This window comes from Eublepharis macularius, chromosome 3 (assembly GCF_028583425.1).
Source record: "Eublepharis macularius isolate TG4126 chromosome 3, MPM_Emac_v1.0, whole genome shotgun sequence".
In the NCBI taxonomy this organism is placed as follows: domain Eukaryota; kingdom Metazoa; phylum Chordata; class Lepidosauria; order Squamata; family Eublepharidae; genus Eublepharis; species Eublepharis macularius.
Genome location: NC_072792.1, coordinates 28,697,663 through 28,841,841, shown reverse-complemented (window position 1 = coordinate 28,841,841; position 144,179 = coordinate 28,697,663). Strand labels below are relative to the sequence as shown.

Genomic DNA, 144,179 nt, shown 5'->3' with positions numbered 1-144,179 from the left:
ATGCAAATCAGGTTCTCTATCACTGACCCACAGCCTGTTCATCAAATTATTATAGCAGACATGTATCATGATGACTCAATATATACCTCACCATTCTTGCATTAGTTTAGATATGCTTTTTACGTGCGCTGTTTTTTTTTTCATTATCCCATCTTTAAAAAAGGGAATGAATCATCCCATATTTTGAGAGGGTGTATATAAATACAGAGGTTGAGTTTAATTATTATCAGTCCCAATTTGTATGCACAAAGATCGAGCTTACAGACATTGTTTCCCATGAAACGCTAATCGGAATTATTACAGTGTGCTATAGTGCCATTGCTTAGCTGTTCAACAGATTTTTGAAATAACTGTTTCTTCTAACCCCTCACACAAAATCCAACCTTTCTGTTTGTGTGTTCCATGTGTTGCATTCAGAAGTGTGTGTGTGTGTTGGAAATAGAATATCATGAATGGTTCCAGCACGCCTGACCATGGCAATATAATCACAGTAATCTGAGGTAGTTGTGTACTTGGATATTTTTACATCTGTTGGGAGGATTTTGTTTTTATGCTCTCTGAAAAACCTGTAGATATTAATAAGACTGGTCTTTCCTTTTAAAGCTTTTTTTTGAAGAAGAAGAAGCCAAGGCAAAAAATGTTTGCCAGAGAAAATCATATATAGATAGTGAGTACAAGTTCAATCATGCCCTAAAGATAGGAAAGTTGTTTTCTCAGGCCCTTTGAATTAGGCAGGAGGCATGATTGGCAGGGCTGGTATCCAACATATGGGAATGGTCCAGAGGATGACATAGGAAGGTGGTCCACCTTCTTCATGCAGACATTCATCGCATGATGCTTGCCCACCCACCTTCACATGAGGCAGTTTGGGACTATCTGCTGACTTCACAGCGAAACAATTTTTTTTGAGTCCTCTGCAATTTGCGTATAAGAGGATTATTTTTTTTTTTTTTGCTTGCATCATTTTGCTCCGAGGAGGTGGTATGTACAAGTCTGGACTTGAACCGATTAGGCAATAACTGTGACATGGTGCCCACCAAGAACTTTTAGAAAGTGGGTAGGGCAGGTGAGGTTTTGGCCTAGCTTGGCTTCTGAGCACCCATTGAGTGTCTGATTAGCTGTTGCAGATACACAAAAAATTGCTTAAGTAGCAGCTGCCGCCACAGGACAAAGATCATTACTGGGTGTACATGCAAGAAAATACTTCTAAACAATATGTTCACTTACAAAGGCATCCAGTTAAGCACAGCTTATGCCTGAAATGTTGAAAAGTTACTATTAGAATAAAGCATAGCCTCGCACCTTGACATTTTGTGGTTGGCTCCACCTCCCACGGCAGCCATTTTGTAGAAGTGTCCACCACCCCATGCCAGAATTCCAAAGTTGCCCACAGGCTCAGAAAAGTTGAGAACCCCTGAACTAAGAAAAGCTATAAATGGTTCTGGCCTTCAGACTGGTCAGGCGATAAGACAGGTTGCGGGATAGCAGAGCACCCAGGGACATCACAGAATGAAGGCCGTTCCTGAAACAGCTCATCATTCAATGTACAGCAAGTTAGTTGGGGAGGGAATGGCTTTGGCACAAAGCAATATCAAACAACCTTTAGATCTCTGTGGCACATTATGTGTCTTGACACCTCCTGGCACCATTCATTCATAGATGAATGTAAACAGAGTCATAAAAATTGCTGGCCAATTCTGGAACCAGGGTGGAGTTGCCCAAAAGATGGTAGCTAGCAGGCTGTTTAGCTGCATCCCGGTCTATAGCTTGGTGATGTAGGTCTGCCTTTTACATAATCCAGTTAAACCTACATTTGATTGCTCACAAAGTTGTTGTGGGGATAAAATGGAGGAAAAAAGATTGATAAAAGCTGCTGGGGGTGGGGAGGGAAGCAGTGAGAAAGAGAGTGGAAAATATTCCACCCTTTATATAACCATGAGGGAATGATCAGAGACAATGTTGTGAAGAGGTTAGAGAATACATGACTTCTTTGAGATCTAATTGAATCTTCCAGTTTATAAAAAAAAGAATTGGTTTGAAACTGATTCAAATTCCTAAAAGGAGGAATATAAATGGATTACTGGATTTCAAGGGAAAAATTGACAAAGAGGAATTAAGAAAGTTTCACTTAACAGCCCTAGTTGAGAGAGAAGCTGAAAACATATGTCATCATCATCATAGCTAGCAGATTAACAGTACCAGCTCATGTCATAGATATAACAAAAATAAATAGGTCTCTTGTAGCCCAAAGGCATAACAAAATGTAATCATTTGTTTATTTACCTCTTGGCCTATATTTGCTTCATTTCGTGGCCCCTTTGACCTTGCTGTTAATATTTTTTTTCTCTTCACAGTCTCGCATAGTATACCTAGTGAGGAACCATTACATGCATCTAGTGATTTCCAGTCCATGAAAATTTACGCTACAATAAAAAATCTTGTCAGTCTTTAAGGTGCCACAAGATTTCTTCAGCTACAACAGCTCCTGCTGTCAACTTATATTTAGAGAGTCGCTGAATCATCTGAACCTCACTTTCCACACAAGATGGAAAGGGCTGCATTTTCAACATATGGTTATTTCTAGTGCAATACAAGCTCTTGGTAATAAATTTTTGCAAACCTTCCATTGATTTTAATGGAACTTGGATGTGATCTTTAATTGGCATTGTGAGAAAGAAGGATGGTTCCTTAACTGGGACACTTGCAAAGAAGGGAGTCAGGGCAATGCATTCAATTACATTTAACAAGGGCTAAATGGCTCACCTAGGCTGCTTAAATGCTAAACTAGCATTGTCCTATTTACGGTAATTAATTGGAAAGCATTCAAGTTTGGTTGGATAAATTTCCTGGTTTCCTGGTTTACTTTGCATTTCCTTGTTCTCAAAGTGAAAGGGGCTGTCAGTCCACAAGACAAATAGAATGGCTTCTTTATAACCGTAAAATAAAACACCAAATGGCAACAGAGCTTTTCATCATATACTTCCCTGCCATCCAATCATAGTATTCTTTAAAAGAACCAGAGCACAAACTGAATTTAAGCAATGACCAGAGCATAGAGACATCAGTACAAAAGGCCTCCCATTGATGCGGGATCTCTGGGCTACTCATATTATTTGAAAATACATGACTAATCGCAATCATGTTGTGAGGCTCTATGCTCTTACCTCATACTTCTAGAGCCCTATTCACATATTACACAGAACACATATACAATCTGCATGTACCTGCATACCATGCCCTTTTTTTTGCAAGAAAATTTCAGTTTGTGTTCACTTTACAAATGAAACTGGGTACCAGTACATGGATACATGTGGGTTTTAAATCACATGTTCAGCTATACATGTACTGAATGTAACATGAGAATTACTCAATGCACATATAAAAAAAATCAAGCATATATTGTTGTGATGAAATGCAATTTAAAGAGAGGTTTCCTAGGTGCTGTTGCCAAGTAGGCCCCCTCTCCTGCTTTAAGGCCTGCCATGGACTGTGTTAAAGTTTCCTGCATTGCTGTTTCACTGCTGCTACACGAAGACTGCTTTGCACGTGTGTACTCTAATACACGTGTCAGTTTCCTGCCTGCTTGTTAATTACCTTGCTGCTGCAATAGACTGTGTAGTTTACTGACTCCATGTTTGGTTAACTGCACAAAGGACTCTCTTCCTGGGCAGCCCTGCCCTGACCTGTATCTGGACTTCCCAGTGTGTGTGTGTGTTTGGACTTTATTACAAGTGTGCCCCGTGCCTGCATTGCCATCTACCACGGACCGTGCCTGTTCCCTGCTTTGGACTGTGTTTTGTGTGCTGTTTCCCTTGCCTCCATGGAAGCCTGCCTCATATGGGCCCAAGCCGCTGCTAGCAGCCGGGCGCCTGCCGGGGAAACCTCCAGCGAGCCTGGCTAGGCGCTCCCTGGTCAGTTCCCGCCTGGAGCCTCCCGCGAGCCAGTCCCCGAGCTTGCCCTCGCTACCGGGCAGCCTGCTATCCAGCCCCAGCCATGCCCAGCCGGCATCCATGTTCTTAGGCAGCCAGAAGACCCAGAGAAGAAGACTGCTTTGGGAAGCCATTTCGGCGAAGTGGGCACACCACGTCCGCAGCGAGAGTACCTCGCCCCGCTCTGCATATCTTAGGAGCCGCCCCGGAGAAGGAACTAAGTGCCGACCATCCCAAGCACTTAGAGAATGCATCTCAAAGAAACCTCCGCATTCCAGAGCTGATGACATCAGGACAAGCCCTGTCCGCTGGAACATCCATTCAGCCCACTCGGATTTCCCCCTCCCTCTTTTGTCCCCTTTTCCTGAGGTGTCACTTATCACAATCAGATTACCAAAGTGGCCCATCCAAGCCATTCAGTAACCCATTAGAACCTTTGTTTTAATCTGTGAGAACCACCAAGTACAGCACCAGCCCCAGGGTACGTTTTGGGGTATTTAAGCCGGCCTCTCAGACCGCATGGTGCTCGTGCCATTCCCGTCCTGTCCCAGCCAGGCGCGTGCCATCCTATCCAGAATCCCTTGCTGTCCGTCTGTGGTCCCAGTGCTGGCATTGGGCCACCTCGCTGCTGTATCTCTGCTTCGCTACAGGATTGTGAGTATTCCCCATCATCATTGGGAACCAGCTAATGCAAAAGTCTCTGTATTTCCTACTCTGTATTTCTTAGATCTTGTATGTTCTCTTGTATGCTTGTGCAAGTTTAGGCTTACGCCACATTGTTAGCAAATACACGTGTTTGGAACCTATTTGTAGTCTGCCTCTTTTTCACTAGAGTGTCTGGAATCGGGACCTCCATAGACATAGGTTAAGATCCGCGCTAATTTTAAGTTACAGACTGCTAAAGCTAATTTCCCCTTATAATAAAAGAGCAGTTCTGGTAACAGTGCAGCACTTGGAGGGTTGGTGGAGGAGGAGTTGCCAGTGGTCTGGAAGAAGAGCTTGATTGGCAGGCTTCTCCGTTCCCTCTGATTGGCCAGTCAGAACCCACCTTCAGGATGAGAGGGTTTCTGACAGGATTTTGGGGTGTGTTTAAGTGTCTGTCAAGGAAGGTCAGACAGGTTCCCCTCTGGAAGGAGGGAAAAGAGATCTCTTGCCCTAACTGTAACACTAGTGCTTTGAAGGAGTATTCTTGATAAGAACTCTAAATATTAAAGCCAGCACAAGCTGAAATCTGTTCACACAGCCACAATAGAAATGGTGGTGGGGGGGAGGTTTACTGGTGAAGAGGGTTTGAGTAGTAAGTGGAAACTCTCATTTCAGCCAAGTGAAGAATTAATTCTTCTTAGGAAAAGAAGATTAATTCCTACCTAGTGTCTATAGGAGGGTTGGCTCTGAGGAGGACTCTGGGTCTGTTATAAAAGGAAAACGGTGGTGAACTAATATCTGGAAACTTAAGTTGAAAAATGGAACACTGTAAAGAAACATTGTTATGGAAATCAAAGTATTAAACCAACCATCTCTCACTGTTAAGAACTATGAACATAAAAACTAAGGTTAAAGGAAACTTTTGCCTCAAACATAAAAAAGTATTCTGTTCTACCAACAAAATTTACCTCAGTAATTTCATTCCCTGATTGTCTTTATTTATCCCTGCCTGTTCAATAAAGTTGTTGCTTATTTTGGAAATTTACACCATTTCCAGAACCATTTTCTACACAGAAGACAAGAACTCCTGCTCCCCCCACTCCTTTCATCAAGTTCCTGAACTGGGATTAAAAAGCTACTTATCAGGGTAGGACAAAAGGAATTTTACAACTTTAAATCACTAATATACTACTACGGACTGCTCAGTCAAAGCAGGCAACTTTAGATTGTGGCAGGAAAAACTGCCTCAGAGTTCATCATAACTAGAGATGGGCACGATCGGCATTACGATAGAAAAATACCCATGATAATGGTGTTTGCGTGATCAGGACCCGGCGGATCAGTGCCATCCATGGTGCCCGATCCAGTGTTCGGGAGGGGGCTTCATCAGGGCTTGATTCGGGCCATCAGGATCTGATTGGGGATGCAGACAATCAGGCGCCAGTAATCTATTCCTGGGGCAATGGAGCCAAGGGAATGCCTGAGCTGTGTTTGCCCTCTTTCTGTCGCCCTGGAAACCCGAATGGAAGCCCAGCTTTCCTTGATTAACAGGGCTTCCTTCCAACCATGGAGCAGCAACTCACCAGCTGGGAGAAGAGACCCAGGGGAGGGAGGGGGAAGGGGGTGTTCTGTAGCCATGGGCACTCCAAACGTTTTTTGCTTTTTTTAAAAAAAACGGGGCTTTGTAGGAGGAATGGCTGTTTTTCTGTCTGTCACTCTCTGTTTTTAACCTGCTTTTAAAACACTGTATTTTGTGGGAAAACCTCATTCACAGCTCTGTGTGTGTGTTTAAAATATGCTTTTGGAAGACTGGCTGCTTGCTTTTAAAATCAGGTGGGGAGGAATGGAGGATTCTGTCCCTGCTTTTTTAAAAAAGCTGGTTGAAACATGTTGACGGGGTGTTCTCTCTGTCTATTGGGAGAGGCAGGGACAAGTTAAAAACTTTCCCCCTCCTCTGCTCTAAGTGTGTGTGTGTGTGAGAACGTCCTCTCCCTGAGGGGAGGCGGCTCATCGCTGGGTTAAACCCCCCCCCTCTGCTCTAAGTGTGTCTGTGTGTGTGAATGTCCCTCCCTGAGGGGAGGCAGCTCGTCGCTGCCTCCGCATGCCCGCTGGGCCCGGCGGTCGCTGCCACCACCCACTTTCCCACATAGCTGGGAACAGCAGGGCACCCCTGATCCAATCCATGGATCAGAAACGGGAGATGATCGGTGTGGATCGGTGATTTGGGGTCGTTGCCAGTGCCTAGCCCCAATCAGCTTGATTTGTAATTTTTTTTGGATCGTGCCCACCTCTAATCTTAACTGCACACAGATTATACATGTGTTTACTGTAAATTGTTAACAGGGCCTAAGAGATGTTGGGAATAAGTTGTGTTGATACTAGTAGCATAATTTTAAAGGTGAGACCTGGCAAGTACTTGCACCAATGTGGTATTAAATGAGATTAGAAAGAATAACAGTGCAATCCTATGCAGAATTACTCCAATCTAAGCCGATTGAGTTTAACTCTGCATAGAATTGTACTGTGTTTATGCTGTTAAAACTTGTAATTTTTTTTGTTATATAAAATTGAGTTGTAACCTTACTGGTTGTATTTTGTGGGTCCCTGTGATATTTTTGAACCTAGCTCACCGTGAGAAGGCTATAGAATGTAAATGTAGTAGTAGTATCATGATACTACATGATACATGTAGTATCATGTGTTAACATCAAGTTTGCATTGGCAATAGATGTTCTACCTTGCTTTGTGTCACAAACATACCCAAGTCATGATGAAACTGGCTTTAGGTTATCCTTGCCAGTAACCTAAACTCAGTTTAGCAGATGCAAATATATGCTGTGAAATTAAATTGAGACTGTGCGAAAAGAAATGCAGTGAAAGGTATTGAAATGGTGATAGTATGGTGTTAAGAAATAATTTTCATTGGTTCCTTTAGAGCTGATGTGCTAGGAATTATTCAGGAGTGCAGAAGCCCATATAGTCAATTTCCGTAACAATTTCTTCCCTTTACTACTTCTATTTCATAATGTTCTTATTCCCTTTCTTAAATAAAGGCAAGAGAAAGTATCATACATTCCCCAGCCAAGTACACAGAACATTGGCAAATCTAATTTTCACCAGTGTGTTATTACAAGCACTTTAAATATCCCAAAGATAATGTTAATACACATTCTGTTCCTGAGACATAAATGTAATCTAATTTTTTCTTAATTTTTTTTAATGTTTCAAAATGTAGCTATAGAAATGTGATATTTTATTTAAATAACCTGGTCGGGTCTAATGATTTATCAGCCAATGGTGCTGTGTTTCTCTCCTCCTAAAAGTCCCTTCCAGTCTTGGAAAAGTTGATTCCATGGGTTGTAGGTCATGTCAACAAGGGGAGGCTGCATTGAGATGTATGCTTGCAGAAGAGAGAATGAGGGGCAATTTTGTTCTCTTCCTCCTCCTCAGCACAGCCCCAAAAACCTATGTGAATGTTGGTCCACAAAGGTCTCTCCAGGGGTCATCTTTCTAGGGGACAAATGGTGGGAGTAGATGTGCCATTTGTCCATGCATCGTGGGTAAACACCTGCCCTCAGTCCCTATCACCCACTCTTGAGAAATACAGGAGAAAAAAAATGCCATATTTTCTCCATCTAGGAATTTCCTCACATCTCTATGTTTTTTTCCGCCCTGTCCTGGGTAGTCCAGGCAAGACTGATCTTGTCAGATCTCGGAAGCTAAGCACAGTTAGCCTCGGTTAGTAAATGGATGGGAGACCTCCAAAGGAGACCAGGGTCACTATGCAGAGCAGGCAATGGCAAACCACTTCTGTTAGTCTCTTACCTTGAAAACTCCAACAGGGATCACTATAAATAAGCTAGAACTTGACAGCAGTTTTCACTACTACCACTATAGTTTTCAGCACAGAGATGAGGTAAAATTCCTAGAGCGCCACTCAGGAGTAATGTCACCTTCTCTCCACTTTCTCCCCTCTCCAGGCAACTCCCTCAAAATCTCTCAATATCCGCCATGCTGGCAACCTTAGAAGGAAGGACAACATAGTAAAATTCCATGTCCCTATGCCAAAGGATTGCTGAATCCAGCCCATTGGATTGAATCCACATAAGTGAGAGTGGAAAGAAAATATCTTCTAGCGCTGTTCCGTTAAGTCTTTACTCTGAGTTAAATCAGGGCTATAACAGGTAGGTTGTATAGCAATTCTCTTGATTTCCATTCTCCAAGAGATTATGAAAGTATTTTTTGCAACTTTGTTTCTCATGCAAATTTTTATTATCAGTTATAAGACCCCTCCTTCTCCACCAGGTAATCAAACACTTCAAAACCACATAAAATGCCCTACTAAAAAACAAAACAAAACATTTAATATTAATAAAACCTTCTAAAAGCAATCACAGCAAATCAATGGCTGATTCCTTTGCTCTGATCTTCCTAGCAGCTAAAGCAAAAAGCACCAGTCTTAGGGAAATAAAAGAATCCTTGTCAGAGAGCATCGTAACAATCTTATCAGATGTATTGTCGAAGGCTTTCACGGCTGGAGAACGATGGTTGTTGTAGGTTTTCTGGGCTGTATTGCCGTGGGAATACAGCTCGGCAATACCACGGCAATACAGCCCGGAAAACCCACAACAACAATCTTATCAGAGACAGACAAGGGATGTAGATCAAGCAAGATCTTAGCCAGGAATTTATTCCTAGGTTCTGTGTATAAAGGGCAAGCCAGGATATAATGAGGGAGGTCCTCCACTGAATGACCACATATACAGATGCGTTGGTCAACTGGCATCTTTTTATATCAACCCACTAGCATCTCTGTAGGCATTGTTTGAAAGCACAATGAAGTAAAGGTCCTCCTAAGACCCCTCCTTCTCAGATAACCTTCTACTGTGGGGGGAACCTTTCCAGCCAACCAATTGTCCCTAGAATTGTCTGTATAACATTTTTAAGGTAGCAGTTCTTAATCTGATTAATGGGTTGGATCCACCCAGCTTTTCCCATCGGGGGAGGGGGGAGGAATAAGGGTCCCCTTTGATCTCCCAGAAAAGGAGATGCAGATAATGGAACCTGCATGGATAAAAGCCAGGTGGGATGGGAGCTGTAGTAAGTAGGAGAATTGGATAAGATTGAGTGAAAAGGCTGGCTGGATACAACCCTCTTTTATCATAGTTCCAATGGAGTCAGTTGAAAAGTTTGAAGTGCGCTGATTGAGTAATTGAGGAATTTAAGAACAAACATATATGCAGATAGCCTGTCCCAGTAATTTTGAATAATGAAGATAGTTGTGTACATGAAAAAAGAGACAGAAAAATGGAGAGATGGCAAAAATGAATTTGTTGTCTACCTGATATAGGTTTTGTATTAAAAAATATTTACAGAATTTGGTGGGCCTCTTCATCGGTGATTGGCTATATTGGAGGACCTGTCAGAAAAATGACAAAATATTTGATTAATTAGCCTCTTATTCAAGTAATTTATACAAACCATAAAGTAGAATGTTCTTAGACAACACATCACAAAAAAAAATGAAAACATTTTTCTTTAGAATCAATGTGTTTATTTAGATAACATGAGATGGTTGTCAGCCTGTCACATGGAAAAGTTCTCATGATGGGAAAGATGCATTTTAAAATCCAGGGGTTTCTTAAATTACTTTGTATCAGTTTCATTTTCACAAAGATCATTAATTCAATTAAACAGAGTAAATGAAGAAGAAATTAATTAGGCTGAATTGAATAAAGAAAAAGTACCAAATAAAGGCAAGCCATATTGTCTAATTAAACAACTCTGAATCAAAGACAACATTTCAAGGGAATACAAATTTTGATGCACATATTGTTGAAAGCAAAATGAACATTCCTCTTTAATTTTTCAATAGACTCCAAGAATGTTGTACATAAATTTGCAAACATTTAGTGACTGTGATGTTAATTTGACAATTGAGTGATAATCCCTTGTGTTTTTTTGTGGGGTGGGATACAGACATAATGAAGGGGAATTGATCACTGGCTAGTCAGGGCCTCAGGATGGGAGTATTATGCACAGATTGAGGACTCCTAGTTTATCAAGGACCCTGAGAATGTGGAATACCTCCTCTTGTGATCATCTAAAGAAAAAAGATTTCCAGGGAAGAAGAACCTCATCGAGACTGTGCTTCCCCTGTTGCTTGAGAAGGTTTCGTTGTCAACTTTCTCAGATATTGGGGGAAAAAATTCTTCCCATAAACTCCCTCAAGTTTGATGGCCTCTCTTTGTTGCCCCAGTATCAACACAGAAGCAGCAGAATTAAAAAACCTTGTCAGGGTACCACAAATGAGAAAGAGGACTGTCCTTCAATTCAAAACTAATCTTCTCTAAGGCAGTGAGTCTTGGAACATACACTAGAAATGTTGGAAGGAGCACTTCAGCCTTTAGTAGGGTTCAAACTAGTACTAAGAGCCAGTTTGGTGTAGTGGTTAAGAGCGTGGGACCACTAATCTAGAGAGCCGGGTTTGATTCCCCACTCCTCCACTTGAAGCCAGCTGGGGGACCTTGGGCTAGTCACAGCTCTCTGGAGCTCTCTCAGCCCCACCCTCTTCACAGGATGTTTGTTGTGGGGATAATAATGACATACTTTGTAAACCACTCTGAGTGGGCATTAAGTTGTCCTGAAGGGCAGTATATAAATCGAATGTTGTTGTTGTTGTTATACTTGAACAATAACCAGGGTTGCCTAGTCCCTGGTTTGCCCTGATCTGTATAGCCCAGGAAAGCCAAGTCTCATCAGATCTTGGAAGCTAAGGAGGATTGGCCTTGGTTATTGATTGTATGAGAGATCTCCAAAAAAAGCTATGCAGAGGCAGGCAATGGCAAACCACTTCTGTTAGTCTCTTGTGCTGAAAACCCCAGCAGAGGTCGCCATAAGTCAGCTATGACATGATGGCACTCTCCATAATCACTAGTGCCTTGTTTAAGCCCTGAGAGCAACCCTTGGCCTTGCCTCAGCATGAGCTATCCTAGGTCCTGACAGGTAACACTGGATGCTCCTACTGGTTTGCCACAACTCATCTTGGCTGCATGTACTCCACAACCTTATGCTTTACCGATGGATGGGGCTCCTCTTCAAGCTTCAGGGACAAATAGCAAAGTTACAAGATTAAAGCAGGGCATGATATTGCATGTGTCGTCTTGCTTTCTCTACTCTGGAATGAACCAACCATAACATGCATACCCCTAAAACGTGGTAAGTGTTATCTTGGTTGTGATATGAACTATAGTTCTAACTGTGGCTTCTAATTAAAGCACAACCACGAATAGCTTTAAAAGATATTAACTTTACTGCCTCTATAACATTTAACCACTGTTAAAGTAGGTATAGGTCTGGGAAAGGTTTATGCAAGCTCATGGTTTATTATTTCAAGTCACTTAAGTGTAGTTAAAAGTGGCATCTCTGTTACAGTTGTATTGAGTTAGGGTTTGAAAAAAAACTGTTAAGTCAATACAGTATTCTGTCTTCCTTGCTGTTCCATTAAAATGTGTTTTACAAGCCTTCCATTTATATGACATTATTAAAAGCATTTGTGTCGGCAACTAACACTTTCCTCTTCCCCACAGCTGGTAAAAGTATTTTCCTTTGTACCTGGTCATCTAAAAGGCAGCAGGGTAGGCCCAAAGCAAGCCTTAGGAGTGATGGCATTGCAGAGAGGTGGTACCACCACAGAGAAAGCACTGTTGCTATCTGACAGTTGCCTCACCTCTGGTGGGAGGAGTAAAGAGAGCAGAGCTTGACATGAGACTCTTAACTGGTGATCAGGACAGTATAGGAGGAGGAACTCCTTCAAGTATCCCCATTCCAACTCATTGAGGGCCTTCAAGCCCATAGCACTTTTAAATTGTGCCTGGAAACAATTCAAAGTGAAAATATTCAGCAAGTTCTTTGTTGGGTTTTGGGCGCTATATCATTCTAAGGTATCAGAGCTCACACATGGTGAAAATTTGAGCCAGTATGAATCAGCTTGGAAACAGAATGCCCACTAAGGATGGTGGGCTCTTTGGGTGTACATTGATACTTGAAGGTGCCCAGCAAAATAAAATCTAATGCAACCCCTAATCCAACAGCGGGCGAGAAAGAGTGACATGTATATAATCCTTGGTTTATCTCTTTGGTTGGTCTCTCTCAGGAACCAGCCATTCTGTAGATGAACAAGGAAAGAGAACAAGATCCCCATTCATTGAGCAGCAGCTGGAACATTTTATGCTGCTGCTGCTACCTTAGATCATAACACTGTGGTTCTATTAATTTATTGTTAAAAACCACCTTGGAGTGAGAATGCAGGATACAAAGTCCTTGATGCTGGATATAAAGCCTCCTTTGTCCCTCTGCCCCCCCCCCCCCCGGCCTGGGTTAAAATAGCAACTGTGCACGCTTCTCAATAGATAAACTTGGGGAAAATATTTCTAGAGGAGTGCTACTTGCCTGACAGAAGGCCAACCAGATGGCCTATGCAGCATTATAATTCCAGAAAGAAAGAAAAAAGAGGTTCTCATTGTTGATGACATTTAAGTTGATGTGAGGAGATGCACAGCCTGACAGATGAAGAACATAACAGCGAGTCAACTCCATGATCAAGCAACTTGGAACTGGCTGACAGAACTGTCTGTGTGTTGAAATCAGAAGGAAAATTAAACTGAACCCATCTGATGGCTGAGAAACCTTCCTTGCTCCTCTGGGTGTGTATTAATATTGTTGCTGCCATCCGCTCTAAAAGAGCACAGTATGCATGAAGAAGGGACATGGCTGCCCGAAGGGAATCTTGAAAGAAAAATCCAACCTGTTGACATCGCTCAGAGGACACTTGCACTTTTCAGGAAATCCCAAATAAATAAACAGGTGGCTTTTACTGAACCAATTTATTTTAGTGTGAGAATGTATCCAGATTTCAAGGTACAGAAGGGAAATAAGTTGTGGAAACTGCCTATCTAATCAATTAATGGTGCCATGGAATTAAGCTGAGCCACGGGTGTTTCAAAGCAAGAAAGGATTTTGGGCAACAGCAGCCCTTTCTTTCTCTGCCCATTATCATCGGATCTGTAAGAACAGATCTATTTTGATGGCAGTAGGCTTGGACATGTCCAACAGGATTTGGATACTGACTGAGGACCCTCGCAGTCATAGGATTTGGGAAAAAAACAGATTTACTGATTGGTTCCACTGGTTAAAAGTGATGCTAGTATATTTTAAGCTGTACATAAATGAAACATACAGAGATGGGGAGAATTTGGACTTGTAACTTGTGGGCCACCACTGCCAAGGAGATAGCAGAGTGCAAAACAACATGCATAAAAGAGATGTCCTGGGGACACGAGGCGCTGATTCGTATGACCCAGCGAAACATTCCAAAACTGCTGATGGGGATGTTGACAATCTGGGCTTGTACCAGATGGGTAATTTGATGCTATGTTAAAGTAGATTGGCAAAAAAATGTCAACACAGTTTAAAATAAAAAGCCCAAAGGGCACTGTCAACAGTATCTCAGTAGTTGTGATTTGTTTCTTCTTGAAGTGAAGAGGATATTTTGGTGCAGGAAAAGAAATGTTTCCCTTGGTTTTAATTTGCTGCTTGCCCACATAGGCTGCATCCTCACATACAGTTGCATGTTGTGTGACTGTTACCGTATAGCAATAATTTGCAACTGTATTTTCCTGCCTAAAGCCAAACCAGTTGCAAAAGGCTGCTGGGGCGGGGGGGAGAGAATGCAATTTTAGAGTGAGGATGAAGAATATCTCTTTTGTTAGAGATAAAGAGATATATACTTTGTTTCATCCGGTATCCCTGTTTATATACTGTAATGATTGTGCAAAATAGTTACAAATTAAGAAAGTACACTTCCTCCATTTTGTTTTATCTAAAATATAAATTTGTCTTTCTCCCAACAGATGTGGGGCCAACTCAAAATGATCACAAACCAGCTTAAAAACAACAAAAGAAACAATATCCAACCATAAAAACAGAGATACGGTACCAGATTAAATGTGACCATGATGACGCCATTGTCATTTCAAAGTAATTTGAAAATGCTGTGAGGGCATTTCCTCTTCACTCCATGCCAGTTCAAGTGCTGTGGGGGATGGGCGCACACAAACGCCAAAACTGTTTTGGCACTTGTAAAGGTACCGGTTATGTAGGGGCTGGGGGAGCTCTACACTATGGGCTGATCAGGATTGATCTGGCCTGGCCCTCAGGCAGCACAGTAAATGATTGATAAACAATGTTCCCATAATTAGTTGTTAATAAACAACGTCCTCACCCTCAGTTCATGTGTTCCTTTTAGGAGGCCTCCACACATCCAGGAACAATTTAGTTTGTAGCCCCTCAAGAATAGCAAAAAGCAGGGCTTTTTTTCTGGGAAAAGAGGTGGTGGAACTCAGTGGGTTGCCCTTGGAGAAAATGGTCATGTGGCTGGTGTCCCCGCCCCCTGATCTCCAGACAGAGGGGACTTTAGATCGCCCTCTGTGCTGCATGGCGTGGAGGGCAATCTAAACTCCCTTCTGTCTGGAGATCAGGGGGCGGGGCCACCAGCCATGTGGCCATTTTCAAGAGGTTTCGGAAATCCATTCCACCATGTTCCTGCTGAAAAAAAGCCCTGGCAAAAAGCGAGAAGAGACTGTTCTACAATATGAGAGTGACTACAGAAAAGCCCCCAATACAGGCAGTGGCTGTCTGTATCCTAGGACAGGCGGGATTAGAAAGAAGGGCATGCTGTGCAGAATAGAGGGTCATACAGTGAAAAATGTCTTTGAAGAATGTGGGTCCAAGACCATGAAAGACTTTAAAACCAAGCATCAGTGCCTTGAATTAAAGCTGGAAACAAGCGGGCACCCAATGAACAAATCTTAAAATTAAATTATTTATAGTGTTATCCTGTTCCTCAGACATGCCAAGTAGAAGAGGTCAAGATCAAAATAAAATCTCATTACACCAGCAGAACACAAAGTTATGTCAGAATAGTACATCTCCGCAGCCAATAGTGAGCCCGTTGAACCAGAATGAGCCTGGATTAAGGGAGGTCTTGTGTTAGAGGCGTAAGGGCAGTGCATGGGATGGGTGGGGATGGGTGGTATAATTGTGGGCTTTCCGTATTATCTCACATATATATTTTGAGGAAGGGTCAGCTAAGGGAAGGTGACAGGACCAGAGTTACGATTGATGGCTAGCAGATACTTTGGTCTCTAGTCTCTACACGTCTAAGCCTATCTAAACGAGGGTTGCCAACCTGCAGATGGGCCTGATGTTCTCCTGGAATTATAATTCATCTACAGAGATCAACTCAGATGGGTGACTTTATGGTCTCACATTTATGACAAGCTTCCTTCCCAGATTTTGCTCCCAAATTTCGAGGAATTTTCCAAGCCAGAGTGAGCAACCCTTGTCTAAACCCCATGCCAGCTCTCTGCTTGTGCCACACAAATGAGATGGTTGGAACGTCTCAGCCTTGATGGATCTAGTTCTAACCCAGGTCAGATTTATTTGGACTGTGTCTGATCTCTGCTTTTAATCTTGCTTTTAGCCTCCGGTCAGCACAAGCTCACAACCCGGGGCTCAAGCCACAGCCTATTTTTGACATTAACAGAACAACACACGAGTAACATTACTATGCACACAAGATTCTGTTGCCTTGCTCTGAATCTGACCTTCTGGATAAAGTGTCTTCCCCTAATTAATTAAAACTCATAAATTGTGGAAAGCAGGAAGCCATCTTGATCTTTAATTGCAGAAATTTGCCGATTTCATTGGAGCACATGAAAGAATAATTGCTAATTATAAGCACTTTCACATCTACAAACAATAATTAATTAAACTCTGCTTCTCGTCTGTGAAGTATTACTATGATTATTTAACTTGTGCATATAGAAAAGCAAGCTGCCTTCCCGAGGAAATCAAATACCTGCTCCCTGCTTATAGGAATTTATAAATAGTTTTGCATAACAGCAAATGTATGCTGAAGCAAAAGGGGAAAGAGAAAAAAAATCCTATCACTTATGCTTCAAGTGAGGCTTCAAACTCATTTTAATAATAAGGTGGAGAGCATCAACCATGTCAGTGACAGCATAGGCACAAGCCAATGTACAGATTCCTTGGGCTTTTCTACACCAAGTTGCAATTTAGCTTCTTAACTGCATCGGTCCCCCATACCCTTACTCGCAATAGTTGCTCTCCTGGTTTTTGCTTGGAGTTTTCTCCATGAATTTCAGACAATAGGAGGGCCTGAAAAAACATGGGGAAAACTCTAGGAAAAGAGGAATAGTGTAATTTTTTTAAAAAAAAAACCCTAACAGTGTGCTTATATATCATTCTTCTAGACAGATTAGTGCCCAACAAAGAGTGGTGAATAAAATTAGTGTTATCCCCACAACACAGCTGGGGGGGCCAGGGCTGAGAGAAGCGGCTTACCCAAGGCCACTTGCTGACCTCATGGCAGTAGTGGGATTTGAACCAGCATAGTACTAATTCCCAGCCCACTAACCACTAAACTACAGCAGTTTTCTGACCAGATTTGAATGTGAGGAAGGGGGAAATAATTATGCAGTTAAGAGGCTGAGATGCAGCAAAAACATGGTGTGGAAAAACCCCATGGCCAACGTTTCCTTTGCTCAACTCGATCTGTGATGAAAACATGCAGAACTGATTTTTTTTTCAGAGCTCATCATGTGAAAAATAATCTAGAGAGTGCACTTTCAAACCCCTCCACAAATAATTTATCTAGTTATGTTTAATTATATGAAACCAGAATGATTACAGACAGGAAGAGAAGGAAACTGATCACTAAGGATCAAAATATTGCTACATTGCAAGTTTGCCAGGATATAAAGAAAAACTCTAGCTCATTTAGATTGTAAAGAAGCAATCTTGTTACAGTGATTCATTTTCACTCTTTAATAAGGCAGCTGGCTTTGTAGATGGGTGGAAGTTGACAGTCACAGTTACTAAGTTTAATAAGGTTTCTGGACTACTTGTACCTCACATCCAAAGACAGAAGCACTCCACCTGAATTTTACCTCAAATAAATTTTGGAAGGAAATTTGGAGGGCAAAAATAATCCTAAGAGCTGCGGCTAAAGCTTTTTAAAACCTAACACATCTCAAACAATGCTGAGAAAGCAAGCACTAGGATAAAAAAAAGTTATAGAAAAAGGATGGATTATTGTGTTAGCGTTAGCTTGGAAAAGAAACATACAGCAGAATATGAAGAGTTCAATCTAGAATCCCATTCAGGGGTTGAGGGTGTGGCTCAGTGGTACAGCATTGTGACAGACAGGTACAGTTCTGTTTCTCTCAAAGAACAGCCAATGGGAACTTGTTGGAAAGGTGCATGCTCTGACAGTTGGAAAAAGCTGTGAAGTGACAGTTTGGAGAGTTGAGGAAAAGCTGTGTAGAGCAAAGGAAGGGTTTTTTAAAAAAGTGAATGAGAGACACAGCAGCATAGACTGTCCCCAGCTGAGAAAGTAACTTCTGCTTAGTAACAAAAAGACCTGAAAGTGTGAATAAACTCTAAGGTCAAACGTTCAAATGTGAAAAACTCTGTATATATCTTTATGGACTGCTTGTATGTTGTTAAACCTTTAAAAGAAGTTTACTTCTTGTTTATAGTCAGTATCTTCTGTCTAAAGTTGGTCTGAGTTAGGGAAAAGAAATGGATGCAGGCACACTAACCTATAGAGCCTCAGTTCCTCTACAAATATAGATTGGTAGAAACTGGTGGCAGTGAAAAAAAAGCATCACGGAGTTGTATGACCCCAACAGCCCTGGGTACTAGCTGGGAAAGGGTGATTAATAAAGGAAACTGGCTGCCCCATTTGGTGACATCTCTGAGAGAAGGAGAGAGGGGACCGTGGGTGCTTAAAGGGGTCAGTGCTCTCAACCTGGTAAACAGAGACTAGACTGGGGCCCATAGGGCCTGAACTTAAGGAAGAGAGAATTTTGTTTCGGAGGCAGTGGGAAGGGGTTACAACAAGCATCTACTTGGCATGTAGAAGGTCCAGGTTCAATCCCCAGGCTCCGGTTAAAAGGACCAGCAGTAAGTGAGGCAAAAGACCTCTGATTGTGACTAGAGATGGGCACGAACAGCAATACAAACAAAAAAAGCCACAAACAGCCCAATCTGCTGTTTGCGAACAAGCTGTTTGTGAGGCCCCATTTTAAATGAACAGGTGGTCATTGCAAGCCTCGTTCATGGCTGTTCATCAAGCCAGACAGTCTGGCACCTGCAATCAATTCCCATGGCGACTTAGGCAGGGATTGTCTGAACTCTGTCTGAACTCCAGTTGTTGCCCTGGAAACCCCAATCTAAGCTGAATTTAGCTTGATAGGCAGGCCTTCCTTTCAAGTGTGGAGCTCCAAATTTGTTACAAAGGAGCAAAGAGCAGGGGGGAGGGGGGCTCCCAGCTCTGGCTTAGGTTGCAGACAGGGAGAGGAAGAGACAGCTGCTGTTGGCATTTTGATAGAGTGCATTGGAGCTTGAATTTTCTTTGTGTGTGGTGGGATAGGGATCTACCCCTTCAAGTTCCAGGGCTGCTGCCAGGCTCTGGGGCCAAGCTATTATTTATTACTGGTACCTTTCCTGATGCCTACTCAGGTAAGGTTTCTGGGAGTGGTGCGGTAGGGATCTACCCCTTTAAGTTCCAGGGCTGCTGCCAAGCTCTGGGGCCAAGCTATTATTTATTATTGGTACCTTTCCTGGTGCCTGCTCAGGTCAGGTTTCTGGGAGTGGTGCAGTAGGGATCTTGACTTGGATGATGGCTGGAGGAGAGCCTGCTGACCCCCATGAACAGCCAACCTCGAACATGTTTGTGAACAGGGCCATGTTCGTGGTTGTTCATGAGTCCCTGTTTGTGGATGACAATGAACAATGAACATCACATTCATTTTTTCCCTCTTCGTGCCCATCTCTAATTGTGACCCTGGAGACCCGTCGCCAGTCTGATTAGACAATACTGATTTTGATGGACCAATGGTCTGATTCAGTATAAAATCGCTTCATGTGAATTCATCCCATAATCTCTTCTTCTTTATTGATCAACAGGTTTTTATCCCTGCATACTCAAGCAACAATGAGTGGGATTTCTGCTCCTCCCCCATGACTCCCACAAAAGAAGCCTTGTTCCATTGAAGGAAGGCTTCCTTCATTGGAAGAAGACCTTTTACTTAGCAGAAGGAAGTAATTGGATCCAACCCTATGGCTTTGGTATTAATCCCATATATTTCCTTTGTATGCCCTGAGACATGCGTGCACAAGTGGGGATAACCATGTGGCACCACTGAAGGAATGTTTCATTGATGAGGACAAATGTACTGTATGTAAGGGCCTTTTGGGCTCTTTCTGCACTTCAGAATTGCCTGTTTCTATTATCCCCTTTGCTGGCTTCATTCACTCTGGTTACAGCAAAACTGCCTGCCACTATTCCTTCCTATGCTTCGTATTCTGCATGTGATTTCTTTCTACCAAAGAATTTATTGGATTATGGCAGGTAACCAGTGTGGTTCATCTTCTCTGATGCCACAGAAAGAATCTGTAGTCACTAAATATTGAGGTTAGATTTTTTTTCACTTACATTTTATCTCTATTGAAAATGTGACAGTAAAATCTAATCTGCCCAAGATGAACTCTGTCACCTAAGTTTTACCATTTTTTAGGAATGTTGTTGGCTGTTAACCTCTTGCCACCTCTTCTGGATGACTTTTCACAGCTACGTCATGGCATCATGATGATGTCAGCATGCTTATTATGTGGTGTTTCATCTGCTGAGTTTACCAACACTTAATTTAAATAGAGGGAGAGGCAATACTCAGAGTCAAAATTACCACAGATATTTAGAAAAGATCAACACCAATCAAGATTGAAGACAAAAGCTTCTGTTTCCTACAAGGCTGATATTTGGCATTCCTGGAAGTCTTTTCAAGCCTGAAATGCTTTTCAACCCGTGAAATATTAATGAAAAGGTCAAGAATAAAATGTCAGGGTCATGGGGCTTGGAAACCGATGAACATTTCTGCTGGTGGAAGTACTTCAGTGCGTGATTTTCTGCTTCCCATGCCCCCTCCCCAATCCTATTCTGTGGGGGTGGGGTTGTCCATGAGAGGATCAATAAAGGCATGTTGGTTGGTGGAAGGAAGAGAACTGGGCCATCAAAGGAGAAGAAGAGGAAATAGCATGGGGGGGGTGTATATGGCGGAAATGAGGTGCCCTCTGTGAGGCACTTCAGTCTTCCATATACCAATTTTTAATTTCCACTGTCTTCTCTACTTTTTTATTAAGAAGTATGTTTTTTTTAATTCTCTTATCAACTCTTTTTGAGCCAGGAACATAGCTTAATGTTATCAATTCTTCAGGTTTTGTTTTTGTTTCTTAATTCCCAACTCAAGTATATCCCAGGCTTGCAATTGTAAAAAATCAGGGGTCGTATGGAAACTAAACCACGGCAGCAGGATGTGTGAATCTGATGAAATATCTAGTTCTTAAAGACTGTAAAGAATTAAACAGTAAATTAGTCTCATATGATGTCCTAAATAAAATCTGTTTTTGTTAAGGAAAGTCTTTATAACTTCACCAGTGGAATAATCAAGGATATTACAATGCCACTCTAAACAGAGTTTGACGCATTGACTTCAATTGACATAGAAGGGTGGAATTATGCTAAGAATGGCACTGTTAGCCCAAGCTTTCTTTTGTGGACAACTTTTTTTTTCTGAAGAAAACACACTCCCTGGGGATTGTCTGGCTTTTAGAATATCACACATACATACAATTGATGAAAATAGGGTTCTAACCAAGAAACACATTGTCCCATCTTAGGTCCTTTTCACACTGGGATTTTAAAGTGTTTCAGCACCTTTTCTGCTTCCCATGTTTGTGGGACTTTCACACTTGCAAGGTAGTCATGGGATGCGGAACCGATGTTAGTCTGTGGCATCCCCGATTTCCCCCCCTGTGGACATACAGCAAATTTATTTTGAAGCTGATGCCGAGTCGCATCTGGCCCAATTAATGTCAGTGTGAACTCTATACTCCCCCTTCTGCTTCTCTTCTCCCCCCTCTCCTTTTCCTCGGGAGCTGATTGGTTTGTGCATAATTAACCACTCCCCCCCTCCTCAGCTCTCTGAACTACTTGTCTGCCATTTTTTTTTTTTTAGTAAAGTGAGATAAGGGTCATAAGGCTGCTTCTCCGTTGGTTTCCTTCCTCCCGGGTATGCACACACTCTCTTATTTTTTTCCCAAAGCCAAGAACAATTCCTAAGCTTGCTGCTAATTCCCTTATGGATTTAAAAGCCAGGAAAGGGTTAAATGGCTGCTTTCCCCTTCCTCCCTTGGGATACGCACATACACTTTTTTTTTCAAAGGCAAGAATGGGCTGTAATGTTGTAACATAACACTGTAATGTTACTGCACTTTTCTCCTGTCTTTAAAAACCAGAAAAGGATTAAATGGATGCTTTCCCCTCCCTCCCCGGCATGTTTCTGGCTTTGACAAAGAGAAAAAAAAACAAGCATTTTGCACAGCTCTTTGGAAACAGCTTCTTGGGAGGGGATGAAGCATTTTCACCCTTTCTTGGGCTCAGCTTTAAAAAAATGAGAGTGGTACATGTTCCCCCCAACACCAATTGCCTCTCCAGTGGGCAGAGGAGAGCCCAATAAGCAAAAGGGGGAATTGAGTTCCAACATTGCAACGTTACTACACATGCTCAAAGTTAAAAAAAAAGAAGTATGACATGAATTGCAAAGCCTCGAAAGCCCAAAGCTGCACCAAGGCTTTAAATCTGGTCTGAAATGAAGCACAGATGCCAAATCGAAACTGCAGTGGACAGTATGAAATGAATAGGTGCAATGCCGAAGACACTGTGATTGGTGCAAATGCTCATAAATGGTAGTTTAAACCATAAGTGCGAAGGGGCCTTGGATAATCCTAAACATGAAGCACTGGAGTAAAAAAAAAAAAATCAAAAGTTTTTGAAATGTTTCTGGAATTTTGTTTCCGAGCAAGAAAGGTTTATACTGGATAAAAATTAAACAAGAATTGATTTGGAGCCTCCAAGGCATGCAATCCAGCAGCTTTGCTGAAGTTAAGCAGGTTTTAGTTTGCCCAATGTTTGGATGAGAGCCTTCTGCGACTCTTACATGGGCTGCTCTGAATTCTGTGACAAAGGAATGGTGGAAATCAATGTGATGCAATAAGCATGCTTGTAGGCAAAGCAGTCTATTATCAAAGAGGCATTGCCGAGTGTGACTGGAGCCCTGGGTTTTAACAGAGAATCTAGAAGATGCTGCTGGCAACCCATTGTGTTCCAGTGTTTTCCCTGATATATTCCCATCTTTTTTCATACCGGATCTGTGCCATTAATTAAAAAAAAAAAAAGAATCCTCAGCTTGCAATTATATCATCAAGCTGTCTCATGTGGACAGCCAATTCACTATTGAAGTTTCTCAGGGCTACTATTCCTTTATTTATTCATCCTTTCCTTCTGCTTCCAGCCCAAATCATTACTTCCCTTTCTGTCAGGCCAGTTGATAATGAAAATTGTTAATGATCAATTCTTGGTTTGTTTGGGAAGGGGTTTTAATCTACTGTTTCCTTTGCATCCAAAGCCACATTCTTTTTTTTTTATTTTGATGATAATTATAGCACTAATATAAAATCATAACAATTAAAAAAAATGATAATGAGCAATTGATTTGACTGCAAAGCGAAAAGCAATACTTAAGTGATTCCCCTTCTGGAACAAGAATTAACCAGTTATTTTAAATTGCAGTGACCACCTAATTAATTGGGCTATAAACATATGTGGAAAGGAAAATAGTAGGGAGAAGTGGAACATATCTCATGTTGGGTACCAGAATGGGAGGAGCTTGCATTTTGTGCTGTGGCTGATTGTTTTTGTGATACATCACAATGGGAAGAGCTGGCTGGGAATGCTATGTGGTAATGCGTAGCCAGGATAGCCTATCATAGCCATTTTGTAGATCTGCCCAGACTGTACTTCATGTCACGATGTTCCTACATGGGCTACCAGCAGCAAATTCCTCAATATGTGTGAGACCAACTTGACTACAAGCTTTTAAGGGCTTCTGCAGCAGCTGCTATTTTCAAAATCCTGAAAATCAATGCAGAGATTCTTCCTAGAAATGTTGAACTCTGTGCAGAACAAGGAATGTTTAGTATGCCATAGGATCGACTCTGAATAGGCACTGGGATTTGAAGAAAGATAGCAGCATTTTAAAGCGGCAATTTATATGAAAAACAAGGATGTCGTGCTGCCGACAGCTTGAATGTAAAGCATTTTAGGAATGTTTTATTCCCTCAAATTTCAATAGATGAGGCAAAGCATCTTTGGGCTAAGAATATGGGAGTGCTCATTCTTTCACCCTCTTTAAAGGAACTTCCAATCATTGTGTTAAGTGCTTGGTCAGGCAAGGGGAAGCAAGTGGTATGGAACAGTAGGTACTGCATTAACCAGACATTTTTAAATAAGATATCAAAAACGACTGGCTACAGCACAGTTCAAGAGTCATTTTAAGAGGACGTGAACAATCTCTTAACAGAAGTGCTGGAGCTCGTTGAGCAATTAATACATCAGGCTTCTCCTGATGTCCCAATGGAATTACAGAATATCTTAGAGAGAGAGAAAGATCAGTTAATAGATGCCTCACTTACATTAGTTTAGACAGGGAAGTGAAAAGAAATATATTGGAAACTACAACAAAAAAGCCAATTTTCTAATAGACATTCCCAGATGCTACTGGGAATCCCACCAACAGGGAATAAAGGAAACAGCTACACCACACAGCAGCCCCCCACCCCCATCCCAAACAGGCATTCAGGAATATACTACCTCTGAACCTGGAAGTTTTATTTGGCCATCATAGCTAATGACCTCTCTTGGACCTGATAAATCCCCATGACTCTGTCTAATGCCCTTTTAAAGTCTTCTAAACCAGTGGTTGTCCATCTCTATAGTAGTTTATTCAAAAATGAATGATGGAGCATGTGATGTAGTACTTTTAACTTCCCTGAAATTACCTCCAATCAAGTTCACTATGAGTGGACTCTGCAGTGAGGCAGGAAAAAAATTTTTATTCTTCATTTTCTTTGGATCATTAGTTAGTTTATAAGCCTCAGTATTTACATAGCTATATAAGCCTTCATAATTGTGTAAAAGGTGCAGCTCACCTCTTTCCAGCCAATTTGTTCCTGCCAAAAAAATCCCTTCTCTTCAATCTATGAAAGATTCTAGAAATTCTTCCGTTTTCTTTGTATGAGCCCTTAAGGATTCCCTATATCTTGCAAAGCTTGTGCTTCTCAACATTTCTTTCTATAGCCATGTGTCTGATTTTTTAATTTTATATTTACACCCACACATATACGGCTACCAATAGAGGTGTGCACCAAGGACCTTTCCATTTCTGTTTTAGTTCCAAGAGGGTTCTGGAATAGTTCTATTCCATTACTGGTTTGTTCTGGGTTAGCTGTTGCCAGCTCAGAACTGATCTGTTTGGAGCTTCCGGTTTGGGATCCATGGAGGTCTAACGCAGCTCTAAGTGCTGAGCTGTCCATGCCACTGTTTGGAAGGCTGGAGGGGCGCAAGCTGCCCGCAGCCACCTGTTCTCAGGCGGAGAACAGGCAAGAACGCTCGAGGACCTGAGGGCGCGTTGATCTCGGGTGAGGGGGGGTTCTACACAACAAACTCCCACCCACCCTTGAGGTCCCACCCGAAGAAAGGTTGCTAAGATCTCTGCAGTGGCTCTGGAGTCAAATTCTGGCATAAGACCTACATGCCCAAGCCTCAGTAAAACAGCAAAGGGATTGGATTTGATCGGATTATAGAAGCAGCGATTACAACCCAAGAAAAATGTTTAAGAAGGTAAAGATCGCTATCTCTCAGTACGGGACAGATTACAAAAAGAAATAAGTGGCTAAAGTGGATTTAAGAACTGCAATAGACTAGTTACATAAGGGGGAAGATTCCGGCAAGAAAAAATTTGAAAAAGTAACTTTGTAAAGAGAAGCTAGTGGGGAAATTGGATTATTGTTTACATACCTGTGGCGGAGACGAGATAATGGACTGTGAGAAAGTTTAAAAATCGCGAGAACTGCTGTGCAACGTAGGGGAACAGGAAGTACGTCAGAACTACAAAGAGAGTGGAGAGAAGGGCCCTTTCCTCAAACGCCGGAAGTAGGGCGATGCCATTTTGGAACAGGGCAAGCAGTGACTTCAATGAAAAAGGAAGTAGGCCATCTTTGAAGAAGGTAAGGGCGAGTGCTTCAGTATAAAACCATAGAGGATTCGGTTTCGTTTTCGCAGCCATGTCGGACGCTCCTCTCGGCAGGTCCGAGAAGAAGCGGGCGAGCCGCCTGGCCGGGCGGCTGATCTGTAAAGGTTAGCCCCCAGACTCTCAGGCAGGGAGTCTGAGTCCGGGGCGCGGCAGGAAGAGCCCTCTGACAGATCGAGGCAGGGGGTAAATTGCCCGTTTGTCCCTATGGAGGCCGGCAGACAAGCGCGGCACCTAGTGTGCTGCCGGGCTATGGAAAACGGCAAGGAACAGGATTAGGCGAAAGCCTGCAAGTAAGCGAAACCCTTCTGTTACTACAAGCGTATGTGAGGAGTGGGGGGGTCTGAAGGTTAGAAGACTCGGATTTCTCCCCCTTCATAGAGTCTCGGAAGATTGGCGGTTCCCCCCCCCCTAAAATGGCAGCGAAAAAGCAGAGTCCTGCTCTTGGCAAGTCAGTTACGGCTGCCTTGCAGAGGGGCGAGACGCTTGAGGAACTGGTTAAAAGAGCGGTTATGGAAGCCATAAAACCCTTTGTTGACAAGCTGAATGAAACAGATCAAAGGGTGGGCTTAATTGAAAGCGATGTGAAAGCCATTAAAGAAGCAGCGGGGGGGGGCAGAGAAGTCTGCCCGGAAAAGTGCGTCACTTACGAGAGCAACGAACAGGGAATTAAAGTTGGTGGAAAACCAGCTGATCGGACTGCAAGTGGAGCGAACACAAACCATTTTGCGTCTCCAGAATGTTAAAGAGGAGGAAAACGAGGATTTGTGGGATCTCGCCTCGGAACTCTTAGCGACACCCGCGAGGGCAACTAAAGAAGAAGTGAAAAGCGCCATTTTGGGAGTCCGTCGGGCATCTTCAAAATATGCAATGAAGCGGCAGCTGCCTCGCGAGATTGTTATCGAGTTTTCATCTAAGAGGGTCCAGGACAGTATCCTATATAATTCATACAATGCGGAATTGGACTTTCTTGGAAATAAAGTCAAGATATTGAAGGACGTTCCATTTTTAGTCCGGAAGAGAAGATTTAAGTACAAGAAGTTGGCAGCTCTTTTGAGGGAATGTGACATAAAGTACAAATGGCTACTCCCGGAAGGAATCGGGTTTAGTTATAAAGATCAAGCTCACAAGATTAATTCAGAAGATCAGCTAAGGGATTTTGTGGATAAAAATCCAGAATTTGGACCAGACACCAAGCAAAAAGAAGAGGATCTGAAGCCTGAAGGGAGGGGGGAGGCAATGAGCGCTCTGGCGGTAGCTGCGCAGAGGGAATTGCGTCCGAGGCCCAGGGGAGGGAAAAAGATTTAATTTGAACTGTAATTTGTAATTTGTATGATCAACCACTCCGTCACTACTTTATTAAGCTATTTTTTTTACTATGGCAGTATGAAGGGAAAGCATTGAAATGTAGCGTTTAGTGTTTGTAGGTTACCTTCCCCTTTTTTTCCACCCCCCCTTCCCTTTCTCTTTTTTCTCCCTTCTTTCCCTTTCCTTGTGCTATTGTAGTCTTTTGTAGTTACTGTCATTGTAGTTTTGTATGTTAGATATTGAAAAATAAAAAATTATTAAAAAAAAAAACCATAGAGAAAAAACGCCCAACATTTTGGACACTTTAAAATAGTATTTGACAAAAACAAACTGGAATTGGACTTTTAAAAATAATAGAGAGCATTAAAAAAGTGCCACGGATCTAAGGAAAAGGGCAGACTCGTGGGAGCGAAGCAGAGCCAGCCCCACGATGTCGAAGAAAGAGTGGCAAACTACGATGGAGAATCTGGACAAAAAAGTTTCAGAGGGGAATAAAGAGCTTAAGGACATGATGCAAGAGATGGCGAAAGAACTAAAAGATTTTAAAGAGACACTCAAATCGGAAATGGCAGAACTGACAAAAGGTATGGATAAAATACAAAATGACCTACAAGTTGCACAGCAGAGAGTTAACGTAGTAGAGGAAACGGTAGAAACTTTAGCAGATGCGCAAAAGACTGAAATGAGAGGAATGAGACACAGAATGGCCGTTGCAGAATGTAAACAGATGGAAAAGCAACTAAGATTTCGCGCGATCCCGGAAGTAGAGGGGAAATCAGCCCAAGACCAGATTACAGAAATCTTGGCAGACTACCTGGGGAAAGAAGAGGAAGAAATTGCAGCTTTTTTGGACGTGGCGTACAGAATCAATTCCAGATTTTCAGCCCAGAGGAAACTCCCAAGGGACATGATTGTGCAATTTACGACTAGAAACACAAGAGAATTAATTGTGAGCAAACAGTTTCAGGATCCATTAGAAGTCGATGGAAAAGTGGTGAGAATTATGAAAGAGCTGCCCAGATCGGTGATATTCGAGCGGAGGAAATACAGAGAACTGGTACAGATGTTAAAGGAACTGAAAATTAGATATAGATGGGAAATACCAGAAGGACTGGCATTTGAGTTTGGTGGAATAAGAAAGAGCATCAGATCCGGTCACAAGATGGAGACTTTTATTAGGGAAAATGAAAAGGACTTACCAAAAAGTATAAGAAAGTGATCATGGAGTGTAAAGTTATATCGTGGAATGTTAATGGACTAAATTCACCCTGTAAACGCAAGGCTACTTTCCACTGGCTATCAAAACAAAAATGCAATATAGTCTGTCTGCAAGAGACACATATTAGAAAGCAAGATGAAAAATATTTGAAATTTGTTAAATTGGGGAAAGAATTTGTTGCTGCCTCTAAAAAGAAAAAGAGGGGAGTTATACTGTATATAAAAGATGAATTGCAGCCCAGATTAGTTTTAAAAGATGCAGAAGCCAGATATTTGCCCCCCTAGTCGGAATGAGAGACAGACACAAGTGTTTGGAGAAACGGGCCGCTTTATTAAACTGAACAGCAAATCAGAAATACGGCAAGGGGCCTAACTAGCGGTACAGGTCAGGCCCTGGGGTCATTCACTGGGACCCCGCCCTGACCTGTCTGGGCGAGCACCCGCTGCCACCGGGTGCGATCCATCCCTTGAATGGCTGCAACCCGTCCTAGCCAGGCGGAGTGTATCGCCCCTGGAGAGCTCCCCCGCCCGGCCGTACGGCAGCGGGGGGAGACCGGCTTGTCCAGGGGTTCCCCACCCAAGGGCGTCTGACCTCGCAGCAGGGCCGAACGGCAGCCTGCCGCTCCTGAAAGACCCCTGTTCCCCACCAATGGGGAGGTGCCAAGGGTGCTCACCGGCCCGCAACCAATATAACCCTAACTAAATCCTGCACCCATGGCAGCTAATAATGTCGACCCCCAAACCTCTAACCATCACCTCTAACCCAGTACGAGGTAGGCGAAAAAACTTACCACCCAAAGCCAATCAGGGCAGCCAGCAAAAAATTCCTACCTGGCCCCAAGAACGGCGACCGGCTAATCCCGCACTGAATTAGGGAGTGGAGGGTGGGCCGAGCACGAGGCGAGACTGAGCCTCCGAGGGCGGAGCGGCTGGGAAACAGTCCTCTAGCTCCGCCCTCGCAGAAGCTATGCCCGGAGCAGGGCAAGCTCGTCTGTCTCCCTCCAGCCAGGAAGGCAAACGGCTGCCACCACCCCAAGGGGCTTAAGCCCCAGGGCTGGGATGGCAGCATTGCCCCCCTAGTCGGAATGAGAGACAGACACAAGTGTTTGGAGAAACGGGCCGCTTTATTAAACTGAACAGCAAATCAGAAATACGGCAAGGGGCCTAACTAGCGGTACAGGTCAGGCCCTGGGGTCATTCACTGGGACCCCGCCCTGACCTGTCTGGGCGAGCACCCGCTGCCACCGGGTGCGATCCATCCCTTGAATGGCTGCAACCCGTCCTAGCCAGGCGGAGTGTATCGCCCCTGGAGAGCTCCCCCGCCCGGCCGTACGGCAGCGGGGGGAGACCGGCTTGTCCAGGGGTTCCCCACCCAAGGGCGTCTGACCTCGCAGCAGGGCCGAACGGCAGCCTGCCGCTCCTGAAAGACCCCTGTTCCCCACCAATGGGGAGGTGCCAAGGGTGCTCACCGGCCCGCAACCAATATAACCCTAACTAAATCCTGCCACCGCAGAGGCCAAGCCTCTGCTTAGGCCTCGGCGCCCCACAAATGGCATAAAGCCAACCTCAGCCCCTGCCGCAAATCATCCAAGAAAATGCTGTTGCCTCTATAAGAGAGGTGCACCCCATCCCCTCTGTAGAGGGCAACAGACTCGGCCCGAATCTGTGGATGGGGCAAATAAATCCCCAATCCTCCTGTCATCATTTTAAAAAGGGCTCTATTGGCCATCCGCCTTGCCCTCTCAATTGCTTTATGGTCCAATGCTTCGCGCCACGCGCGACGCGGAAGCATTGCTGACCAGAAAATCAGAACACCGGGCCATCTCTTCCTGATCTCTAGGAAGTCATCCCGCGCCTGCCAAGAAAGGGCTACCCCTTTCATCAATCCCAGGTCATTCCCACCTAGGTGTACCACCAAGATATGCGGGGGAAGCGTCGTCCTCCCTTCAAATAAAAGTGGCAGCAGCCCAGACCAACGAAGGCCTCTTCTGCCCTGCCACTCGACGGTAGACCACCGGCTGAGCCCCAACTGGGACCCGATCCAGGACCTTCGGGCTTGGTGCGCCGCCCAGAAGACCATACTGTGGCCGCAGATGAGGATCCGGACCCTCTCCTGACGAACCACAGCGCCTGCAAAACAAATCAGCATGAATGAACGTTCCCCAGCGGCCTAACGTATGACGCATAAGCCCTGGAACGCCAGCGACCTACCCTCTGGATCTCCCTGCCCGAGTATCCCATGGCAGCGGCGGTAGACGCCGCCCCAATACGGAATGAGTGGGTGCCAAATTTTACCCCTTTCAAGCCCAACTTGATCAGAGCCTTGCCTGTGACTGCCCAAAATTGAAATTTGGTCAATGGTGACCCGTCCCTGTGACAAAAGAGGACACCCGTTTGCTCCCCTCGCGCCCCCACGTAGCTCCTTAAGGCTGACACTGGGCACAAGTCAGGGATGGAACAGGGGCCGAGGACCAAATCCACCCCTTTCTGCCGCTGGTCCGTCTTGGACCTGCGAATCTTGATGGTCAGCTGCTCACCCACAAACTTTACGTCCCCAGCCATAAGTGCTCGGCCTGAGCAGTCCCTAGCAGACTGCGGCACTAACTCGCTTACCCTAAGCGCCCCAAAGAATGCCAACAAAGATGCGGCATGAAACAACAGCTCCTCAAAACGCGAGCTGCAAACGCCCCCCCATGCCGCTTGCAAGCCCTCTAGGATGGCCGGAGAAATAGGCTGTCTGTCGTCCTTGGGGACGACAGACTCCCGTGACCATCCTTCCAGCATTTTTCTAATGCGGAAATCCCCCGAGGTGTCAGCCAGCCCCCTAACCTTAGCTGCGAAGGCAAGCGCTGCCAACTGGCTGCGGAGATATTTTACCCTAAGCCCTTTATTCCTTTGCACCACGCAAAAGTGTGCCACGTGCTTCACTGGGATGGGCCATAACCGGCGGAGACCTGTCTCTTGCCTAAATGCCTCAAATTGCCTTACCGCCCTGTCGTATGCCCTCCCGGTACTAGGGGCAATGGCTAACTGGATGGCCCTGGCGGCTTCGGTCTCCCAATCTTCCACAGCTCCGGCGGAACCCGGGCTGGCTCCAAATCGGCCTCGGGGGCAAGCTGTCGGAACCTGTCCATCTGCAGACGAGACAAGGCGTCTGCAACTTCATTGTTTACGCCAGGCACATGCCTGGCTGAAAACAAAATGTTAAGGTGCAAGCACCTTAGCGTAAAAGCGCGGACCAGATTCATAACACGGGGCGATTTTGCTGACAGGGAATTCACAACCTGAACCACCGCCATGTTATCGCACCAAAAGTGCACTGAGTGGTTACTAAGCTCATCCCCCCAAAGATAAACCGCAACCAAGATGGGGAAGAACTCTAAGAATGTAAGATCCCTGCGCCAGAAATCACCCTCCCAATCTACAGGCCACGGGGCAGCAGACCAGTGCCCCCTGAAATAAATTCCTAAACCCACGGATCCCGAGGCGTCTGAAGAAACTTGGAGCTCCCCTTCTAGTAAAAGCTCCTGTCTCCAAAAAGACACCCCATTAAATCCTCTCAAGAACTGCAGCCAGATCCCTAGATCCTCCCGCATGTCTTTGGAGAGCCGTATCTTGTGATGGGGCAACCGCAGGGTCCCCATGGCGCCGCAAAGACGCCGCAAGAAGGCCCTGCCTGGGGCCACTGCCTTGCAGGCAAAATTAAGGTGGCCCACCACCTGCTGTAGCTCCAGCAAGGTAACCTTACCCTTCCACAGTAGTGTGCGCAACCGCGCCTCCAAATCTACAAGCTTCTCCAACGGGAGCCTGGAGGTCTGTTGCACCGTGTCCAATTCAATGCCTAGGAAGGTCAGGACAGTTGCTGGGCCCTCGGTTTTTTCATGTGCCAAAGGCACACCCAGCTCCTCCGCCAGGCTGACAAAGCCAGCCAAAAGGCGCGCACATTGCCCTGTTGCCTGTGGCTCAACCAGGATAAAATCATCTAAATAGTGGGCGGAGTCACGGCAGCGCTGCCTGCGACGGAATGCCCACTCCAGAAATGTGCTGAAGCGCTCAAAAACCGCACACGATATTGAGCACCCCATGGGGAGGGCCCTGTCCATATAATATTGACCCTCGAAGGCAAACCCGAGGAGCTCAAAGTCCTCTGGGTGCACCGGAAGAAGACGGAATGCCGACTTAATGTCGCATTTTGCCATCTCCGCTCCCCTGCCACAGCGTCTAACGACTTTAATGGCTTGGTCGAACGATGTATAACGCACAGAGCACAAGTGCTCCGGAATTGCGTCATTGACAGACCCACCCCTTGGATAAGACAGGTGATGAATTAACTGAAATTCACCAGGAGCCTTTTTAGGGACCACCCCCAGGGGGGAAACCCGCAACTTGGGCACAGGAGGGATTGGGAAAGGGCCTAAAACTTGGCCCTCAACGCATTCCTTAGCTATCTTGGACCTAACAATATTTTCCATGCCCTGCACTGAACGCAAGTTACTTGACATGAAGGAAGAACGTGGTCCTTGAAAGGGAATGCGAAAACCTAAGGAAAACCCATCTAACAAAAATTGGGCGTCCGCCCTCCTGGGGTAATCAGCCAACATGGCCCTAAGTACCCTCAGGTTTATTGGGCTGGGGCCCTTTTCCAGTACCGGGCTGCCCCCCGTGGCCACCACCCCTTTTTCCAAAGGGCTTCTGCCTCCTGCATGCCGTAATAGCATGCGGCCCCCGGCAGATAGGGCACTCGTGGCCATAACGGCAAAATTTTCTGCTGCAGGTCCCCCGCGAGGTAAATTCGAAACAAAGCAGCCGGGGCTGAACCGACTGCCCCGCAGGCACGCGGGGACCATAAAAGGCAGCAGGTGAAGCGGCCGCTCCGGCACCCGAACGCTGAACGATGTGGCCACTGTCCGACCTATCTCCTGCCCCAAATTTAGTCGGGGTCATTAGTTGAATCCATAGATGGTGGTGCACCTGGTCCCATGGCAGGGAGGGGTTCAGGGCCGCCCGCATCCTGAACTCCTCGTCATATTGGAGCCAGGCAGCCCCGCCAAAATCAGTATGAGCGCGGTTTATTATGTCTACATACTGGAAGAACGGGGCGGCCCTCCAAGGCTGGACCCTCGCAATCACTCCCGCATAAATTAGGAAACCTGGTAACCAATTGGCCCAGGTCCTATCGATCTTGCGGCGCCTAATGCGCTCCTTGTCCCTATCTTCCAGTTCCTCCCTGTCCTTCTTCTCCAGATCCCTGAAGAGAAGGGTGAAAACATCAACATACTCCCCCCGCAGGATTTTTTCCCGCGTGGCCGGGGTAAGGTGATCTCCCAGGGGCATGGCCGTGTCCCCTACCGGCAAGGCCCTGTAAGGAACCGCCCCATAATTAGCCCAAGGTACGCCCGAATAAGGGCTCCATGTGCTAGTGCTACCCCCGGCCGGGGCAGGGGAGGAAAACCATCCTGGGGCCGCTGGTGTCTGATATGGCCCCATCTAATGTGACCACTGGGCCCAATCTGGAAGCCTCGGCCTTCGGTGGGTGATCCCTGTGCATAGGTGTTATGCGGAAGTGCGTGAGAGTCATAGGCCCAAGGCCAGGTTGTGACCTGTTGCGACCCCGAGCACTTACCCTCTGCCTCAGGCGGCTGCACAACCAGTGCCAACTGGCCCGCCTCTGCCGGCCAGCATTCCTCGACATCCGCTGATGCTGCCTCAACCGCAGGTTCCTCGGCAGCCTGGCCACTCCCAGCAGCCTCCGGAACCCCAGGGCCTCTCGAAGTTCCCTCAAGAGCGGATAAACGAGAAAGAATGTCAGATAAGGCGGCAGGTTTAGCGGCCGCCCGTACGGGCCTCTTCGCCAACTGGCCGGCCGCTAGTGGTGCCCTCAGTTGTTCCAGTGCTGCTATACGAGCTAATACCTCACGCCTAGAGGTGCCCTCATCATCCTCGTCAGAAGACAATGCAACAGCTTGTCGCTTAGGAGGGCGTGGGGCAGGCTGTTTCCCCTTAGAAATGCCTGAACCCTTTTTGGGGCCCATATTTAACAGTGCACTTAATGGACTAGGAGTTCAGAAGCAATGTAATAACCCCGCGCCCAGACACTGACTCAAAATGGCCCCCACTCAACCAGCGTGGATCAAAATGGCCGCCTAGGAACAGGACTGGCCCAAAATGGCTGCTAAGCACAGGAATCCGCACTGGCCACACTGCACCGCATTAATCAAAGGCTAAAATTATGACCACCCCCGCAGCACACCGCAGAATTGACGGGGGAGGTATTTGAAAACCGCCCTCAAAAGCTCGCCAAAAGCGTGGGTGGGGTGGGGTGGGTCGCCCGTGCCGCGCGGCTTTACGCGGCTATACCCCCCTCGCCGCAGCCGCGGCTGCAGTAAACCGCCGCCGCCGGAGGAATGGGCAAACCGCCCTCAAACCGCCCTCAAAAGCCCGCCAAAAGCGCGGGTGGGGTGGGACGCCCGTGCCGCGCGGATGTGCGCGGCTATTTCCCCTCGCCGCAGCCGCGGCTGCAGTAAACCGCCGCCGCCGGAGGAATGGCAAACCGCCCTCAAAAGCCTGCTAAAAGCTTGGGTGGGGTGGGGTGGGGTGGGACGCCCGTGCCGCGCGGCTTTGCGCGGCTGTTCCCCCTCGCCGCAGCCGCGGCTGCAGTAAACCGCCGCCGCCGGAGGAATGGGCAAACCGCCCTCAAACCGCCCTCAAAAGCCCGCCAAAAGCGCGGGTGAGGTGGGACGCCCGTGCCGCGCGGATGTGCGTGGCTATTTCCCCTCGCAGCGGCGGTAAAACCGCCGCAGCCGCGCCTACAACCCCAGCCGGAGAGAAACGGCACAGGAGAATAGGCGCGAATATGCCCCGGATGCCCTGAAGCGCGCCTCCCGGGCCGCGGATCACGGGGAATGCGGGGGCAAGAGTACCCGCCCGCCTCAGTGGGACGCAACCTCCGCGTCCACCGGGGGGGGGAGGAAAACACCCACCCGCCTATGAACACAGGGGCCCAACCGCCCCTTCCCAACCCAGACGGACTTCAGGGGCTATCCCCTACAAACCGCCCCCAGCCGCACAGGCTGGCCGTCCTGAGGCCTCGTGCCGGCGAAGAAAATTAGTCTTCCTTCGGCCGAGCACGAGGCGAGACTGAGCCTCCGAGGGCGGAGCGGCTGGGAAACAGTCCTCTAGCTCCGCCCTCGCAGAAGCTATGCCCGGAGCAGGGCAAGCTCGTCTGTCTCCCTCCAGCCAGGAAGGCAAACGGCTGCCACCACCCCAAGGGGCTTAAGCCCCAGGGCTGGGATGGCAGCACTAGCAGTGGAAATTATTTGGAATTCTAAGAAGATATTGATGATTGGGATTTATGCACCCAATGGTGCAAAAGAAAAAAAATTTAAGGACTTAGAGAAACAATTAGATGAACTGTCCTATGATCACGTAATTTTGGTGGGTGACTTCAATGCAGTTACAAACTGGGAGGAAGACAAGCAGTCTAAAGTTTCTCACAAAAAAAGAGGACTACTGCCAAAGGCGTTTTTTATGCTTAAGGAACAAGAAAGCTTAGAAGACGTGTGGAGGAGACAATACCCTAAAAACAGACAATATACATTTTACTTTGCAAGGCATTTCACACTATCAAGAATAGACATGATCTGGGCCTCTAAAGAACTGGCACTATGGACTAGGGATGTGGAGATAATGCCAAAGGTAGGCTCAGATCACAATCCAATTATGTGGAGGTTTGGGAAAAACAATAAAATAAAAGGATAGAGAATAAATGAGGACTTGTTACAAATAGAAGAAAATATCACGTTGCTGCGAAGGGAGACCAAATTTTTTATACAATACAATTTGAACAAAGAAGTGCCGACTAATAAAGTATGGGATACATATAAGGTGGTCATAAGAGGCATACTAATGGACTTGAATGCAAGAAGTAGGAGGAAAAAGGAGGAAAAGAGATCTGAAATTTTGGATAAAATAAAAGCCAAAGAGGTACATCTTAAGAAAAGACCGGGAAAAAAGAAAATATATCAGGATATTAAAATTCTGCAGGAGCAATTGACGGCAATGGACAATAAAGAACTAGAGTGGAATTTAAAGAGGATGAATCAGAGGTCGTTTGAAGGTGCAAATAAGCCCGGGAAATATTTGGCATGGCAATTAAAAAAAAGGAAGGAGAAAAAAACAATAAGTAAAATTTTAGAAGATGACAAGGTGTTTATGGACCAAGCGGCCATTAGTAGAGCCTTCTTCAAGTTTTATGCAAAATTGTATATAAAAAAAGAAGTGAGTAAAGAGTCAATAGCGGAATATTTAGAGAAGGTGACAATCCCGACAATTTCTGAAAAATGGAAAGAGAAATTAAATAAGGAAGTGACGGAAGAAGAAATAAAGGAAGCTATACAATCAACGAAAATAGGAAAGTTGCCAGGACCAGATGGACTAACGGCAAAGTTTTACAAAGTGGTGGCTATTGAACTGGCGCCCTTCCTGAAAGAAGCAATGAATGGAGCGATGCAAGATCAAAGGATTCCTGATTCATGGAATGAAGCCAACATATCGCTGATTCCGAAGGAAGGTCAAGATTTGACCAATGTTAAAAATTATAGACCAATCTCGCTGTTGAATAATGACTATAAAATATTTGCAAAGGTGTTGGCAGAGAGGTTGAAAGGATGGATGTCGGAATTCATTGCTGAAGAGCAGGCGGGATTCTTACCTAACAGACAAATTAAAGACAATTTGAGGACAGTTATAAACGCTATTGAATATTATGACAAGCACTGTGATAGAGAGGTTGGTCTTTTCTTCGTAGACGCGGAAAAAACATTTGACAATCTGAACTGGGACTTTATGTTTGCTACCATGGAGAAGTTGCAAATGGGAGAAAAGTTCATACAAGCGGTTAAGGAAATTTATAGAGACCAAAGTGCAGCAATTATAGTGAATGAGGACTTGACTAAAAAACTGAAAATCAGCAAAGGAACTAGGCAGGGTTGCCCTTTGTCTCCATTGTTGTTTATTTTGGTTTTGGAAATACTGATGATTCAAATACGTGAGGATGATACAATTCGAGGTATGAAAATAAAAGAGTTTTCCTACAAGGTCAGAGCTTTTGCGGATGATATAATGTTAATAGTAGAGGATCCAATTGAAAATATGCCAAAAGTAATAGAGAAAATAAAACTGTTTGGAGATTTGGCTGGATTTTATGTGAATAAAAAGAAGTCAAAGATTTTATGTAAGAATATGACTAAACAGAAGCAGCAAGAGCTAATGGAGATAACAGATTATGAGGTAACTAATAAAGTAAAATACCTTGGTATTGAACTGACTGCGAAAAATATAGACTTGTTTAAAAATAACTATGAGAAACTGTGGATACAAATAGAGAGAGACTTAATAAAATGGAACAAACTGAATTTATCATGGCTGGGAAGAATAGCAGCAGTAAAAATGAATGTCTTACCACGTGTGATGTTCTTGTTGCAAACTATTCCAATTATCCGTGACCCCAAACAATTTGATAAATGGCAAAGGAAAATCTCAGACTTTGTGTGGGCAGGCAAGAAACCACGAGTGAAAATGAAGGTCTTGCAAGATGCAAAGGAAAGAGGCGGCCTGCAACTGCCCAACATAAGACTGTATCATGAGGCAGTATGTCTTGTATGGCTGAAAGATTGGATAACATTAAAAAACCGCAAGTTGCTGGCCCTGGAGGGACACAAAAAAATATTTGGATGGCATGCATACATGTGGTATGATAAAATAAAAGCGGACTCTATGTTTTTGCATCACTATATTCGGAGAAGCCTCTTCACGGTCTGGAAGAAATACAAGGTGTACATGGAAGATGGAATTCCTTCATGGGTGGTTCCGTACGAAGTAATAGATCCGAGAACTGTGGATAATGAACAGCAATGCTTAACATACAAGGAGATCACACAAATACAATATTCAAAGCTGAGAATAAAGACAGAAGAAGAATTGTCTCCTTGTTATGGATGGTTTCAGTACAGACAGATCAGAGATCTTTATAATGCAGACTGCCTGAGGGGAGGTATAAGACTGGAAAATTCGGAACTAGAGGAAGTGATACTACAAGAAGGCAAGAAGGAAATATCTAAGATCTACAAATTACTTCTAAAATGGTTTACGGCGGATGAAATAGTAAAAATCCAGATGGTGAAGTGGGCAATAAACTTTCATAAAGAAATAACAATGGAGGCATGGGAGTACCTATGGAAAAACACAGTGAAGATTTCAACTTGTACGAACATTAAAGAGAATGTGTACAAAATTATTTACAGATGTTATTTAACACCAAAGAAAATTGCGCTAGGAAATACTAATATGTCAGACAAATGCTGGAAATGCAAAAAAACATGAAGGATCACTATATCATATGTGGTGGACATGTGAAGTAGCTAAGCAGTACTGGGGAGAAATAATCGAAGTAATTAATGAGATCTTACAAATACAAATAAACAAGAACCCAGAATTGTTGCTACTGAACTTGGGAATGGAAACTGTTCCAATGCAGCATAGAACATTGTTATTTTACATGACAGCAGTGGCAAGACTTTTGTATGTGCAGAAATGGAAGACACAAGAAATACCAACTGTAGAAGACTGGATTTATAAATTGCTGTACATGGCGGAAATGGACAAAATGACAAGGAAACTCAAAGATCTTGACCCAGGGCAATATATTGTTGATTGGGGGAAATTGAAACAATTTTTGGAAAAAAATGGGATGTAAAAGGAGAACTGTGGCGGTTTGAGAATTTTTAAAGAATAATGTTGGAAATGGGAGAGAGAAGGGATCTTACCATTTAGGGGGAATGTAATTACAATCTAAGCTAGCATAATATTTAAGGGAACTTTACATAAAATATATGGGATAATGAGAATGGTTAAATAGATACATTATTACTATATATGTATATTATTACTACTATATATCATAGGTATGTCATATACAATATAAAACGATGGGTTAATGGATCAGATTTAATATAATATCAGGCTGTTGTGTTATCCTATGTTGTGTGCTGTGTTACATTGTTTTGTTTTTCCATTTTCATGAGTTTGACCCTGTTGCATGCACATTGGCCACACATGCCAACACATGCTATTTTGGGTGGGTGGGTGGGGAAACTAGGCTTTGGGGCAGTGCTTTTCACATACAACAGCATCAACATTGAACCAAACACAGTCCTCCCTCTAAACCATTGACCCACTGAGCTGAAAGTATGCAAAAATGGGGTTCCATATTTATGGACCCTGAAGAATGCTTGGGGAAGGTGCATTTCAAGGCCAATGTTGGGCAACTGCACTCTGCTAGCTTTTCCTCACACCTCCTGGGAAGAAGGAAAGCCCAAAGGGAGACTGTAACCACACACAGACTAAGGAAAGCCTAGGTGCTTACCAGTTTTCCTGGTATCCCAAGGGAAAACCTTTTCATTAGAATCAGGGGCATCAAAAAGAAGCCCTGCAGTACAATGGCCCAACCCACTTTTTGAAAAGCTCAGCAGGTGCCGAGGGTAGTATTGGAGGATGCCATGGCATCCAAAGGTGCCACATTGGGGACTACTGGTCAAAAGCATACCAGGTGAATCCATGCAAGGCCTCTTCTTTTGGCACTGCCATTTTCTAACCCAATTGCACTATGCATACATCTTTTGAAAAGGAGATGTGTTTAAAGAGCCTCCTAAACTTTAGTCTTAAATTCAATAATAACAACAGCATTCGATTTAATTTTGTATACTGAAACCCCCAATTATAACATTTGTTGTTCTTTCATATGTACTAGAAAGATGCCAAACTGCCTCAAACTTAACAATTTTTTTTCATGAAACCATCATAATTACTGCATGAGCAGTTGTAACTTTATTATATTGTTTTCTCACATTTATTTTAAAATATCACTTGTCTCCAAAGGGGAAGCAAGAAACAAAAGAAGTAGCATATGGGCTCAAGATCTAGCACGCATCTCGGATTCTTTTCAGACACAAATAGCTAAAATATTCTAAATTATTCTAATTCGGTGAGGTTTGGTGCCATATTTTGCTCAGAAATGTACTTTGACATGCTTGCAAAAATTAATTATAGGAACATACTATAATCATGATGCCATCTAATAAGCAATAAGATTTTGTTATGCAAAAATATGTGTTTCTATTAGAGCTGCAAGTGCTAAAAATGTAGTTCCTTCATCACTTGCCTTTTAACTCATCGGTCATTGAATTGAGTATATTAAATAACTGAATATTAGCAAATCCTCAATATAGGTGTTTTTTAAAAAAATACTGAAGACATGGGGAAAACTTAATCAATAAATTACTTCATTTAAAATTATTTAATTACCTGTCACACAGTTACACCTTTCTAAATTCATTGAAGTCAATGGGGCTTTGAAGGGTGCAATTGACAGCAATGGAGGGCACGTCTCTCCAATTAAAATTTCCACCCGATGACCTAAAAGCACTCCTCAGACGAATTTCATGCCAGAAACGTGTCACAGGTGAGAAAGCTAAAGGACCCCTCTTCATGTGTACCACATTCTCAGTTGGGCACCATGCACACAGCAAGCACCCACATACCCCAGACCCAACCTGTGCACTATGCAATGTGTGAAACAGCCCTTAAAAAGGACGCAATCTGAACACCTCTCCCCAAGCAATACATCCCCATTTATAAAATGGAGCTTATTTCTGAGCAACAATGCAGAGGATTGCACTGCAGGTCTCTCAGCCCTGGTGTAGACATTTTATCAAGCCGCAAGGAAGTCCCCCATTCTCTTGAGCAGAAGCCGCTGAAGGCTAGTAGGTTCCGTCAAAATTCATTCAAATGACCAGTGGATATGTGAAGGGGTGTGTGCAGGATCCTGTCTACTGTCCCTTCCTCTCATCTTAGTATGTTGATCTGATCCTCCACACAGAGCCGGTGTCACGATTTGTACCTTTGTATGTACAGTCTCTTTCTGTATGGGTTCTATGGGGCTCATCCAGGAACAGAACTTGCAAGACTAATCGACTTACAATTTAAAACAAAACTTATTTGACTCTGCCTTTCTGCCATATAGAGCAATGCAATAGAATTGATGTAGCTAACACTTAAATATCATGGAATAATAACTAGGACAACAACAACATTTGATTTATATACCACTCTTTGGGATAACTTAATGCCCATTCAGAGTGGTTTACAAAGTGTGTTATTATTATCCTCACAACAATCACCCTGTGAGGTGGGTGGGGCTGAGAGAGCTCTGGAAGAGCTGTGACTGACCCAAGGTCTCCCAGCTGGCTTCAAGTGGAGGAGTGGGGAATCAAACCCAATTTTCCAGATTAGAGTCCTGCCACTCTTAACTACTACACCAATCTGCAACAGATAGTCTCACTTTTAATTAAGCAACTGATTCTTGCTTGCAAAACTTCATGGTGAGTTAAGTTCAACTTCTCAAGTCCGCTAAGGTGCTGGTTCTTCTCATCCACTTCTTGTTCAAATAGATTCAGTTCCAACAAATTGGACAACATTTTAACCAGACTGCGATCTAAAGTTTGGAAGACATTACCCTACAATTATAATATAACTGCAACAATAGTACACTAAATTTAATCCCATTTACTAATTAACTTTTAAATCCAACATTTTCTAAGTACTTTATATAAGTTGATGGGAACCCTGAAAATTGTATCAAGCTGTCCAGCAACAACTGTCTTCCTATACTGCTCTGTACAGAGATTCTGCCTCTATTGAGCTAAACCAACTAGTTTTTGCAGGTTATATATTCTCTTTAGAGAAGCCCTTTCAAGTTGTTACAATGGCATAGACCAGGGGCCTACCAACCATCCATAACAAGAACACTACCCTTGATTATCCCAGTACACAAAGCTACCAATGGAATTTTCGCATTCACATGCAACAAAAATATATATGCATTGAAAATGCACACATTCCCCCTGTTCACACAAATGATGAGCATGTGTTTTGGTAGGCTTGTGAGTAGCATGTACTCTCATTATCTGAGGATGGTAAGCTCCCAATACACACAACTCTAACAATTAAAAAGGACCAGAAAACCAGATGAATGTGTAGAGGTCAGCAGTGGAGACAATGGGAGCAATCCCAGCCCTAGTTCTCCATCCATTCACTGGTTTTAAGTATTTTAGGCTTGTTTTGTATCTCACTCAAGCAGAAAGGAATGCAGGAACAATAAGGGTGATATCCATCTAATTTCAAATATCAGCTAATTGTTGTCTTGAATACTTTAACATTTCTAGGAGCGTGTATCTTATAAACCCTTGCAAGTGACAGTCCAACAAAAGGCAAAATTAGCTTGCACAAGATTACACTTTAAAGCCTCAATCAATCTAATGAAATCCATAGAACAAATGTGAGGAATTGGAAAGACTAAAGGTCTTTTGAAGCTGATTTATTATATCCACTTGACCCAGTGTTTGCATTAATGTAACTTACGTGATTTATAGTGTCTGTCTTGGAACCACAAAAGAAAAAGAAGTGTGATTAACATCTGTGACATTAAGAATATTATCAAAAAGTACAAAGCTGAAGAGGGAAAAAGGAGGGGAGATGTCTTCAGAGGGAAGAAAGCCTTTTTATCTATTTTTAATTTGGCTTTATTTTTAAGATTAACTTCTATCAGCCTCTTAGCTCTGTGGAATGTTATTGTATTCTTGTGCCGCTATGGATAAGCATAGTTTAAAGGAATAACTTTTTAAAGAAAAAGTTTGACATACTGTGATCTCTACTCACTATGTAATCTCCTAACAGATATGTCAGAGTAAGTAATTTCCAGGCTGTGACCTGAAATAGACCATGGTGGTGTGTACAAATGAGTTATCTGTCAGATCTGCAATTGAGACTCTTCTATGGCCTGTATGAGGAAAGGAGAACACTGTGAAAACTCCTTGGACCTTCATTTGCTTCAGTCCCATTTATCTGGCAGTTACTGGGTTTTACAGAACAACCTGATGCTTCAGATTTATTGGCATCTTGGGATAAGCCTCTATATTGCAATGAGTTTCTGGCAGTGAAGCTTTGGACACTGATTGATTGAGCCGGCATGGTGGCACAGAAAATTCAGTGGCTAGGGGGAGCTACAGTTCATAATCCCCCTTTTGTGAAAGAAAGGCAGATGTCAGTTTGTTCAGGATTAAAACCTTACAAAGAGTCTCTCTACAAGAGATGCCTCAGCAAAAAGAGTCAGCGGAGATCGCTTCTCAAAGGGTTTGTTAATTTCATCTTCACCTTCTGAAGGCTCTGTCAGTTTCACATCTCCAGTCTAAAACTGTGTGGGATCGCAACCAGAGGAATGGAAATGGGCTGGAGCTGCCTTCCAGAGCTGGGCTTGGACCTGGAGAGGTTATAATGGACTGAGGTTTTCCTTCTGGAATTTCACAGCCCTGTCAGGCAGCTCCAGTGTATAGCAAAGCCTTCACCATGATGCTGGCTCTGTCTTTTTAAACTAACCTTCCCGGCTAACATTGCATCTCCCAATACATGTTCTTCATATGTCAGATGTCTTGTGTATAGACACTCAAAGAAGCAAGATGAGAACTGGAAAATGTCCCAGGCAATGCTGTGTATGGGTTATAAAAACCATGTGCTATCTACAGGAGATAAGCAATTGGGCAAATCTTGAAGGGTTGTACTGTCCTCATTATCCAGTAAGCAGGAGAACATCAAAGTTTAGTTTTGTTGATATTTAAGATAAATAATTCCCAGAGTTCTGAACAACTATTACTGTCTCCATTTCTGTCACCCCATGTCTTTGGAAGGAATTCATTCACTTATTTCCCAAATGCTGCTGCTGATGGAGAGTTGTTGCAATCTATCCCCAAATTCTCCCTCTGATAATGGCCATCCAGATATCTCTGGAAGCTCAGTTGCAAATCATGAAGCAAATACTATTCCCAGCATCTAGTGGACCTCAGAGGTATACCATCTCTGGGAATGTTACATAATTATGGCCAATAGCTATTGCTAGACATAGCTTCTATGAACATATCTAATCCTTTTTTTTAAAGCAACTTAAGGTAGTGATTAGACATGGGCATGAACCAAAAAAAATTAACGAACCAGCGGTTTGTGGTTCGGTGCTGACGATGATCCCGAAATCGTGAACCGCAATGAACATTTTCTGTTACTGAACGAGTTCGTAGTTCGTGGGGTGCCGAACGGTCCCCATGGCACTTAGAGAGCCCATATTCCCGGGGAGTCTTTTGCAGGCTCTCCTACAGCCATCGCCCAAGTTTGGACAAGATTGCAAAAGGGATCTTGGAGTTATACCCTCTCCAATCCAAGGCCCCCAAAACTCCCACAAAAATCCAAGTTCAATTATTCTCTCAGTCTCTCTCTCCAAAGGCTAGCAAGTGGCAAGCAAGAGCTCTGTCCCACTCCACTGCTCGTTGAAAGTGAAACCCAGCCTAGGAGCCCACGGCTATTTATAAGCACAGATCCCATTGAGCAATGCAGGAGGTCTGTGTTTGGCCATCAGAGCTGCCTATCAGGGTTTGCAGGGATGAGATTGGAGTGCCCATGGCTACAGAACAACCCCTTCCCCCACCCTCCCCTGGGTGTCTTCTCCCAACTTGTAACCACTTTGCAGCTCCATGGTTGGAAGGAAGGTAGATAAAAAGGAAGGTGACTGATGATTTATTTGGGAACACAACTGATCAGGAGTACATTGTGAGAGGGAGAGCCTAATAAAAGTTATAACAACTAGAACAATATTTAAGAGTGAAATGTGCTTTAAATTTTAATCCCGGGGGGGGGGAGCTATTTCCCAGGTATCAAAAGTTTAAGAAACGTTTTAAGGAAAATAATACAATTATTAAAAGGTAAATAACCTTTGTGACACAAACTCCGTTCATTGACTGATATTCACCAGAGACCCAGTGAATCATAAGAGGCAGTATAAAATATATTTTACCAATTATATTTGCTTTTGGCATCCCAATTATATTTGCTTTCAGCATGTGTATAATTAAATTATAATGAGCTACTGAATAGATTTATCAAAAGGAGCCAATAAGGAAGGCTGAGATCTGAGTTCTCCTTCTCCTTCAATTTTCCACGTATTCAGTATCTTTCACCATAAGAGATGCTGGAAGACATCAAGACTTCTTGGGCTACAGAGGTCAATAATTCCCAAGCATTGCATAGACATACAGAACATGAGTACAGTTTCAGCATAACTTTTTCTGTAAACCTCATTTATTTAAGCTGGTACTCACATCTCTACCGCTGAAATGATAAACATCGGGAAAGAACCTGGGCCATCAGGAATTTATTGTCTGCTTATAGTTCTTCCTGTAGAATTCATTTGGATTTTTCGTTCCCATGTGTCATTTTCCCATTCACATCTCTCTCTCTCTCTCTCTCTTCACACACACAACTTGCCATATCCGGATTGGTCCAATGAAAGTCTGTTTTCAAGATGAGAAATACAAAGTCCTGGCAATGAAAGCTTTGGGAAATATTCCCTGTAACTTCCACAAATGTGTCTGCCTTCTCATGTGCTCATTATGGCCAAGGGTCCCACATTTGCAAATGTTTTGCAGGGCTGTGGTGCTGCATGTGGGTCTCACTTTATTCTGTGAATTAGAAAACTCTTCTAAGGAATCAAGTGTTTGAGACACTAATAAATACCATAGTGTCAGCAAAGGCTAATCTCTTTGGGTGTTATCAGAGTGCATTTCTCTTACGGCATGATGCACCTTGTCCACTTGTAGATTCTGTCAGAGATGATCAAGTAGATAAAATGGTGGTTCTGTCCTTTAGAATGGAAACCATTGTTTGTTTGCAGCCTGGTTTGACAAAAATTAAGAGAGAAGCAAGTGGACTACAAAGCCAGTTTGTTGTAGTGGTTAAGAGTGGCAGGACTCTAATCTGGAAAACCGGATTTGATTCCTCACTCCTCCACTTGAAGCCAGCTGAGTGACCTTGAGTCAGTCACAGCTCTTCTAGATCTCTCTCAGCCCCATCCCCCTCACAGGGTGATTGTTGTGGTGATAATAATGTACTTTGTAAACTGCTTTGAGTGGGTGTTAAGTTGTCCTGAAGGGTGGTATATAAATCGAATGTCATTGTTTTTGTTGTTGTTATGATCCCAGGGCAAAGGGAGTGGAGGCAGAAAAGCCAAGCTATTAAAGTCTGTGGATTTTTGGTGCCACAACTAAGATGGCCCTTTCCCAATTTGCCGCCTTAGATGATAGGGGCACTTGAGGTAGGGCCTCCAAAGACGACAGGTAGGTTCATATGAGAGTAGGTGGTCCTTAAGATTTGTAAGCCTGACTCAATTTACAGCTTTAAAGGTCAATATCAGCACCTATTGAACTCAAAGAACTTAGGAAGGGTATAACACCACTTAGGTCATCACTATTAAGAGCCCTTTCTTCACAGTCCATGGTCTTCTTGATCCAGATCCAGCTACCATGTGCTTAATAATGGTTAGAAAATATAGGTAGGATTTGCAGAAACGTAGATGTCTGATTGCATCCAGATCAATCTCCTCAGGTTCAGCTCGGAGCACATTGAGCGACTAGTACATCAACTCGGGCCTACTGGGCTGCTGGCCTGTCTACCTGTTGGGTTCAGGCTGCCAACCCTGACAACCTGCTTGCCAAATAAGAAAAAACACACTGGTATGTGTGATGACTATTTTGAGGAGATTGTAACTTGTAAAATTTAGGACATTCTAACTGATCTAAAAAAACCAGAATTTCTGGCTAGGGCAAATTTTGCTCGCTGATATTCTCAGGCTCTGAAAGACAAAACTTTTATTATGATCTTTAAAGTTTCCTTTCACTTTTGAGAAGAGAAGGTGAAAATTCACGAAGTTGCCTGAGGAGACGGTCATGAATCACATGAAACATCCAGAATAAATAAAGGGCGATTGGTATTTTAAATTAATTGCCAACTGTTTGACAAACAATTCTAAGTACTCAATTCAGTGCTAAATGAATCAGGTAAAACAGCTCCCCTGCCTGCTCCTTCCCTTCTATCCGCTCCATTTTAAGTCAATAAAAGTTTTATGAATTGCTTCATTAAAAATAATAGGTGACTTTTGGTAGGAGCCAAAGTTCATTTTAAGAGCTGGATGTTAGTTTTTGAAATTTATGGCACATTCTCACTCCTACTTTAAGCCATCTGTTTTGCAATCTGCATGGGGAAGACTATAAATGAGAGTGGGAAATCATTCCGAAGTCATTGTCTGCTAGCTGCACAATTTTTGGCAAAATCTGTAAATAATCAATTTTGATTGACAACCTTCATAGCTTCATCTAATGTATTGGGAGTGAAATTATGAAAGCTATTGATACTGGGATGACCAATCATGGCAGGATGAGGGAATCTAAACTGGTCTTTGAGCTGACAAGCAGGACATTTAGAAAGTTTGAATGCACAAAAGTTTGTATTGCCAATTGATCAATCGCACAGCAGTAGACCGCTGCATATACAGATCTTGCCAGTCAGAAGTGCCATCCAAACACCAGGGTTTCCTGCAAACAGCTCCACATTATTAGTGCTGATCACTTATATGGGTGTTCGGAACTGAATTCAACCCCGATTGCCCTTTAACTTCTGGAAGAGATTAGCGGTAGTATTGCTGACAATCTGATAGAAACCAAGAGAGCAAAGCCTTAACTCGACAGAGCTTTTCAGTACTGAGAAACATATGCACAACAGTTGTTTGTGTGAGCGCTGTATCTGGCAATGTGCAGAAGCTTCTTTCCGTGTGCATGTAGCTCAGGATGGATAAGGATTAAAGTGTTTATTGATCCATTTTAAGCAGAGTTGCACCCTTCTATGACTGCTGACTTCAAAGCTGCTTAAGGTTTTGCTATAAAATACGAACTAAACAGTGGGCCTCTGCTTGTGTTGAGCCTGTAGGCACTTTTGGAATTTTGAGAAAGGGAAGTGAGCACCACCACAAAATGCTTCCGGGGGTGGGGGAATGACATTATTTGTGAACTGTGCAAGTATTTCTGTAATTTCACAGGGTTTTCTTATTCGCTACACCTTTTCCTCTTCTATTGAATGGAAAATTCTCACGACAAGCCAGAGACAAGCCACTGTATCATAGAAAGTTGACATACCTGTGATAACACTAGACACTAACCAATTTATTGTACCATGAGTTTTTGACGTGGACCAGAAATAGAGAGGCCAGGCCTCCTGCTTCAGGAGGAGATCTCTTAGCCTCATTGTCCTCATTGTCTGCCACTTCTCTACTGGATGCAGAGAAAAAATGTTGGGGGGAAAAACCTATATTGTACCATTAGAAAAACCAGAGAGTTTTGCTTGAATCCTAGAGTGTCACATCAAAAGCATGGCAGCAATGTAATGATTATTGTTTTATTTATATTTTAAGCCACCTTAAGTTCCTCCAAGGTAAAAGGTGGCTAATAAATATTTTAAATACATAAATAAATGTCACTTCTGGTATTCACCGTTGGCACAATGTCTTCTTCATTCCTGCTCCTTCTTCTCCCACAGGTTGCCTGATGACTGATGACTACAAAAACTAAAGTAAGGGCACACTGGTTAGGGACAAAAAATCCAAACAAGGCAATTACGGGTGTAAACTTTGAGTTCCTTTACACCGGTAATTGCCTTGTTTGGATTTTTTGATGACTGATGACTGGCAACCTTAGCCAGAAACAATCTAATCAGATGTATAAAACAGTCACTTAATAACAGAGAAAATATTATATATATACTTTTCAAAAGGAGCTCAGGAGCAGCATTTCAGACTACCCTACAGGAAGGAGAAGTGTCAAGACTGCCATACTTCACCGATGGAAATCCTTGCACATATGGAAAATCTCCAATCAACCCGTCTTTGCACCCTATATAAACAGTTTTTGATGACAGCTACTATTGCAAAATAAGGAACACTTAAAACATGATGCTACTGAAAAATGCCATTTTCATATGAATTGATTATCCTTCTACTAAGCTCTCCGAATCAGAACCACTCACTGTTGTATGCTAACTCACAAACACTGCAAAATATCTCCACATTCGTTCGCACCAGTGAAAAGGCACAGACATTTCCATTTTGTTTGTTGCAGACAATGTGAATAGAAGCCAGTTTCCCATAATTTCCAGTTTTTGACTCTATTCTCCAGACACGTTGTCATCTTTGAAATTCAGGTTAATTAAGGTTCAGAACTGCAAAGTCCCTTTATCTGTCACATTAAGAACAGCTGGAGAAAGCACCAGGTGCTTCACCGTCCCAGATGGCTTTTGTTTTGTAAAGAACACATTTGATAGGCCTCATTGTTTGAATGAAGGACAGCTATGGGATTGTTTCATGTTCTTTTCTGTTGTCATTTTTTATGATATTAATTTCTTCCCTAAAGTAATTCCTGTCTTTGGGCAAGTATGTTAAAAAAAGCCTGAGATTTTTCTAAAAAGGAAATACACACACTTAGTCTTGATGAGATCTTACAGTTTCTTTCATTGCAACATCTGTTGACACAAATACAGACAAATAAAGTGAACACATTGACTGCATCTACTTGTTGATTTAATTTCCCACCCAACTTTTATTCTTACTTCTGGTGCACTTATTTTCAATTTATCTGTTTTCACAAGAAGGCAAAGGTAGTCCCCCTGTGGGACTACTACTGACCCATGGTGGGACGTCACATCAAGGCGTTTTCTTGGCAGACTTTTTACAGGGTGGCTTGCCATTGCCTTCCCCTGTCATCTACACTTTACTCTGAGGAGTACTCATTTTACTGACCTCGGAAGGATAGAAGGCGGAGTCAACCTTGAGCCAGCTACCTGAACCCAACTTTTTCTTAATATCGTATAAAAATGTTCCTAGAGGATTACAGATAATGGCTTGGTCCAGTGACACATAAGCACAAATATAAAGAGACTAGAACTTTTCTTCTTATATCTTAGAATGCCCAAGAACTGCTTGTACAATGTAAAAAAAGTTTTGAATATTCTGTGTTTAATTTAACATGAGGCTTTTTTCACTCTTATGTTTGTGCAAAAATCCTTGTGCAAGTGGAAAACTTTTGGTGGATCCAAACCAAAGTTTAGGCCAGTAAATTCCACTTCTCACTACTAATCCTCCCCCAGTTACCCAAGTTTGCAGGAGAATCCCTCCAATTCCTTGATGCATGCTCCATCTCAGCATTAGTCTTATCTTTCTCTCACCCAAATTCTGTCTCCTCTGTCTTGCTCTTCTGTCATGCATCCATCCATCCATCCATCCATCCATCCATCCATCCATCCATCCATCCATCCATCCATCCATCCATCCATCTCTCTCTCTCCTTTTTTGGCCATTACATTTTTGGCACTCCTGCCTGATGTACCAGGAGAGCATGCTATGTATGATCCACCTGATATATGTGATTGCCATTTTGTGAACATTATTTTTCCAACTTCATTTTGAGCAGTCAAGTTTGTTGAATATTTGCCTTTGTGTGTACTGGAGATCGAAAATATGTGCTTTTCCCTATTCTCACGAAATGGTCATTTTGTGTCTTCGGAAGTTTGCAAGTAGTACCCAAGGGAGGAGCACCAAAGCTGTAATGCCTGAAAAGAGCTTTTGTCTCATGCTTGTACTACTCACTCTCTCTGGCTTTTTCCTTCCCTTCCTGCTCCCAAGCTGACACAGGCACTCTTTGAGGTGAGGCTTCACTGCACAAGCACAACTCAATATAAGATTTACGCTTAGAAGAGTTGCCAGTGGTATGATTTATATGAAATACAGTTATGTGACTGAATGTTATTTGTGTGACTGATTATTATTATTCACAACATTATGGCAGATATACAAAGCTTCAAGATTTACCCCTGGAGGTTTATGTTGACAGTTTTCTAACTCTTTGCTGAATATTTAGTACAGTAGAACCTTTGACATACTATCATAGCATGTCTTGAATCATAACTGAAAAATTCCTGGTGTTTCAATCATTTTGCCTGAAAGAGTGAACATACAACTCACAGCAAACTTACAGATGTGAGCTCTGTTTCCAGTGACTGCACTTTTGCTTCCAGCACTGCAATGCACCATCCAACAGCTGAGACTATGTGTCTAACCATGGTCAGATAGTCAGTCGGTAATGAGGCCAATAATCTATTCAGAGGGAAGTGAAACAGAGAGGATTGAATTCAAACTTCTTGAGCAGGAGATCAGTGCTACTGTCAATGATCCAAGGCATACATCCCAGTTACCAAACAGTTTCTGGAACAGCTGTCTGCATGCTTGGTTACTCTTCCAGATAAAGATTCATATTCAGAAACTTAGCTAGATGTGCCTGTGTGTGTTTGTAAGCATGCATAAAGTAACCCTTGTCCCTGATATACAGAAGGGGGTGGGGTCAGAAAATGTGGCCTTGATTTTCATGGAGATCAGATATTTTCAGACACAGAATATTCAGAAAATAGCTCAGAAGAAACAGCCATTGGTCCTGAATGAGTTTTGCCAGGTTGTCTGCCACAGCAGTCTACCTCCCACCCTTGGTCTACACAGCAATGGAAGGGGAAAGTGTAATGTCAACAACACTCTGCAGAGCAATAGAAGGAAAAAGTGTAATGTCAACAACACTGTGGTATCACTTCTAGTTGCCAGTGATGTCACAATTTCCATGACACTCTAGGAATTTCCTCAATCTCTATGGTATTTACCACAGAGATTATAGGAATTCCTATAATGTTGTAGTAACAGTAACTTCACCTCTGGCTATTCAACCAGAAGGGACATCATAGTGATTATGGCACTTCCCCTCTCCAGACTCCATCCACAAAAAGTTCCCTGGGATTGCCAGTGGAGGACTGGCAACCCTGTTTTCCACCATTCCACTGTGACAGCTAAACTGGACATATGTATGCTATTGCTTTTTTATGGCTGTCAACTTAGATCATGCCAGGTGTTTCTTCCCTGAACAAGTCACTTTATTCCCATGCTCTGAAAACTGCAAAAAGCTATGCATAAAAAAACCCTTTTGTAAACTTACTTTATTGTGATTTATGATTCTCCAAACCTGTAGCTCCCATTTAATTCCCAGTGACATCTCTTATTGTCACAAACTGTTTTAGAATTGTGAAGAAAGAGGTAAACAAATGATCTCTGCTGTCTTAGAAGAACAGACTAATTTCCCACACTAATTCCATTTCCCACTTGGGAGAGCAAACAGTGATTTCTCATAGAGAAATTTGTATTGTAAGACAGAATATTATAATTACTATTTTCATGCATCCATTTAGGTACTATAAGATGTCAAAAGCAATTCCCTTTTTCTATATTTGCCTGTTTCTTTGAAATTACATACTTATAATTAAATGTGCATGGGGAGGGGGGTGGCAAGTACAGTCATCTTACAGTTTTCATACCAGTATGAGCAACTGTAAAAATAGACATCCCATTTGTTAGTTAGGGTAATGACGAAATGTTTCTCAGTTTATTCAAAAAAATCCTATATATTATATCACTTAATTTTGCAAATGGCATTGAATGGTGGAATATTCCATCAGATAAAAAATCCCTGTACATAGAACTTGAAAGCTAAAATGCTTATTGGTTGTTGTGGGTTTTCCGGGCTGTATTGCCGTGGTCTTGGCATTGTAGTTCCTGACGTTTCGCCAGCAGCTGTGGCTGGCATCTTCAGAGGTGTAGCACCAAAAGACAGAGATCTCTCAGTGTCACAGTGTAGAAAAGATGTTGGCAGGTCATTTATATCTACTCAGGCGGGGGTGGGGTTGAGCTGAGTCATCCTGTAAGAGTTTCCCAGGGTGTGGAATGCTAATGGCGGGAGGCTTCACTGTATCCTGAGGAGCCCTGCAGAGAAGATTAGCACATCAAGCATCAATCCATATGCAAAAGAACCTCCTTATTCCTGATCTGCTAGTTTTCCAAGTGTAGGGTTAGGTACTTTCCTCATTATTCTCAAATTTAGTCTATTTTTATTATTTATTTTAAACATTTTATACCACCTTTCCTTCTAACATTCTTTTTGTAACACGGAAACAATAGCAATAGAAGAAAACAAAGTTTTAAAAAAGCATAAGACTGTTTCCTTTTAATAACACCTGAAGTAAGATAAAGAACAAAGCATGGAAGATATCTCATCCCTGCCACTATAGGAAAAATGAACACATTTTGATTCATGATTCCTCCTCGTCCAAAACTGCCCCGTGTGAAAAATAGGCAGGGGTATTCAGACTCCCATTTATCTTCATTGCAAAGTGATACAGTCTGATAGGGCTGAACTATGTGGGTTTGCAGGCGAGCGCTAAATGGGGGAGGAGAGTGGGGAGGGGGTACGGTGACAAAAACACACGGACACAGTGCTGGAGGTAAAGAGGCCACAACTTTATTGAGATTACAGCTCAGGGAGCAAAGGTGTGCATAGGGCACTGATCCGAGCATTGGCTGACCTGTCTGCCAAGCCGGTGACCCACACACCCCTCGGACCCCTGCTGAGGGAGGGGAACCATGGGATGACAGCCACTGGGATGCCACATGGATATACACCCCTGTGTGAATCATCCCCTGCCACCTGGGAATAAGGTGAACTGACAGCCCCCAACTGGGCATGCACCGACCGTTCCTCACTCCCCAGACCCCTTATGGGGATGCGCCACAAGCCAAGTGCTGAGGGGCGGGGGCCAGCTTCCCAGACCAGGGGCCCGCACCGGATGTGCATGGGTGTGCTCCCCTGGCTCCTGGTCATCCCCCACCCCTCCACATCATGGCAGCCACCATGCCGTCTCCCCTCTCACCTCCCCAGCGTTGCCGCAACCCGAGCTCCCAGTTGAGTCTAGGAGCCGTTGTTTCTTTTCCTTTCTTTTCTTTTCTTTGAATGTGCAAATTGTCTCTATGGCTGCTATTGTCCAATTGCATTATTCAAGTTTAGCTTGTGACCTACCCAGGAAAAAATGTTACCCAGGAAAAAATCCAGCATCCCTAGAGTCCCTGAATTCATCCTGCAGCACTATGGAGTGGGCAGAATTCCCATTGGGACCAATTGTACAAATGCAGAGATGGGCCAAGCATTCCAGGCCAGTAAAGTTTCCCAATCATGGCTTTGGTGTTCTTAATGGACAATCCTGGAATTATTTCATTTAACAGCCATCATGGGAGAGAATCTAATTCTTTTGCCACCATTACCGAGGTGATATCAGATGTGCCACTGGGGCTTCAGGACTTTTAGTGATCGCTCATGCAGAAGCAGCCGAATGAATTACATAATCAATACCGCTCTCAGCTTGCATTCACTTGCAGACAAAAATACTAGGGATTTACTTTGCATGCAGGTTTAGTTTGTGTATCGACTTGTTAGTTTGAAGGCTTAGTCGGAGGTCAGTGGCTGATGGATTAATTCATAACAACTAAAAACGCAGAGAATCCAAGGGCTTTTAAAAGAATAGCTTGTTGGTCGGTAACGCTGATATTTGAATGGCCATATCCCTATTGAGGCTTTGATAGAATTTAGTTATATACCAGCTTCCATTTGCAGCACAAGTTTTTTGAGCACAAAAGCTTGGATGACATTCAAAACACTTCCATGATTACAGAGATTTATACTGATATGAGAGATGCAGAATGTATTATTCAGATAAATAGATGTTTCACATCCCAGGCACTGCTATAACCTATAACATACCCTCCAGCATTTCACAGATGAAAATAGGGCCACTCAGGTGTACTTGTAATGTATCCATTTTCATGGAACACAGCCCGAATTGCTAACCAAGCCCCATTATACATTACCGAAGGTTCTTCTTTTCTTCTGTACTCTGTATTCATTTCCTTCACATAAGACTGCTTTATTATTAGGGGGGGGGGTGTTAGCAAACTGTTCGTAAAAGTTCCTTAAAAAAAAGAAAAGAACAGAACTAACATGGTTAAGCAAATCTTGTCACTGGTGTTTTCTATGCAGCGATAGGTTTGTGTGGTTTCTCCATTGATGCTGCAACTGCTGGCATAGCATAAGGTCAATAGGACTTCTGCACAGCACGTTTCCCTGCCTTTTCCCTGTCCCCTGCAGTGGCTATTTCCCCCCATACCACTAGGGGGAATTTTTAAGGTTCCTTCTTATTGGCAATTGACATATCATTACTCTGGAGTAAGTATTTAGTTATGTAGAATCTTGCTCTTCTCCAGATCAACGTGGCTACCCACCTGCAACTATCATGAAGCAGAAAAAATTTACTGTATGAAGTCAAAGACCACTGCAGGAAGAACATGAACAGAGTGCAACAAACAAAAAAATTACAATGCTAAAGTAAAGGTAAAGGTAGTCCCCTGTGCAAGCACCGAGTCATTACTGACCCATGGGGGACGTCGCATCACAACGTTTTCTTGGCAGACTTTTTTATGGGGTGGTTTGCCATTGCCTTTCCCAGTCATCTACATTTTACCCCCAGGAAAGTAGGTACTCATTTTACCGACCTTGGGAGGATGGAAGGCTGAGTCAACCTTAAGCCGCCTACCTGAACGTGGCTTCCTCCAGGATCAAACTCAGGTCGTGGGCAGAGCTTGGGCTGCAGTACTGCGGCTTACCACTCTGCGCCATGGGGCTCTTCTACTTCAGATCAACGTGGCTACCCACCTGAAACTATCATGAAGCAGAAAACTTTTCTGCTTCCCACCTGAAACTATCATGAAGCAGAAAACATTTACTGTATGAAGTCAAAGACCACTGCAGGAAGAACATGAACAGAGTGCAACAAACAAACAAAATTACAATGCTACAACCTTATAAAAGCACATTAAAACACAGAGCAGCCTCACTATATAAAAATAAAGGAGTCTAAGCCATTAGACACAGCTCTAGCCCCTATTTTCTTAGCTGCCAAGGCAAACTATGTCACTTTATAAGAAACATACTGGTCTAAGGCTGATTCCGCACACATTGGATAATGCACTTTCAATGCACTTTATCAATCGTTTGAGGAGGATTTTTTGTTCCGCACACAAAAAAATCCATTCCAAATGATCTGTAAAGAGGATTGGAAGTGCATTATCCAATGTGTGCAGAATTACTCTTAGTCAGAAGGAAAATTAAAAGGAAGAGAATGTATACCTTGCCCTTTATATACAGAGCCCAGAAATAAATTCCTTATTTCTGGGCTCTGTATATAAAGGGCAGAACAGAATTAGTATGGAAAGTTTTCTGGAACCAAAGCTCCACAAATGCATAGATGTGCAAGTAATTAGTGTTCATGTGCGATGATGGTCTAGAGTGGCATTTGGCATGGTTTGAAACCACACAAATGTTAAATCCATAATAGGAGTATTATAATATTATATTATAACAACCTACCTGTCATATCCTTCGAATTCCAACTTTCATTTTAAAATATCTCTCACCCCTTTCATTGTGGATGTATTAGGGGAAAGGCAAGGCATATCTCCACAACAAAAGGGCTAAAAAGTGAGAAAGCTTGGAATTCAGGGAACATGATAGAGAGATTATGTACGCTATAACAAGATGTCAGTTGTCAATTTGTTTTCATAAGCCCACTCGTGGTAGTGGAAATGGCTAGGGGTCTGGGATAGAGAAAATGATATCCATGTGGGCAGGACCAAGAAGTTTTGGACTTTCCAATACATGTTGATACCTCCTCAGTTTTCTTGCAAACTTTCCCAAAACATCGCAGCAAAGCAGACTTTGGAAAGATGGCAGGAAGGGGATGGAAAACTGGGAGGTGCACAAAAGCACCTTGATGCTGTGGAAAACAACAAAGCAACCTGCCTCCCAATAGCATCTGAGCAGGGCATGCAACCTGGGTGTAAATTATCAGAATCACAAAGGTCTTTCTATCTAGAATATTTTAAGCTCTCCATGTGAAACTGTACTTGAAGTGTTTGAAATGAATGCAAAATGTGGCAGCTACAATGAAGACAGGTATTTCAAACATATGTTTGTCAGCCTTCAGATAGGGACTGAAGTTTTCCCAGAGTTACAATCGATCTCCAGATTACAGAGATCACATCTCCTGGAGGGAATGGCAGCTTTAGAAGGTAAACTCTATTGTATACCATAGACTCTAGGTGAAAGCTCTCCCTCCACAAATGCTGGCTTTCTTGACCACTAAAGCTCTAAACCATTTTGGGACCTATCTATGTTAGGGAACACCTCTCCCCATATGAGAGTACCCTGATGTTTAGTATCATTTTGAAGGCCTTGCTCTGAGCCAAGCTACAAGTGATGCTTTACACAGGTTGGACACTTGTCAGCTTACCTCAAGTTTTAATGGGAAATGTAGGCGTCCTGGTTTTACAGCTTGGCTCTCCATTACAGCTGCAAGACCAGAATGCCTACATTTCCCATCAAAACTTGAGGGAAGCTGACAAGTGTCCAACCTGTGTCAGGCATCACTTGTAGCTTGGCTCTCAGTTTTCCTTCCTTGGCCAAATTACCTGCAGCTAGACATATTATAAGGACTTCCTACTTTCACATCCAGCCCTTAGAGCTCTCTGCTAGCCCCCTCCTGCTCTCTTGGTGGTGGAGAGTGCCCTCAAGTCATAGCTGACTTATTGTGACCCCTGGTGGGGTTTTCATGGCAAGAGACTAACAGAAGTAGTTTGCCATTGCCTGCCTCTGCAACCCTGGTCTTTGTCGGACGTCTCCCATCCAAGTACTAACCAAGGCCAACCCTACTTAGCTTCTGAGATCTGACGAGATCAGGCTCACCTGGACTATCCAGGTCAGGGCCCTGCTTTCTTAAAGGCAAAAAATTAAGACCTTTCACATCGGTGGCAACTGAATTTAGTTTTGCATTTGTTCCCAGTTGCTTTATGGCTGCTTTATAAGTACTGATATGTTATAGTGTTATTTCATTATTCTATTGTTTTGATTGATTATGAAAGAAAGACATTTCACTCACAGCTTGAATTCTGACAAATGTATTATGGTATCTGACAAAATGAGCTTTGACTCATGAAAGCTTATATGATGAAAAAAAAGTTGTTGGTCTTTAAGGTGCTATTGTACTTAAACTTTGTTCAGCTTACGTTCTTGCCCTTATCACTTCAATGAGCAAGGAAACACCTAAGAAAATTTAATATCCTGGGAACTTTATCACAGACTAAAAAGAAAGTATCTGACACATTCAATTATAACATTGTTCCACATTCATTTAAGGTTGAAAAATGTGTGTATGTAACCTCACCAACCCCCTCTGATTTCTTTGCTTTATTTTAAAAGGGTGCTGTGGACCATATGGCTAAGTACAAAGAGAGGTTTTTGCTTTTATATCAAAGTCAGCTTTATAGTGTATATGAAATAGCAAAGAAGCGGACACCACTACACCTGCAATTTAACCTGGCTTCATTTATTTAGGCCACAAAAGAACTAACAATTACAAGGAGTGAAAGGCTATCATAGAAGATTATTCTGTCCCCCTACTAGAACTGTCAGTCTTCAGGTGGGGCTGCCTGGGAGATATCCCGGATTATAGTTCATGTCCAGACTACAGTTCCCTTGGAGAGCGGACTCAGTGCTAACCTCCCTCTCCAAACTCCACTTTCCCAGGCTCTGCTCCCCAAATCTCTAGGAATTTCTCATCCTGGATTTTTTTAACCCCACCCTCTACATATGTGCATCCCAAAATCTTACTGCTTTGGATTGGGAAAACAGTAGAGATGTGCATGAAATGGGGAAAAAATGAAATGGGTATTTCATGTTTCATTGCATTCCACTAATCACGAACTTTCATGAAATTGTCCCATTTTGCAAAACGATTCGTTAGTTTTGTGATTCGTCAGAACCCAGGGCACTTCAACGGCCCCCTTCATACTCAGAGATGCCAAACTCGCAGGGAGACTTCAGCAGGCTCTCCTCCACCCACCCTTGTCCAACAAGCCTCTGAATAAGAATACAAGCAAAGAAAATTAAAAGGAAAAAAGGTGGGCCTCAGTCAAGCTAGGCCCCAGAGCCAGGCAATGCCCTGAGACTGGGGTTGGGTGAGGTGGAGAAAAGAAGGCACTGTCACCCAACGACCTTCTCAGCAAGGCCAAGAGCTGAAAAAAAGAAAGAGGCTTTTCAGTCTCTTTTAAAGCAGCAGCAAATCCAGCCAAAAGCTCCCAAATCCACTCTCTCTCACTCCAAATCCCAACAACACGTCCACTGTGCCTTATATAAGAAATGCTCATATAGAGCAGAACAGGAGGTCTCTGGTTGGCAGACAGACCTGCCTAACAGAATTTGAAGGGATGAGTTTGGTGTTCCCATGGCCATCTCCTCAGTTGTCTAGGGGATTAACCCCCCTGCTCCTTGCTGTATAGGGCAGAATCGAAGCTCTCCAGTTGGCAAGGAGAGCTGCCTATCAAGGTTATGTGGGCTAAGATTGGGGTTTTCAACAGCAACAAAAGGTCTGCAGACATTCTGGGCCATGTTGCCTAGGGAATCAATGGGTCAGCGCCAGCCTGTCTGGCATCATGAGTCATTCACAAATCAAATGAATCGGCCCCAAAAGTCGTGAATTTCGTGAAAACTGTGCTAGGGGAAATTCTATGGAAAGTTACAAGATATTCAAAGTCAAAAGATTATAAGTCAATAGGAGTAGAAAAGAGCAAGTCTAGTAACACCTACAAGACTAACAAAATTTGTGGTAGGGTATGAGCTTTCATGAGCCACAGGTGACTTCTTCAGATAGGAATAGGCATTACACAGGAATAGGAATTACATCACTCACTTCTTCAGATAGCCAATAGGAATTATGTAGCCTCCAACAATTCCTGACATAGAAGCTGGAGACTAAATTCACATAGTCGGATTTTCTGAACAGGCTCATCTGAACAGGGTCTCTTGCAGGTGCCAGCCTATACATGGGTGAAATCAACAGCAGCCCATTCACAGGCTTTCTCTGTAGTGGCCCCTACCCCGTGGAATGGCCTGCCTGAGGAGGTCAGGAGCGCTCCCACTCTCCTGGCTTTCCGCAAACGATGCAAAACTCAATTATTCAAAAAGGCTTTTTACTTAAACAAGAGGGCTGTATTGTAGAGAGGGATCCCAGATGCTTCACTACTGAGTTAGGGACCATAGACTTCACCACTATGTTGCCTTCTGTATTATCTGTTGTTTTTAATATGTACTCCTATATACTACTTGTGCTTCATGTTGTCTAATGTCAGTCCTAGAATTGATTATGTTCTGTTTCAGCATTTCTTCAGCTTTGCATTGGATCCTTGCTAATGCTACATCTTTGTAAACTTGTATTTATTTACTCTATGGCATTGTTTATGGAAATATCCTTGACACTGTATGGACATGTCCTTGATACTGATTGTACTAATATCACACTATGTAATCCATTTTGAGTCTCAGTGAGAAAAGCAGACTATAAATTACATACATACATACATACATACATACATACATACATACATACATACATACATACATACATACATACATACATACATAGGCTGCTCCACACACATTGGATAATGCACTTTCAATGCTCTTTAATGATAATTTGGAACTGGGTTTTCATGTGTGAAACACAAAATCCACTTCTAAAGAATTGCTAAAGTGCATTGAAAGTGCATTATTCAATGTGTTTGGAAATGGCTATACATACATACATTCATACATACATACATACATACATACATACATACATACATACATACATAGTAGCACATTACAGTTTGCCACATGACAGCTACAAAGATCAATTGATTGATAGAATGTTTGAAACCTCTTTTGTGGGGCTGCTTGTTATAGACTGTTTTCTTATCAAGTTTCAACTTGTATTCCCTATACTTGCAAGAGATGGGCACTGTTGGAGAGAGGACAGGCTGGAAGAGAACAATACCACAAATCAAATAACTGGTTGACACATTCAAGCCATCTTTCAAGAGCAGCAATTACCACCTAGAAATCTTTTAATGTTGCTATCGTTTTAACTAGAAGATTTTCAGTGATCTTTGGTGAAGCCAAGGCTTGTATGGTTATTTGAAATCTCCCGGAGTACATTCCAGCTATTTGAGGCCACCTTCCTTTTTCATGTGTTGCTAGTGGCATGTCCACCTAACAATGATCAGGACTATGTATTGAAATATACGCTGGGGTATACAGTTTTTGAATTAGCTCTAGAGGAAGCTCTATGCCTGTTTGGCCCCTCCCTGCAACTGGTTGGCCACTCTGTGAGACAGGATGCTGGAATAGATGAGCCACAGGTCTGATCCAGTAGGCTGCACTTTTACTATGCTGAGGAGTTTATTTACTATGCACAAGCATGCAAGGACATGGCCCTGTTGAGGTAACAGCAACATTTTGTAATCTAACCCGCTTGCCATTAAGCACACATCTGTCGAAGTGTAGTTCTTCTGGGCTCCTTCGATGCCTAAGGAATCAAAATTCTTCACCCTCTTTTAACAATAGTTTCTGCAAAAATCTAAGCTTGCTTGTTCTGCTGATGTTCAATCAACTGTATTATGCTTCTTTTACGCTTGTCTACTTTAGTGTTTAGCACTTTTCCAATTGATTGTAATTCCTCCTGATGTGTCAATTGTGTCAGCTCTTGCATAATTAATGATTAAATTGTTTTTTTTTGGGGGGGGAATGTAAAAATCCCTGGCTGACTGCTGAGGACTTTCCTTTAAATCTAACAAGTGCAAGAAGAAGTGCAAGAAGAAGGGCAGGTTAGGAAAAAAAATTCTATTCCCCCCATTCTACATACTTGCTGTCTTTTCAAAGGATCCAGAGGAGTTAGCTGTGTTAGTCTGTAGTCGCAAAATAGTAGAGTGTCCAGGAGCACCTTTAAGACTAACCAACTTTTTTGTAGCATAAGCTTTCGAGAGCCACAGCTCTCTTTGCTGAGGAGTTAGCCGTGTTAGTCTGTGGTAGCAAAATCAAAAAGAGTCCAGTAGCATCTTTAAGACTAACCAATTTTATTGTAGCATAAGCTTTCGAGAATCACAGTTCTCTTCATCAGATGCATGGTACAGAAATTGATTTTTGATTATGTTACAGCTCTCTTTGTCAGATGCATCTGATGAAGAGAGCTGTGGCTCTCAAAAGTGTATACTACAATAAAGTTGGTTAGTCTTAAAGGTGCTACTGGACTCTCCTATTTTCAAAGGACTGAGCACAGGGAAGCCAAATTAAAAACAAAACTAAGAAAACTCAGCCATTGTGGCTGATTCTGGATTGAGTTGAAAAAAGTTTGCAAATGGCAACCAACGATTTAGGGAAGAGAAAATCCCAAGCTGAATATGAAGTGTTTTCCTTTAAAACCATCATTCCTGAACTGTTGTAGCCTTGATGTGTTATTTTCTCCTTACCTAGGATACACCATCTGATCATTCAAATATCCAATATAACAAAATACTGATTAGTCAACAAGATTCATATTACAATACAAGCTACTTAATCCTCAATAGGCTCCAAAGTCTATTTTGGAGCCCCTTAGACACTCATGCGTATTACTAAACAGGGGTGTGCATCTAGAAAAAATTCATCATGGTTTCAAATCTGGGGCTGTTGAGTGAAATGCTTAATGTGATCGAGTAGTTTTCCGGTGGGATGTTGCCAGGTCAGGGGAGGAGGAAGCAACACAGGGCTCTAGGGCAGCTGCTTTTGCATTCAACAGCACCAAATCCACACACATCACAGTCCTCACTGTAATCTACAGAACCTTTAATTTTCAAGTAGATCGAATGGGGAGGGGATAATTTTAAAAAATCCAAAGTAGGTCCCTCTCTGCACAGCCACACTCAGTTCTCTCTATTAATTCCTAAAATGGCATTCAAACAGCAGCTGGCGGGAGATCTCCAGCACCCTCCAGTATTTTTAAAAATGTCCAGTCTGCATTTATTTCATTTACCCAGTCTTATATTGACTGATATTTTTTTTTACCTTTCTACTGAAAACTCTGCATCCTTCCTTGTTGTGGTTTCTTATTTGCTTCCAGAAAGGGAGGAAGGCATCCATTGCAGACCCTCCTCAGCAATTGTTGCGCTTCCATTATTCCCTGTGGAGGACCTCCACGGGGGCTGGAGTCATTTTTCAACCAAATTTCAAGCAAACGGGGCAAAGCCTTTGAATGATATGGGCTGCTGAATAAGTCAAGGCTTTTCTATTTTCACAAGAAAAAGTCAGTCTCCAACCCACCAGATGGTCTGAAGTGGGAAGGAGGGGGGAAGGAGAATACAGCATTCCCAGCCAGTGGCAACAGCTGCTTTGGCTAGGGGCTGCAATTTACCTCTCTGAAGGAGGAGGAGGAGGCAAAAGCACTTTCTCAGCCTTATGGGAATGTTGGAGAGGGCAGAGCAGGAGGCCTTATAGGGCTGCTCTGCCCCTCAGTGTCTCATTCACACCTCGTGCTTGGCCCACCCACCTCACTCTATTTCAGTGCAGGTTTAGCCAGTCGCTGTTCATCATGGCCAGGTGGGAATGTTTCTCCCTTTCCCACAATTGACAATAGTGTGAGGAGATTTTCACCTACCTTGTTTGTATGGAGAGGTAATTGGCTTAAGGTGGGTTTGTTAGGAGCTGAGCCCCCTTGGCATATCCCCATTGGTGGGGGGGGTCTGTCAGGAGTGGCTGGCTGTTTTTTGGCCCAGTTGCAAGGCCTTAGTGGGAAATCCCTAGACAGGCCAGTCCTTCCCCAGCTTTACAGCCGGGTGGGGGAACCTTAATGGGGGGGACCACTTTGCCAGGCCGGGCTGGGTCCCAGCCATGCTCTTGGATGGCTTGCATCCAGGGCAGTGAGCACTCACCCAGACAGGTCGGGGCAGAGATCCAGGAGTGACCCCCAGGGCCTGACCTGTACCGCTAGTGAGGCCCTTGCCATGTTGACAGTTATGTCGTTGTAATTTAGTAAAGCAGCCCTTTAGTTCCCAACTCTTGTGTCTGCCTCTTCATTCCGAATTGGGGCGGGGGGGGGGGCAATGGCAGTTCTCTGCAGGTTGGGATTGGCTGGAATTGCTCTTCCCTAGCAATGATCTGACTGGAAGGGAAAAATTCTCCAGGAAATCAGTACAGATTTAAAATGAAATGCAAGTTCATGCTGCATTTCTGGTAGATGTCGGAACTCAAAAACACCCACAAATTTCTTTGGGGAGGAGTTTTGTGACTACCAACAGCCAGGACTAGTGTTTTCATTCTACGGAGTCACATCTGGAAACAGTTGTTTTCTACCATCATTTTACTGGTGTTCCATAGAGGTGATCCAGATATTGACAAGACACAAGTGAATGGGATTTCATGACAGCACTCCTCCTCCTGAGTGATTCCTTAAAGTGTAATTGAATTGGGATGCAAGACACAGACATGGTGCTATTCCATTCCTCTCGCCTTAAAAAAATTAGACTGCCACAATAGAGTTTCAATGCTCAGGACGAGAAAGGGGGGATGTGCAGTATTAGCTATGCCACATGTAGATGATAAAACAGTTCTTCATCTTGTAATTGAGATTTATTTTAGTCTGCCTTTGGCATAAAATAATGACACTTCTCTTAATTTCTGCTGTCCTTTCAATGATTGTATGCAGCTGCTTACACCAAGTCAGACCATCTACTTCAGTGTTATCCAGGCTGATACCGGCCATGGTTCTCAATGATCTTACACAAAGAGAGATCTTTCCCCTGAACCAACTACCTGAGACATTGTTGCTGGGAATGCTAGGGGTTGGTTTTAGGACCTTCTTGCATGGAAAGCACATGCAGCACTTAGTCCAGTGGCTAAGGGTAGAACCATTCAGTGGCAGACCCTGGCCTGTGGTCAAATAGATGCAGAGCAGCATAAGGTTGCCAACTCCAGGGTGGGAAATTCCTGGAGATTTGGGGTTGGAACCTGGGTAGGGCAGAGAGTAATGCCATAGAGTCCCAGGGGCAGCACCAGGGTTTCTGGTGCCTGCGACTGCCCCTACATGCATGCGCACATAGTGCCCCCCAGACTGCATGATGACGTCACTGTGTGATGACATCATCACGCAGCAAGCCGGCAGGTGGCTAGGATGGTGCGTGGAGGCTGCCAGAGCTCCCAGTCAGGCATGGCGGGTGGCTGGGGAGGTTCTGCACACCACCCCAGACGCCTGCTGTGCCTGGCCCATGGCTGCTGTGCCTGGCCGTGGGTGTGTGTTGGTGGTGGCGGTGGTGCGGGTCTGGCTTGCTGCAGCAGCTGCGGACCAGGCACACCAGCTCCATGGCATGTGCCTCCACCCCCAGCACCCATTCCGGTGCCCCCTTCGGCACCTCAGCACCCACGGTGCCCGCCTCACTGCCTCAATGGTGATGCCAGCCCTGTAGAGTCCATCTTCAAAAGCAGCTATTTTATCCAAAGGAACTGATCTCTGTCTCCTCATTATCAGTTGTAATTCAGCAAAATCTTCAGGCCCCACCTGGAGATTGGCAACCCTAGAGAAGCAGGATGGACAAGAGAGAAGGTGACAGGCAAGGATGGATGTTTTTTCCCAACCTAATAGCTTCTCCCAAGTAACACTCTTCACAATTGCCTTTCCTGATGTTGTGGCCGAGCCTGGCTGGGAAGAAAGGAATGGGGAGAAAGGAGATGGCAAGGGAAAGCCAGGAGGAGGGGGAAAGTTTGCCTGCACATGCCGCTTCTCTGCTGCCAACTGCTCTCTCATCCTTCTGCTTTGACACCATTTGGCAGATCCCCCGATTCCTAGATCCAGGGCTGCCACCGAAGATGCAGTAAGCATTTGCCAACCTCTGGATGTCAGCTGGAGATCTTCTGGAATTAGAACTGATCTCCAGGCCACAGAGATCAGTTCCCCTGGAGAAAATGTCTCCTTTGGAGGGGGACCTCTATGGCATTATACCCCAAACTCTGCCCTCTTCAGGTTCCACCCCCAAATCTCCAGGAATTTCTCAACCTGAAGCTGGCAGCCCTAGATACAGTTCAGGCCTAAAATTATATAGTTGCATGAAACGTGAAAAGACTTGGGGCATTTTTTCTAAACCTTGAACCCATATTATGTGATCTATTCTTCTCTGGTAATCTAAGAACTCTCCAAGAAAAGAGAAAGAAAAAAGAGGAAAGAACGCCTTGATACCCTTTCAAAATTAAATTCGATTTGCTCCCAAGATCAGCAGGTAAGCCAGCAATGTAATTAACTGATTAATTATTGTTTTCTTTGTAGAAGGAGTCACCTCTGAGGATGGAGTTTAATCAAAAAGGGAAGCCTGTATACTTGACAGTACAACCTTTGTTGTGTACCAGTGGGAGAACCAAGGAACTTGTTTAGTTTTGTATCTCCAACCTACAGTAATTTCATTTTTTTTAATGCACCAGTTGATATAAACTGACCAAGTGCACAGGAACAAAACCAAGACATTGCTCATTAAATCTCCCTTTAAATATACACACACTTACCCCCATCATATGAGTGACAGAACAATGTTTTTGATTATCAGGCTTTTGGAGTAAACCACCACAAATTGTGTACATCTTTTATATTAAACTGATGGAAGTTGCCATGCTCGAGCGCACATACAGAAAAAGTACAATACCTCTTGAAGTACTTATCATAAAGTATTTTCCCCACAGTCGTAGGAGGCAGATTTTAATTAACCTTTACAATAACCTTGCCTTGTAGTTAATTAAAATAGTACAAATCATCCTTGCTTATAATTTTACATTTTAAAATTACAATGATCAAAAAGAGGGAAGATATTTAAGCTGTTTTGGAACTCTGTTTTGCCCTATACCTTGATAACATGCACTGTGCTTTGTTGTGTTTGAGATAGCAGTTGTTTTTTGAGACAGACTGAGCATTTTTGAATAACTTTGGAAGAAACACAATAGCTGTTCTTTAGGCCAAACAAAACAATACTCCCATCGATCTGCAACATTCTCCTCACCCAAAATGACCCTAGGGAAATTATTTATTTTGTTGGGGGATGCACATGCGTACCTTTCCCCAGCCTGAATATGGCAAATGTTGCCCACAGGGGCTGTTTGGTAAGGAAATGGTTGCCAAGTACTGCTTGGGAAATTTCTGAAAATTTGGGGTTTGAGATCTCAGCAGGGTATAATGCCATACAGTCTAACTTTGAAAGCTGCCATTTTCTCCATCAGAACTAACCTCTGTAGCCCAGAGATCAATTGAAATTCTGAGAGTTCTCCAGGCTTCACCTGGATGATGGAAACCTTATTTCTAGGACAGAACAAAACTTGCTGTGGAGAGGGCAGGAGAAAGTAGCTCTGGATATTTTTAATTCCTCAGAACTACAGGCCCAAGTCCCACTCTGCCACTGGAGCTTGCTAGATGTCCTTGGTCCAGTCATACTTAGGCTAAACTACCTCACAGGACATGGGCAAGAATAAAATTGAGGAGGGGAGGAACAGAAACTGTTTTGAATGCCCATTAGGGAGAAAAGGAGGGTAAAAATATCAAAATAAATAAACAAATAGCAAATTAAGGGTACAGTCCTAAAGTCACTTTTGTGGGAGTACAACCGACTGACTCCAATGGGATTTTTTTCTGAGTGGAAGAGAAAAAAACATAAGATTTCCCCTTGTGTTCTTTTCTTCCTGAATTGCCCTTTTACAGTCTAGAAGGTAACACAAGTGTGTGGGTATGTATACACCCACACAGTGGCCATTTCCACGTGTCTTTAAAGGGAAAGCCCACTCACAAAATACTGGTGGCTTTTCCTCTTGACTCCAGATGTCTTCATTTTCAAAACATTTGCTGGCTGTTTGGCTTCCATTTTTCCAGCACCCAGAAAAGGAGCTGAAAAAGCAGAAGCCAAACAGCCTGTGATCGTTTTGAAAACAGAAACATCTGAAGTCAAGAGGAAAAGCAGACCCTTAGAGGATGTGGGGAAATGACCAGTATCTTTGAAAAAAAAATGCATTATATCCATATTATAAGGGTATATTCCATGAAACATAATTTTACCATGAAGACAGGTACTTGAATGCTCACGGTGGTAACTCATCCATATTTCTGCCTCTCACATTTTCTCCGTGCAAGATCCCTGTAACCAGGTGCTAGTCTGTTTCTGATGGAGGAGACTGCTGCTGGAATAATTGCACAGTTGTAATTTTGTACTGCCACACTATCACACTGTCGTTGTTTGGGAGGTCATGAGGTGGCTCCATCAATTTATTGATTGGTTTAGAATTTTTCTATGCTGCCTCTTCAGAGTAAAAAGTAGCCATTAAAAACAAGCCATTAGACATAAACAGCACAAAAACTATCAATAAAACAGCAGGAGACCGTTAAAAAAACTGATAAGATAAAACCCTTAATTAAAGGCCTGAGTAAAAAGATTTATTTTTGCCTGGTGCCTAAAAGCAAGTAAAGTAGGACCTAGGTGAGGCTCAAGGGGAGGGAATTCCAGAGGTGTGGGGTCACCACAGAAAGTGTCCTGTCACTAATTGCCATCACTCTCACCTCTGAAGCCACAGACAGCAGAGCTTGTGAAGCCAATCTTAACTGGCAGGCTGGATACTATGGGAGGAGATGGTCCTTGAGGTACCCTGGCCCCAAGCTATTTAGGGCCTTACAGGTAAGAACCAACACTTCCAACTGTCCTCCTCCTCTTCTTCCAGTAGAAAAGCCACTGAAGTTGGACAAAGGCTTCTTAGAATGGAGAAATGATTCAAAGTATTGTCGAAGGCTTTCACGGCCGGAGAATGATGGTTGTTGTGGGTTTTCCGGGCTGTATTGCCGTGGTCTTGGCATTGTAGTTCCTGACGTTTCGCCAGCAGCTGTGGCTGGCATCTTCAGAGGTGTAGCACCAAAAGACAGAGATCTCTCAGTGTCACAGTGTGGAAAAGATGTTGGCAGGTTATTTTTATCTACTCAGGAGGGGTGGGGTTGAGCTGAGTCATCCTGCAAGAGTTTCGCAGGGTGTGGAATGCTAATGGTGGGAGGCTTCACTGTATCCTGAGGAGGTTCTTTTGCATATGGCTTGGTGCTTGATGTGCTAATCTTCTCTGCAGGGCTATTGTCGGGTATAGCATGTTTTGTTAGCCTGGTGTTTTTCAGAACTGGAAACCATGCTCTGTTCATTCTTAAACTTCAACAGGAAAGAAGAAATCTTAATGAACAGAGCATGGTTTCCAGTTCTGAAAAACACCAGGCTAACAAAACACTCTACACCCGACAATAGCCTTGCGGAGAAGATTAGCACATCAAGCAACAAGCCATATGCAAAAGAACCTCCTCAGGATACAGTGAAGCCTCCCGCCATTAGCATTCCACACCCTGGGAAACTCTTACAGGATGACTCAGCTCAACCCCACCCCTAGGGATGTGCGTTTCGGCATTCAGAATGCCGAAAGAATGCCGAAACAAAAGTGTTTCGGCTTCTTTCGGGGAATGCCGAAACGTTTTGGGGAATGCCGAAACGTTTCGGGTAGCCGAAAGAAAAAAGCCGAAACGTTTCGGGATTCTTTCGGCTTTCTTTCGGCTTTTCAATGGGAAAATGCCTCCGTCATAATGCTTTGCCTACTTGTACTTTGGAAGGGAGAAAATAATTTTTTTAAAACTTTATTTTGTGTTGTTCTTGTTTTATTCTTTGTTGTGCAGTTGGTTCCCATCATAGGGAACAATGGGGCTGGCTGGCCAGCCATCTCTGTAGGTGGTGGGGGAATTTGAGGGAGGGTGTCTGTGGTTCAGGTGCTCTTCCACAGGGACCAGATGGCACTCAGAAGTGTGCCCACCATTGTGGCACCCCTGGGCTGTGCAGAATTGCCCAGGGAAAGAGAGTTTAGAAGTTCCCAGCATAGGGAACAAAGGGAGAGGGCTGGCCTTTGCCAGCCTGTTCCTGGGGTTATGGGTGTGGGGCAGGTGGGGGTGGATTTGGATCTGTGAGGGGCTAATGTGGGGATTTGGGTCTGTGTGTGGCAGCTGGGGGGGAATTGGGTTTGTGTGGGGCTGTAAGGGGTGGACTTTAGGGGCTGAGAGGACCTACTTGGGGAGGCCATGAAATGGCCCCCCCAAGTGGGAGCAGTCTGAGCCTTGGTGGGGGGTGGGAGGAAGGGTGGGAGAAGGGCCCCAGAGGGCTGGGGGGGCATTTTGCATGCAAAATGCCACCCCTGGCAAGACAAGCCTCCCACAGCTGTCAGTGGTAGAGATGAGAGCACAGCACCTACTTGGGGAAGCCATGAAATGCCCCCCCCCAAGTGGGAGCAGGCTGAGCCTTGGTGGGGGGTGGGAGGAGGGGTGGGAGAAGGGCCCCAGAGGGTTGGGGGGCAATTTGCATGCAAAATGCCACCCCTGGCAACACAAGCCTCCCCCAGCTGTCAGTGGTAGAGATTAGAGCATCTACTTGGGGAGGCCATGAAATGGCCCCCCCAAGTGGGAGCAGGCTGAGCCTTGGTGGGGGGTGGGAGGAGGGGTGGGAGAAGGGCCCCTGAGGGTAAGGGGGCATTTTGCATGCAAAATGCCACCCCTGGCAAAGGAAGCCTGCCTCTTCATTTTTTCCCCATAGGAAATAATGAAGAAAGATGAGCAGCAGCATGCTAACAATATGCTGCTCCTTCGCTTTCTTATGGGAGGATGGGGGGACCTGCTTTGGGGGGCCATAACATGGCCCCCCAAAGTTCAATCTGTCTGAAACTTGGGTGGTTGTTAGAGAAGGGTTAGAGGAAGGTCACCACCAATTTTGGGCTTATTCGGTGGGAAAATGCCTCCTCCAGGCATCCTGGAATACGGAGGCATTTTCCCATAGAAAAAAGCCGAAAGAATGCCGAAATAATGCCGAAAGAATCCCGAAAGCCGAAAGCCGAAAGAGATTCTTGTTTTGGCTTTCGGCTTTAACGATAGAGAATCTTCTTTCGGCTTTCTACTTTCGGCTATAGCCGAAAATTTTTGGCTTGCACACCCCTACCCACCCCTCCTGAGTAGATAAAAATGACCTGCCAACATATTTTCCACACTGTGACACTGAGAGATCTCTGTCTTTTTTTTAGAACATTTTTATTGGTGAGTATACTTTTCAAATTCAATACATACATTCCCTTAATATCTAATTAACCCTATCCCCCACCCTTTTCCTCCCCCCTCTCTATCGACTTCCAACAGCTTTCCAACCCTTACCCCCTCTTATTACTTGATAATTCCCTTAGTCTAAGCACATTCTTATTTTTTTAAGGTATTCTATCATGTATATCAAATATCCTATCAATATAGCATGCTTCTATCAATTATACTATCAATATTCTATCAGTATAATATACATCTATCAATTATACTACCAATATAGTATAAATCTTATACCCCTCAATATAGCAGACCAGTATAACATAATATAACATAATATAACATAATATAATATAATATAATATAATATAATATAATATAATATAATATAATATAATATAATATAATATAATATAATATAATATAATATAATATAATATAATATAATATAATATAATATATAACAAAAGTCTTAGTTTAAACATACTCTATTTCTTTTAAACATATATTCTATCAAATATACTATTGTCATTATAATATGTATTAACACCCCTACTGTGCGCCCTGCCACCAATGTGGCACCGCACACAGCAACAATCTGATCTACCAACATAATAGTATATATAGTATTCCCCATCAGTATATTTATTTAACTATTCCCTTATTCATATACTCTGAGAAAGGTATTACTTATCGTAACCTCCCTATCTTATTTTTTAAAAAATCAGTTCTAAATTTCACCCCTCTTCTGCTATGTTATAATCCAAGTTTAGATTAAAATAGATATAAATTCTTAATGGTAAAGTCACTTCTCTCTTCTGTTTAAAATGTCTTATTTCAAAAGTTCTCAAACTGCCACAGTTCTCCTTTCACGTCCCATTTTTTTTCCAAAAATTGTTTCAGTTTCGCCCAGTCTGCCAAATACTGTCCCGGATCCAGGTCTAAGTTTTCTTGTCATTTTATCCATCTCTGCCATGTACAGCAATTTGTAAATCCAGTCCTCTACAGTAGGTACTTCTTGCACTTTCCATTTCTGCGCATACAGTAATCTTGCTGCAGCTGTCATATAAAATAACAATGTTCTATTTTGCACTGGAACATTCTTCATTCCCAAGTTTAGTAGCAGCAGTTCTGGATTCTTATTTATTTGGGTTTGTAACACCTCATTAATTACTTCTATTATATCTCCCCAGTACTGCTTCGCTACTTCACAAGTCCACCACATATGGTATAATGATCCTTCGTGCTTTTTGCATTTCCAGCACTTATCTGACATTTTAGCATTCCCCAGCGCAATTTTCTTCGGTGTCAGGTACCATCTGTATATCATCTTGTATACATTTTCTTTAATATTCGTACACGTTGTAATCTTAATTGTATTCTTCCACAAGTGCTCCCATGCCTCCATTGCTATTTCTTTATGAAAATTTATTGCCCACTTCACCATCTGTACTTTCACTGTTTCATCCTCAGTGTACCATTTTAGAAGTATCTTATAGATCTTTGAGATTTGTTTCTTGTCTTCTTGTAGCATTACTTCTTCCAATTCTGTATTTTCCATTCTTATTCCTCCCCTTGAACAGTCCGATTTGTAAAGATCCCTTATCTGTCTGTATTGAAACCAACTATAGCAAGGAGACAATTCTTCTTGTGACTTTATTCTTAATGTTGAATATTGTATTTGTATTATCTCCTTGTAAGTTAAACATTGCTGTTCGTTCTCGACAGTTCTCGGGTCTATTACTTCATACGGGACCACCCAAGAGGGGATTTGGTCTTCCAGATACATCTTATATTTCTTCCAGATTGTGAAGAGGCTTCTTCTAATATAATGATGCAGAAACAGAGAGTCTGCTTTTATTTTATCGTACCATAGGTATGCATGCCATCCAAATATTTTCTTATAACCTTCCAATGCCAGAAGCTTGCGATTTTTCAACGTTATCCAATCCTTTATCCATGTCAAACAAATTGCTTCATAATACAGTCTTAAGTTGGGCAGTTGCAAACCACCTCTTTCTTTCGCATCCTGTAACACTTTCATTTTAACACGTGGTTTCTTGCCTGCCCACACAAAATTCGAAATTTTTCTTTGCCATTTTTCAAATTGTTTAGAGTCTCGAATAATCGGAATCGTTTGTAACAGAAACATCACACGAGGTAGAACATTCATTTTTATTGTTGCGATTCTGCCCAGCCATGATAAATTCAACTTGTTCCACTTTATCAAATCTCTCTCTATTTGTATCCACAACTTCTCATAGTTGTTCTTGAATAAGTCTATATTTTTTGCAGTTAGTTCAATTCCCAAATATTTTACTTTATTTGTTACCTCGCAGTCTGTTAATTCCATCAGTTCTTGTTGTTTCTGTTTGGTCATATTTTTGCATAGTATCTTCGACTTCTTTTTATTTACAAAAAAGCCAGCCAGATCTCCAAATTCCTTTATCTTCTTTATTACCTTTGGAATATTGTCAATTGGATCCTCTACAATCAACATGTCATCCGCAAATGCTCTGACCTTGTAGGTAAACTCTCTTATCTTTATACCTCGGATTGTGTCATCCTCTCGTATCTGAATCATCAATATCTCCAAAATCAATATGAACAGCAACGGAGACAATGGGCAGCCTTGCCTTGTGCCTTTGCTTATTTTCAGTTTTTTTGTCAAATCATCATTCACTACAATCGCTGCACTTTGGTCTTTATAAATTCCTTTAACTGCTTGTATGAACTTTTCTCCCATTTGCAGCTTTTCCATGGTGGCGAACATAAAGTCCCAGTTCAAATTGTCAAATGCTTTTTCTGCGTCTATGAAAAAGAAACCAACCTCCTTATCACAATGCTTATCATAGTATTCAATAGCATTTATTACTGTTCTCAGATTGTCTTTGATTTGTCTATTAGGTAAAAATCCCGCTTGTTCGTCTGCAATGAATTCCGACATCCATCCTTTAATTCTTTCCGCCAACACCTTTGCAAATATTTTATAATCATTATTCAACAATGAAATTGGTCTATAATTTTTAACATTAGTCAAATCTTGTCCTTCTTTTGGAATCAATGATATGTTAGCCTCCTTCCAAGAATCAGGAACCCCTTGATCCTGCATAGCACCATTCATCACCTCTTTCAGGAGAGGTGCCAATTCTTGGCCCATTATTTTATAAAATTTTGCCGTTAGTCCATCCGGGCCTGGCGCCTTCCCCAATTTCGTTGATTGAATAGCTTCTTTTATTTCTTCTTCTGTCGCTTCCTTATTCAATTTCTCTTTCCATTCTTCAGAGAGTGTCGGAAGTTTCATCTTATCTAAATATTCCGCTATTGAATCTTTGTTCACCTCTTTTTTTTTGGTATAATTTTGCATAAAATTTAAAAAAAGGCTCTACTAATGGCGACTTGATCACTTAATAGCTTATCCTCTTCTCGTATCGTACTGATAATTTTCTTCTCCTTCTTCTTTTTTAGCTGCCATGCCAAATATTTCCCAGGTTTATTTGCACCTTCAAACGACCTCTGATTCATCCTCTTTAAATTCCACTCCATTTCTTTGTTGTTCATTGCCGATAACTGTTCTTGCAATATTTTTATATCCTGATATATTTTCTTTTTGTCTGGTCTCTTTTTGAGCTGAATCTCTTTGGCTTTAATTTTTTCCATAATTTCTTGTCTTTTCTCCTCTTTTTTCCTCCTGTCTCTCGCATTCAAGTCCGTTAGTATCCCTCTGATCATGGCCTTATATGCGTCCCAAACCTTATTTGTCGATACTTCTTTATTCAAATTGTATTGCAAAAAGAACTTGGTCTCTCTTCGCAGCAACGCAATATTCTCTTCCGTTTGTAACAGGTCTTCATTTATTCTCCATCCTCTTCTTTTAGTATTCTTACCAAATTTCCAAACAATTGGATTATGATCTGAGCCTACCTTTGGCATTATTTCCACCTCTTTAGTCCAGAGCGACAGTTCTTTGGAGGCCCAGATCATATAAATTCTTGATAGTGTAGTGTCTTGCAGAGTAATATGTATATTGTCTATTCTTGGGATACTGTCTCCTCCATACATCCTCTAAACTTTCCTGTTTCGTGATTGCAAAAAATGACTTTGGTAATAGTCCTCTTTTTTTTGTGTAGTCTTAGATTTCTTGTCTTCCTCCAAGTTTGTAACTCCATTAAAATCACCTGCCAATATTATTTGGTCATAAGACAGTTCATCTAACTGTTTTTGTAAGTCCGTAAAATTTTTTTCTTTTGCACCATTAGGCACATAAATTCCAATCACCAATGTCTTTTTTGAATTCCAAATTATTTCCACCGCCAAATATTGAGCTTCAACATCACTGAACACCACTTTAGGCTGTAGTTCCTCCTTTATATACAACACAACATCCCTCTTTTTCTGTTTGGAGGCAGCTACAAATTCTTTTCCGAGTTTTGGCATTTTCAAATATTTTACATCTTGCTTTCTAATATGTGTCTCTTGTAGGCATACAATTTTACATTTCTGTTTTACAAGCCAGTGGAAAATAACCTTACATTTACAAGGTGAGTTTAGTCCATTTACATTCCAAGATATAATTTTACACTCCATGATCAAGGTTTTGTGGGTTTTGGTAAGTCCTTTTCATTTTTACTAATACAATCCTCCATTTCCTGGCCAGATCTGATGCTCTTTCTTACTCCACCAAACTCAAATGTCAGTCCCTCTGGTATTTCCCATCGGTATTTTACTTTCATTTCTTTTAACATCTGGACTAGCTCTCTGTATTTCTTTCTTTCCAACAACACCAATCTGGGCAGTTCCTTCATAATTCTTACCGCCTTTCCATCAACTTCTAGTGGATCCTGAAACTGTTTGGTCACAATTAGTTCTATTGTATTTCTTGTCGTAAATTGCACAATCATATCCCTTGGTAACTTCCTCTGAGACGCAAATTTTGAATTAATTCTGTACACCACATCTAGGAGAGCTGCAATTTCCTCTTCCTCCTTCCCCAGGTACTCTGCCAAAATTTCTGTAATCTGCTCTCGGGCGGTCTTTTCCTCTGTTTCCGGGATCGAACGAAATCTTAGCTGTTTTTCCATTTGTTTACTTTCCACGATGGTCACTCTCGCTTTCAGTCCTCTCATCTCTGTCCTCTACAGATCCATCGTGTTTTCTACTACCTTAACTCTCTGCTGCGTGTCTGATACGTCTTTTACCAGTTCTGCCATTTCCGATTTAAGTGTCTCTTTAAAGCCTCTAAAGTCTTTTGCCATCTCCTGTATCATACCTTTGAGCTCTTTATTGCCTTCTGTAACTTCAGAAACTTTTTTATCCAGATTCTCCATCGCAGCTTGCCACTCCTTCTTCGACATCGTGGGCTAGATTTACCACGCTCCCACGAGTCTGCCCTTTTCCTTAAATCTGTGGCGCTGATTTATTACTTCCAATTGCTTTAAAAAGTCCCAATTTACTCAGCTTTTGTTAAAAGTTGTTTTGCTCAGTCCAAAATGTTGGGCGTTTTTTCTCTATGGTTTTAACTTGAAGCAAACGCCCTTACCTTCTTCCAAGATGTCCTACTTCCTGTTTCCTTGAAGCCAAAACTTTGCCCTTCTCCGAAATGGCGAACTTCCACTTCCTGTATTAACACAGAGCGCCTCTTGCCAGTCTCTTTATGGTCCTGATGTACTTCCTGTTTCTTTAATGTTTGCAGCAGTTCTCGCGATATTCAAGCTTTCCCACAGTCCAGTATCTCTTCCCACCTCAGGTATGTAAACAATATCCAATTTTCCGCCTTAACTACTGTTTAAAATGTCACTTTTTAGATTTTCCCTTGCCGGAATCTTCCCCTTCACTTAATCAGTCTGTTGCAGTTTTTAAGTCCAGTTTTAAACTTTATTACTTGCTTAAATCTGTCCCGGTTTGAGAGAGAGCAATCTTTACCTTCTTAAACGTCTTTTCTTGGGTTGTAATCGCTGCTTCTTTTAATCAAACGAATCCGTTTCCCTTGCTGCTTAACGAAGCTTGGGCATGCAGGTCTTATGCCAATACAATTGACTCCTGAGCCGCTGCAGAGATCTTAGCAATCCTGTCTTCGGGTGGGACCTCAAGGGCGGGAGGGAGCTCATTGCTTAGAGCCCCCCACCACCCGAGATCAATGCGCCCTCAGATGCAGTGCGTACTTGCCTGTTCTCTGCCTGAGAACAGGGGGCCGCAGGTAATCTGTGCCCCTCCAGCCTCCACAAACAGTGGCACGGACAGCTCAGCTCTTAGAGCTGCTTTAGACCTCCATGGATCCCGAACCGGAAGAGAGAGATCTCTGTCTTTTGGTGCTACACCTCTGAAGATGCCAGCCACAGCTGCTGGCGAAACGTCAGGAACTACAATGCCAAGACCACGGCAATACAGCCCGGAAAACCCACAACAACCAAATGCTTCAAACTTGAGCCAAAAGGAAAGGTGGGGTATAAATATTTTAATAAATAAATAAACTCTGAATAGTGGGGGCTAGGGGTAAGATTCATCCTTCCCCCATGTCTTGCCTCATTATGCTGTACAGTCTATTATAGTGGTGGAAAGTGCCATTAAGTCATAGATGACTTATGGCAACCTCCTGCTGGGATTTTCAAGGCAAGAGACTGACAGAGGTGTTTTGCCATTGCCTGCCTCTGCATAGCAATCCTGGTCTTCGTTGGAGATCTCCCATCCAATTACTAACCAAGGCTAACCCAGCTTCCAAGATCTGACTTATTGGGCTTGCCTGGAGTATTCAGGTCAGGGTATAATCTCCTATACAACAGAAAAATATAGCTTTCCTCTTTGCAGAGGATCTTTAAAACATACAACCAAAATTTACACATTTTGTGGGCATGATACAAAATTCTTTCTCTTTCTTTTTCTTTCTTTCTTTCTTTCTTTCTTTCTTTCTTTCTTTCTTTCTTTCTTTCTTTCTTTCTTTCTTTCTTTCTTTCTTTCTTTCTTTCTTTCTTTCTTTCACTACTCCTCTGACCTATAGGTCTTAAGTAGTATTTATCAAAAATGACTGGGAATATGAAGAAGAAAGGAAGAATTCAGGCAAGAGAATGTCAGAACACAAGGTACAGAAAAACTGATTTCCTGTGAGTTGCCTGAATTCTCCTGGACTGAACAAAAATTTAACTAAAATAAGTAAGTTTTCTACTCTTGGATCTACTAATAATTTAGGAATGAAAATATCTACTGTAGACTCTGTCCATTGTAATATCAAGGGTTCAATCCATTTCTGCCTCACATTGTTGTACCAAGGACATTCAAATAAAACATGACTTGCAGATTCAACAGCACCCAAGCCACAGCCACAATATCTATCTGGGAAAGGTATGCCCAGTATGTGTCCTTCAAAAACTGCACAGGGTAGTGCATTTAGTCTTGCAAGCATAATTGCTCATCTATACTTTGGAACTGTTAAACTAAAAAAATACACTGAGATTATAAAACTTTGTGGAATCCCCATATAGGGGAAAAAGCAAACCCTCCTAGCTCTGCAAGTAGTACTGTTTGCATCAATCTTCAAAATTAATTTCTTGATGGTTTTATGAGCTGAAGACCATCCTAGGGCAATGATTACATCCTCTGAGCATTGTATGGCATTCAATTTTTCTTCTATTGTTTGGTTTCATGCACTGGAGAAGTTATCGTGGTTCATATAATACAGCAAGTTGTGATTTTCTGAAAATATCGTTTTAAGTTTCATATTCAGAGCCAAAATCCAAGCTCTGGTTTCAATGAAATGTTGGCCCAATTCAAATCTGAGGGTGGTACCTACCCCATTCTTCGGTATGCCACATAAGAACTGTATTAGTTATCGATCTATGGTTTCATCTATTTTATGGATCCAAACTTCTGTTCCATATAATATTTGACGTATTACTTTGGTATTATAAACTGTAATTACAGCTGGGATTTTCTATAGAAGCAACTCTTTATTGCTGCCCTGGAAAAAGCTGCTGATGCCATAACAGCCTTACAACGGTATTTCCAGGACAGGTGATCATCAAAGATTACTATGAGATGCTTGAACGATCAGACCTGTTCCAGTTCGTTGTCATCTAATCTCCATTTATATTTACAGCCTCTTCTCTGTTTTGTAAAAACTAAAATTCAAAATTCCCTACACACAAAATATTTCTGTTTCATGAATATCCAGCTGATCTTTTATTTGCGCACATAGAACATCCACGTCAAAAAGACACAAATGACCCTGTACATGAGGAGCTCCACATGTACTTTGGAGCTTCAGTGTGACAATCTGTCAGCATGTGTGATGTACGTATATTTAAAAAAAATGGATTCTGAAGCTATTTTACTATAGGGCACATAGGGTCAGATCCTGTGAATCTGTTATGCTAATGATGGCACTTCTCTTTTGGACTCCTGCTTTGGAGGAGAGATGGGCCCCTTGTGCCAGAGGAAAGTGCCGTTATTAGCAAAATGGATACATGGGATCCAACTTGTAATCTGACATCAGGGGAAGAAATATCTGCATCTCAAATTGTTATTCTAAATAGATGCAACAATGTAGACAATGTAAATAGATGCAACAATGTAAATAGATGCAGCAATGCCATTAAGGGCATTCTTTGCTCTGTGTTTGAAAAGCTCTTGATTTGACTCCTGTCTGGAAATGATGTTGTTATGAGACGAGAAATTGGGATACATAGCACCCAGGGAATATTTTGGCAGAGATGTGAATTCCATTAAGCAGCATTTCACATGCTCACTAGATGATTGAACCTCTAGGATTTCTCTACAGTTTTCTTCAGTTCCAGTCTAAAAGGGGATTAGAAGCCCTAGCAAGAGTGTAAAAGATTCATCACCAAAACACTCAGCAAATTGAATGAGGAAATAGAATATTTGGGGGAGAAAATGATACCTTTCAAATGCTGATCAACAGCAGCAGTGAAATACTAAAACATCCAACAAATGTCTTGGGAAACCACTTAATATAGGGAGAGTTCAGCACAATCGTTTGGGTTATGGCCAATACTGTGACAAAGTTACCACTGGTAGAAATGAGAGTAGCCACCAAGCAATGGTAATTAAAAATCTTGATGCTTTAACAGTGCGATCCTAAGCAGAGTTACTCCAGTCTAAGTCCACTGATTTCAATGGGCTTAGTCTGGAGTAACTTTCTTGAGAATTTCACTGTTAATATATCCAGAGGAGTTAGCCGTGTTAGTCTGTAGTAGCAAAATCAAAAAGAGTCCAGTAGCACCTTTAAGACTAACCAATTTTATTGTAGCATAAGCTTTCGAGAATCAAGTTCTCTTCGTCAGATGCATGATCCGAACTGGTCAAATACAGTATTTCTTCTGTATTTGACCAGTTCAGATCATGCATCTGACGAAGAGAACTTGATTCTCAAAAGCTTATGCTACAATAAAATTGGTTACTGTTAATATAGAACAGTAGAATGATTTCATTAAAAACACATTGCCACAAGTAACAATTATAATCCTAGCAACCACAAAAACATAAGATTCCCTCCCCATACGCACACACCAAAATCCTAGGCATACTAAACAATTGCCTTCTGCTGACTATACTTAGTGTGTGGAACCTCATTGATCCACATAAGCAGAAATGGGTCCCTTCACTTAAGACTCGGGAAAGATTCATGTATGGAAGAGGAAAAGCAGATCATAGGATCAAGTGATGGGATGTGTTGTGTATGGGTATTTGTTCACAACTCTAGCAGTTGCATGAAATAGTATATTTGGAAATATACTCAGAGAGTACTGTTTTCAGAATACATCCATTCACTATTTCTGTTTTCTACAAAAATCTTCCAAATAGAGAGAGCGTACCCTGGCATGAAAAGTATTTCCCTTTTAATTTCCTTTCAAGACCAGGTGGTATTTCTCTTGCCTTGCCAGATAAAATCTGGGCAATTGGCAATGCTACAGTCAAATGGCATAAGCAATTCTACAAATAACTCAGTGGGGGACAAAAGTAGGACTTTGATGCCATGATCTCCCATCCCAGACATTCAGCATGACAGCTGTTTAATAAGCACTGGTTAATTCACATTCTTGTTAGCCAGCTGGACTTTGGTTGTGTTGCCATTTTCTAGTTCTGCACTTCTCATTTTAGATCTTTGTACCTGAGGTGTAATCTAGTTGATGAATATAGTTCTGGAAAAAAAAGACAAGTTATACTGATATTTGTATCCTGCCTTCCCTGTGTGATTTCTTTGATTTTACTGAAAGAGCATATTACAGCAGAAACTGTTGAGGAACCAGCTGTGACTTAGTTGTGTGGGTATCGACTAGGCAAGTAGCATGCCAGAAAATTGCACAAGTCTCATGTAGTAGGATTTCCACCAAATTACACATGAGCTACAATGTAAAACTGTACAGAATGGATAATGGTAACCTAAATGCAAGTTCAGGCTCTGGGGATCTGGCATATTAAAACATTGCTTGAAGATTAGTTCACAATAAGTAATCACTCATACATCAAAATCTGCATACACTGGAGGCTACCTAAGAGGGCCTTCTTAGACACGGTACTCAAACAATGGAAATTCCCTTCCCATTAGATTTGTCTGTCTGCTTCTGTCACTGTTTTTTGCCAGCAGGTAATGACTTCTGTTTTGTCTGGCACCCTCTCAACATTCCTGCCTAATGTTTTAATTTGCTTTATTTATGTATTTTCAGCTTTTAAAAATTAGTGTTATGATGCATTTTACTGTGTTGTTTTCATTTTAGCCCCTTTGGTAGCCCCAATTGGGCAGAAAGGTGGGATATCACTTTTGTAATTTAAATAAATGAAATTAATACACAAGAGGCTCTTTAGGCTGATTTCTGTCACAACAAGCTAATGGGGGCAGGGTACTTCTCTCTCCATTTTACTGATGTGAAACTCAAGCCAGGAGATGATTGTAACCCGCCCTGAGCCTGCTTGTGAGGAGGGCAGGCTAAAAAACTAATCAATCAATCAATCAATCAACCAACTGAGATAAAGGCTGGGATTTTAAACAATGCAGCAGAGTCATGTGAGAGTCAAGCACAAAAACGCAACAGGAACATGTAAGACAATAAAAATAGTCAACTCTAAAGCAAGGATAAAATCAAATCACAACACAGTTTAAGCCAATCTCTCATAATACCAAGGGGAAAAAAGAGGAACATTTTTTCAGTCTCTTCTAAACTCTCAAATATTTCCTTTCTCTGCACCAAGATGGAACAATAACCATTAGTTTAGATGTTTTAAAAAGGGCTAGGTGAATTCATGGAAGATAGGTCTATCAGTCCTAAGAAAGTCCTAAGAAAGATACCTTTGTTCAAAAGTAATATACTTCAGAAGACTTCAATGGACTTAGACTGAAGTAATTGCTTAGGATTGCACTGTATGTAACCTTGGGCCAGTTACATATTCAGCCTAAACTAAGACACAGGATTGTTTGAAACTAAGTTACAATGGAGGAGAGAGAAGAGATGATGTAAGCCACTTTGGTCCTCATTGGGAAGATAGGTGAAGTATAAATGAATAAATGAATTCAATGAATAAATAAATAAATCAAATAAATTCAGATTACCTGGTGTGGGAGGGTTTCTGACTTTGTTTCCTCTCTCTGGGTGTTTTAGGATGAATCTGGCCACTGTGGAAACAGAATTATGATGGATCTCTGGTTTGATCCAGCAAGACTTTTGTAATAATTGTGCCCTAATTATGTCACCACCACTGAGAAAGCGCTTCCCCTTGTTCTCGCTGCTAGCCAGAATGAAATGTCATCCTATAGCACTTCACATACATTCATCTTTTATGAATGAGCCTCGGAAGGAACAAAAGGAAACCTCTGCACATCTGAATAGCCAAGGAAGCTGATTGCAAGCTGATGTGATTCCCAGTTATTTTTATTCTCTGCTTGTAGTGACAGTATGTAGTATGCAAATACTTGAGTCTTCAAAAAAGCAATTGCCGTTTGACTTAGCTGAAGCGCTTCTCAATAAGCATGAGATAATGTACATTGGAAAGAGCAATTTACACTGCCAGCATTTACTGATGGATTCTGAATTAGGTGTATCTTCTCAAGGGAAAGAACTCGAAGCATTCTGGTCTATGACGGCATTGTAATAAAGTTGTATTCTTGCTAAGCTACAATGACCTGAAGAAGAATTGAAATATCCTTACCGTGTCACAAAAGGTATGAAGAGTAATGCAGAACATATATTTGCATAGCAAGCTACTGTTCTAGTAACAAGGGCTTGCATTTACACTATATTTTGTGGAATTTGCCCTGGGGATAACATATTTGTTTATGCTGTGATATTTGTCAGTAGTGATGTCCTTGAAGTTTTATTTACCTGGCTTAAGAATCTCCACTCAGCTGAATTATAGCCATAAACCCACAAAGAAGTTCTTTTCTCGTTATGGAAGAAATCTGAGGGCCAAGCTACAAGTGATGAATGACACTTGAACGGCAAGTGGATTGAGTGGAGCGCAAGTGAACAGGGAGAAATACACTTGCCGTTCAAGTGTCATTCGTCACTTGTAGCTTCACCCTGAGTTCCTGGGCCAGTTAAACATTAGGAAGAACTTCCTGACAGTTAAAGCGGTCCCTCAGTGGAACAGGCTTCCCCAGGAGGTGGTGGGCTCTCCTTCTTTGGAGGTTTTTAAGCAGAGGCTAAATGGCCATCTGACAGCCATGCTGATTCTGTAAACCTAGGCAGATCATGAGAGGGAGGGTGACATCCAGTACTTAGTTCTCATGGCCCTTTCTTACGTGCCATGGGCAATGCCAATTGCCATTTTGGGGTCAGCAAGCAATTTTTTCTCCAGGCCAGTTTTGGCCATGGATCCTGGAGGTTTTTTGCCATCTGGGCATGAAGCAGGGGTCACTGGGGATGTGGAGGGAAGGTAGTTGTGAATTTCCTGCATTGTGCAGGGGGTTGGACTATATGACCCTGGAGGTCTTTTCCAACCCCATGATTCTATGATTCCAGGTTAGCAGTGATTTCTTGGATTTGTAGTTTTCCAGGACACCTGACTATCTACTAGGGATCTGAGGTGTCCTGGAAAACATGTGAATATGAGTATCCCAAGTGTGAGGCCCCCAAACCATGTAGTTGGCAAGGCACATAACTTCTTTGGAAAATTACACTATAGGATCCCAGTTACCATGGAGACTTTGCAGAGAAGCCACTCGATGACTGCTGACATTGTTGTCTTCACCCTCAGGCAAGATTTGAGAGATTGGCCAGCTTGGCTGGGCAGAGGAGCCTATGAGTGGGATGTTCGGTGTCTCATAAGAGAGAAGGAGGGCTTGCAGGGGCTGGTGGAAGGCATTAGACCTTTATACACAGCTGATGTCATCATTGGGAACTCACAACAGTTTTTAAGTTTCAGAATTGGATTTGGGGTAGAGGGCAAACCATATTCAGATTTTTGAAAAAAACGCATTGGTTTTCCAAGTCCAATTTGGAATAGAGGTGGGGAGACGTCATCCATCATAGGTGTCAATTCTCCATGCTGTGAGGCAAAGAGGTTCACAGTACATGCCATACATCATGCTGCTTTTGATGCCCAAGGAGAACAGAATAAAATGACAAAATGACAGCAGAAGGCTTTCCTAGGAAGGAAGCATGCCTGGACATCAAATTCTCAAGCAGAATGGTATACATACAGTGCTTGAGCCCCATGACAGCAGAAGCAGGGCAGAGATGGGGAAACCTTGTGCTAACCACCACACTCCCCTTTTCCCCCTTCAGTCAGCTAGCTCTCTCTCCTCATCCGCTGAGCAACTGTGAGCAACACTGGGACTGAGAGAAATGACAGCAGAGGAAGAATTGAAGAAATGTGGCATCAATTGACCAATCTGTCCCAGACCTTGCCCATTCCTGAGTATTCAAATCACAGGTGGTTCCACGGTAGGATCCAACCAACTATTCTGCTGTTCAAAAGGGAGGCAGGGTCACTTTTGACCACCTAAAAATTACCTGCATAGATAAAAGCCATGTGGGATGGGGTCTGTAACAGAGGAGAATTTCAAGAGATTGAACAAAAAGGCTGGCAGGATCCAACCAATAGATATTTCCCATGTTATAGAGGAGACCTTTGTTTTCCCCATCACAGTGTAGCTTCTGCTTGGGGAAGGGCGGAGAGGAGAGGCATTGCTCAGTCATACCTTTCTCAGAGCCTACAAGCCATACCTTATTTGAAGAAAAGGTGCTAGGACTTGACTTGGAGAAACAGGCCTTCACCACCTCGAGCTCTGCCTGAGGCAACTGCCTTAACTCTGACTATGAGGTTTCAGGAGTACGGCTTGGAAAAGGACTGAAACTCTCCCCTCCTCCCCTTCCTGTCAAACTTGACATGCCTTCAGCTATTTTTTGAATAATCCTTGGAATTGCACAGGTGTTGGCCACTCCAATCTTAGGTAAAGGAAAAATATTTAGGGTTTACTCCATTAAAAGCTATGGCTTGGATCCTATGAACAAATGCTGTGAGTGCAAGATGGTCCCTGCTGTGGAAAGTGCTTCATCTTCTGTTAAAACTTCCATTTGGCAAGAGCCCATTGAAAGCCACTGTGGAAGTTTAAGTGAAACTGGAAGTGCAGTCCGTACCAGGGCCCTTCTAGCACACAGACATCATTCATAAGATATAAGCCTATATCCATGTGCATGTACATATAACAACAATGTGTAAATGTAAATGTCATTCTAATTGAAGATGAGAGGGTGTTTCATGCAGGCTATTTATTACAAGTGCCTATCCAGATTTGTATAGACATTTCATAATGGTCTGTAAATATTTCCGCCACTGTTTCAGTAATCCATCCATTTTCCTGTGGTTTAGAAGGAATCCCCCCCCCCAGCGTGCATTGTCTCTTCCCTGTGCTCCAGACTCAGAGCCAAGCTACAAGTGATGAATTACACTTGCCTGGCAAGTGAACAGACTCAGGGCCAAGCTACACATGACGAATGACACTTGAATGGCAAGTGTATTTCTCCCTGTTCACTTGCCCTCCACTCAATCCACTTGCCGTTCAAGTGTCATTTGTCATGTGTAGCTTGGCCCTCACATGCATTCCTCCCCATTCACTTGCCAGTCACTTGTGCTCCACTGGAGAGCAAGTGAACGGCAAGTGAACACGGAGGAATACATGTGAGTCTGTTCACTTGCCAGGCAAGTGTAATTCATCACTTGTAGCTTAGCTCTCAGAGAAGGCATGTAGAGGCAGAGGACCACTGTTACCATTCTTTCAACACCAGTCATCCTGCCAAGTTCTCTTCTTAACTGGCTAGCATGACTAGCCTGAAGACACCCCAAAGCTGGCTCTGGCATGAGAGCATTCCGAACCCTCTTGGCCTGGAACTGTCTGGATATCACAGGCCTGGTGCCTGTTCTCTAACATTTCAAAATCTTGCCCTTTTAAAGTCAGAGCACAACCAGATCTAACAGATCGGATAATGGCAGACTTTCTCATGCTAGGCTGGAGGCTGTTGTCAGCTCATAAATATATAAATTAGTCAGATTATACAGCAGTATGCCTCTGACAAGAGCATCTGGCTCCCAGGGCTGGATGGGCCTGAGCTCTTTAGGCGGGTTGTCCGGATAGCAGGTAGCTGTAATTTATTAGCTTTATTGGGCCAAGACTGAAATTACAAAGGAAGAACATTGCATGACCTATAGCCATATTTTGCTTGGGAAATGTTAAGGATTTCTTTACTATTTCCTTTCTTTATATACAGGAGCTCCATTTCAGATTTTACGCTGGAGAAACCCTTCAGTGATAAAGAGGCAGATTTTCAGCAAAGTTTCAAGGTCATTCTTATATTCATTTTTTTTTAAAAAAGATGTAGTACATTTTAAGCCTGCTTGTTCTGATTACTTTTTTATACCTTCATGATAAACGAGGGTTGACCACTCCGACTTTGGAAATCCCTAAAGCACCAGGGATGTTGCCTGGGGAGGGAACGGATCTTAGAGGACATATGATGCCATGGTGACTGCCCTCCAAAGCTGCCAGGGCAGCTGATCTCTGTAGTTTGGAGATCAACTGTAATTCCTAGAGAACTCCAGGCTCCACCTGGAGGTGGGTAACCCTAGCATACATAAGATGGGAGGGGAAGGATATCATTACAACAGTCATCATCTGCTCTCTGTGTACTCAATTGCAAAGGATCAATGAGTATACAACTGCATTTGTGAAGTGCACCCATCTTGCGGTTGAGATCAGTGTTCCTAATCAGGCACAGATTTGGGTGTCCCAGATCCTAGCCGGACACTCTAACCACTACACCATGTGAATGTAATTGTACACAGTCATATCACTGCATACTTCAGGAGGGTATAATTCCACCCTCCAAAGCAGCCATTTACACCAGGGGTTCTCTGCAGTTTGGAGGTCAGCTGTAATTCCAGGATATCTGTAAGCCCCACCTGGAGACTGGCAACCTGGCGAACAAGTAAGGAAAAATAGGTGCACCTAAGTCATAATTCTATCTGGCCTGAGACCTAAGGGATGTCCACTCTACAGTGGATTCAACTTGCTGAGGTCCCTTCCCTCCTCAAACTCCACCCCCAAATACGCAAGAATTCCCCAAGCTGGAGCCAGCAAACCTATCAATCATCTCCAAATAATATTCATGATTTCTTCCTCCGTTCTTTTGATTGAATGTGAATCATACGGCATTTATTGTAATTAACCCACACATATTATTTACATGTTCATAATATTTTCTTGTAAACTCGAGTGAAACTATTCCTGCAATAAGGGGGGGGGGGAAAGTTAATTCATGAAGCATTAATTAAACTTAGAACTAATCAGATGAGACAGTGGCCATTTCCACACACGTTGAATAATGCACTTTCAATGAACTTTAGCAATCCTTTGAAAGTGGATTTTTTGTTCCACACATGGAAAAGCAGTTCCAAATGTTCACTAAAGAGTATTGAAAGTGGATTATCCAACGTGTGTGGAAGCAGCCATTTTCAGCCTGGAGTGGAATGGCAATAGCAAGTTAGAAAAATGTATCTCCATTTGACAAGATTATTACTTCTAATGAGCAGTGCATACACCTGACTTAATATGGCTAAGCTTGAAAAAATGTTCTGTAGATTTGCAGAACCATATGCTCTTAATACTCGTATTTTTGGAGCATGGAGTTATTTGTGTTATGGGGTAAGGATATTCCCCATTAAGAGAAAGACAGATAAAAATGGCACAGATAACATCAGCAGCAGCACTGAGTAAAACAGATACAAATATAAAAGAAATATGTTGTGAACATGTAGGTTTGTGAAAGAAGCACTGCGAGCTTTGATAAAACTAGTAACATTTTTGGGATATGAGAGATTCACACATTTCTAAACAAGATTAGTATAATTTATTTGGGATGTTTCGTGCTTCTTTAATTTACCACCAAAAATGCTACATGAGGTGAATTTCCAGATTCTGCTCAAGTAAACATCTAGAGAAATTTGGAAAGAGGGTAAAAGATCAGCGCTCCATCTTGATAAGTTTTTTTCCCCCTACAGAGGATTTTTGCCTGAAATCTTGAGGAAAAGCAATTTTTAAAGAAGTCAAGTCACAAACTATTCGAATGCTGCCCATTCTTCCCCCAAATGCTGAGAGTTTTTAAAAACATCAACAGTCTTGTAATAAGGCAAAGCAAAAGAAAATACACATTTAGTGCTGCAGGCTGTAGAAGACGGCTTAGATGCCGAGGCAATTAGTAGCATCAAGCAAAACTGCCAGGTAAGGTAAATGTCAAGTTTAAAATGTTACTCTTCCAATTTAATGTCATGAGTTTGCTTCTGTTTTTGAGGAAACTGCTGATACTTTTCTTTTACCTTACCTGGCTCAGTCAGCTTCTCCTTGTGACTTGCTGACATCACGTTACCTTCAGCTGCTATTTTTGGCAATAATGGAATATTTCATCAAAGATTAAAGCCTTATTGATTATTGACTTATGGAGGTGTTCCCTCATGTTCAAAATGAAGTGCAGTCTCTGAACATTGGTGAGGGGGCGTTGTTCTGATAGCATTTTAGCTACATTTATAGATGTATAAATGTATGTATAAATTAATGTATAAATGTATAATGTATAAATGTATAAATGCTCTACACCTGTGAACGTTGGCAGGTTTCGTTTCGAAACTAAGCCTCAGATCACAGTTGGGTACAGAAAACACTTTAGCAACAGAATTTTGTATCACCTTTAGAAGCAAAAACACATCATTGGTTTAATCAAGTGCTTTCTACTGGGAGCCATCTCCCACAATCGGTAGAAATTGCTTTAAGATATCACCTCAGCTGCCCTTAGAGATATTTGGAGACATGCCAAGCAACAAGGGAGCCACTTGACAGAAAATGAAAATAAGGGGGCTGAATATATTCCTGTTCTGGAACTTTAAGCATCCCATACTTTTAAGTAGCACATAAGGATTTTTCCCTCTCCTTTTTCACGGAAATTCATTATTTAGTAGTCAGAAATTATTCTTTTTCATCATTCAATAATATAGGAGAATTTTAAAAAGAGAAAACCAGTATAAAACGGACTGGAGTAGCAAAAAATAGAAATAAAAATGGTCACTGAGGCTGTAATGTTAACTGCACTTTTTTGGGAGTAAATTCTATTTAACACAGTAAGAACACAAAGGGGATTGGCTGTGTATATTGCCCCAGATTTCTGGACACATTTGTACCAGCTCAACTCCTGAACTTGTTCTATCAAATACCAATATTTTGTCTGCTTAGTTGTCACATCACTATCTCAGACTTACAATGAAATCCTACTCCACTTTAAGCTCATTGATTTCACTGATTTCCAGTCTAAGCTCAATGAGCTTAGACTGGAATAACTCTGTTTAGGATTTCACTGTTACTGTGAAATCCTAACAGTTACACCCTGTTAAATCCATTGACATCAATAGGCTTAGAATGGTGTGATTCGGCTTAGGATCACACTGTTAGTATATCCAAGATGTCTCAGCGAACAGCTGAAAAAAGACCGATGCATTTTAAGCTCCATTTATCTTTAACCTGGGCCGTTTCCAGATGGCTTACCTGCCTCCGGAACGTCGCACCATCTTGCAGGGAATACGCGAAGTATCGCGTTTTGTCGTGCGAGTTTTGTGCGACGTTGCGCGACGTTGCGCAAAACAACGCGCTATTTCGCGTTTTCCCTGCAAGATGGCGCAACATTTCGGAGGCAGGTAAGCCGTCTGGAAACGGCCCTGGATTTCATTGATAATGAAGACCTGACAAAATATGACCCGATTGATCTGTAAAGCAAAGTTATGCTGAAGCAGGATTTTGTTGTGAAAAGTCTTGGTGATTATCCGGCACTCCAGGCAGCAGCTTGCTGCGTTCAGCCTGGGGCCATAATTTGCAGACTTGTGGGAGGGAGACAGACCCCCTCCCTTCATCCGGGTGTTCTGGCTGGGGGCGGAGCCACACGCCTTAGCAGGCGGTTCTGCCGTCCCGGCCAGCAGTCGCGTTCTTCGCTCGGCCCACCTGCCTCACCCTGTTGCAGGGCAGGATTAGCCGGCTGCCGTTTCCGGAGCCAGGTAGGAATTTTTTGCCCCCTGCCTGAATTGGCAATTGTGCGGGGGGGGGGGGTTCGCCTACCTTGCTCTGTTGGCAGTGGTCTGAGGCTTTGGCCGGGGTGGGCTGTTTGGGTTGCCCCTGGCAGGAGTTTTGGGTAATAGGGAGCGGGCCGGTGAGCACCCAGAGGCATTTCCCCATAGGGGAAACAGGGTCTGCCAACAGTGCGGTATGCTTGTGACGGCTACCATTGCACAGGCAGACGCCTGCGGGGATCCCCAGGCACAAGTCCTTCCCTCATGCTGTACGGCTGGGGCGTTAGGAGCTTGATGGGGGGATCCAGTAGCCTAGCTGGCCGGGAGGCAGCCATTCCTTGAATGGCCTAATCCCGTGGCTGTGGGGCTCGCCCAGACAGGTCAAGGTGGAGGTCCAGAGTGGACCCCGTGGCTTGACCTGTACCGCTTAGTTTGCCCTTGCCGTTGTTTATGTTATGTTATTCAATAAACGGCCATTTAGTTCCAAGCCTGTGTCTGTCTCTTCATTCCCACTAAGTTTGCAATTTCTGGCGTTCCCAAAGTGTTGCTTACTCTGCTGTCATAAAATGAGCCCTCTCTGATTTGATTCACTTCACAAATACTTATTTGTAAGAATTAGGCTTTCCTGTTTTGGTTGCCATTAAAACCAAGGCTGGGAATCACGTGGATGCAGACCATGATACACCTCTTGCCTTATCAAAAACTGTCCCTGGTTTCCAGATTACATTTTTTTTAAAAAAGCATAGTCTTTTTTTGTCCTTTTATTTTTTTTCTTAACAGCTTGAGTTTTCTTTTTGCTCAGTTTCTGTAGTATTAAATCATATTTTTCTTTATCAACTGGTCTTTTTGCTTTGTACCTACCTAAAGTGTTTTAAAAGGAAAAGCTTGGCTGACCAACCCCAATGTTAGTGTTAAAACAATTGCTAATGATTAATGCCTTTTGAAACCTAATTTTTCTAAAAGGGGGAGTTAGACCTCACTCTTTGATGGGTGGCTCTTGGCCCCTAGACCCCCCCTGCAGCTAGGTATGGGGTAATTGAAGACCTTGTTGGTTCCTTAGGGGTGATTAAGTTATAAAAGATTAAGAACCCCTGGTTTAAATGAAAATAAATCTTTTTATTTCAGGTTTTTATGCTTGCTGTATTTCAATAAAGATCATGAAAAATTATAATTTATTCTTTTTCCTGTGCTATTCCATAAGCATTATAAGGACTGCAAAATAAGCTGTATAGCTATAAATTGACTGAAACATAATTTAATGATACATATTGTGAATGTACCCATCTCTCAAGGGCGTGTTACCTGCTCTGTCTTTTGTGAATGGTTTTGCATGATCTTCATTAGCTAAGACAAAAATAAAAGTTACTTGGCTTGCAGCCCCAATGTCAAAGGATATATTGCTGCATCAGAAGGCAGGTACAAGTTGTTATTTTGGACATCTATGAAAATTTCATACTCTCAGCTTAAAGGCAAACAGCAATGTTATTTCTGTCTAAGCCAATGCGTACATTTTCTTCTATGAATTTTCATAAAGTGTAAAATGTGCCCAAGATAATTTCAACAGATGCTTGCTTCCACTATTCATGCCTCCATGCCTATTCATGCCTCCATGAAATATCATCTCTGTTGACCATAGATCAAATAAACAGAAATGACGCAAAGAAGAAGAAGAAAAGGAAGGAAGGAAGGAAGGAAGGAAGGAAGGAAGGAAGGAAGGAAGGAAGGAAGAAAGAAAGAAAGAAAGAAAGAAAGAAAGAAAGAAAGAAAGAAAGAAAGAAAGAAAGAAAGAAAGAAAGAAAGAAAGAAAGAAAGAAAGAAAGAAAGAAAGAAAGAAAGAAAGGGGAGGTTCAAATAGTGATCCCCAGTTTAAAGCAGCATCCTTTATAATTCAACTGTTTTCTTCATCCATCTTTTTTTGTCTTGTTGATACTTGCTAAATAGAAGAGTCCAGTAGCACCTTTATGACTAACCAACTTTACTGTAGCATAAGCTTTCAAGAATCACAGTTCTCTTTGCATCTGAAGAAGAGAACTGTGATTCTCGAAAGCTTATGCTACAGTAAAGTTGGTTAGTCTTAAAGGTGCAACTGGACTCTTTTCTCTTTTGCTACTACAGACTAATACGGCTAACTCCTCTGGGACTTAATACTTGCTAAGCTTCATGCTGAGTTTTATACATTTAGACTGATTGCCTTGGTTATTTTAATATACCGGATGACCCTTGTGGAATGCTTCAGGTCAATTTATAAACTACCCTGCCTTTTCAATGGATGACTAACATTATCATTATATGCAATATTCAAATCCAGTAACACTTTTAAAGACTAACAAGATTTACAAGGTATTAGCTTTTGAGAGGAAAAGCTCCCTTTTTTGACCCTGCTGAAGATCAACTTGGCTACCCACTTGAAATTGTAATTATATGCAGATATTACAACACAAGAGGAATGACTGGCCATTACAGAAAAATCAAGAGTCATCTTATACATCACACTTTACCAATCCTAAGGTGGGACAGTGGCTGTGGGAAAGTGGAGAATTAAGCAAGACTGAATAGAAAAGGTGGCTGGATCCAATCCTATGTTTACTGCATTATTCTTAAATATTATAAATAAAGCCCCAACAACTTTTGCAGGCTTGTGATTTAAGGAAATGGAACATACACTTATAATTTTTGTATTCTGTTTCACAGAATTTTTATTCTGTTTCATCTAGACATTCAACATGTTCATCAAATAAGTTCTCTACAATAAATAATGTAGGTAAAAAAGATTCATAGCAGAACACTATTTTTAATGTGCAAACTTCACATTCCTTTACGGAACGTATGTTGTATATATAGAACCTAGGGAGCACAACAGAAGAAGCTAGTAGAAGTGAGTGCTTTTCCCCCACTTCCTTCTGTACTATCAGCTTTCTTACATCTAAAAATATTCAAGCAATTGCCACAAGGCAAGAGGTCTCTGTATTGCCCACCAACAGTTTGTTCCACTTATAAAATGCCTTCTCCCTGAAGGCTGCTGAATGGATACCAGAAAGGTAGGCAATTTCTATTTATTTTATTTTATTGTACATAATTTATATCCTGCCTTTCTCGTTAAAGGCAACCCAAAGTGGCTTACATCACTCTCCTCCATTTTTTCCATTTGATCCCCACAACAAACCATGTAAGGTCGATTAGGCTGAGAGTACGTGACTGGCCCAAGATCACCCAGTCAGCTTCTGTGGCATAGCAAGGAATCAAACCTGGGTCACCTAGGTCCTAGTCTGTCACTGTAGCCACTACACCATAATGCCTCTCTTAAACCATGCTGGCTCTTTTCCAAAGCAGACACAGAAACTCCTTAGTAGGTTGGTGGTGGGAGAGGTTCTCACTCATAGAGATCATTTATCATTTCTGTAAGCACATTCTAATAGGAAATCCTGGTTTCCCCTTCAGGTCCCACCCATCACAATGAATTCACTTCTCTCTCTTCAATCTTTCCAATCCACCATAACCAAAATTCAGAGCAAGTGTCAGGTGATCAACAAAGAGCTACTATAAGAAAGCCCATCTGCATAACTGAAAATATACCAGTTAACATTCCTGATAATGGAAGTGCATTTTCCTTTCCAACCCCACCCCCAGTCTGCACCCTCAAATCTCCAGGAATTTTCCAACCCAGAGTTGGCAACTTTAATTACTGGCAAGTGTTCACCCCCATCATTTCCCTTTCGGTCAAGCATCTCTAAGAAGTCTCTTAAGCTCTATTAAGCCACAATTGTCTCTGGAGCCAGAGAGTGCGGAATCCTGTGCTTGCTGCTCCCTTCTCTTGAACTTTCCCCCTTTCTGCTCTAGATCATTAATCACCCATTGTTAGGGTTGCCAGATAGTTTCAACAAAAATATTGGACACATTTGATGAAAAATTGCCAACCAACACCCCCCTCCCACCACCACCACCAAAAAACCCACTCCATGATATGGGGAGTTTACAGATAGCAATGTACATTACATCTGATATTTTATGCTAGGTTGTATGGCTTTTCTCCATTTTGTATTTTTCAAAAAATCATGTTTTGCTTCTAAACAAGTGAAGTGTATATTTTTTTTAAAAAGTTCACTCTTTACTGACTCAGCACTCAATATGTTCTGTTCATCGGTCCATAGATTACCCATGACACTAAAAACTCTTTCCACACTGGCATTTGACCCAGGAATTGAAACAATATTGAATGTTTTAACAAATTTGGAGTAGTTAGGAGCGGAGCAGGTGGTAATGCCCCCCCCTTAACACAGCTGGTATTACTGGCGGAGCAGGTGGCTATGCCCACCCCCCACTATCACCCATTTGGGATCAGGAGTGGAGCAGGTGGAAATTCCCACCTCATGCCTTTACCTGGCTGGGATCAAGTGCAGAGCAAGAGGTAATGCCCTCCTTCCCTTCACCCAGCTGGGATAAGATGCAGAGCAAGTGGCAATGCCTGCCCTCTTCAACCTACTGGATTAAGCTACTGAGCAGGCGGCAATGCCCACTCTGTCTTCACCCTGCTGTAGTCAGGAGCCAAGCATGCAGCAATGCCTGTCCCCTCTCTTCACCCAGCTGGGATCAGGAGCAGAGCAGGTAGTAAAGCCTGCCACCCCCTGCACCTGTCAGGATTAGGTGCGGAGCAGGAGGCAATGACTGTTCCTCCCTTCACCCAGTGGGGAGCAGGTGGCAATGCCCACCCTCCTTCAACCAGCTGGGATCAGGCTCGGAACAGGCAGCAATGCCTGCCCTCCTTCACCCAGCCATGGTCAGGTGCAAAAGAAGAGGCAATGCCCCCCCTTTATCCAGCATGTATCAGGCACGGAGCAGGCAGCAAAGCCCACCACCCCTTCACATGGCTAAGATCAGGCTGATCAGGCATGGAGCAGATGACAATGCCCACCCCCCTCCTTCACCAGCTAGAATCAGTGACGGAGGAAGAGTGAATGCCTGCCGGCCCTCCCTCCGCTTTCCAGAGCCCCTTGTATTTTTCCCACAATGGGCTTTCTTGCTAGTTTTTGTATAATTCATTTGTCACTCAAGGTTGTCAGATATCATGTATTCTAGGAAACACATCATTTTGCGTCATTCTGATAGGGTGTTTGTGTAATTTTGACAGGGTGTTTATACTAACCTTTTGATCTTTTATTCTGTAAACAAATAGCAATTATTCTGTAAACAATGCATGCAGAGAGTCTATAAAGCCCTCCGATATAATTGGTCCTTACACATCTCAGCCTTGAAATGGTGATATGTGTCATGGGCTTATTCTATAAACAATAAACCCATATATCTTTACAGATCACTGCAATGGAAATTTTAATTTCCATACTTTTATATGTGCTTATCGGCTGAAGTAGAGGTTTGGATTAAAATGCAGAGTACTCTGAAATAAATCCCCCTTCATATACATTCTTAGCCTTTCTCTGAGGCTCTGAATGCTTGAATTCCTCTATGTGCGTGCATGTGTGTGTGTGTGTGTGTGTGTGTGTGTGTGGTCTCACTTTTGCCCTATCCAGTGCTATCCTCTATTCAGCACTAGAGATGGGCATGAACAACAATACGAACAAAAAAAAGGCACAAAGAGGCCAATCTGCTGTTCGCGAACAAGCTGTTCGTGAGGCCCCATTCTAAACGAACAGGTGGTCGTTGCAAGCCTCGTTTGTTGCTGTTCGTCAAGCCAGACAGTCTGGCACCTGCAATCAATCCCCTTGGCAATTTAGGCAGGGATTGTCTGAACTCTGTCTGACAGGTGGCATTGCTACCTGCTCCACTCCTAATACCAGCAGGGTTAAGGCAAGTGGTGGCCATTGCCACCTGCTCCATTCCCAATATCAGCTTGGTTAAGACTGGGGGGGGGCATGCGTTGCCATCTGCTCCGCTCCTATTACCAGCTGGGTTAAGATGGGTGGTGGGCATTGCCACTTGCTTCTTTCCTAATACCATCTGGGTTAAGGCAATGGGCAGGCTTTGCTGACTGCTCCACTCCTGATCCCAACTGGTTCAAAGGGTGCTGCTAATACCCACTGGGGTAAGGTGGTGGGTGGGCATTGCCACCTGCTCCACTCTTAATACCAGTTGGACTAAGGTGGGGAGAGGGCATTGCCACCTGCTCCACTCTTAATACCAGTTGTGTTAAGGTGGGGATGGGCATTGCCACCTGCTTCACTCCTAATATCAGCTGGGTGAAGGCAGGAGCGGGCATTACTGCCTGCTCCCATCCTGCTCCTGGCCTGGGCTTCCCATCATGGCATGTTTTCTGGAGGGACATGGTGCCTTGCCTAGGCTTCCCTCCATGTCAGCACCCTCTGGTGTTGCACCAGGGTATAAAGTGAGTTGTCTGAAATACACTTACTCAATTATATAGTAAGATTGGTACCTTTCCTGGCCTGTTCAGGTCAGTTTTCTGGGAGTGATGCAGTAGGGTTCTTGACTTGGATGATGCCTGGAGGAGAGCCTGCTGTGCCCCATGAATGACCAACCATGAACATGTTCATGAACAGGGCTATGTTCGTGGTTGTTCATGAGTTCCTGTTCGTGGATGGCAACCGACATCATGTTTGGGTATTTTTTTAATTGTCCGTGCCCATCTCTATTCAGCACCTGCAATGCTGAACTTTCCTTCTTACTGTATGCCACCATATTTGGAATACCATCAGCAAGAACAGAGAAGAAAGACCTCCCAATGTCATCTCTTCAGGACTTTTACTCCGCACCCACATTTACACACACTTGTTTAGTATATGGTGGAAAAATACATCATCTAACTTATGGGATGCATGTAGGTCACTGCTCCTATCTTTCCTGACATTTCTCTTGTGGCATTTTTGTTAATCTTTGCCTTGGTAACCATAACTTTGGTGCTGTATGTTATTTTGACTAAACTCATATTAAATCTTAAGAGGTTGAGAGAAGCTTTTATTTTCACTCAGATTTGTACCACGGTAACCGGGAGGCAACTCAGTAGGATACCACGGTTGACACTACCAAAAGCTGCTGAGAGATCTAGCAGGACTTGCCGAGTCACACTGCCCCTGTCTAATTCTTGGTAAAGGCAATCAGCCAAGGCAATCTCTGTCCCAAATCCAGTCCTGAAGCCAGATTGAAATGAGTCCAGAAAATCAGTCTCTTCTAAGAGCCTCTGGAGTTGAGAAACAACCACCAGCCCTAACACCTTGCTCAAAAATGGAAGATCGGAGACTGGCTGGAATTTCTCCAGTGTAGTAGGGCTCAGGGAAAGCTTTTTCAACACAGATCTAATAACTGTCTCCTTGAGCACAGGTGGTGCAATTCCCATTTTCAAAGGCAGCACGTCACTCCCCTTACCCAGTCAGCCAGTCCCCCTCTTGCAGCCTGTATCAGCCAGGAAGGGCAAGGGTTGGGAATGCAGGTAGTCGGTCTCACCTCTGCAAGGATCTGGTCCACTTCCCCAGCTCCACAAGCAGAACAGCAGATGCAATAAGTGTGTTATTTGACCATGCATCCATGCCTATACATAACTGTCAGATAAGCCCCAGCATATCTGCCATGTTTCATGCTTTCTGTTTCATACGTGTTTTGCTTCAGTACCTCTGAGGGAGTGCAGAGGGAACCAGAGTTATGTCAACCTGTTGCTAACTGTTTCTCTTTCAGGCAAAGTGTTTTGATTTCTAGTTCTGGCTGAGACTGGGAATGTGTCCTTGAAGCTACTGCACAGACTGAGTGGTGCTCCTCTCCTGACTTTCTCCCTCCTGGGGGAGGGGACACTGACCTATAATTGAACTGCCTGCCTTTAGGCATTCTGGTCAATGACCATGTTGCAGTATCTTGAAACTGATATCTTTCCTTAATAAAATCATCTTTAACTCGTACACTGGAGTGATGCAGATAAGTGATTGGGGAAGTACCTGGCAAGTCCTGACATAAACTCAGAGCAGATCTTGGTGATTTTGTTTGCAAAGTAAATAACAAATTGTTATTAAACTATGCTGTCATTGACTATCTCCACCGTACTTTTTAGGATTCTAGCAATGCAATGCTGTGCAGAGTTACTCCAGTCTAATTCTGCTAATTTTAATGGCTTAGATTTGTGTTACTAACTTACTATACATAGGAAAGCACAGTAAAAGACTCCATTAATTATACATACACCCCCTCCCTAATCTTCCTTGTTATGCTTATTTTGATTGCCAAACTTCTTTCCATTTGGCAATTATGGGCCCTTTTGGTTTTGCCTGGCACCATTTTTTTCTGAAACGATTTATTTTCAAATATTACGGATATCTAGACAGAAAAATTTCAACACCCTCAAACAGTCATCTCCATTTGTTTATAGGCATAAGTTGAAGTGATGTTTTACTACAATTTCTCAAGCAGAGGCTGGAAGTAAATTGGATTTTTGGGGGCGGGGAATTAACAAATCTGAATTGCAAAGAAATTACTTATTTATACCAAGGGAAAGCAAACAAAAAGCTTTAAAAATTACTTGCTACAGCATGACACCTTTTAAATGAAAGGTTTTCTAAAATGTGTTCTGTGTATTAAGATATCAATCAATTATTTTCATGTTCAATAACAGAGGTTTAATTAAAACTTCATGTACTGTTCTTTTTATGTGACTTCAACCTTGTTTATGCACTAAGAAAATATTTTTTTCTTTGCTAAAGTTAGCTTTCTTTGCTAAAGTTACATTACTCCCAACTGCACCAACAATGTAACTTTTCCAGTGGCTTATGAACCTTTTCGTAGTTGGTCTGGCCTAGCTAAAGCAGCAGGGGCTGCCAAAGTTACAGTGCAATCCCAAACAGTTTTACCCTTCTAAGCTCATTGACTTTAACTGATTTAAAAGAACAGAACTCTGCTTAGAATTGCACTGTTGGAGAATAACAGTGCAATCCTATGCAAAGCTAAACTCATTGAAGTCAACTGGCATAAATCTGTTATGGATTACACTGTAAAGCTTCTAAAGTTGTAATTGAAGCTGTAAGTTCTTAATATACTGCAACTGAAAACCTGGGGAATAAAAGTTATTCTTTGCCTTGAGATGAACAAAAGTCATTGCAAGAGAACGCAAGTGCCACTTGTTTCAATGGGGCTTGTGCAAGAGACCTTCACAGTGGATTGCACCTACTCACTTCAAAGACAATGACAAAAATGGTTGGATTAGTATTTTCAAAACACAAGACTGAATTCTTGTGACACCACCCATCACTATGAGCTGATAAAAAGTAGACAGAAATTTAGAAATAAAAGACAGAATTAAAAAACAATCAAACCAATAAAGCAGGATTAGAGTATCATTTCCACCACAAGGTAGATAACAGATTTCTGAGACTGAGGATGGGAAATGAAAAGAAAGATTTGCTGTCCCAAATATATGGAAGGAGAAAAGGCAAGAGAATATTCACTGCAGGGAAAATACAAAATGCTAAGTGGTACATTGATTGATTAGTCTTGAACCATTGGAAGCCATTATTGGATACTTTCTGACATTCACTTAGGATTGTACTCTCAATTAATTAGCAGGAGGGGTATTAGGCTTGCCGTTTACCCAGTGATAGCCAAAAAACCCGAGAAGCTCTCCCAGACAAACAAACCTAAACCAAGAATGGTATCCCACAACTGGGAGATATATAATGTAATAATTTAATCAGTGATTCTAAGAAATAGTATTTTATAGATATAGATATAGATATAGATATAGATATAGATATAGATATAGATATAGATATAGATATAGATATAGATATAGATATAGTATAATAACACATACAAAACTACAATAGTCCCAAATTGAGTAAGATGGCCAAAAATACAAAAATAGTAATACATGCAATTCATTCACCTGGAAAATCAACAGGTTAGAACAAGAAATGTATAAACGATCTTCAAAGCGGTGAGTATCCAAATGTATGACAAAAAGCAATAAAGTCCAAGCTGATATCTCTGTATTCTCTCTATAAGTGGAGACAGAACAACAGAAGAAAGTTCCAAAGAGTCTCCAGAGGGTAAATATCTCTCAAGGTTTTAATAATCATACATATCTTGATTGTATTTCTTTTTTAATTGCAGTTGGAGCTGGGGTATCAGAAAGGAGATATCACATTCCAACAAGAAGCTGTTTTTTCCAGTCATAGAACAGAAACATGTATATGTAATCCCTAGTAGGGGATTCTACAATGAAGTAAAGAAGTTAAGAGCCTTTGCCTATGAGCCAGAAATCACCAGCTCAAATTACAATTGAACACTTATGGAGGAATCTGCAGGGATCCCTGGGAAATGTAATCTTAAAAAAAAAAAAGTCTCTCAATGTGATTCTCAACTGGGGAGAATTGTAACCGGGGGGACTCTCTTTCTCTCTTTCAAAAATCTTTTGGGAGCTCAGGATGAGGGTGGGGAATGGCATAACAAGAGGCAGAAAAAAGGTTTTTTGCGAGCAAGAAAGAAACCCAGTCCCTCTCATTCTTCTTTTCCTGGCAAGGTCCTGTTACAGTCTCCTCCCCCCCTCTCTGCCCTGTCTCTGAGCTCCTGAAGGAAAACTGAGCCAAAAGGATTTTTGAAAGAGAGAATCTCTCCAGTTGAGCGGCTGTTCTTTGAAAGAAAATTCACTCGGCTCAGTTTTCCTCCAGGAGTTTGGAGGGGGGCGGGTAAGACTACTGCTCCCAGGGAGGCTTGCATAATTCAATCCATGCTCTTCATGTGCAATTTGTCTTGTGTGTTTTCACTCTCAGTTCACTGGGTGGCCTCAGAATAGCCCATAGGTCAGCCTCAGAAACAAGGTGCCACTCCTTTTCACCCATTATTATATGGGGATAACAATGGTGGGATTGATGTCTGGAGGCCTTTGTCAGAGAAAATTAGCAGGAGATGAGCTTAACCCCCCCCCAGCACTTTTGCAGTCTTTATCCCTGCTTTCCCTCACTTGCTCACAAAACATACAAACCTTGTTGACATGTTTCAGTAAACATGCGAACATCTTGTATGAATATGTGTACATCTCTTTGTAAGAGAGAGCCAATAGGAATTCACTTTACAAACAGAACTAGGGGCCAGTACCCGGATAAATGTGGAATATATATCAAGTGTTCAGCTGTTCATATTTTAATGTAACATGAGAAATATTCAACACTGAAGGGTATGCTATACACAGATTGTGCATACATTCACTGTAACTGGTGAACAGAGCTAGAATTTATGTGTGTTTATAGGTAAACACAGAAAAAAACATCATGGAGGACAGGACGTCAAAGAAAAGTAGCAGACCCAAAGAGATAAACTGCCGAATGCAGCCCATCACTGTGCCACAAAGGCACAACTGTCGCTTCTTAAACTAAGCTGTACCAACGGCATGGATGCATGAGCTAACATCATCCTGCAATGGAGAATAAACATCTTTTTAATTGTAGCACCGAGTTCATTAGATGTAAATAATTCATCATGAAGTTTGTAAGCCTGTAATTTTCACAGGGGATAAGATGTGGGGGGATCAGAGAGAGCTTGTACACAAGTATCTACAAGCCAGTGCAACATTGTAAAGTAGCAAAAATGACTTTTCCTTGAAGTCAATTAATATTTCAGAATACACATACATAATACAGAGAGCGTACAAAAGAAACTACATGGTTGGATTCAACTTGGTGCTTTTATTGGACACCATAAAGTCACTCTAAATTTTGCAAAAAGCAAGAAAATCAAGTTTGTACAGTATTTACTCAACTGCAAGACTAGCCTCCCTCCTAGGTATGCCATCAAAAAGGGTAAGTGAATTTGAGTCCAGTGGCACCTTAGAGACCAGCAAGGTTTTCAGAGTGTAAGCTTTTGAGAGTCAGTGCTCCCTTCATCTGAAGAAGGGTGTGCTGACTCTCAAAAGCTTACTTTCTGAAGAAGAAGCAGTCATATTCATACTGAGCACTGTTACAATACGTCTTTTGTCCTTCCTTCATGTTATTAATTGGCCATGGTATGTGCAAAGCTTTTAGTTCTCACCTTTGAAAATGTCAATGCCCCTGCAGAAAGTGACAGTATCATAAATCCATGCCGGTAGCACCAGAAGGCCAACAATGTAGAGATCAGGACGAAAGCCAGAGAAAATAAGCTCTAGTATTATTCTCATGGTAGCAATGAGCACATTAATGGAGTCTCGCTAATGGGAGTGGACGGCAGCAGTCACTTTTTGCTTGTTGAGTTTCACAGTCAGTACATCTGAGGCGAGGGCAGAACGCCCCGTATCAATTTAGTGTACCATGCCCCAGACAGTCAAAAGGAGCATCAATGCCTTTGGGCCAAACTAATGAAAACCATGAAATATAATTTCACAACAAATGGAACCCAGCTAGGTCTGTTCACATTGTTTGCAGAATTTATAAGGATAGCCATGTTGGTCCACTGCCCCACCCCAAATATTAAAGAAGTCTTGTGATTCCTTAAAGAGGAACATATTTATGGTGTTATGGGGTCTTGTAAGAGATGGCCTGCTGCAAAACATTCATGAAGTGGGCAGCAAAGGTGTGCATTCACATGCGGAGGTCCCTTCAATATATGTACCAGCAGAACTTGCGTGATGAGTTGCCATATGTACTTAGAGAGAACTACATTCTGTATTTTCTAGTTTACTTTTACACTCCACACAAGTTCTGACTGAGGTATCTGACACTTGATGAGCCAGTGTGGTGTAATGGTTACAGTATCGGACTAGAATCTAGAGATCGCCATTCAAATCCTCACTCTTTCATGAATTTTTTTAAGTGACCTTGGGACAGTCACTCCATTTAACCACAGGTTTGTTTGAGAGAAAAAAATGGTGGTGGGAGAACCATACCATGAGCTCCTTGGTGGAATAGTGGGAGAAATGGCTTCTTGGATAAACTGTAGTAATTATGCAATGAACATACATGCATATGACCCTGTGAATGCTAATCTTTCCCCAAACTTGTAAGAGCTTGTGCAAAGTTCCTGATGTGATCTCTGGCCCCCGATAAGTGACATTCCAGTTTCCATGTATTTTTCTACCTTCCACAGAGTTTAGATCTTCTACTTCAGTAATAGCTCAAACTCCCAAGAGTGTGGAAAGAGTCCTTGCATAAACTCATGCCTCAATTAGCATTCAAGGAAATTTTCTACAGCAGAAGCAAAAGAAAAGGTGGCTTCCACAGGCCATATTATTTAACAGTTTATGAGAATGGCAACTCAAACCTCACAGCTGTTAATTAAAATCCCAACAGCAGTTCTGTGCTGGTGTCTTCCTTTTGAAAGCTCATCTGTGGAAATATTTGAATGAGAAGGATCACTCTCTTTGTTGCCATGGCAATATTTAACTGTTTCCCTGGCAACAATATGGTCAGTTTTCTTGTTGCCATAACAACTATGTAACAGGACATACTTTACTGTGCGTTTATACATACTGCACAGTACAATGTATTAAAGAGGGTTTTTTTTAGCTTCCAAGTATAATATTGAGTCACTGATGAGTGAATGATTGTATTATTTATTATAAATCTGAGGTTATCTTACACACTCCTGTTCTGCTCTCTTACACGCCTCATGTAAAACTTCTTTCCTTAATTCCTGATTCCATTTCTTCAAAAAATTCTCTTGCCATAACATCATAGTATCAATTCCCCTAACCACCACCAGTTCTGTTCAGTTCTGCATATATACTGCTTTGATATTAGTATAACTGACACTGGAGCAGCGGAAGAGTGAAATATATAAATTCTACCCTTGAAACTTTTAACAGTTTCATACTAACAGTCACTCCCATTTGCCTCCTCACTGAGTTCTTATAGCTTATTCATCACAGGGTTCGCTTGAAAGACTCTCCAGCAAGTACTCGTTGAGTTGGTTCCACCATTAACATTTTATACACCAGTTAGGGTTGCCAGGTCTCCCAGGGGTCAAGCGGGGGGCAAGGGTCAAGTGGAAACTTACCTCCCATGTGTGCACAAAGTGCACATGCACTCCCACACCCACCCATGTAGGCAGGGGTGGCGCCAGGGCCCATTGGCCGGTGGATGGCTGGGGCAGCACATGGAGGCTGTCCGCGCTCCACACACCACCCCGGATGCATGCTGTGCCTGGCCTGCAGCTGCTCCGCCCGGCCGGGGGCATGTGGTGGCGGCGGCGGCGGCAGCAGTGCGGGGCTGTAGAGCAGACAGAGTGAACTCAGGTAGGTCATAAAATTGCAAATAACATAGAATATGAAAAAGTGTCAAACCCAAACAGTACTTCCCTTCCCTTTTAATTTTAGGAAATGTAATGTGTAAACAAAAGCTATACATTCGTTAACTTAAAAGCATCATGTCCCTAAATGGTCATAAAGATGGTTCCTGTTTTTCAGGAGGGAGCCGTTGCCATCACTGTCCTTTCACATGGAAGGTGCCAGGGAATGGCCAGCCCAATTGCCAATCAAAGCCGCTCTTGGTGAGGCCATTTGAGAGCCAGTTTGGTGTAGTGGTTAAGAGTGGCAGGACTTTAATCTGGAGAGCTGGGTTTGATTCCTCACTCCTCCACTTGATGCCAGCTGAGTGACCTGGGGTTAGTCTCAGCTTCCTCAGAGCTCTCTCAGCCCCACCTCCCTCATAGTGTGATTGTTGTGTGGATAATAATAACATACTTTGTAATCCACTCTGAGTGGATGTTAAGTTGTCCTGAAGGGCGGTACATAAAATTGAAGGTTAAGTCAAATGTTATCAGCCTTCCCATTTGTCAATCTTTTCATTGTACCACTTCCCTTCTTAAAGCAATGTGGAATTAGCTGGTTGCTTCAGGGCTGAGCAGGACTTTGGGGGTTCTTTACACATTGGTCGGGAGAAGTTCCTTATTTGTTTGTGTATTCTGTGCACACAGAGCAGTAAAAACAGGGAGGGAAAGCTCCCCCCATGCTATTTTGACAGGGGGAAATAGATTGTGGGGGGGTGGAGCCCCCCCCCGGTAGAGGTATTCTGAGGCATTCTGAGGCGTTCTGAGGCCATTTGGGCTCCCCTTTATTTTTTAACAGCCATTTCCCACAGTTCCTGTGTGGCTGCAGGGAAACCTAGATCTATATAACCTAACTTTGTTCTATATAACATGAAGGTTGCCAACCAGAGGGATCAAAAAAATTTCTGAAAAATTTCTTTGTGTTTGCCACACTTACATTAATTTTGTTTGCAGCTTCCATCACAACCTCATAAGATCCATGGTGAGATTAAGCATCATTCAGCTTGAAAGGAAGTCCTGACACACTGGACTGTATATTAAAGCACACCAACTTAGATCTGATCCTACTATGCTTGTGCAAAGCCTTTCTAAAAACCAGTATCAATTCAGCCAATCACCTTTCCTCTTTGTCTTTCTTCTCTATGAGGTCATAATGACAGTTGTTCAAGTATGCTGTCAGTTAGAGTAGGTCATCGGAGTAACTACTCATTTCTTACTCAGTATTTCATGCAGGCAAGGAATAGAAAAACTTGGACAATTTCCATTTCCTCATTGTCAACTTTAAAATTGTGTAACTCCTCAGTAGTCATTACTTTTGTCTTCTTGATGTTCAGATGTAATCCTGTTTTGGCGCTTTCTCCTTTAACCTTCATCAATAGTTGCTTCAAGTCTTCACTTTGAGACTGCAATGAGGAAATCAGAAGGAGATTGAGACTTGGAAGAGCAGCTGTGAGGGAGCTAGAGAAGATCCTTAAAGACAAAGATGTCTCTTTGGGGACTAAGATCATGATAATTCAAACAATGATATTCTCCATTACGATGTATGGGTGTAAAAGTTGGACGGTGAAGAAAGCTGACAGGAAATGATTCATTTGAAATGTGCTGCTGGAGGAGAGTTCTGCAGATACTATGGATGGCCAAAAAACAACAACAGCAAATAAGTAGGAACTAGATAACATCAAGCCTGAATTCCTGTAGAAGCTAAAATGACAAAATTGAGGCTAACATACTTTGGTCACATTATGAGGAGACAAGATTCTCTGGAAAACTTAGAAAAGAGTCCAGTAGCACCTTTAAGACTAACCAACTTTACTGTAGCATAAGCTTTCGAGAATCACAGTTCTCTTCGTCAGATCTGGATCTGGAAAACTTAATAATGCTAGGAAAAGTGGAAGGCAGTAGGAAAAGAGGAAAACCTAAAACGAGATGGCTTGACTCAATAAAAGAAGCCAAGTCCTCCAGTTTGCAAGATCTGAGCAAGTCTGTTAATGATAGGATGTTTTGGAGGTCTTTCATTCATAGGGTCGCTATAGGTCGGAGGCGACTTGATGGCACATAACACAGATTTCACGCAGCAGAAGAGTTTCAGGAGACTTTGAGGGCTGGGTAAGGAGATCATTGTTTTTTGAAAAAGAGACTTGCTTTCTTGTTTAATTTGGCTTTAATTTGTTAATGAGCTTGATAATTAGGTTGGTGAAGAAGTGCATTGCCAGGTGGGATTTTCTTAATATTTTATCTATATATTTACAATATTATTTAATTGTCTGAATTAATATTATTAATAAGTGAGGTAAATAACAGAAGTATTTTAAATTTTATTACAGATGACTTTCCCCCCTTAAGTACATGAATAAATGTAATTAAGAAAAAAAGTGTTGTGTGCTATAATCAAGTAGGAGATAAGATGTAATAATATTCTATAGTATGTTATTTCTGGATTCTTTAGATGCAAATGCTTGGAGGAGGTGAAACAGCTTATTACTCTGAAAGAACAATCCTGCAAAGAGCTGGTGGCATTTGGACACACAAAGCTTCTTTCAGTTGTTTTTTCGTAGGACAGCCTTCAAATGACAGAGTCTTTCTACCAGAATGCTCATTTGCATTACAAATGACTCTCCTCTACTCTCTTTACTACATGACTTCAAATATCATTGCCAACTCTGGACCAGGAGGCAATGCCTGCTTCCCGTTCAACCTGCTGGAATCAAGCTCAGAGCAGGTGGTGATGCCCCCTCTTCACCAAGCCAGGATCAAGAGTAGAGCAAGTGACAATGCCCCCCCTTCACTCAGCTGTGATCAGGCACAGAGGAGGTGGCCATGCCCCCCTCCACCTTCATCCAGCCAGGATCAGTGATGGAGGAGGATGGAATGACTGCCTGCCCACCCTCCCCTTTCTAGAACTCATTGTATTTTTTTCCCACAGTGGGCTTTTTTACTAGTCTTCTATAAATACCTTAAGTCTCTCACCTTCAGCTTTTTCAGTGAAAACTCTGATCTTAAACATTTCTTCCAAATTTTAAAATCAATTGATTCCACCCAGTCTCCTACATCCTGTCATCTTTTTGTGTTGATATTACCCACAGCTCCTGAAAGTTTAATATTGAACAGCAAATCCTCTACTTTCTTATTACGGGTTTTTCATTCATCTTTAGTTTCTTTTATTAACTGAATACTCTGTATCATTTGATCCTTCAGGTCTTTAAGTTCTTTAAATTTATTTTTTTAAGCTATTGCCCTGATGTTAAGTTCATTTTTTAAATCAGCATTTTTAAAGGATTTAAAATCATCATTCATATTGTAAGATTCAGAAGGGGCGGGGAAGTCTTATTTTACCCATAGGGGGAAACTTATATATATATATATATATATATATATATATATATATATATATATATGATGCTTTATCTGTATTTGCTATTTGTCTCTTTTTCTTCATGCCTAGTATTTTTCTTCATGCCTACTCATCTTAAGCAAACAATTGTTAAAGAACAATGAACAGCCTTTAATTGCTGACACATATTACCATCTTACCTACCTAGTGAATCAAGGTCAGCTCAAAAATATACTAATTAGGAAAAGCAAGGCAGCAGCAAATAATAGGAATCAGATGTTTCAATATAAGATAGCAACAAAGTAGCAATATACAAATTAAAAAGGACACAATATCAGCAGATGGCAATAATTAGATACCAAAGTCCCAAATTAGCAGAAAAATCCCCAAAATGCCTATTGGCAAGATAGCAGCAAACAAAGGGTATCAATAGCATAATACAAAACCAGAAGCAAGATCAATGTGTGCAAATTAGCAAACTCAAAGTACCAACAGATGGTAATAATCAAATACCAAGGTGCGAAATTAGCAGCAAAACTGCTTGTGCAAATTAGCAAGAATTGAAACTGCAGCAGATGAGAGAGATCAATACTAGAGTACAAACCAGCATTATCAGTACTAGATGCAAATTAGCAAAAAAAAAAAACAAAGTATCAACAGATGGTAATAATCAGACACCAAAATTAGCAGCAAAATCACAATGTGCAAATTAGCAGGAACAAAATAACAGCAGATGAAGAAGGTATTGATACTAGAGTATTGGTGAGTATAAATTAAAAAAAACAAAACCACAAGAGTCAGTAATAAACTGAGAGTAAAGTACAAGATCAACAGCAAAATCACCACGCACAAGTTAGCAAAAAAAAACAGAACAGCCAAAAAACCCATCAGTTATCACAGTACAAAATCACAATGTGATAAACTTGCACTAGCAGAACAGCAGCAGGTAATGGCAATGGGTGAGCAGACGAGATGCTGAATCCGGTCAAGCACCCAAGGGGGTTTTCTAGATCAATCTGGGTGCCTCCCTTAGGAAAAATATGTCTATCCCAATTGTTTACCTTTTTGCAGTCCACAGGCATACGGGAGCCAGACTTTTAAGCAAAAGCAGCAAATCCAACTCTTTTGAAAAGGCAAATGGCAATCTTTCTTCAGAGGCTGCAGAACCATCAAGGAAATTGTAACAGTGCAATCCTATGCAGAGTTACTCCAGTCTAAGCCCATTGAAGTCAATGGCCTTAGACTGGAGTAACTCTGCATAGGATTGCACTGTAAGTCTCAAAAACTCTAGGGTTGCCTGGGAGGCCTCAGGCAGGTGCAAGGGGCTTCCGTGTGAGGTCGCCAACATCACTACATCTCTTCTGGGTAGCACATCCCTTTGTCACTTCCATTGCAGCCTTCTATTTTACTTATAGGCAAACTGTAAAATGCAAGCAGCAAAATCGCAATGCACAACTTAGCAAAGAAAAACAAAAGGCTAGCATAAAAATCAAAGATATCACAGTACAACATCAGGATGTACAAGTATGCACAATAATATAATATAATACGTTTATTATTTTATTTTTATCCCCCTGCAGTCTGGAGTGGTGGCAGGCAAAGGGACTTGCAGGAGGAAAGCCTCAGAAGGCCTGCCAAGCCTAAAAACATCCCGCTGATCATATATGTTATACCGTAGTCTCTGATCCATAGGCACATGATCAATAGTGTACAGCAGTGCCAGTGTCCACCAAGTTTACAGCATGCATAATAGCAGCTAGTCTCTTCCCATTGTGCCACCTTTTCCTGCCACTGGGAGCTCACTGAGCAGATTAGACAAAGACTGATGGACTTTGCAAGTGAAACCAGAAACAAAGACAGACATTTTACTCCTGCATTTCTATTCCTATGCTCATTTTCACACTTTGCATCCTATTACTTCCTCAGCTTCAAAGTTCTCTCTCTGTTGATGCAGATTTGGTGTCTCTTTCTAAGGACCTATGCCTCTGTTGTTTTCAGTCACACTAAAGCAAAAAGCTTTCTTAAACAGTCACCCTATGCCCATACTCAGACCCTGGTAGATTTCTGAGCAAGGATTGATGGAGACTGGGTGGTAGATTAAGCAGGCATAAAATGTAAAATGTAACCATTTTTTTTCAAAGTTCATCTATATCCCTCCCTTATAACTGGTTTCGAACGTTTTCACAGTTTGGTTATTTCTTTCACATCTGATTTGATGTCTGTCTTGTTGCTTGTTAACTCCTTGATAAACAATTAACTTTTCAATGAGAAATGATGTGTCCAGTTGGCTGCTATTACTCTTACCTAATTCTTATTATTATTCGTGTCTCAGAGTCACTGCTGCTCTTATTTCAATTGTTAGAAAGTTAGTTCCTAGTTTTTAAAAAGGTTGTTTTGTCTTTCAGGTTCTAAGGGTACGGCTTTTGGAGGACAGATCACCGATACTGTTTGTGTGGCATTTTTGTAGTATTTGCTTTATTTATAAATAAATATTTATATTTATTACAAATAAATAAAGCACAAGCTAAACATAATTTCACTTTTTCTATTCTGAACTAAACGCATCCCCTCATCTCGACTAGAAGGGGCCATTTTCTCCAACCTGTCATGCTTAACAAAGCTATTCAAGAGATTGTCTCCTAACAATTAAAGCCAATTGAAGAAATATCAGTAGATCACTTTGTTTCAACTATATAGAGAAAAATAAATGATCAGCTAGCAGAGATCTCCCTTTTTGAGCCTGTAGCCATCTCTGGAATTTTGCCACAGGGATGGTGGAATCAACAACAAAATGGCTTCCATGGGAAGTGGAGCCAACCACAAAATGTCAAGGAATGAGGTTATGCATAAATCTAATAGTAACTCCTTAGAATTTCAGGCAGAAGCTCTGTTTAATAGGATGCCTTTTATAATGAACATACTGTTTAAAATGTTTTCTTGCATACACACAACTTACCTTTAGGCACACAGTGAAAATCCAGATACGCTGTGGTGGCAGCTGCTGTTTAAGCATTGTTTCTAAAAGTCTTCACAGATCTCCAATGGCCAATCAGAAGCCCTACTGGGCAAAAGTCTGGCCCACTTCCTAATCCTAAAATTACTCAGCAAGCTCTAAGAAAGGTTTTGGTAAGAGCTATGGTTGGGGACTCCCGAGCTAGCAGATAGAAGAAAAGCAAGCTTTAACCCTAAAACCCTGAACAGCTGACATTTGTACCAATATCAATTTTACTTTCTGTTTTCTATTGGATAAATTAAAGCAGATATTTTCAAACTGTGGTTTGAGTCTCTCTGGAGGTACTTTGCCACAGAAGCTTGCTGAGTGACCATGGGCCAGTCACATAATCTCAGCCTTGCCTATAACACAAGGTTCTTGTGAGGATCAAATGGAGCAGAAGAGAACAGTGACAGCTGCTCTGCACTGCCCCTGGGGAGAAAGGCCTGTAAATACATTTTAAGCCCATTAACTTCAATGGACTTAGAAGGAAATACTGCTTAGGATGGTATAGTTCATGATTTTTGTCTTAGAGCCAAGCTACAAGAGACGAATTACACAAGGAGGAGCACGTGAAGGGAGTTGCAATGTTAGCCGGGAAGCTGAGTTTTAAAAGAGATCAGAAGGCTTTGTGAATTCCTCTTTGCCTCTGGTTTGTTAATTTCCTCTTTGCCTCTGGAAAACTCTTGTCAGTTTCACTTCCCCTTTTAAGAGGCAAAGAAGAAATAAACAAACCTTCTGCAAAGAGTCCAATAGCACCTTTAAGGCTAATCAACTTTACTGCAGCATAAGCTTTTGAGGACCACAATTCTCTTCGTCAGATGCCTGACTCCAACCTTCCAGTTTGGAACCTGACATTGGTATGCTAGTTACAGAACCAAAACAATATAATCTCTCCCACTAATCTTGTTCAGATACTTGGTTTCATTAACATCGTTACTGGCCAACATTTCAACAACAACAACAAAGCTCCACTAGTATTTTTTTTCTGGTACCTGCCACTCCACCCAAGTCTTTAGATGTTAAACCTCTAAGAGCCAAGCTACAAGTGATGCCTGACACAGGTTGGGAACTTGTCAGCTTCCCTCAAGTTTTGATGGGGGATGAAGGCATCTTGGTCTTGCAGCTGTAATGGAGAGCCAAGCTGTAAAACCAGGACACCTACATTTCCCATCAAAACTTGAAGTAAGCTGACAAGTGTCCAACCTGTGTAAGGCATCACTTGTAGCTTGGCTCTGAGTGGGAAAGATGAGAACCTTTGCATATAAATACAGAGTAATTGAAATTTCCCTTCAAATCACCTCTTTTATTACTCAGGTAATTATTCGGGTCATAAACCCTTCTGATCACAATAAAAAGTGCAACCATAGAGTTTTACTGAATCCTAGAGTATCTCACAAGATGTCATCATATCACTTCAATTTTCCCATTGTAATACTGGCAAATGCCCATTCCCCATCCCCATTTCTTCCCTGCCAGCCTTTGAAGCTCCACTAAGGAAGAGGGGAGATGTCTGGGAAGTCTCACATTATAGTGAGACACCTGCCCCTCCATTCTGAAGACAAAGTGCAGTGGGTAGTGTTAAGCAATGATCCTTGATTTAAGAAAATTGGGATAGATCTTATGATTCATTTCCAACAAATCTTCCTCCAACAGAGAAAGATTTCCTCTAAGAAAGAAAGAATTTCTCCATTGGAGGAAGTTTTTCACCATCAGCAATATTCTCCCATATGAATTTATTCATCAACTCCAGTCATCTTCATAGGCATTCCTTCAGTTCCCCCCACCATCTGAAGCTAGAGGGATAGTAGCCTGAGAAACAATCATTTTGGTCAACGCATCAAAAAATTGGAACTCCTTCCTCAGGGAGAGTTGCCATCTTCTTCTGCAATTGTCTTCCACCAGTGCAGTGAGTGAAGGCTTTTATGGTTCATTTGGAGTGCCCTCAGTAAACTCTTACTGGTCTTCCTTCCTTGTTGTATGTGTTTATTCGTTTATTTGTCTAAATGTTTCTAATCACAAACGGACAGATGGATGGACGGATGGACGGACAGACAGACAGACCGACAGATTCTTCATTGGATGGTGTCCTTCTTTGAAAGAACACATTTAGCAGAAGTGTTTCATAGCATCCATCTTAAGAGATGGATGCTATGGATTCAATCCATTATTTAATTCTTACATGTATATCACATTTTTCTTTCATAGGAGGCAGGGCAGCCAAAAAAAAAAAAAATGACTTCCATGTGGTCTCCAGTCCAGACTGAGGCCTGCTCAGCTTCTGCAATGTTGCTGGATCGGATTCTGGAAACAAGAGTGTTACCCAAGTACACAAAAGTACCTATTTCCTCAGTGAAATGCTGGAAGATACAACAGTAGCATTTTAACTCTGCTTCTACCTATAGTGTGTGCATGTTCTGTTCACTTTGAAACAAGCACTCGGGGAGTGGGGGAGCCAATGCTATTGCACAAATGCAAAATAATAAGGTATTCCAAAACCAAACAAGATGACTTTAGAATTGTTCATATAAATTTGCCCATCATTGTTAATATCCCCAAAGCTCTTTGAGTTTAATTACACATTTTTCTTTGGGTTTCTTGGTTTAGCAAACACTGACAAGGCTCTTCTTTATGAAGTATATTTTAATTAATAGTTGGTTAAAGCATGGCTCCAGGCTCCCCAATGGGCCACAAATAGCTTATAAAAACGTATCAATGACACTTCATTGTCCAGAAGATGACAATGTATCGCAAGCTTTTATTCAGTTAAGAATCTTAAAAGAAACTGGACTTCCGGTTTGGGATTTATGGAGGTCTAACGCAGCTCCATTTGCGGAGCTGACCGGACTGCCGTTTTAAGCGGCCGGCGGGGTGAAAATTGCCCACGGCCGACTGCTCTCAGGCGGAGAGCAGGCAAAGAACGCTCGAGACCCTAGGGCGCGTTGATCTCGGACGAGGGGGGGCTCTACACAACGGGTCCCCTCCCGATCCTTGAGGTCCCACCCTGAGATGGGTCGGCTACAATCTCTGCGGCAGTTTTGGGGCCAACTCGGCTGGCATAAGACCTACATACCCAAGCTTCGATTGGGGGAAGAAGTGGAAAGGAGAATCTGAAATCGAAACAGCGATTACAACCCGAGAAAAGTGAAGGGAAGGTAAAGATCACTATCTTCCGATACGGGACAGATTGATAAAAACAGAGAGGAAAAAAAGTAGACTTTTAAACTGCAACAGACTAGTGAAAAGGAAGAGAAGCCTCGGCAGGAGTTGTATTAGAAAAGAGACTAAGTTTAAAGAAGTTATTAAAGAAATCGGACTATTGTTTTGAATACCTGTGGCTTTGGAGCTGTGAGAAAAAGACACCATCGCGAGATCTGCTGTGGGAAGACGGGAGACAGGAAGTGCGTAACGGCAATAGAGCGGCTGGAGAGAAGCGGCCCTGGTTGGAGGGCAGGAAGAAGGGAATCGCCATCTTTGAGAGGGGAAGAGCCGCGGCCTCAGCGGAAAAGGAAGTAGGCCATATTGGATTATAAAATCATAGAGAAACCATAGAGAAAAGACGCCCGACATTTTGGACCCTTTAAAATTAATTAATGCAAGAAGACCGGGACATTTGAAATAAAAAAGGTACTAAATTTAATGCCACGGAGTTAAGGAAGAGAGCGGACTCGTGGGAGCGAGCTAAAGCAAGCCCCACGATGTCAAAGAAAGAGTGGCAATCGGCAATAGAAAACCTGGATAAAAAACTTTTGGAGGTGATTAAAGAATTTAAGGACATGAAATTGGAGCTGATTAAAGAGGTTAAACAGACAGTAAAATCGGAGCTGTCAGAAGTAAAATCGGAGCTGTCAGAAGTGAAGAAAGGTATGGAAACAATACAAAGCAAATTGCAAGGGACGCAGCAGAGAGTCAAAACAGTAGAAGGAGCGATGGAGAACCTAGCAGATATGCAACAAACAGAGATGAGGCAGATGAGGGGAAGGATGGCGGTTGCGGAAAGCAGACATATGGAGAAGCAGCTCAGATTTCGCGGCCTGCCGGAAGTGGAAGGAAAGACAGCGCAAGAACAGATGACGGAGGTGTTAGCTGAATACCTGGGGAAGGAGGAGGAGGATGTTGTGGCTATCCTAGATGTGGCATATCGTGTGAATTCGAGAATTGCAACCCAGAGGAAACTACCAAGAGACGTGATTGTACAATTTACAACAAGAAACGTGAAAGAGAAGATTGTGACTAAACAGTTTCAAGATCCATTGGAGATCGAGGGCAAGACAATTATCATAATGAAGGAACTACCCAGATCAGTGTTACTAGATCGGAAAAAATATAAAGGGCTAATCCAGATGCTGAAGGACATGAAAATCAGGTACAGATGGGAGCTCCCAGAGGGTTTGTCCTTCGAATTTGGAGGAGCTAAAAAGCGTATCAGGTCTGAGCGGGAGATGGAGCGATTTATAAGGGACAATGAAAAAGACTTACCAACAAGATTATGAATATGGAGTGTAAAGTATTATCTTGGAATGTAAATGGACTAAATTCACCGAATAAGAGAAAAAATATTTTTCACTGGCTATTAAAACAAAAATGTGACATTGTTTGTTTGCAAGAGACTCATATTCGAAAACAGGATGTAAAATATCTAAAACTGGGAAAATTGGGCAAAGACTTTGTAGCGGCCTCAAGTAAAAAAAAAAGAGGAGTGGTGTTGTATGTAAAAGAGGAGCTACAACCAAAATTTATAATGAAAGATGTGGAAGCCAGATTTGTAGCAGTGGGATGTACTTGGAATTTAAAGAGAGTGTTGGTAGTCGGAATCTATGCACCCAACGGTGCAAAAGAGAGCTTCTTTGAGGATTTGAGGAAGCAGCTAGATGATCTTTCATATGACCAAATAATACTTGCTGGAGACTTCAATGGAGTGACAGACTTGGAACTGGATAAAAAGACTACAATGACACAAAAGAAAAGAGGACTATTACCAAAGCTCTTTTTTGAGTTGATTCAACAAGAGACTCTTGAAGATGTATGGAGGAGAGAATATCCTAAAAGTAGGCAGTTTACTTTTTATTCTGCAAGGCATTCCACGTTATCAAGAATTGACATGATCTGGGCCTCAAAAGATTTGGCGTTATGGACTAAAGATGTAGAAATAATGCCGATGGTAGGCTCAGATCATAACCCAATTATGTGGAAGCTGGGGAAAAGGAGGAAAAGGAAAGCATGGAGAATAAATGAGGATTTGTTACAGGAAAAAGAGAATATGGAAATATTGAGAAGAGAGACAAAGTTTTTCATCCAATACAACGTGAATAAAGAAGTACCAACTGATAAAGTTTGGGATGCTTACAAGGCGGTTATAAGGGGCATACTAATGGACTTAAATGGTAGAGCAAGAAAGAAGAAAGAGGAGAAGAGACAAGAGATTGAGGAGAAAATAAAAACTAAGGAAATACAGTTAAAAAAAAGACCAGGGAAAAAGAAGTTATACCAGGAAATTAAAATATTGCAAGAACAGCTAACAGCAATGAGTAATAAAGAATTGGAGTGGAATCTCAAAAGGCTGAATCAGAAAGTGTTTGAGGGTGCAAATAAACCTGGGAAGTACCTGGCATGGCAACTGAAGAAAAGAAGGGAAAAGAAAACAATAAATAAAATTTGTGAAGATGACAAAACGTATTTGGAACAGAATACCATTAGCAGAGCCTTTTATAAATTCTACGCTAAACTGTATAATAAGAAAGAAGTAAATAAAGACTCAATAGCGTCATATTTGGAGAAAATGACACTTCCAGAAATCTCGGACGCTTGGAGAAATAAATTGAACAGTGAAGTAACGGATGAGGAAATAAGTAAGGCAATACAATCTGCAAATCTAGGAAAGGCGCCAGGGCCAGACGGACTTACAGCTAAATTTTATAAGACTATGGCCAATGAGCTGGCACCATTCCTAAAGGAGGTGATCAATGGAGTTTTAAGGGACCAAAGGATTCCAGACACTTGGTCTGAAGCGAACATATCATTGATCCCAAAAGAGGGCCAAGACTTGACTAGTGTGAAAAATTACAGACCTATATCGTTACTCAACAATGACTATAAAATTTTTGCGAAGATACTGGCGGAGAGACTGAAGGGGTGGCTTTCGGAAGTTATAGAGGAGGAGCAAGCAGGCTTTCTGCCAGACAGACAAATAAGAGACAATTTAAGGACAGTGATTGATGCTATTGAATACTATGATAAGCGTTGTGATAAAGAGGCGGGTTTCTTCTTTGTTGACGCTGAAAAGGCATTTGACAACTTAAACTGGGACTTTATGTTTGCCACTATGGAAAAGCTACAATTAGGAGAAAGATTCATCAGAGCAATTAAGGAAATTTATAGAGACCAGACTGCAGCAATTGTGGTAAATGATGAATTGACCAAGAAATTGACTATAAGCGAAGGAACAAGACAAGGTTGCCCGTTGTCTCCACTGTTGTTCATTTTAGTATTGGAGATTCTGATGATACAAATACGACAAGACGAGGAAATTCGAGGAATAAAAATAAAGGACTATTCATACAAGGTCAGAGCATTTGCGGATGACATAATGTTAATTGTAGAGGACCCACTGGAGAACATGCCAAAAGTGATAGATAAGATCAAGGAGTTTGGAGACTTGGCAGGTTTCTTCATTAACAAAAAGAAGTCAAAGATACTATGCAAAAACATGACTAAGCAGAAACAACAATTGTTAATGGAAACAACGGATTGTGAAGTAACAAGTAAGGTGAAATGGGAATTGAACTGACTGCAAAGAATATAGATTTGTTCAAGAATAATTATGGAAAATTGTGGATTCAGATTGAAAGAGACTTGATTAAATGGAATAGGCTCAATCTGTCATGGTTGGGTAGGATTGCAGCGGTTAAGATGAATGTGTTACCAAGAGTGATGTTTTTGCTACAGACAATACCAATCATCAGAGACTCTAAACAATTTGAAAAATGGCAGAGGAAAATATCAGATTTTGTATGGGCAGGCAAGAAGCCTCGAGTGAAAATGAAAGTTTTACAAGATGCAAAGGAAAGAGGCGGAATGCAACTGCCCAACCTGAGACTTTATCATGATGCAATCTGCCTAGTTTGGCTGAAAGAGTGGATGATACTAAGGAACAAGAAACTATTAGCCCTAGAGGGATATAAAAAAATATTTGGATGGCATGCATACCTATGGCATGACAAAGTAAAGGTCAACTCGATGTTCCTGCACCATTTTGTACGGAGAAGTCTATACACAATCTGGAAGAAGTACAGAATTTATCTACAAGAAGGAACACCTTGGTGGGTGGTTCCATATGAGGTGATAGACCCGACAATGTTTGACATACAAAGAAATAGCTAAAATAGAAGCATCTAAACTTAGAATAAAGACGCAAGAGGAACTATCACCGAACTACGATTGGTTCCAGTATAGACAGATCAGAGATTTGTATAACTCGGACTCTGTAAAGGGAGGTATACGAACAGAGAACTCGGAACTAGAGCAGACCCTTTTTAAAGAGGACAAGAAAAGAATATCCAAGGTATACCAAGTACTGTTGAAATGGTATACTGAGGATGAGACAGTTAAAACACAAATGGTGAAATGGGCTATAAATTTTAATAAAGAGATAACAATGGAGGCATGGGAATACTTGTGGAAGACTACAATGAAGATAACGACATGTACAAATATTAAAGAGAACATTTACAAAATGATCTATCGTTGGTACATGACACCAAAGAAGATTGCGCTAGGGAACTTGAACACTTCTAATAAATGCTGGAAATGTAGGAAGCATGAGGGCTCCCTCTATCACATGTGGTGGTCGTGCGATGTAGCTAGGCAGTACTGGGGGGAAATAATAAGAGAAATGAGTGAAATTTTACAATTTCAAATAAATAAGAACCCAGAACTCCTGCTACTAAACTTGGGAATGGAGGGAATTCCAGCCCATCATAGGACGTTGATATTTTATATGACAGCAGCAGCCAGACTTTTGTATGCGCAAAAATGGAAAGTACAAGAAGTGCCAACTATTGAAGATTGGATCTACAAATTGCTGTACATGGCAGAAATGGACAAGATGACAAGAAAACTGAGAAATCTGGACTCAGGGCAGTTTAACACAGATTGGGAGAAGCTGAAACAATATCTGGAGAAGAAATGGGAGGTGGGAGGAAAACTGTGGCAGTTTGAGAACTACTGAAGTATAATAAAATGTAGAGGGGGTGACTTTACCAGGGGGGGAAGAGATAAATGTGAATCTATAAGCAGTTAGATTAACAGATTGATATATATATAGATATATATAGGTTAATAGATAGAATATTGATAGAAAATAATTAATGACAAGGTTTAAATATAAGGATTGAGTAACCAACAATATTTTCTTTCTTTGATAAGATTTGTATAATGCACCAAACTGAATGTATAGAAGAGTCAAATTGATTGACTATGTGATGAGCTATATAGAAGTACCATAAAAAGATATAATGAGTAATTTATAGAGAATAAGTCAAATTGTTTGATTTAAATGTAAGATTTTTATGGTTTATGATATATAGGTTTATATAGAAATACTTAAAACTGGAAAATGGGATAAATTGTTTATCTAAGATGGAAACAAGGACTCACAGTTTGGGTATATAACAAGAAATGTAGTTAAGGATGTACTGCTTAGTATAATGGAGAATGTATATTTGTTTTAGATAGAGGAATTTAATAGAAGTAAGGGAAAAGCGACAAAGGGTGGGAAAGCTGTTGGAAGTCAGCAAAAGGGGGGGAAAGGGAGGGGGTTAGAAATGAAAAATTCGGGGAAAATTGAATGTAATGTAAAAATAAGGGATTCTAACCCAATAAAAAATTTTTCAAAAAAAAAAATCTTAAAAGAAACTTATAATTAGACCCCTATTTTAGCACAAAATATTGTGTACATTGGAAAGAATATTTTAAATTTGGCATAGGACTGTCTAATTATCTTCATGTGTAGGCTTTGTTGTCCTGCCTCCTTTCTAAATTATATAATGTTTGAAAGTATTCCCCAAATATTGGCTTCCTGCTTCTATCTGTTTGTGTGCAATGTAAAAATAGGCTTGGGGTTTCCAGCAATGACATAAGCAAAAATAGCACAGTGGATGTCCATTGACTTTCATAAGTACAACAACATGGGATTTGTGCAAATAAAGGGGCCACAGGGAAAGGGTCAAGCAGAGATGGCAGTGAGTTGTGTTTCAACAGGCAATACTTCTCCCTATGGAACAGAAGAAGATTGGAACCTCGGCTCACCTCTGTTTGAGAGAGTCACTCCTTTCAGCACTCCCCCAACTCCTGAACACAACAACCGTCCCTCTTTTTTCTCCCCATCCCTCAGAAGAAAAGTCCCCCGGAATCAAATTGCTGACATGAAGAATTCTCACTCAGCCAATGATAGTGAGGAGTTCTTCAGCGATGATGATGAGAGAGATCTGCACAATGCCACAACCCTCCGGTCACTGTCCTTGTCTGGAACTCGAAGGTCTCTTGTGGGTTCATAGCTGGCGCTGAACAGGACAGACAAAAACTTCCTTCTCTATGCACATTTAACCTATGTCACATTACCATTGCATCAAATTTTAACAGATAGTCTGGAAGTGTGGCAGAAACCAATTCCAATGACATAACAGAGAGCTTGGCACTACGCTGGAAACCTTTGCTGCTAATCAAGTGCCTAAAACCAACTAACACCACCACCACCATCTAGTGTCAGGAGTTAAACATTACAGTGGAAAAGGAGACATCTTGGAATTACCAGCCAGCCAATCAAGAAGTGCCTCTTCTTTCCTCCTTCTGCTGTACATCTTGTGTGCATAAGGGACTAGGGGTGTGCAAAACAGATCCAGAATTTGGGGAGAAAACCAGTTTTTTGCCAATTCAACTAAATCTGGCTTTCCTGAATCAAATAAGAGAATCCCAGATCCTAGCCTGGAACCTGGAACGGACCTCTGGATAAATTCTGGTAAATCTGGGTAAATCGAAGAGACGTGGTTTCAGCCTGTGTCTGGCTCCATCCTGGGCTTCTTCTGCTTTTCTTTCAAATAAGGGAGGGGCAGGAGGAACGAGGGCATGAGGCAGAGGCAGGAGGGAGGAAGAGTGAGACAAGGAGAAGAGAGTGCATGCCCAATCCATGCAGGAGCTCCCCTTGTCTGCCTGGCTTCTGTGAGTGACACTGGTTCAGTTGGACTAAGTTGCAACAGTGTCCCTTTTGGCTTTGGGTGGAATTCTCTATTTTGACATGATTCTCTGGTTTGATGTTGGTCCCCTTGATTCACTTTGGTTCTATTTGGCTTCCTCTTGCATTTGGGAGTGTCCCTTTGTGTCCCTGTGCATTTCTACCTGAAAGCCTGCTTTGAAATGTTTCCCCCATAGGAAACAATGGAGAGTGGTGGGCAGCTTATTCAAGGGGCACTTGGAAGGATGTCAGTTTGGTTGTGTTGGGCTTTCTCTGGGTTGAGGTTGCATTTGGGAGTGTGTCTTTGGCCGCTGGCAGTCTTGTCTCTGTGTGTTTCTGCCTGAGAGCCTGCTTGGAAATGTTTCCCACACAGGAAACAATGGAGAGTGGCTGAAGAGTGCCCCCCAAAGCCTCCAGATACCCCCAGATAGTTTTCCCCATAGGGAATAATGACCAAATAAAAACCAAATAAATCTGAGATTCTCTTATCTGTCTTAACCAGATCACAGAATCTTTCCCAGATTTCAGGAAGCCCAGATTTTGGGGGGGGGGGAATCCCTGTAACCTGACTACAAATTTCCTGTTGTTGTTGTTTTTTTGCTGCACATCCCTATAAGGAACCTTATGACAAGAAGGCTTGGGACCTCCAGGGACCTGTAGATGAATGATAGAAAAAAATGGGAACGGTCCTCAAGGCCTAATACACAGAAGAGTGTGGGAGGATTAAAAAAAACCTTACCCATGCAGCAGCAGCAATAATGATAATGATAATGATAATGATAATGATAATGATAATGATAATGATAATGATAATGATAATGATAATGATAATGATAATATCCTGCTTTTCTCCCCACTGGGGGGCAAAATTCTATTCTATTCTATTCTAACCTCACATTTCTTCCCAAAGTGGTGTCTAACATTCTCCTTTTCCATTTATCCTCACAGCAACCCTGTAAGGTTGGTTAGGCTGAGAGTTTGTAACTGACCAAAGGTCATCCGGTAAGCTTCATGGCTGAGCGGGGATTTGAACCCAGATCCTGATCCGACACACTAATTACTGTACCATACCAACTCTCCAATGGAGCTTATTACATAATTCATGTCTAGTTTATTTCTCCCCACAACAACAACCCTGTGAGGTAGGTTAGGCTGAGAAAGTGTGATGGACCCCAGGTCACCTGGCACTGTTCCATGGCAGAGCAGAAATTTCATAGCCTGTTGCCCCAGGTTGTATTCTGGCACTCTAACCATTAAGCAATGCTGGATGTCAGATCTAATATAGCCCATGGACCACAAGCCAAAAATCAATTTATCAGTATTTGGTAAGGTGACAAAAATTCTTTATGTTTTTCTGAATTGTGTATGCATATGTATTATGTTTGGGTGTGATAATCTATTCAGACTGGTAGCTTAAGCTTTGTATGTTGTCATCAAGATGGCTGAAGTCAATTTTTTCTCTATTTCTAATCAGACCTGTAACTTGTGAACCAAGCAATCAATTTCAAATTCTAAGTGTCTGTTGGAAAGCTAAAAAAAAAAAATCCCTACCAATAATTAATACAAATAATGCCTCTATCCATTACAATTTTTTTGTGATATAAGGCATAAATCAAGGGAAAAGTCAGGGTTTTCCCCCATATTTTTATATAGATAGTGTTGTATCCAAATTATGTGTGTCTGGTTATCTTAGCCAATTAAGAGAAATGAATACACACACAGAATGAAGTCTAATGAAGGATGTTGTAAAAAAAAACACAGATACATTTGCTAATATAGGGCACACACACAGCTACAAAGTGAGCTCTGAGTGTACCACCAGAACAAAGGATTACATGCTATTTTAAAGGCACATTACATCACATTGGAGAAACGAAAGTCACATTCAAGGCAAAGCATCTGACCTCTTTCACATCTTTGGATTGGCTGTTGTCCATTTCTCAAACGTAGGGCCAAGCTACAAGTGACGAATGACACTTGAACGGCAAGTGGATTGAGTGGAGAGCAAGTGAACAGGGAGAAATACACTTGCCGTTCAAGTGTCATTCGTCATGTGTAGCTTGGCCCGTAGTCTCACGACAACATCTGCAATTCTATCCCTATTCATTCTTCTTATCAGTTTCCCCTTATATGGTCATTTCACATTTCCTTCAGACTTCATAATCCATTAATTGTGCTACATGTATCCTCTTCCGGGGGGAGGAAGACCCTCACTCTTGTCTTATCTCTGTTATTGCAGATGTGTCTAAGGAATGTCTATGGGCCAAGCTACACATGACGAAAGACACTTGCCTGGCAAGTGGATTGAGTGGAGGGCAAGTGAACAGGGAGAAATACACTTGCCATTCAAGTGTCATTCGTCATGTGTAGCTTGGCCCTAAGTCTCCTATGTTTCCTAGGCAGTAGGAGGTGAATGGAGGCCAAGAGTTCTCCTTTCTGGCCTGCAAGCTCAAGTTTTTAGCCTTCCCATACAAGGAGAGAAAGGCCAAGGCAGAACAGTTACTTTAAAACATGCACAAAGAACACATTTCATGTCTCTTTTTCTATACTAGTGTGATTACATTGTGATCTCAAAGTTGCTACTAAAATTTGCTAATCCCACAATAGTTTACTGCATATGACTTCACCTAGTCAAGATACTTTACCTAAAGTGTATTAAACAGTTGTAACTTATTCTTTTGTCTTTCCAATGAGCCATAGCATAAAGAAACTTATTTTGATATGCCAAGAGTGAATGTTACCACCACTCCAAAATATATGTCACTAGAGTTGCCAACTCTTGTTTGGAAAATTCCCACAGGTTAAGGGGTGGAGCCTGGGAAGGGAACTCATCAGAGATACAATTTCATAGAGTCCACCCTTCCAAGATGCCATTTCCTCCAGGGGAACTATGCTTGGGGCCTGGAGATCTCTTGAGGTGCGATATCCCTGATCTCCAGTTTACAGAGATCTTTCTTCTTGGAGAAAGTTCTCATCCCTATAGGGAACTGAACTCTGTAGACTGGAGATCAGTTGTAATTCTGAAAGAACTTCAAGGCCCACCCTGAGGTTGGCTACCCTAATGTAAATTCTGGCAATGCCCCCCTCCCTCCACTAAAACAAATAGGAAATGTCACATGAATTGCCTCCACAGATACCTTATATTGTGCACATGGTGAGCTTACATACTTTGTTTGTTCTTCTTCACTGTGCTTATGAAGAGTCACTTTGGAGGCTGATGAACGGAACCATTTACATCTTTTTTTATAAACTACTGTGGCATCTAATCGGCAATACTGGAAATATTTTTGTCTGAAGGTTATTTTAATGAACAACTTTGTTTGGGAGCGCTCAAATGAAATAAAACTGGATGAGCCTAGGGATATCAGCACTAAGACGGAGTAGTCCTTTTTTTTAAAAAAAAAAAAAAACTTTCTATGCTCTGGAAGAACCCAGTCAGACTCAAGAGGGTAACCAACCCCTCCAGGCATTCCAACATTTTTAGATAGCTAAAAAATAAAGTAAAATCAGACCTTTAGTCAAAAGCAACAGGAAATTTTCACTCACTTTAATCTTGTGGTAGCTGTTTTGCTTCCCAAAGCATAAGGCTGGGGCGGGGGGGGGGGGTATAATATCATTACCTGAGAAGATTTTGCACAGACACTTTTATTACCATTGTCTGTTCTCCCCTGCTATTGTTCTTTTTGACCTTAAACTGTTCATTTAGGTAAAATAAAGGGGAAAGAAAAAGCTGCGAATTGCTAAAACATTTCTTATTAGTTTCACATTGTTTAGAGTAAAGGTGCTTTGCAATGTCATGGAAGAACATTGGTGGTATTAAGGAAAAGAACAGAACCAGAAATAGTTTCATGTCACATAAAATGATATACATGATTCCTTCCTTAAGGCGACACATACTGAGCAAAATCTTCCTGAGCCTGACACTGAAGGCATACATAAAGAGCGAGTGTGGTGTTGTGGTTAGAGTGTCAAGCTGGGACCCACTCTGTCATGGAACTCATTGGCCCTAATCACTGGGCCAGTCACTGTCTTAGCATAGCATAGTTTGCAGAGTTGTTGTTTGTGAGGATAAAATGGAGGAAGGAAGAATGACGGCATAAACTGATTTGAGTTTCCATTGATGAGAAAACTTAGGGCCAAGCTACACCTGATGAATGACACTTGAACGGCAAGTGGATTGAGTGGAGGGCAAGTGAACAGGGAGAAATACACTTGCCATTCAAGTGTCATTCGTCATGTGTAGCTTGGCCCTGAGATATAAATAAGTACTTGTGTGCACACACACAGAAACCCCAGGGAATTGTAGTTCTTGCCTCAGTAGCAAAATGCCCTTCATCCATTAAATCTTCAACCCTAAGGCTTATTCGTAAAAGAAAAACCTAATTTACAATAGCATCAGTATCTTGCTAGCTTACTGTGCAATCCTAAACAGAATTAACCCAATCTAAGGGTCGCACTACAAGTGATGAATGACACTTGCCTGGCAAGTGAACAGACTCACGTGTATTCCTCCCTGTTCACTTGCCATTCACTTGTGCTCCATTTGATCAAGTGGAGAGAAAGTGAATGGCAAGTGAACAGGGAGGAATACACGTGAGTGTATTCCTGGCAAGTGTCAGGGTCAAACTACAAGTGACGACTGACACTTGAACGGCAAGTGTATTCCTCCCCGTTCAGTTGCCCTCCACTTGCTGTCCATTCGATCCACTTGCCATTCAAGTGTCATTCGTCACTTGTAGCTTGGCCCTCATTCGTCACTTGTAGTGCGACCCTTATTCCATTGGACTGCAGGAACTCTGCTTAGGTTTGTGCTGTTAGTGAGCATCCATTCCTGTTGCCACCAGGAAACACTTAGAGCCAATCTGGTCCATGTGCTCAAGGAGTGTCCCAGAACAGCACATTTCTGGCAAGATGTTTATATCGGATAAATCTTACATTATCTACTAAATAGTGTCTCACAGCTAATAATCTAATCCTAGGCCATATACAATCTCTACTAGCATTTCTCGAACATCTCATGTTATGGATTCGAAGGGCAGCCTTTGTTGCCTATTGAATAATCGTACAGCACTGGAAACCGCACATTCCTCCCTCTGTGGATAATTAGGTCAGTGATATGTTAGATCTCTGCATAAGGGAGAGAGTCCTGATCAACAGATGAGAAGCTCCTGAGATCTTCCATTGGGCAAGATTTCCTGTATCTCTTTGAGCAGCGATGCCTCACCTTTTCTACTCTTTGCTTACCTGAATCCATATTACTGCCTCTCACCTCCCTTGCCCTTATTCTCAATCTCCCTTCTTTGCACCTACCCCCCTTTTTTACCTCTACTCTTAGTTGCCTATGTTTATGCTGCTCTTTCTTTCTTCTCTTGTTCATGGGCTACGCTGGGGAAAAGGTGGGGGGAGAGTGTGTGTTAGGTTACATGGAATATTTACTATCCTATGTAGAAAAACAATGTAAAAATCTCAAAGGAAAAAAATCTGTAAAAAGGAATTAGCAGCAACCTCACCAATTTATAGGAGTCTTTGGTGGAAGTGTAGCACTTTGGTAACGCTTCAGATTTTCCTTGCCCACCATTCAGGGCCAAGTTACAAGTGACGAATGACACAGGTTGGACACTTGTCAGCTTCCCTCAAGTTTTGATGGGAAATGTAGGCATCCTGGTCTTGCAGCTTGGCTCTCCGACTGCTGTCCAATGGACTTTTCAACTGTCACTTGTCCAACATACCACCAAGCTGCCTACATTTCCCATCAAAACTTAAGGGAAGCTGACAAGAGTCCAACATGTGTCATTCGTCACTTTTAGTTTGGCCCCAAGACTTTTAGAGACTTTTCTGAGGTAACCATTTGCAGCAGAAGAGCCGCTGCAATAAATGCTTCTCTGTTTCAAACAACATAACTTGAATAAGGTTCCTCAGATGCTATGATCACACATAATAGGAGGCTGCTGGTACCAACTGTACCGAGATCCTCCCAATACACACAGTCACTATATTGTCTGAAAGAGGCAACGCACAGCTTTTCAGTTATGGTACCAGTGAATCAGGACCTGAAAAAAATCAGTGTTTGGCATAGCAAAATCTCTATACCCTCCCCCTTTAGACAATAAGGTAACTGCTTATATCAGAAGTATTGCAGGATTTGAGTCCAGTGCTACCTTAGAGATCAACATGATTTTCAGGGTATAACTTTACAAGAATCAAAACTCTCTTGTCCAGATATAGGGAGGAGTGGTGATCCCTGTTTGTCCAATGCAGAGAGTGGAAGAGCATTGCTGACATTTAATAGCATATATAACCTTAGAAGATGAAAAAGTGAATGGATGTGAGATGAGATAACTGATGTTGTTAGGTCCATCAATTATGTTGATGGGGTGAATTTGGGAATAGAGTTGGCATCTTGGTTTATTGCAGGCCCTAGTTCAGAGTCTGGGTCTATGTTAGGAAGTACATAATTGTGAGTAAGAAGTTGTTTAAGTTCAGGAGGCTGTCTGTGGGCAAGAAAAGCTTTCCCTTCCAGTGCTTGTGAGAGAAGGGTATCATTGTCCAGCATAGGTTGAACTGGCTTGAGCTAAAAACCATATGTGACCACCGGTGGCGTTCTGTGGCTTTTTTGTTTGGGCCTGTCTTTCGCAAGTTATCCCTTGGTATTATTCTGGCTTTGTTGATTCTTTTCCTTACTATATCAGGTGAATATTGTAATTCCAAAAATGTCCATTGTAGAACCTGCAGGTGGGAATCTCTGTTAGAGGAACTGGAACTGATGGTGCTCTAATGTGGAGCTTGTCTGTAAACAATGAATTGTTCCATGTGTTTAGGATGGTGACTGGACTCATGTAGATATGTAGGGCCCCCATATGAGGTGATTATATGGGGCTAATTTAGGAAGCAAACTTTCAACACAAATGTGTGTTAAGAGAATTTCTTTACACCAAACCTTTCAATAGACATGGGCACGAACCCAAAAAAATTAACAAACCAGCAGTTCGTGGTTCGGTGCTGACGATGAACCCGAACCAGTGAACTGCAATGCACTTTTCCCGCTGACAAACCAGTTCGAGGTTCGTGGGCATCAGAACGGCCCCTGTTGGACTTAGAGAGCCCATATTCACAGGGAGTGTTTAGCAGGCTCTCCTCCAGCCAGCATCCAAGTTTTGTCAAGATTGCAATAGGGATCTTGGAGTTATACCCTCTCCAATCCAAGGCTCCCAGGAAACTCCCATTCGATACAATTAGAGACACCAGTTGACGTTGGCCCAGTGTACAAAGGGGTTGGCCATCAAAACTGCCTATCAGGGTTTGCAGGGATGAGATTGGAGAGCCCATGGCTACAGAACACCCCCTCCCCCCTCCCTCCCCCTGGGTGTCTTCTCCCATGTTACCAATTGTAACCAATTTGCAGCTCCATGGTTGGAAGGAAGACCTGCCGATCAAGGTAAGCTGGGCTTCGATTCGGGTTTCCAGGGCAACAGAAGGAGTGCAGACAGAGTTCAGGCATTCCCCCCAGCTCTGTTTCCAAGGGAATTGATTGATGGTGCCTGACTGCCTGGCTTCACGAACCACGGGCGAACGCAACAAACCGGGCTTCCAATGAACACTGGTTTGTTGGCCGTGGACCCTCATGAACCACCAGTTCGCAAACAGACAATCAGGCAGTTTGTGGGTTTTTTTGGTTCGTAATGCAGTTCATGCCCATGTCTACCTTTCAACAATCAGAACAATACAACTATTTTTAAAAAACTCATTGGTGCAACAACAACAACACAACACAGAAACTTGAAGCCTACAATATCTTTAACTTCAGTCAAGTAACTAGTTGTTTTTGAAATGACTCAAGGTAAAAAAAAAAGTAGTGGAGGTGGAGACATAATTTCATTTTCTAAATTTGTTTCACCATTCTGGAAACTGCTTTGACAAACTGAACCAGTGATTTCTGGATGTATTTCCAGCTTAATTTTTCCATTTTGCACACCCCTGTCCATGCAATGAGGCCTTCCCAAGGCTCAGCTGGGAGCTGAACTGGCTCAGCTGCACTTGGTGGCAGGTATGGAAGCTCCCAGGACTGTGCTGCATTTTGTTCGGGGTTCTACAAGGAAGTATTGCTCCCAGAGCCCTGCTCTGGATCCAGGCCAGCCATGCAAGCTGCCAGTTTGGTATGTCTCTTTCTTCATGCTGCATCTACCTGGACCTTACACTGACACCACTCTTGTGGTGTGGGAGTGGGTCCTAAGAAGCTATGGGCCCAGATTCAGGTGCTGCCTGGTGGAAGCCTAGTGGTTATCTGAGGCGAGTGGCAATGTCTCCTCAGCAAGCTCTGTCAAGGTGGCCTCCGCCACTTCTGGAACATGGTCAGCAGGTGCCTGTTCAGTGTCAGGCCCTTCTTGGTCCCTCTCGCCCTCCTGGTTCCCTGGCCTTGGTTCCCCAGGCTCTTCTTTTGAGCTAGGGCTGCCATTCCCCTTTTGGGGGCAGGGATCCTCAGGTCTCAGCCTCTATCTTCTGCCCCCCTGCACCACCTTTCACCTGGATAGTCAGGGAGAAGGTGTGGAACTGGGGCTGCAAATGGCAAAGTGTGCTCCCATGGGCTCCAGAACTCTCCCACCTCATGCTGGAAATGATGTCATTCCTGGCATGGCATGAAAATGCCAGGACATGTCAGGGGAGAGGGGGGCAATTCAGTAAAAATTGACCACAAATTAGTGTTTGGGGTTGATTTTTACTGACTTGCCCCCCACCCAGTGTGACTTGTTGCTTCTGTGTCATGCCACAAATGGCATCTTTCCCAGCATGATGTGGGAGCATTCTGGAGCACATGTATGCATTGTGCATGCAACAAAGGTTGGGTACAGCTGGCTCTCTTCCCCCCACACTTCCCCCGGTCCTCTGATTTAAACCCTGGGGGATCTAGCAAACCTACTCTGAGTCCTCCGAGTTAGTCCCTGGACTGATCAGAGGGGGTCAGGACAACCAGAACCGACAACGATGAAAGCTACTTCTTTTTTCAGGCTGAAAACAATTCACAGGGCATGTTTTATAAGATTTTTTTTCTTTCACTGGTGCCTTGTCTTAGCTCCTTTATAAGAGAACTTTGCTATAAATGTGTGTGGCCCTTTAATAACGACTAAAAATACATTGTGTTGAACAAAAGTGAAGCATTGAGGAGGGAACAAAATCGAACCCACTTATTTCTGCACTGTTATCATCAAGGCATATTTCCAATTGAGCAATCAAAGCCTGGCCATATGCATCAAAGTTTTCACTTTGAGGTAGTATTAATTTGAAAGAATTCTGTCCACTGAGGTTCCGATTCAGAAAGTTACAGAATACATACTGTCATTGCTTTATAATTAGTGTTCTTTGCTCTGTTGGGTTCTTCTCACAGTGAAATCATATGCAGAGTTACTCGAATTTAAACCCATTGAAGTCAATGGGCTTAGACAGGCATAACGCTTCTCTGGATTACTCTATTAGATTGTTATTTCCCCTTCTTCAGAGAGATGTCTTTCATTTTCTCTGTGTGTCTTGATTGAGAGGCTACAGAGCCTCTTAAAAGTTCGTTTGAGTCCCAATCACAATATTAACGATACCTCAGGGATGGTATGTCCTTTCTTCAGGCAATACCGTGCAAGGTTATTCTTGTTAACAGTTACTGCTGGCAATGAAAGCTGGGAACATACCAAGTTCAAAATGGATTCTGTCTTTCAAACTCATCTTATAAATGACTCCATGGATTACTCAAAATTAGACTCTTTCCCCAAATTATCCTGTGTTTTGAAACTGTGATCAGGTTAGTCAAATAGAGATGGCGCTTCTTCCACTACAACCATATCAGTGACAGGCTAGCTGCTCCACAGATTGCTGTGTGATTTGTTCATTTCCCCCCCCTGAATTATCACAGTTATGAATAATGCTAGGAAAAGTGGAAGGCAGTAGGGAAAAAAGGAAGACCCAAAATGAGATGGCTTGACTCAATAAAGTAAGCCACAGCCTTCAGTTTTCAAGATCTGAGCAAGTGCGTTAATTATTGGAAGTTGTGGAGATCTTTCATTCATAGGCTAACCATACATTATTCAGAAGGTCACCATAGATTGGAGGCAACTTGATGGCACATGCCACACATCACAGAGAATGTCTTAAAAAAAAAACCCTTCAGTTTTTGCCCCTATCACTAGCTGCAACCGAAGAAGCATCATATTTCTGGCAAGTGGGAAAAAAACATCCAGCTCAGCCTTAATGTCAGCCAAAACTTGTTCCTTTCTAGTGTTAGCAGATGGTATCAGGTTTGGGCCAGCTTCCTTAGAATGATGAGGACAAAGTGCCCTGTGGGATGTCATCTAATTGGTTTTGTACCTTCCTTGGAGAGGGGCTGTGGCTCAGTGGTAGATCTGCTTAGCATAGCAGTAGGTCCCACGTTCAATCTCCAGTTATAAGGCGTGGGTAGTAGGTTACATGAAAGACCTTTAGCTAAGACCCCAAATAACCATTGTCAGTCAGAACAGATAATACTGACCTTGATAGACTAATACTATCTTTCTATATAAAAGGCAAGCCGTATTGGTGACGACACATATTTATCCTGTTGTGCCTGTGCAGGACCACAAGGATAAAAAGTGCTTCATGGCCAATGTGGCCTCCAGATGGTGCTGCTGCAGCAAGACAGCCAGGTGAGCCAACCTTGCCCTCTGCCGTGGGACGGCCCGAGAAGCCGGCCTGCCCCTCCAGAGGACGCCGTTGTGAGCCCAGCATGATTGGTTTTTCTAGGACCCTTTTTTAAAAACAGGCTCTGTTGCTAGTGTCTACAGAATCTTCACTTGGAGCAATACACTAGTCCTACATTTGGAAGATTTATTATGGCTGTTTACTGTATTTATGATAAAACAGAACAGATTAACTGCAACCTCTTTCCATAGTTTGGGCCAAAGACATGATTTTGGTTAATGCAAAATTGGGATTGCTTGCTCATAATATTGTTATGAGGTAATTGACCATGATACGGATATGGAATTTGTGTTACCTGCTGATTCTTTCCCTTTCACCTGCTCTTTCCAACATATGAGAGCCAAGCTACAAATTACATGAAGAGGAGCACATGAAGGGAGACCCAATGTTAGCAGGGAAGCTGAGTTTTAAAAGCGATCAGAAGGCTTTGTCAATTTCCCCTCTCTACAGAACCAGGGAAGATAGTTCCCCAGAGGATTTGTTAATTTCCTCTTTGCCTCCCAAAGGCTCTGTCAATTTCACTTCCCATTCTAGGAGGCAAAGAGGAAATTAACAAACCCTCTGAGGAGCTATCTTCCCTGGTTCTGTAGAGAGTGGAACTTGACAAAGCCTTCTGATCTCTTTTAAAACTCAGCTTCCTGGCTAACATTGTGCCTCCCTTCATGTGCATGTCCTCATGTAATTTGTCTCTTGTAGCATAGCTCTGAGAGCAAGAGTGAAATAGGTTTAGAAAGAGGACAAGAGTGTACAAGTTTCATTACTTCTTCCTTATTCTAGGTGCTCTGCCCTTGTAGGTTAAGAATGGGAGGTGGTGCCGATGAAGGATGATGCCACACAAGAAGAAGGAAATAAAACTGAATGTATTGTCGAAGGCTTTCACGGCCGGAGAACGATGGTTGTTGGGGGTTTTCCGGGCTGTATTGCCGTGGTCTTGGCATTGTAGTTCCTGACGTTTCGCCAGCAGCTGTGGCTGGCATCTTCAGAGGTGTAGCACCAAAAGACAGAGATCTCTCAGTGTCACAGTGTGGAAAAGATGTAGGTCATTTGTATCTACTCAGGAGGGGTGGGGTTGAGCTGAGTCATTCTGTAAGAGTTTCCCAGGGTGTGGAATGCTAATGGCGGGAGGCTTCACTGTAACCTGAGGAGGTTCTTTTGCATATGGATTGGTGCTTGATGTGCTAATCTTCTCTGCAGGGCTATTGTCGGGTGTGGAGTGTTTTGTTGGCCTGGTGTTTTTCAGAACTGGAGCCCATGCTCTGTTCATTCTTAAGGTTTCTTCTTTCCTGTTGAAGTTTTGCTTATGCTTGTGAATTTCAATGGCTTCCCTGTGCAGTCTGACAAAGTAGTTGGAAGTGTTGTCCAGTATTTTGGTGTCCTGGAATAAGATACTGTGCCCTGTTTGAGTTAGGCTATGTTCAGCCACTGCTGATTTTTCAGGCTGTCCAAGTCTGCAGTGTCTTTCATGTTCTTTTATTCTTGTCTGGATGCTACGCTTTGTGGTCCCGATGTAAACTTGTCCACAGCTGCAGGGTATACGGTATACTCCTGCAGAGGTGAGGGGGTCTCTGCTGTCTTTTGCTGATCGTAGCATCTGTTGTATTTTTCGGGTGGGTGGGAATACTGCTTGAAGGTTATGCTTTTCCATAAGCTTTCCAATCTGATCAGTAATTCCTTTGATATATGGCAAAAACACTTTTCCTGTAGGTGACTGTTTTTCCTGTAGGTGACTGTTTTTCCTTGGTTGTTTGATTCATCCTGGGTTTGATTGATTCATCCTGGGTTTGATTGCATCCTTTTAACTTCAGAGGAAGTCTGAAAGTCCCATTAGAAATCTTCTTGATTTATACAGATTTTTTAAAAACATAAAGATTCAGTCCCACTCCGACCCATTGTGAGTGCCATTGGTTCACCGACATATGAATTAGCTAGACATCTGGCAGATCTCCTGCAGGACCACATCGGGAAAACCTCGTCTTACATCAAAGATTCAGCAGATTTCATCAACAAAATCAGTTCTCTGAAACTCAATCCACAAGACATACTTGTCAGTTTTGATGTTGTATCCCTGTTTACCAAGGTTCCAGTAAAAGACACTATTGCACTGATTAATCAGATTTTCCCAGAGGATGTAACAGCCTTATTCCATCATTGTCTGACAACCAGTTACTTCCAATGGGACAACGGATTCTATGAACAGATGGATGGGGTGGCCATGGGGAGCCCACTCAGCCCAGTTATAGCAAACTTCTACATGGAACATTTTGAAAAAACAGCTCTAGAATCAGCACCCCACAAACCCAGTGTATGGTTCCGGTTTGTGGATGATACATTCATCATTTGGAGCCATGGGGAGGAAGAATTGAGGGAGTTTTTGAATCATCTCAACAACATCCACCTGAACATACAATTCACAATGGAGAAAGAAAGTGAGGGAAAACTCTCATTCCTGGATACCTTGGTCATCCGCAAAGCAAACTTTCAGTTAGGTCACAAGGTCTACAGGAAACCAACTCACACTGATCGGTACTTACACAAAAACTCCAATCACCACCCCCGACAGAAAAGAGGCATAATGAAAACATTAGTGGATCGTGCAAGACGGATATGTGAGCCGTGCTTTCTCAATGAGGAAATTAATCATCTAAACCACGCACTTCAGGCAAATGGCTACTCCAGAAATGAAATCCGAAGAGCAATCAAACCCAGGATGAATCAAACAACCAAGGAAAAACAGTCACCTACAGGAAAAGTGTTTTTGCCATATATCAAAGGAATTACTGATCAGATGGGAAAGCTTATGGAAAAGCATAACCTTCAAGCAGTATTCAGACCCACCCGAAAAATACAACAGATGCTACGATCAGCAAAAGACAGCAGAGACCCCCTCACCTCTGCAGGAGTATACCGTATACCCTGCAGCTGTGGACAAGTTTACATCGGGACCACAAAGCGTAGCATCCAGACAAGAATAAAAGAACATGAAAGACACTGCAGACTTGGACAGCCTGAAAAATCAGCAGTGGCTGAACATAGCCTAACTCAAACAGGGCACAGTATCTTATTCCAGGACACCAAAATACTGGACAACACTTCCAACTACTTTGTCAGACTGCACAGGGAAGCCATTGAAATTCACAAGCATAAGCAAAACTTCAACAGGAAAGAAGAAACCTTAAGAATGAACAGAGCATGGGCTCCAGTTCTGAAAAACACCAGGCCAACAAAACACTCCACACCCGACAATAGCCCTGCAGAGAAGATTAGCACATCAAGCACCAATCCATATGCAAAAGAACCTCCTCAGGTTACAGTGAAGCCTCCCGCCATTAGCATTCCACACCCTGGGAAACTCTTACAGAATGACTCAGCTCAACCCCACCCCTCCTGAGTAGATACAAATGACCTACATCTTTTCCACACTGTGACACTGAGAGATCTCTGTCTTTTGGTGCTACACCTCTGAAGATGCCAGCCACAGCTGCTGGCGAAACGTCAGGAACTACAATGCCAAGACCACGGCAATACAGCCCGGAAAACCCCCAACAACCAAAACTGAATGTATTTCAGATCGGCAGGTATAGGGGAAATGGTGCATGCCACGAAGTCTAGGCTTATGACTACACTAGAGTAGTGCAAACATACACGAGTAGAGCAAAAATTGAATTCATTTGGACATTCAGTGAAAAGCCTGACCTTTGCTAACAATCTTTCTTTAAACTCATTCAGAAATTTATCTGAATTTCCATGTAATGAGAATCCTTTATACAACCTTTGGCTCTATAAGAGAATGCAACTTTATTGTTGACATAAAGGTAAGAATTAGCAAAGTATACTTTAAAATATTGTTGAATTAGGAAGCAATGGCAGTGTCACACCAGGGCCCAGACCTCAAAACCTTACCCTGAAGTCTATAATAATATACTAGACAGCAAGGCAATTTGGTAATGATTTGATTCAAGAGAAGTGCATCAATGTTTCCTTATAATTAATGTATTCAGAGGCAGTGTACTGAGATCGCTGTAGTTGAAAGTTTCACACACAACACATGGCCCACAAAAGAAATGAATGGTAATACCTATTTATTCCCGTATCTACTTCCTGTCTTTTCAAAGGCACTGGGGAAAATTGACTTTTACCTTTATGTCTAAGTGATGCCGAGCCATGAGTTCAATAAAAGACAATGAAAATAAATGGTAAAAACACAGACAGGTATTTTCCTTTTTACAATATAGCTCATTGAAAGAGTCTTGTTCTTAATAAAGCCCTGCCAGATCTGACTAGATATTACATGTAATTTTCCTCAGGAATAGTGGAGATAGGAACTGGAGTAATAATCCCATTTAATTATTTCTACACTGAAAAAAAGAGCATCCTTTTAACTTCAGAGGAAGTCTGAAAGTCCCATTAGAAATCTTCTTGATTTATACAGATTTTTTAAAAAAAACAATCATCAAATAAAATTTCACCTGAGAAGAAAATCCAACCCAGTTACCATATGCAATACAGTGCCAATGATGCCTATGATTTTATGAAAAACTGACCAGAACAGTATAATTTTAAATCGCGTAATTGTTTTGTTCTAACAAAATCTTAAATATCTCATCCAGAGACCATGTATTTGGTTGAGCCTCATGTGTTTTCTTGTGCGAAAACGGTGGTGGGAACCTAAGTTACATAAGCAGAGCAAAGAACAAGGAGGCTTGTTGGAGAAGGATTCTGTCTTCCGTTATAGGTTTGGACTTGAATGGGACACAGATTATTTCTTTTTTTCCCAGGGAAAGGAAGAAAACATCCACGTGTGCTCAGGGGGAAGCTTTCTGACTGGCGTGAGGTTAGGAGTTCCTGTCTCCTGGAAACTTTCTCACATAATGAATGGAAGTCTTGGTTGTGGGGCAGAGATATGTTACAATCAATCCTCCCTCCTTGGGATGTGGGATATTCGATACAGAGTAATTTAACTGAAGAACAGATGGACAGAGACTAATATGGTGTTAAAATTAATAACCGGTGAGGAAACCAAAAAATATTGGCCAGGACGAAGAGATATCGAAACGAGCAGAATTATAAGCTGGCAGGCTTGTTGCCAACCAATTGGAGCCTTTACACTACCAGGTCTTCACATCGGAGAAATCGCCCGCTCAGCTTCATTGGCATCCACCTTATACTTCCCTAAAAAGGATAAGAAAATTGTTGTTACAGCTTGTCTGTGGACTTATTTTGGACTTACCTTGTAGTACATTTCTGTAATGAATAAACAATATTACTGACCAATAGGTCTCTTTGTTAGGTTCACAACTGAGCACTTTCACTTTAATAATATAATTGACTTATGTACAACACTTGGTAGTGTTTTTTGGGTTTCCCAGGTTATTCCCTCCTTGGGGTTGGTTGAAGAACATTTTAGACAGGTGCAGGGCTGCCACCAAGAGACCTCAAACAAAGATTCCACTCCCCCATGACCCTGATCCAAGCCAAATGTCATAACAAAATAAATCACACAGCTTGCTGTTACCATGAATCAGTAATAATAAAAGGACCGGCACGTCCGTCCATCTGTCCATTTGTGGCAGACATACTTATCAAAAAGTAAAGTTAGGAAATCTCAAACTGGCCAGCTTTAGGATGATTATGAGAATACTGGAGCCAAAAATGAAAGCAATCAGAAAGTCCTGGCCCAGGTTATCTCCAGACTCCCTCCACCTCATTGGCAATGGAAGCTAAAAGTCTCTGTTTGTGGCAGATATAACTATAGATGGGCACGAACTGGGGGGAAAATGAACCATTTGTTTCGTGGTTCATCAAACTTCACGAACCACGAACTACGAACTTTCACAAACCTGCCCCTGGTTTGCGAACCGGTTCATTTGGTTCGTGAAAACAGCACTTCTGGGTCAGAAAATTGTCACTTCTGGGTCAGCAGAAGGTCACTTCCAGGCCAGCAGAAGTTCACTTCCAGGTCAGCGGAAGGTCTGCAGGAAGTTCATCCCCTGTTGCCTAGGAAACTGATTGATTCGCACCAAGCTGTCTGCACTGACGAACCAAATAATGAACCAAATGAACCAGCCTAAAGTTTGTGGCAGTTTGTCAGAAATGGGATTTGACTTACCGTGGTTCATGAACCACGAACCGGCCTGGTTCATGCTTAATTTTGGTTCGTATTTCAGTTGGTGCCCATCTCAAGATATAACTCATCAGAAAATATTGCTATGTGTTAGAAAACTGGCCACCAACCTCAGGATGATGATGCGAGTTGCTGTTCCCAAAATGGAGGAAATTGATTATCTTCATGATAGGCAGGTTATCTTCATGATCAGTATCATGTACTAAGAGAGCTTTTAAGCAACCTGTCATGTTTCTCTAATACTCAAATCCCCAATCTGCCATGGATAGTTGCAGGGTGACCTTGGACCAGCCACACATGCTCACCCAGAACTACTTCACCAGGTACTTGTGAAGATTAAATGGAGGACAGGAGACCAATGGAACCTACATTGGGGCACCATCAGGGAGAAAGGCAGTGTATGACATTTGTTATAAGTTTAATTTTGCTTACCGTTCCCAAAAAAGGAAGATTGCACTTGCTGTTGCTTCATCCGGTATAGCTGCAACTCCTTTGACAGAAGGAACCATTTATTCAATATTGCAAGTGCAGCCATCAGGGACAGGCCCCTAGTATCTATGGAAGCCTTCATGGTTGTGCAAAAGAAGCAGGAGCAGCTTTCGTCTCTCTTTTCAGACAAGCTGTTCCTGCTAAAAATGCCCTCCTTGTCTATTCAGTTTGTACAGCCTGTACCTTTCACTATTACTCTCTAGAGCCATGTGTCTACTTTTATAATTTTAATTTTATATACACACACATATTTGTCTAGCAATTTAGGATATACTTCTTAGTGTATGTGATGAAGCGAACTCTAGTTCACAGAAATGTCATACTACAATAAATAGTTAATAAGTAAATCCATAAGAAAGTTATTTCAGTTTACCTTTACTAGGAACAGGGCTTTTTTCTGGGAAAAGAGGTGGTGGAACTCAGTGGGTTGCCCTCAGAGAAAATGGTCACATGGCTGGTGGCCCCACCCCCTGGTCTCCAGACAGAGGGGAGTTGAGATTGCCCTCCGTGCCACTTTCAAGAGGTTCCGGAAGGAGATGTTTATTAAATCGGCTCCCTGCAGGGGCCTCCAGTTCCCTGTCATGCCAGGAATACTGTCATTTCTGGTGCAATGAGCAAATCCTCCAGATCATGCAGGAGTGAGCTCCAGAGTTCCTCACACTTTCTCCCCTCCTGCCAGTCAGGGAAGTTGAGATCATAACTGAAAAATGGGGGTGGGGGAGAGAAAAAATAGAAGAGGAGAGGGAGGAATGAAGGCAGATTATGTAGGTAACAGAACAAAATGAAGGAGAAACATGGGGAAAAGAAAGCAAAATCAAGAAGAACAGAAGTAAAGATTGTTTTATTTTGCTAAAACAGACTAACAGTTTTACAAGATGGAACAAGATGGGGAAAAAAGGAAGAGAGAAAAGATAGATTCCTGGAGACGACGACTTTGTGAGCAGGTGTCATGTCTGCACCTCTCCATGCCATTAATTTCAGCTGATGTGTTGCTATGAGCCATTATTCTGTGCTGTGCCTTGATAGCATATTTTGATGCCATAACTTGCCTTGATTTCACAGGCCTGCTGTATCCAGTGTCTTATCTCTTGTGCTTTGAAACTCTGTGTCTCTGACCTTGCAAACCTGCTAGTGCTCAGGGGGAAGAAGAATACCGTGTTTCATTCTTAATCTGTTGCCTCTCTTATTTCTAAACAAAGCATGTCAACTATTTAGAGAGTTCTCAGGGCCGCTTGGTGCCAAAAGTTATGTTTTCCTCTTGGGAGGGGGGGGGAGTGCTTGAGACCTATATGTACAATAGTTTTTATAGATTTTACCATTCCTGTCAATTTCTGGTCAACCTGTGGGCATATCTATGAACATGATTTGATGCCCGAATAAAACCTTTTTAACTAAGACCATTGAGTGCTTACTGTGAGGGTACAGGGACCTATCTGCCATAGCCTGTCATCCACAGAACTGACAGCAGGCTGCATTCTGGCAATTACTGTTGCAACCATCAGCTGTGCTGACTGGTCTTGTCTTGTTCCAATTCTGGCTTGGTTGATGGGTTTAGCAGGATCTGATAGGCAACAGTTTGCCTCAGCCTGGTAATAAATTTTGCAGAAAGGCAAGGCAAGCAGGTAGCAGAGCTACTGCTATTTATTCTGAGATCATCTCTGTGTCCCTAGTGGTGTAGTACAGAACTGCATTAGGAAAAAAAACAGATTGAAATACATTCGCTGAACGCAGCATGACTCTGGATTCAGGGGCTCTCAAAAGCTGATGGGCCCAGGGAATTTTCCACCCACAGTCCACCTCTCTTGGCAGACCTGGACGGAGATACTAATACAAGATGGTATCCAAAGGGATGCTAATGCCATCAGAGTTGTGTTAAAAGTACCCTTGATTAATTGTAGAACTTTTCTGATTAATTACCACTTCACCTCTAGCAAGGTCTGACTCTCTCTGTAATTTTTTTTCAAGTGATCAATAATAGAATTAAGATCTCTCTCTGTGTCATCTCTCAACATTTGTATTAGAAACGACATGAAATTGGATTATCTGGCTTACATATGAGTGTCAGGGCAGAGATGAACTGGTCATACAGCAATTAAATAAATGAAAGCAGTAAATCAAAACAGAATAAATGAAAAAGCAAATGATAAAAAAGGAATACATTCAATCAAATGGCAATCAAATAAAAGGCACATCAAGGTGGGAAGGAGAGTTTTTACCTCCCCCCCCCCCAAGTCTGGAAAGACAGCAGTGCAGGTGATTTGTGCTGTAAGTCCTTTGGAATTCACTCTCCCTCCCCACAAGGGTTCAGCAATTAATGCTGGGACTCATGGCAGCATAAATAGTCTACGCCCAAATCTTGAGTTCCCCTTCCCGGAGTTCAAAGTAAAACAGCGGGATGCTGGAATCTTGCAGTCTCCCTCCATCTAATCTAAGAGGTATGAGATGAAATCTGGGGAATCACAGGCAAGTCTTAACCACTACACCGAATGTAGATTTCTGTCACATAAAACAAGAAAATATTGACCACTCTTGATCCACTTAGCATGAGTGTCAGCTACGAATGCATTTTAAATTAGCGATTGGTTTGCAGCAACTGGCCACCATTACACAGATGACGATTTGGTTTGTCCCACTCAGTTGTAAAGAGAATGAGCTGGCTTAGCAGATGACCAACTTGGCAATCACAGTACAGTGAAAGAACAGATGTGTGGTTGGGGAAATATCCAAGGTGCATGATATAAATGAAGCCACTCAAGAGAAGAGAAAAAGAGGAGCAAGGAAGCAGATGGCATTCCAGAAAAAGTTTTCCATAAACTTCGCATTTCCAAGAAAATTCAGAAAAGAACAACTTCCTTGCTCTTCAGACAGAAGATGTGTTTGTCTATGTTTGCACAACTGTTGAAGAAGTATATAGTATCTGTTAAGGTATCTCTGGCCAATCAGTTGTGTCGAAAGGCAGCAATGAGCTGATGCAATATGAGGTTATCTCCATGTCCTGAATTCTGCACAATTGGGTCATCACAGTGGATATAAAGTCTTTGTAACCCTGTTGGACATCTTATTTGACCTGACGGCTCACCATTTTCTTTCCAGCTAAGGTTGAAGTAACATTACAAACATTATCCTATCAACTCCATCTGCCGCCCCTGTCACTAATGAGATAGTGATGGAAATTGGTATTAACCATGCTCTTCCCAACATCTCCACAAGCAGTCCAGGTTATTGTGCCGGCAAGAACACAACAGTATCTTGTGGAGGCTGAGTCAGTGATCAGAGAGTCCAAAGGTCCTCATAGGGAAATAGAGTGTAAAGTTTGGAGAAATTGTAGTGTGTTCCATGATGAGAATGAGACACTTAATCAAATAGTGGAAACTGAATGACTGATTATCCAGCCAGTATCCCCTGATTTTAACATCATCTCTTGGAATATTGCTGGCTGGAAGAATAAGTCTACTGATCCCTCCCTTAAAAACTTCCTTACAAGGTTTGATGTGATTTTATTCCAAGAAACCTGGGCCTGTGATGAAATTTCCTTGGAGGGATTTAGGGTTCACTCTTTATGTGCTTTTCAAATGAAGAGATTTGGCCATCCCCAAGCAGGTTTGGCCATACTTTGGTCTAATAACCTAAATTGGGAGTTCTTCCGCCTTGGGGATTGTGGCCACCTAGCTCAGGCTGGTATGTTGAAGAGTGCAGGGAAAGCCTTAATAGTAATTAACATTTATCTGCCTCCCTTGTCCTCTCATTGGGAGACCCTCTTTAAGTACTTAGAGGAAGTGGAGCAGAGTTACCCGGGGCAGATTTATTGATTGCCGGTGATTTCAATGCTAGGGTGGGTCAGAACAATGCAGAGATGGCTGGGAAGCTGGGGCTGGATCTTGAGAACTCCGTCTGCCAAGAGTAAAGCAAATTTAAGTCATGAGCACTTTCCTTTTCTCGAGCCTTCACAAGGTCCGCCACTACATCACAATTTACCAGGAAAGGGAAGAAATTAGCATGGCAGCTTTAGAAAGCATACATTCTAGTGACCAAAGGTTCTTTCTACTGCATGCAACATTCTTTCCTGCCACTGGAACCCCAGTCAGAGGGATTTGCAGTGATTGGGCACTTCACAAGAATCAGTCCAGCCTTCACAGTGCCAGCAATTACAGACAGGAATCCTACAAGGTAAATGAGTGGAGGTGATGAAAAACCACCAACACAGGAAGCCCTTATCCTATGAACTAATTGAAGCATCTATCAAACCGGCATCTGGTTAATGAGATTGATATCCCAGCAGAATATCCCAGCTCCTGAAGACTTCAGCTGGACAATCAACCAGGATAGTTGCCATCCAGGGTGAATGATGCTACAAGAAACAACATTAAGTTGCAGCAGGCAACTCATCAACTGCATCTGTAAAGCTGATGGCCTGTGCTCAAAGAAGAACCTGAACCTGCACTCCTGAATGAAGACACACGACGCTAAGCATTTGAATTAAACTCGAATTTTATTCATGACTGACTGACATCAACAAAAACATTTTTAAATGTTTAAAGAGTGGGTTGCTGCGAGCAGGTAACCATACAGGCACAAGTTGTGGACAAATACACCCTCACACCAAATGTGGACAGCCCTACTGCTGTTTTTTTTTTTTTTTTGCTTTAGCCAGCACAACAAACTGTGCTGAAAGATGTTAAGCTTCTTCCCCTTTCCCTAATATGAACACAAAAAATTCCTGCTCAGCCCCCAGAAGGAGACCAACAAATGTCACACTATTTGACAGTGCATAGTGTTATCCTAAATGGGGGTCTCCAGGGCTTTTTTCTGGGGAAAGAGGTGGTGGAACTCAGTAATGGAACTCAGGACCGCACAATGACGTCACTTTGAGTCAGCTGGAACACGGGAGGAGTTTTTTAAAGTTTAAATTGCCCTCAGCGAAAATGGTCACATGGCTGGTGGTCCCGCCCCCTGATCTCCAGACAGAGGGAAGTTTAGATTGCCTTCTGTGCCGCTGCAGCGGTGCAGAAGGCAATATAAACTCCCCTCTGTCTGGAGATCAGGGGGCAGGGCCACTGGCCATGTGACCATTTTCAAGAGGTGGCAGAACTCCGTTCCACCACGTTCCTGCTGAAAAAAAGCCCTGGGGGTCTCCTTGAGAGATAGGGGAATTAGCATACAAGGAGAAGCAGCAAGAGGAGGTAACCGGGATGTCTCCACCAATGTATACCAGGATGGTTTCCTTAGTGAACTCTCAAATAAACAAACAGATGTCTAACAGGAAAGGTTTCT

General features: G+C 42.3%; 1 pseudogene; it reads left to right on the top strand.

Moving 5' to 3' along the window:
- Positions 1-34,195: 34,195 nt before the first annotated feature.
- LOC129326187 (uncharacterized protein KIAA0930 homolog) lies at positions 34,196-121,034 on the top strand (annotated as a pseudogene).
- Positions 121,035-144,179: the final 23,145 nt, after the last annotated feature.